Raw genomic sequence first — 115,712 nt, 5'->3', positions numbered from 1 at the left:
CATTTCTAATGGATGATAAAACTCCTCAAGAGCTATTTTCTGACTTAGTAAATGTTTACCAAGCTTCCAGGCAATCTAGAAGAAGAAGAAGAAGAAGAGTTGGTTCTTATATGCCGCTTTTCCCTACCTATCTATAAATGTATACACATGAACATGGTTACTCATTAGCTTTCTTTAGAAAATGAGGGGTAATAATCATTTCGCAAACTGCTATGCCTGAACGGAACTAGACTAACAAAGGAACCTTTATAGGATTTTATTAGATTTCTCAAGATTCACTGGCATTCGCTGGCAGGGGCTCCTGGGAACTGTAGTCCATGGACATCTGGAGGGCCGCAGTTTGACTACCCCTGGTCTAATCTATATATTTTTTACAATTGTTAAATTGATTATTGGAAGCAGATGCATTTATGTAAATAGACCTTTGGGTAGGATCATGGCATGCTGAGTAACATAACATGCATGTTTTAGAAGATGAGAGGTATGTGATAGGAAGTGGTAGGGGTTATAAGGGCAGTTTGACGCATGTTTCAATGACTGGACTTTGTGCTACATAGACTGTGCAGTATTAATAACTGTAGGCACTAGGCAGTGTAACTTGGATCTAGAAAAATGAAAGGTTGTTTCTGTTTGAACATAGAAGATTTTTCTGAATCACCCTTTTGGAAATATAGCCTTTCTGTTCCCCAAAAGCTCCATCAAAGTTGAAAGCCTTCTAGAAAAGGGTAAAGGTATCCCAGCAGCCGGCTCAAGGTTGACTCAGCCTTCCATCCTTCCGAGGTTGGTAAAATGAGTACCCAGCTTGCTGGGGGGTAACCGGTAATGACTGCGGAAGGCACTGGCAAACCACCCCGTATTGAGTCTGCCATGAAAACGCTAGAGGGCGTCACCCCAAGGGTCAGACATGACCTGGTGCTTGCACAGGGGATAGCTTTACCTTTACCTTTTAAAGAAATACACATGGCTTGGTTGTTTATTCCCTCCAGCAGTGTGGCCAGACAGAGCAGTATTTTAAGTGAGAAGGGGCTTTTATGTGACCTCTCTGTCAGCCAACTGTTTGGCAGAAGGAGAAAGCTTCCCCCCCCCCTCAAAGCAAAGCATAAGTATGCCCACAGACTCTTCTGCGTTGCTCTCAGAAACACCTCTCTCGCCTCAGTCAAGGTCTGATAGAAGTTCCTTCACAGTAGCCATGAAGGGAGGACGGAGGGTGCACACTCACCAGCCACCTGCCAGCTCCACCTGTGGTCTGAGGCAAAATGAGGGAAGTTGTTGGATGCGACAGTTAGGACAGCCCCGGGGCAAAAAAATATTTTTGATGATGGAAGCTGTGGTCATGAACATAATAAGAGATTTGATGGTGAGTTTCGGGTGGTCTGATGCAAAACCCTGATGAGGGTCCGTGCTTTGGAACCATGTTTCTGCTCTGTGATTTTCGTGGTGTATGCTGTGAAGCTTGTGCAGTACATTTGGCCTCAACCAGGGCCAGGACTTTGTGATCCTGGCCCCTACTGAAATGAGCTCCCAGATGAGCTGAGGGCCCTGATGGAGCTGTTGCAGCTCTGCAGGGTCTGCAAGACAGAGTTCTTCTACCAGGTATTTGGTTGGGGCTAGGGCTTGGAACAGCAGTTCTCAACCTTCCTACTGCGGCGACCCCAGCAGCGGCCCACGAAGGTGCACGGGTGACACGGACGCAGGCCTCCACCGGCCGCCGCCACCACTACTCGCCTCTGCCTCAAGCTGCCACAACCGCGGCAGCCAGCAACCTGGCAACACTGCAGAAGGGGCCAAGAAACCCCAAATGGGGTTGGGACCCCAAGGTTGAGAACCACTGGCTTAGATGATGGTTAGGTCCCCCCTCCTCTTCCCCTTTCCTCATTTTTCTGGAGGTCCACCTTTGCTATAATCCCGCTCCTAACTGCAATGCAGGGCTTGGAGCCTATCAGACATCTGTTCAGCAACTGCTGTGGTTTTTGTCTACTTTCTTGGACACTATACTTTTCTAAAGTGGGGTCTTATTTTTATCATTGCAATTTTAAAACAGCGGCGACAAATAAATCTTAAATATAAAAATAAAAATAAATAGATGATCTTATGGTGAGTTTGGGATGGTCTAGCGCAAAAACCATGAGAATACATGAGGATCCAAGTTTAGAAATGTTTTTGTTCTGTGGTGTTAGAATCATAGAATCATAGAGTTGGAAGGGGCCATACAGGCCATCTAGTCCAACACCCTGCTCTACGCAGGATCAGCCCAAAGCATCCTAAAGCATCCAAGAAAAGTGTGTATCCAACCTTTGCTTGAAGACTGCCAGTGAGGGGGAGCTCACCACTTCCTTAGGCAGCCTATTCTACTGCTGAACTACTCTGACTATGAAAGATTTTTTCCTGATATCTAGCCTATATCATTGTACTTGTAGTTTAAACCCGTTACTGCGTGTCCTTTCCTCTGCAGTCAATGTGAACAGCATCCTGCCCTCCTCCAAATGACAACCTTTCAAATACTTAAAGAGGGCTATCATGTCCCCTCTCCACCTCCATTTCTCCAGGCTGAACATTCCCAAGTCCCTCAAGCTATCTTCATAGGGCTTGGTCCCTTGGCTCCAGATCATCCTCTGTACCCTTTCAATTTTATCGCCGTCCTTCTTGAAGTGAGGCCTCCAGAACTGCACACAGTACTCCAGGTGTGGTCTGACCAGTGCCGTATACAATGGGATTATGACATCTTGTGATTTTGATGTGATGCCCCTGTTGATACAGCCCAAAATGGCATTCACCTTTTTTACCGCTGCATTACACAGCCTGCTCATGTTTAGTTTACAATCCACAAGTACCCCAAGGTCTCGTTCACACACAGTGTTACCTAGAAGCGTATTCCCCATCCAGTAGGCATGCTTTTCATTTTTCTGACCCAGATGCAGAACTTTACACTTATCTTTATTAAATTGCATCTTGTTCTCATTTGCCCATTTTTCCATTGTGTTCAGTTCTCCTTGAACTTTGTCTCTATCTTCTGGAGTTTTTGCCAGTCCTCCCAATTTGGTGTTGTCTGCAAACTTGATGAGTAGTCCTTCCACCCCCTCATCTAGATCATTAATAAATATGTTAAAAAGTACCGGACCGAGCCCTGAGGTGCCCTGCTACTCACCTCCCTCCAGTCTGATGAAACACCATTGACAACAACTCTTTTGAGTGCGGTTCTCTAACTATCTGAAAATCCAGATTGCAGTCCTTCAATTTATCTGTAAGAACATCCTGGAGAATCTTATCAAAAGCTTTACTAAAATCCAAGTAAACGACATCAACCGAATTTTCACGATCCAGCAAACCTGTCACTTGGTCAAAAAAGGAAACCAGGTTATTCTGACAGGACCTGTTGGAGACAAAACCATGCTGACTTCCTTGGATCACCAAATTGTCCTCCAGATGTTTGCACATCTCTCCCATTAATATCTGCTCCATTATCTTACCCACAACAGAGGTCAGACTCACTGGTCTGTAGTTTCCCGGGTCATCCTTACTCCCTTTTTTGAATATCGGAATAACGTTTGCTCTCTTCCAGTCCTCCGGGACATCTCCAGTCCTTAAAGAGGTCCCAGAGATGATGGACAAGGGTTGTGCAAGTTCTCCAGAAAGTTCTTTTAGCACTCTCGGTTGCATTTCATCCGGCCCAGGGGATTTGAACTCATCCAGTGCAGCTAAATGCCTCTCAACAACCTCTCTGTCCATGTCAACCTGCCACCCAGACACTATCCCTTGGCTGCCATCTCTAGATGTGCCTAAACCCTTTGACCTGTGGGAAAAACAGATGTAAAATAGGCCCTGAGCCTTTCTGCTTTCTATGCATCCTCCTTTAGAGTTTGTCCATCTGCACAGTCGGCCTATTGCCTCCTTTACTTTATGTTTGCTCCTCACATAACTGAAAAATCTTTTCTTGTTACAATAGGCTTCCCTGGCCAATCTTAGCTCACTCTCAGCTTTGGCCTTTCTAATGATTGATCTACAGTGCCTAGTAACCTGTAGGTACTCTTCTTTAGAGCTCTGTCCTTCCCTCCATTTCCTGAACATTTTCCTTTTCTTTCTTAGTTCCTCTTGAAGTTCTCTGTCCAATCAAATAGGCTTCTTAGAGCTCCTGCAGTGTTTTCGTGTTGTCCCGAAGGCATGGATCCATGATTTTTGTAGTGTATATTGTGACTATCAATATAATGAGTGCTCTCATGTTGAGTTTGGGGTCACCCATGCAAAACCCCTGAAGACCCAAGAGGATCTGTGCTTTGGAACCAAGTTTTGGCTCCCAGGTGTTGCCATGAAGGCATGGATATGTGATATTTGTAGTGTATTCTGTGGCTATAGATTTGATCTTATGGTGAGTTTTGGATAGTCTAGTGCAAAACCGCTTGAGAATCTATGAGGATTCATGCTTTGAAAGGATGTTTTTGCTCTGTGGAGTCGCCATGAAGGCATGTATCTGTCATTTTGGTGGTGATCTTATGGTGAGTTTGGGATTGTTGTTGTTGTCAGGTGCAAAGTCGTGTCCGACCCATTGCGACACCATGGACAATGATCCTTCCTGTCCTCTACCATTCCCCAGAGTCCATTTAAGTTTGCACCTACTGCTTCAGTGACTCCATCCAGCCACCTCATTCTCTGTCGTCCCCTTCTTCTTTTGCCCTCGATTGCTGCCAGCATTAGGCTCTTCTCCAGGGAGTCCTTCCTTCTCATGAGGTGGCCAAAGTATTTGAGTTTCATCTTCAGGATCTAGCCTTCTAAGGAGCAGTCAGGGCTGATCTCCTCTAGGACTGATTGGTTTGTCGCCTTGCAGTCCAAGGGACTCGCAAGAGTCTTCTTCAGCACCAGAGTTCAAAAGCCTCAATTCTTTGACGCTCAGCCTTCCTTATGGTCCAACTTTCACAGCCATACATTGCAACTGGGAATACCATAGCCTTGACTAAACGCACTTTTGTTGCCAGGTTGATGTCTCTGCTGAGTTTGGGATGCTGCTGTAGTGCAAAACTGAAGATCCACATATTTCAATGTTTTTGCCCCACTATAGCCCCACAACACCATGGATGTGTGATTTTTGTGATGTTGTCTATATTCTAAGACATGGTCTATTTTGTTTCAATGTAAAAATTATATGAATTCATGAGGATCAATGCCTCAGATCCACATTTATTGGTCTCTGTAGTGCCCCCAAATTTGGGATCCATTTTCTTTATGGTCCATTCCCTATCCTGTGATTTGATACTAGATTTGTTAAGAGTTCAGTTTTTAAAAGTGGTGGATGTATGAGGATCTGTGTAGAGCCGACCTGCACTTTCTTCAGCTAAGAGACACTCATAATGGATATGGATACGAGCCAATGGCGCCTGTATACCAACATTACAAAAAGACTGAAGCAAGAACAGATTTAAACCACGGATGAAACACCCACAGTCGACGTTGTGTTATTGTCCCAAAACAGCAAGAAGTGCACAACCTGTGGGCTGTATACAGATCTGGAAATAGCTTTGCTTTTGGCGGCAATCGTGTAGTTTACCCGGAAGTTAGCGTGGCAAAACGAGGACTTACTCTTGGGCAAACTTGCCTGCATTGGTTTCGATCGTGTACGCAAACGCCAGCATTCTGAGTACAGCGGACGCCATTCGCTTCTTTTTCGCTCACATTCTCGTCGCCAGGCATGGCCCTGCAAACGAAGCAAAAGCCGCTCCTTTCCTGTTGACGGAGGCGGGTTTAGAGCTCTAATTGCTGCCAGGAGGCAGCAAGAACCAGCCGGTGGCGCTACAGCTGCGGAAGAGGGCGGCTGGCGGAGGCTCGTCAGGAGGGCCCGCAGGCTGGAAACGGAACCCAGACATGTCGGAACGGGGCTGACGCTTCCTCACGGCCCAGGAGCGAGGTGGGCGGTGGCAACGACTCCAACCACCACGGACGCCCCTGCGCTCACTGCCCTTAGGCCCCGCGGGGAGAAGAGCGGGAACAGCAGAAGTGGGCGGTGGCCGCGGAGGAGGAGGAGGCGGCGGCGGCAAGCGCGGTGGCGGGCTGGGTCCCTCCTCGGGAAGATGAGGCGGAGGCCTGAGGAGCTGAGAGGGCTGAGCAGGGGCGCTTTCCTCTCAGCCGCCAGGGCAAGATGGCAGCGGCCAAGGAGGCGGCGGCAGCAGCAGCAGCGGGGCAGCAGCAGCAGCCAGAGGCTGAGCCCGGCCTGAGAGGCGCCTCCTGGTAGAAGCGCTCCGGACATGCCGAGGGCGGCGGCAGCGAAGGCAGCGGGGACTGTAGCGCTGCCGGATCTGTGAAGGTGAGAGACTGGGAGGATGTCAGCCAGCCAGCCAGCCAACCTGCACGACCCGTCTTCTTTTCCTCTCCTCTCCTCTCCTCTGGCGAAGTTGATCCACCTCCTTTTCCTTGCTTTTTGCTTAGGAAGTTGTTGGGAACAAAATTGGTGCTTAATAAGGAAAAACAAAGCAAGCAAACAAAAAACAAACAAAAACCAACCTAGGAGGATTATTTTTTCCCTTCACCCCTGAACTCCAGTGGATTTTTTAAAAACGCCTTTCTTTTGCGTAAGGCCCCGGGTGTCCATAAATATAGGGCTTTCTTCGAAGATTGGGTTTGGAATGTGGAGCAGAGTTCATTTGGTTGCCCCTTGTCTGGTACTATAGTGGAGGTTGAGTTTTCAGGAAGGGTTAGAGAGTTCCCATGCAGGCTGACCCTATGCGTGTTGACTCGGAAGCAGATCCCACTTGGACTTTGTTCCCAAACAAAAATGCATGGCCTTGCTGCCTTAAAGAGCGCGGAATTACTTACTGGGGCTTAATCTCAGCCACCCGGGACGCATGAAATAGACGTATTGGGTCTGCAAGCATGCACAGACTACTTGGTATTTCAGCTCGAATAGCCCACAATGAGTCTCTGGGGTGAGCATGGATTTCAAAGTTGGTCTGAAGCCTGGCGTTTTTCTAAAAACTATGCCGGCTAAGGCATTTAGTCCTCCCTTTCCGACACACAGTAAATAAGATTTAAAATCTGGTATGGAGCGATATCACTAATTTGGGGAAACTTCTGTTCAACACTGTTGCCTCCCCCTCACGCGAGGGGGGGGGCATAGAGGCTTGTCGCCAACAGAAATGAAAGCAAGCGGTAGTGTATATAAATGGTATAATCCTATTTCATACAACCCTCGCGTGCATTTTGGAAGCGTTTTCTCCCTCCAGGAACCAGAATTTTCGCTTCTGTTTCCTCCCCTCACCTCCCCGCCCCGTTTCATTATACACTCGCTAGATGAGCCTGTTCGGCTTGTGTAAAACTAACCTTTAGGATCCCTGCGCCTGAAAGAAGATATGTGACACGACTGCTCCGCTTGCAACTTGCTAGGGCAGCAGGAAGGCGTGGTCGCTGAGTACTCTCGTTACCAGGGATTATTGCTTCCCTTTGGGACTCGGAGGTAATTTGCAAGTGTAGTTTTGTGAAAGTAATGTCTATTTCCACGTCAGAGGGGGAAAAAGCTAACTGAAAATGGTATGTTGAACCATCTGGTGCTGTGGATTATTCAAATTTAGGATTACTTTAAACTGTTGTTAGATTTAACAATAAGGGTTTAGCATTCGGATTTTTGAAATTTGTATGTTGTATGTTGTATTACGAAAAAGCTATTAAAAGGTTACTCTTTGGGTTGTCTTGACACTTACGGTTGTAGTGTTGTTACTCAGTGGTCCAGTTAGTTGGATTGCCTTATTTATGAAGTTAGGAAATGTTGCATTTTATTTTTTATTTTAAAGAGACCTATTAGGTAAATATTTATGTTGCAACTTCTGTAATTTAAAAAATATTGTTAGGTGTCAGGAATACTGTTTTCAAAAGGACTGATAAACAGATTATAAAATCTATTTTTTGAACAACTAGTCATCTGAATTAACTTTTGAGAGGCAGCTTGTGCATGTTATGTAGGCTAGATGTTGAGTTCTCTTGGCTGGAGATGGTGGTGTCTTATTCTAATGTGCCTCCTGAAACTGGATACATGGCTATGTGTGTAGCTAATTTTGTAGTTGCATTTATATTAAGCTATGACTATGCCCTAAAAGCTATATAAAGTGTGCTCTTCATCATTGACACTTTTTTTTCTGTTGTGTTAGGCTTAATGCTTTTAAAAAACAAACAAAACAAAGACAGTGGTCGTAGACTTCTCCTGTATATCCTTCAACAGGTAGTTCAAGCTTCTCATGGACTACTGCAGTTTTACTTCTCATAAAGACAAAAATCTTGAAGTTGGTTTATATACCTGCTTATAAGGGTATTTTAAAAAGTTGTGTGGAATATAGTTATGATTTTAATTAAGTTCCCTAGGTATAATGATCATTGTTTTAATTATGAGTAGATTAGAAATGTTTTCATAATATATTTGGAAACTTTGTTCTTTTGATGAGCTTTCCATTGAATACTGTTTTAAAATCAGTATGGTGATAACTCCACAGAATTACTGAAGTTCCCAATTCCAATGAATGTGTCATCAAACAGACAGATTAAGAAGCTTGTAACTAGGTCAGGGCTCTGGCATGTAGAAGTGTAATGAGTATATCAATGAGTCAAGAGTTCTTCAGAGATGACTATTCTATGGAAATATATTACATTGATTGTAGACACAGTGCAGTCCTGGGCACACTGCAGAAACGCCATTTAACAGTGGGATTTACTTCTGAATACATAGGTTTGCTTCATAAGGGTTAACTACATGGTGATCTGCATTTATAATCTGCATGTAAGAGATACAGTCATCGTTGTTTGGGGTAATTAAACACCTTATGTGTTAAGCTTTAAACTGTTATCTAATGTTATCAAAAACTTGAGTTCGATTGCACTGTTATTGTGATAAGCTAATATAGGAAAACTTCTTGGTAGGTAGAATTTTTGGCTGGAACAGCAAAAATAATTAACTTTTATACTTTGCACATTACTTACTGTATTAAGGAGAAGTGCTACCTGAAGTCTAAGCTAATTTCATTGGTTATACACTGGTTTTTTTTCCCACTAGTCAGCTCTTTGAGGCATCTTCTGTCATATGTAGTTTAGTCTAATTGTCCTCATAATTACATCCAGCCAAAAGATATGCTATAGGTGAACTGAAATTGGAAGCCCTTGGGCCTAAACTGATGACCTTATGAGTCCTGGATGGAATCACATTTGTTAACCTAAAAATGCAGAATATTTTTAACTCTGTAATTCAGTTTCCTAAATAACCAAAGATAAAAATGATTGTTATAACAACTAAAACTTAATAATGTATGAACAAATAGGTCCATTATCCTGCCTACACATATTAATCCAAACATGTAGTTGACTTGTGCTATAAGAGTTCTATTTGCTTAGAAAGGTGAGCAGTAGTGAAATTAATCATTTCTGTCTGACACTTTCTGAGAAAGCCAACCTGGTGCCGTGGTTAGGAACACCGACTTCTAATCTGGCAAGCTGAGTTTGATTCCCCACTCCCCCACATGCAGCCATCTGGGTGAACTTGGGCTCGTCACATCACCAGTTAAGCTGTTCTGACTGAGCAGTGATATCAGGGCTCTCTCAGTCTCACCTACCTCTCAGGGTGTCCATTGTAGGGAGAGGAAAAGGAAGGCGATTGTTCGCGGCTTTGAGGCTCCTTCTGGTAGAGAAAAGCGGCATATAAGAACCAATTCTTCTTCAAGGATATAAATTAACATCACACATTTGAAAACTGAATAAGTAATGACTGGTTGTTAGTGGGTAGAGGACTGTTTATGTAATGGAAATGCTGCTTGACATTCACACCGTTACAGTTGTTGCAATACATAGCTATTGTGTCATATTTATTATGCTTGATAGTAAAAAAATAAAATGTTTCCCACCTTTATCTTACTGAAGAAAAAACAGAGTAAAACAGTTGTCTTGCATACACACTTAGAACCGCTTGGGGAGCATGAACAGGGAAAATATTAGAATTCTCTTAATGGCCTGTGAACTTTACAAAGTGGACTTGAACTCTGGCAAGATTTGAATTTAATGGCAACTGTTATGTAACCATGTTCCTTCTCACTCTTCATTAAAAGCTTCACTGTTTGAGGCAAACCACAGTTTGTCATAAAATCTAAACAATCCAAACCAGGATTAAGCCATGAATGGAAATTTTTGGTTTTTAAGTCTTGTATGACGGGGTGGGAGTATGTTTTTCATTTCCCAGGCTCTTTCTTTTAATGACAAAATGTGGTTACTACAACTCAACAATGCCAGTGTATGTAATAGAGTTTCATGGATAGAGGTTAAAATAACTGTAGATTGTGTGAATTCAAATTTAATCTTAATCCATAAAGATTAGTACTGCTTTGTAAATTACATTGGTGTGATTTAAACTTTAAATACAGTTTTTATATACTTTGCACAGTGTCAGCAAAGTAGTGGCTGAGTGTTGGGATCTTCGTCTCAGTCTCCCAACTTCATTTGTAAAGTACACACACACACACACACACCCGGTCACAAATCTAGTTCTTGACTAGTCCTTTTCCAAATCTCAGCAGATTCCAGAAGCTTTCCAAGCAGTTTATTCCATTGTCAAACTGTTCTTGTTATGAACTCTGATAATATAACTTTGCAAAAATTATTTTGCCTGCCCTGTTGAAATGCTTTATTTCTGTTTCCCTCCTTTTAATGTAAGCCATTGCTATTTGTTTTGTCTTTCTCTTTTAAATTAGGAAACAATTATGTCATTCCCTAATTATCTTCTCAATTCTAAGTCACCTAGTACTATTATTTTCCAAGTAATAGGTCAGTACATTATTCTGGTTAACAGAATCTAAAATTAGCATTAGCTGGTTGTGCCTCAGCATCACAACTTGATTAGCTTCCTATTGCTCTGAACTGTAGAAGAATATTAATGGATTATAGTTTGTGGCAGTTACCTGATCTGTATTTTTTCAGAACACTTGAAAAATGTCATTTTTCTAGTAAAGCGTTGTTCAGGTAATTTATTATGTGCCTTTGAGAAATATAAAGTTGGAGAAAATAAGGAAATGTGTTGTTAAAATGCTATGTTGTGCCTGAATACAAGGAAAGTTGTGAAATGTTTCAAGGAAACTAAGGTTATGTGAAAAAAGCAGGGTAAAAATGCTCTTGGTAAATAAAGAACTGCTTGGAGTAGCCAAGAGGAAAGGTTAAATGTCTGTGTTGAATTGATGATCCTGAACATGTGCTCTAATATATTTGCTTGCAGTGCTGGAACAATGTTGAGTTTTGTTGTGTTTCAGTAGCAGAGCAGCTGAGACATCTTATTTTTATGCTGCAACAACTCTAGGATTGTAAATCTACTAAAGTCCACCGCTGTTGGTGCTTGTTTGCTTTCACAGTGCACCAGACATTTTTGTATTTTATAACATGCTTTTCAGCTTGCTTGGATTGGAATTTATCTGCTTTAGCTTGCCTCAAACTGCTTTCCCTGCAGCAAAAGCGGAGGCAGGTACAACAGGCCTAGACTGGAGCATATGTTGGAAGATTCCTGTTGTTACTCACCTGTAGAAAATTTATTTTGCCAACAGGCGTATCTCTCTTGCTCAAAGTATATTTACAAAAAGAAATTGTGGTTGTACCTAAAAGTTTCTCCTCTTTATTATTGAAGATGATAAACCTAGAAACAATCCCTCCCAACTGAAAACATTTATCTGGTGATCTAATTTACTGACAAGCTGCTATTTATGAGATTGCCCATATAGTTTTCATAAATGTACCGTTGAGTTAGAAAATAAGGCTTTGTGCTATTTATGTATAGGTTTTGGAAAGCTTGAACCTCAATAAGGGAAAAACCTGTGTAAGGTCAATGAATTTTTTTTGCCACATCTTCTCATTATTATCAGTACTAATATACTGGCATTACATAACAATTCTGCAAATTTTTGCTGCTTCAGCTGGAAAGTAAAATAGTATTTCTATTTCACATAAAACTACATACAGAATTTTATAATATTCAGTATTGTATATTAACACAGAGCTAGTGTACTCTTCCTGTGCTCAATATAGTTAATCAAAATTGTTTTACACCATTATAATGTTTTGAATATAACTTTACCATTCTTTTAATAAGATTCAAAAATAAATTCTGAAGGAGAAGCTTGAACCCCATCCTTGCCATCTGTTCTTCCTTTCCTTTCCCTCCTCCCTTGTAAGGAAGTGTAGTAGAGCTGGGGTGTTTTGTCATGGTGAACTAAGTGTGATATGAGAGGTATGTGTAGTGAAGGGCAAAAAGAATTCTTGATGGATGGTGTGGCTTTTATCACTGTATATTGAGTTGGCTGTTGTAATGGCCTCAGTTAAGGCTAAGCAGGATACCATTTTCTACCTTAGAATGTTTTATTTCTTTAGATTTTTATACCACCCTTCCATACGGCTCTGGGGGGACCAGCAGATGTTGTTGGGTCCATTGGACTCAAGCAAATGCCTGATGGAACACCCATTTGGAAAGGAATCATACTCCAAATGTGTAGCTAGCTCCTGATGCCTTAAAAGCAAAATAAGTTTGTGTTTTACCTTGTTGGGTTACTTTTTATTTTTGTTTCTCCTGAGTTAATGTACAGAAAGTATTTTAATTCAATAAGAAAATAAATAACCAACCTAGGTGGCTGCACTCAGGAGTTGACAAATAGCAGGGAAGGCAGAGCTGCTAAATCCTTTCCTTACAGGCTATTTTTCCATAGAGCCATCCTAAGCTGTAGCTTTTGCAGCTTTCCCCCCATGGATGGAAAACCATATGAAGCTCATACCATTGTTCCATCTAGCTCAGTATTATATACTATGACTGGCAACAGCTTTCAAATGTTTTCCCCTGTCATCTGAGATGTTTTAACTGAGGATGCCAGTGATTAAACACTGGGAATGCTTGCATGCAAAGCATGTTTTTATTCATTCCTCTGCTCTGATTGCAGCTTCTCATAGCTGCTTTTTTGAGAGACTATTCTGTACATTTTGCATGGAACATTTATTTTCTCCTTTAGAGTAAGGGCAGGAGAAAGATGCATATCTAGAAAGTGCAGCATGGCAATCCTGTCAGAGCATTTATAGCTATGCCAACATGAGTGTTGCTATGTCTATACTTATACTAACATGGGTGGAACCTCAGTCACTGTATTGTGGTCTTGTCTGTAATTCTTTAGCATGCTCCCCCACCCCACCCAACAGTTGGACTGTTTGTACACTGGAGGCTTCACATCAGGCTGCAGGCTGGAATTTGAGTTGGGGCTGGTTGCCCTGCCTCTTTCTGCTCCCACATGGGGGAACATTTGGCCTGGTGCATGTCATCCACCCAGGATTTGTGCTCCCATACGGAAGCCGGGGCAGCGAAGTTCCCAGTGTGGATACAGTCTGAGTTCTTGTGATAACTAATGATGTATTGTGACTTTGAGCCAGTGTGGTGTAGTAGTTAGGATGCTATGCTAGGTTCTGGGGGATCCATGTGCAAATCCCCGCTCTTCCATAGATGCTTCTTGTGTGACCTTTAGGCCAGTAACACTCTCTTAGCTTTACCTACCTCACAGGGTTGCTGTGATGATAAAACAGAGGAGAGTGATCAGTGTATGCTGTTTTGCATCCCCATAGGTGGAAGTAAAAAGGTAAAGGTATCCCGTGTGCAAGCACTGGGTCACGTCTGACCCTTGGGGTGACGCCCTCTAGCATTTTCATGGCAGACTCAATGCGGGGTGGTTTGCCAGTGCCTTCCCCAGTCATTACCATTTACCCCCCCCCCCCTAGCAAGCTGGGTACTCATTTTACCGACCTCAGAAGGATGGAAGGCTGAGTCAACCTTGAGCCGGCTGCTGAGACGGAACTCCCAGCCTCATGGACAGAGATTTCAGACAGCATGATGAAGCAGATATTAAAGGGAGCAATCTGCAAACATTTGGAGGACAATTTGGTGATCCAAGGAAGTCAGCATGGATTTGTCTCCAACAGGTCCTGTCAGACCAACCTGGTTTCCTTTTTTGACCAAGTAACAGGTTTGCTGGATCTTGGAAATTCGGTTGATGTCGCTTACTTGGATTTTAGTAAAGCTTTTGACAAGGTTCCCCATGATGTTCTGATGGAGTGCAATCTGGATTTTGAGATAGTTAGGTAGATAGGGAATTGGTTAGAGAACTGCACTCAAAGAGTTGTTGTCAGTGGTGTTTCATCAGACTGGAGGGAGGTGAGTAGCGGGGTACCTCAGGGCTCGGTGCTCGGCCCGGTACTTTTTAACATATTTATTAATGATCTAGATGAGGGGGTGGAGGGACTACTCATCAAGTTTGCAGATGGCACCAAATTGGGAGGACTGGCAAATACTCCAGAAGATAGAGACAGAGTTCAAGGAGATCTGAACACAGTGGAAAAATGGGCAAATGAGAACAAGATGCAATTTAATAAAGGTAAGTGTAAAGTTCTGCATCTGGGTTAGAAAAATGAAAAGCATGCCTACTGGATGGGGGATACGCTTCTAGGTAACACTGTGTGTGAACGAGACCTTGGAGTACTTGTGGATTGTAAACTAAACATGAGCAGGCAGTGTGATGCAGCGGTAAAAAAGGCAAATGCCATTTTCCGCTGTCTCAACAGGGGCATCACATCAAAATCACAATATAGTCCCATTGTATACGGCACTGGTCAGACCACACCTGGAGTACTGTGTGCAGTTCTTGAGGCCTCACTTCAAGAAGGACGTAGATAAAATTGAAAGGGTACAGAGGAGGGCGACGAAGATGATCTGGGGCCAAGGGACCAAGCCCTATGAAGATAGGTTGAGGGATTTGGGAATGTTCAGCCTGGAAAAAAAAGAGGCTGACATAATGGCCCTCTTTAAGTATCTGCAAGGTTGTTACTTGGAGGAGGGCAGGATGCTGTTTCCGTTGGCTGCAGAGGAAAGGACGCATAGTAATGGGTTTAAATCCGTGGTCCCCAACCACCGGGCCGCGGCTCCCTCTCCCCGCCCCACCCCCCGCAGTAAGAAACTTCCCAGGCTGCAAGCTTGCGGCCCGGCAAGCTTCTTACTGTGGGGGGGAGGGAAGCAGGGCCGCGCACGCGCGGCATGTACAGCCGGGCAATCGCCCTCCTTGCTGCTACCGGTCCGCAACCTGTAAAAGGTTGCGGACCACTGGTTTAAACTACAAGTACTACGATATAGGCTAGATATCAGGGGGAAAAAATTCACAGTCAGAGTAGTTCAGCAGTGGAATAGGCTGCCTAAGGAGGTGGTGAGCTCCCCCTCACTGGCAGTCTTCAAGCAAAGTTTGGATACACACTTTCCTTGGATGCTTTAGGATGCTTTAGGCTGATCCTGCGTTGAGCAGGGAGTTGGACTAGACGGCCTATATGGCCCCTTCCAACTCTGTGATTCTGTGATTCTGTACTGAGGTCTTAAATTCAGTACAGTATAATTGTTCTTGGCTGGTCTTGTAGCACTTGGCTAGATGAAGATATCACCCAGCACTATTTCAGAAATAAATACACATGTATTTATATTCTGCTTGTTCTCACCCTGTGGCAGCATTAGTTTTAAAGCGATGGTCTTTCAGTATGAAGGAGTGATTAGGGGAAAACAGTGCAGGGAAAAGTAAATGGCAGAAAATAGATGTGTATGGTTAAAACTAAAAGCAGGCCCCATTAGAGTTTACATGTACATTCAGCGGATATAGAATTTGAACACTAGACAATAGAGAATAAATTAAGTCTGACAAGGTCTGTCACATGATTTAAAAGCAGAGGTTGAGTTTTTATGAAAGCTACTAGAATAATGTATTTGTCTATAATCCTTAACACGCCCGCGGACTAAATAATTCGTTAAGCCCTCGGCGGGAGGGCTTTGTCCGTGATGAGGAAGGGGCCTGATTGGCCCCTTCCTCCAGACAGACCATCGGCAGGCTCGAAGCACCTGCCGATTGGCCCGGCCGATTCCCAGCCTGCTGAAGGAAGCAACCGCGCGGCTCGCAGTTGCTGCCCGGCGGCCTGACGCGGTGAGAGGCGCAAAGCGCCTCTCGCCACTTCAGGCCGCCCACAAAGGGAACCCCCGGCAGCCGCGTGGAGCGCGGCTGCCGGGGGCTCCCTACCCAACGGCCTGATGCAGTGAGAGGCGCTTTGCGCCTCTCGCCGCGTCAGGCACCCGACAAACTGAGCCCCTGGCAGCCGCGCTCCGCGCGACTGCCGGGGGCTCCCTGGTCTAGCGCCCGCTGTATTTAGATACAGCGGGCTTGATTACTAGTTTGTCATAACGCCTATCACTTCAAAGGCAATACTTCATTCAGAAAAGGTACACAGCCTATAATTTCATAGTCTGATGCTTTAGGAGTAATGTCTGTGACTATATCCTTTTGCAATATCATCAAAATGTATCTACTTTCCACTCAGAGGCATAAATTCTAGAAAATTGTAAAAGGGTACTGAAGTAGATCATAGTAGTTATGGTACATGTGTGTTCATACTAGCAACTATTGAAAAGGCCTGAACAGCTCACAGAGTAATTTAGTAGCACAGTGACACCTTCATATACTCTCCTTATGTATTAGAAGGCTATGAACTCTTGCAGAGCAAATTTACTCAGCAATCTCACTTGCATGCTATCTGATGTCCAAGCCTATTTGAACCCTAGCCAGCCTGAGTAGCAGAGTTAGGCACCAAGTTTCTTGAATAGTCTGTTGAGCGCTCACCTCTCAGTGAGGTGAGTGCTTGCTGCTCTCCAACAACCTCAGAAGTATTTGAGTAGTTGCAGGTGAGTTTCTTGCAGTACAGTAGTTTTTCTCAGGTTTCCTGTACAGCCTTTTATATTTGCTAATAACTGGTCTACTAATAATGCACTAGTGTGTACAGGTAAGGGTTTTTTATTTGGGGGGTGAACAACAGAATATTAAATACTTCAGTTTAATCAACATAATGGTTTTATGACCATTAAAAATCATAGTATAAGTTCTAGGAAAACAAAATATCATCAGTATAGCTAATTCTCAACATGGTCCCATCTCTGGAGACTGGACTATGAACAAACAAGTTTTTTGTTGTTGTTAGGTGCGAAGTCGTGTCCGACCCATCGCTACCCCATGGACAATGATCCTCCAGGCCTTCCTGTCCTCTACCATTCCCCGGAGTCCATTTAAGCTTGCACCGACTGCTTCAGTGACTCCATCCAGCCACATCATTCTCTGTCATCCCCTTCTTCTTTTGCCCTCAATCGCTCCCAGCATTAGGCTCTTCTCCAGGGAGTCCTTTCTTCTCATGAGGTGGCCAAAGTATTTGAGTTTCATCTTCAGGATCTGGCTTTCTAAGGAGCAGTCAGGGCTGATCTCTAGGACTGACCGGTTTGTTCGCCTTGCAGTCCAAGGGTCTCGTAAGAGTCTTCTCCAGAGTTCAAAAGCCTCAATTCTTTGACGTTAGGCCTTCCTTATGGTCCAACAAACAAGTTTTCCCTCTATAAATCCAAGAAAAGCTTGAGGTTTGCAGAAAAATCTGAATTAAAAAAAAATCTTTGGGGGTTTAAGCACACTAATATAAGCAGTAGTATCTCTGCCTTTAAGAAGTAGTGTATAGTATAGTATAGTATAGTATAGTATAGTATAGTATAGTATAGTATAGTATAGTATAGTATAGTATAGTATAGTATAGTATAGTATAGTATAGTATAGTATAGTATAGTATAGTATAGTATAGTATAGTATAGTATAGTATAGTGAGGGCTCAGGGCGGTTTACAGAAAAAAATACAGATAACATGGTAACAGATGATAACATTAACATTATAACAGTAATAACTTAACAACATCATAACAATAACATTATAAAATAGAAATTGCAAGAGCCTCAGCTCAACTCTTACTGGGACCCAGTGGGTAAAGCCGATTAGTGTCAGTCGTAGGGGGGTAGCTTGGGGGCCAACTGGAAGAGGTGGTTTGGGTCGACCTCAACCAAATGCCGGGCAGAGGAGCTCCCTTTTGCAGGCCCTGTGGATCTGTTTAGGTATAGTCAGGTCCCTGATCTTCTCTAGGAGCTCGTTCTACCAGATGGGGGCCAGAATGGAGAAAGCTCTGGACCTGGTTGAGGTCAAGCGGGCTTCCTTGGGGCCAGGGACCACCAGGAGGTTGGATGTAGTAGAGCGCAAGGATCTTTGAGGACTGTAGGTGGAGAGGCGGTCCCTCACGTATACTGGGCCCAGACCGCATATGGCCTTAAGGGTGATATCCAATACCTTAAGCCTGATCCAGAATTCAACTGGAAGCCAGCACAGTTGCTGGAGGATGAGCCGGATGTGGGACCTCCGAGGTGTTGCTGTGAGGACCCTGGCAGCCGCGTTTTAAAGGACACAAGTATTCTAAAAGATATTTTAATAAAATACTTCATAGCTCAAAGAGATCTCATTATAGAGTATGGATTATTTATTTATTATAAATTCTAACTTTATAATTTGAGATAATACATTCATAATATTTAAGAATATTTTTATCTACTAAATAGAATTGGAAGATACTATTAGGTAAGTCTAGAATACACCATCAGAGATGTTTAGTTGTACAGAATCACAGAATCATAGCGTTGGAAGAGGCCATACAGGCCATCTAGTCCAACCCCCTGCTCAACGCAGGATCAGCCCAAAGCATCCTAAAGCATCCAAGAAAAGTGTGTATCCAGCCTTTGCTTGAAGACTGCCAGTGAGGGAGAGCTCACCACCTCCTTAGGCAGCCTATTTCACTGCTGAACTACTCTTAATGAATTCCCCCCCCCCCGATATCTAGCTTATATTGTTGTACTTGTAGTAAAGTGGTCCCAAAGATGATGGACAAGGGTTCTGCTAGTTCTCTGGAAAGTTCTTTGAGCACTCTCGGGTGCATTTCATCCGGCCCAGGGGATTTGAACTCATCCAGTGCAGCTAAATGCCTCTTGACAACCTCTCTGTCCATGTCAACCTGCCACCCAGACACTATCCCTTGGCTACTGCCATCTCTAGATGTGCCTAAACCCTTTGACCTGTGGGGAAAAACAGATGTAAAATAGGCGCTGAGCCTTTCTGCTTTCTCTGCATCCTCCGTTAGAGTTTGTCTATCTGCACCCAACAGTTGGGCCTATTGCCTCCTTTACTTTACGTTTGCTCCTCACATAACTGAAAAATCTTGTCTCTAGAAATAAGACTGTATTGAAAGTATTAAAATACTCATAACATTAACTAGAATCAGTTCTGAAAGAGAAAAAAAAGTAGATATGAACATTAATTTTATTTTGGGGTGGGGTGTTCCACTATTAAACACAGCCAGTTTGAATCAGGGGAGAAACTGCTATCCATTAAAGTTAAAATATGTCCAAAATTATATTGTCTATTGCTAAACAAACAGGGAATACTTAAATTTGTTGCTTACTATAAAGGTCCTTACTTGTCTCAGGATTTAATGGGGGGGGGGAGGTTAATGCACCTATGTTAACTGTAGTTGATAGTCAAAAGTTTTCTGATGATTAAAAGGAATACCTGTAATGGCAGTAGGCCATAAAAGAGACTGAGTTTGGGAATGTTTTCAAAATGAAGATATTTTAAAAAGTACTTAAAGATTTCAAAATATTTATTGTTTAAAAATGTTCAGTGTGGAACCTTCTAAAACGAAGCTTACAACCAACAAGATTTTTTACATAGAAGACCATGATTTAATAATCTTTGATTAATGATTTCTATCAACTTAAATTAATTCTCCCCTGGATTGGGATGTATGTAATAGTATATAGCATTTGATATAGCTTGTTAGACTACCTCCGGGTAACTGATTTTATTTTAAACTCATTATTTCCTTTGAGTGCTATGATTTTGAGCGAGCACTATACAGCTTTTTTGTTGCGTACCAACTTATTACCTTGTGGCAAAATAAAACAAATGAGGATTGTGTTATCAGTCATATTAGTATCATATGATCAAATCAGCACTATAGTATGAATAACAGGATTGTGCTTTTCTAAGTTCTTTTGGGATGCATAACTCTTAGAAATGATCAGGCCCTTTAGACTGTGTGCCTATCATAATTTCTGGGAGGGAGGGGTAATGCTCATTTGAGTTCATTTTATTGTTGTTCAGAGAGTATTTTTTGTTTGATGGGTATAGCTCAGTGGTAGATGGCATGTTTTGCCTATAGTTTTAGTCCCTTTCATTTCTGTCTACTTTGAGTAATGGAATTGAGTGATTTTTTGAAGGCCTAAGGCAGAGGAAATCACTGTTGGATGGCTAGATGGACCATTGGTTGGAGTTTAATACAGCTTCTTATGTACAGTTACTTTGATCTTCTAAATCTAAAACTGTTTCACATTAATACAATTCACAGTCATGGAATCAAAGAAATAAACAAATTCATTTTAATGAACTTTTAGTAGAGTTTCTCAGGTGCAATAATACTTGGATTAATTTGGAAATACTCCCTGGGTGAATATAGCCATTCATGATAACTGGAGAGTTGGACTTTTTATCAGAATGCATAGAATGCTGTACAGTTTTGTTGTCTTTTATTTATTTTTCCATTTATACCCAATCCTTCTGTGAAGGTTCAGAGCAACTTACTGAAGATTTAAAATATGTTGTAGATCAAGTATTAGAGTTTAAAATTTTTACATTGGTAATTAAAATTAAACACGCAGCCCCATTGGTTCAAAACCTATAGTCTCTGCCTCTTTAAGAAGAACTTTTAGATGCTTAGGACATGGTTGCTTGTATTGTAGTAGATAATGTCCCCAAAATACAGCCACTTAAAGTTTGCTTTCTGCGAACAACAATAAAAATAAAAGGACCTGAGTACTTAAAAAAATCTGAATTTTGCAGTTGAGGTTCTTCTGTTTTGTTTTTTGCTTTTACTCCAAGCCCATTTAACCATCTAATTCATTGACCATCTATTATGCCCATAGATATTAACTGCTCCAAATAGGATGGAAAGTCTCTGTTTTTTATTTTATAGTTATAAATCAGTAGGAGTGGAGGCTATAGGTTAGCTAGGGTGGGACACTGGGTAGATGGAAAGTTGAGGTGGATGCTACATTTTGGAGCACACTGGGTTGATACTTTAATTGAGCTAGCGACTATGATCCCAGGATCTTTTTCCTTCTCAGTCTCAGCAAGTTCATACATCATTTAGCCCAGCGTTTGGTAACCTTCTGGCTTCCGCGGCCCGCTGCTCTTGGGTAAGGGGAGAGGGCGGCCCGGGGCCCCACACATGTGTGGAAGCCCCAGTGCAAACGCTCATACGCGGACTTGCCATGCGTGCGCGTTTGCGTCCGGCGGGGGCGCAAATGTGCACATGCAGCAGTCCGCGCTTGCGCGTTTGCGCCACTGGCATGCCAGTGGCCGTGGCTCCCTCTCCCTGCCCCTCCAGGCCGCGAGCAAATCGGCCGACAAAACAGCCGATTAGCTTGCGGCCCGGCAAGCTTCTCTTCCCCTCCCCCTCCCGCAGCGAGAAGCTTGCCCGGCTGCAAGCTAATTGGCTGCTTTGGAGGCTAATTTGCTCGTGGCCTGGCGAGCTTCTCACTGCGGGGGGGGGGCGGGAAGAGGGAGCTGCGGCCCGGCACCAAGGCCTTCACGGGCCGGCGCTGGGCTGCGGCCCGGGGGTTGGGGACCATTGATTTAGCCTATACTAAATATTAAGCCATATTTATCTGTGGTATAGTTGTCTTAGTATTCTTCCATGCTTTAGAAGCAATAACAGTATAGACAAGAGTTCCTGCTTCTGCAGAATATGAAATCTTTTGAATTCTTTCACTGATCACCTAATAGAAGAAAAAATTATAGTACTTTGTAATGTGTAATCTTTACTAAAATGCTGTGTTGAACAGTTTCCTTATGTGCTTATTGATAATACGAAAGACCTGCTGTATCCGAGCAGTGTCTTATCCAGTCCACCATCTTGTTTGCCATGTTGCCTGACCATCTGTTACTGAACACCAAAGCATTGCAGTTCCCTAGTATCTGGCATACTGGTTTCCAACATGGAAACCTCATTCATCCTATGTGCTGTACATAATATGAAACTCCATCATGTCTTCATCCATCTCATTTGGCTTTTTTCTCCAAATGGAAAACATTTGTCTTGTCTCACTGGGAAAACATTCCTGCTTGATCATTTTAGTTGCCCTTTTCTGCACCTTTCCAGTATCCGTTTTGAGATGGATCAATTAGAACTGTAAACAGTTTTTGAAACTTGACCTCACCATGTATGTGTACAGTGTAGTGTCATTATAACATAATCCATAGCATAGAATTTGTTTTTCCCATCTAAGTTAAGTTTTTGTCAAGCTAGCTTTAGTCGCTATCAGTTCTGATTCTATCAGTTTGTATATATAAAGTTTAGGATTCTCCCCCACCATGTGCATTACGCAATTCTGTTTTTATTTATGCTCATTTGTACTAATATTGCCTATGCACTCAATTTGGAGAGATTACCTTGGAACACAACTGCAATGTTTGATACTTTCCTATTTGTAGCACAATGGTCTACAGGAAGATGCCCAGGTGGAATCAGCAGATCTGTCTATTCTTGTCTGGTCCATTTTGGGCACTGCTGCTGCTATACTTGTGTAGTCTAGTTCCAGTGTGGGAGTCATATAGTCAGCTCATAAGTCCTAGTAATTGCACTTCATGGGGTCACTACCGTACAGACAAGTGAACAAATATTTGTTGCATAGAACATAGCTGGTATAGTACTATCCCATGTTAACAACCACAAACATGTTGATGGAATACTAAAGTAGATTTCTAACTCAGGTGAAATATCCTTTGGATTAGCCTCAGGATTAGTTTCTTCTAATCTTAGAAATCTTAGAAAATTCTTTTTTGACAAGTATATTATTATTGAAAATAAATGTAGAAATAAGGTTCAGTGTTGCTTTTACTGTGTATCATTGTCAGGTTTTGCATATTAGGATTACTCATCATGATCTGCAACACCTAGTCATGACTGATTTAATGTAAATCTAGTAAATGTTTTTTATGTTTTGTGTAGTTCAAAACATTGATGCCTTTATTTTGATGCATATTGGTCTGTTATGTAAGTTAGTATTCAGTAAGGGAAATGATACAGTCACAGTTAATAATTAATGGTGGTCAAGTTTGGAACAGTTTGTACTTTTCAAGGTTGTTGCAAAGTGTGCCAAGATTGTTATGGCTAAATAACTTTATGTGCTAGAAGAAGAAAACTATAGTCAGTCTTTGCTTCTTTTGTGTACCTAACTAATAAATAATAAGAACATATGGAGAAAAATATTTATATTTCTGTATAAGTTTTAAGAAGAAGTATCATGTGCAGTTTTTTTTAAGGAAAACAAGAGATACTGAGCATTTGCTCATTTGATGTTGTAGAAACTAGAAAGTGGTGAATCCATTTATTCTTGGAATTTGGTGTGTTGCAATCAATTTCTAATCCGTTAGACTAAATAATACTCAGATCTGTAGAAATAGAAAAACCCCCTTCTCCTCATCCATGGGATTGAACAATCCATGATTATTCCTACTGCAAATAGATTTACATTCCTTGTTTTATTGAGGGTTAGGGATTATCAGATGACTGAAGGCTGTGAGACGGTGTGTGAATGGGATTTGATTCCCCACTCATCCACATGCAGTCACCTAGGTGACCATTGACCAGTCACAGTTCTTTCAGAGCACTGTCTTCCCCACCTACCTCATAGAGTGTCTATTGTGGGGAGAGGAAGGGTAGGTGATTATAACCCATTTTGAGACTCTTGGGTAGTAAAAAGCAGAGTACACAAACCAGCTCTTCTTCTAATGTGGGGGGCATCATCTGGGCATGGAATTGGAGTCAGCTGTGAGTGGTAGTTGTGAGTTTCCAGCACTGTGCAGCGTTTTTGATTAGATGATCCTGGAAGTCCGCTCCAACTCTATTATTCTAATAGGAAAAAAATATATAGACAAGACATATCCATGTAGCTATACAATGTGCAGGTGTTACTGTATGAACACTGGAAGCTTTAAAACAAAGCTGGATTAATAGAATTGCTCAGTACCAGGAGACGTAGATACATCGGGCATATTAGAAAACAGGTGGAACTATAGAATCAGTGGCACATAGTTTTTCATTAATATAAAATTTATTAATTTGTGGTGTTTTATGTTTGGAGGCAATCTGTAAACCGCTCCTGTGGAGCAGTAAAAATAAAACAGTTAAGGGAATTGTGGGTGGAGAAAGGGGCAGGTTGAGTCTGTGATAAAAACTCGGAGGGGCCAATCGGTAGCCGAGTGTCACTCTGGGGCCAAGTGGCCAATGGAGAGCATGGCTCCCCATTGGCCACTTGGCCTGTCCTGGACTCGAAGGTGAGGGGGCCGGGGGAAGAGGTGAAGCCGGGATGTTGGGCAGGGATGGGGGTGGGAGAAAGGCTTCGCTGCGACAAAAAGAACAGGCCCGCCGCGTCGGGGACGCGGTGGCCCTTCTGTCGCCGCGCTGAAGCTGGGACCTTGGGGGAGGGGTTGAGGAAAGGGGGTGGTGGGGATACCGCGGCGGAGGGGCCCACAAGGAGCCCTGCAAGCCCCCCAACCCCACCAGCGCCCATGCTAGCGCCCATTGTATTTCAAAATACAATGGGCTTTGCCCTTAGTACAGTTGATAATCCGGAAAATGTAAGATACTATTAACTGGAATTACCAGTTCCAAAAAGTAATATGCTACTGGGAACATATGAATACAGGAAAATAATCCAAAGAGAAATTGAAGAATATCATCCACTGCTACAATTATATTAAATGGTTAAATGTATAATTAAGTTGCAATTAAGAGACAAATCTTTTTAAAAATTGTGTCTTAGAACAGTAGTCGTGGAACGAAGAATGAGATGACCTTTGATTTAATTGCTTGGTGGTACCTAGGACTTCGTACGAAGTGTGTTGTCAAACTGATTAGAAATAGTGTCTGCTGTTCTATCAAATTCAGCATAGATGCAAACAGAAGGTTGCTCAGAAAGTCTAGCACAATCACAGCTTCAAGGGAGTAAACTTTTCAAATAAGCAGATTAATTAAAAAGAGACTAAAAAGGAGTCAGCAGAGTTAAATATATTCATGATTTGGCAGGCAGTTTAATACCTTGTATATTACTGTAATGAATATTGATTACATGCTTGTCATTGTTACCCCATGTTGTAAATGTTCTGTATGCCTCAAAGTGGGTTCCTATTAGCTTAACAGAAAACTTCCCCACAGTGCCATTGAAGTGAAGGGTCTATGACCCAGTGATAGGGCATCTGCTTGGAATGCAGAAGGTCCCAAATTTGATTATTTGCATTTCCAATGAAAAGGACTGGGTAATAGGTGATGTAAAAGTCCTCTCCTGAGACCCTGACGATTCTTTCAAAACAATACAGACCTTGATGGACCTATGGTCTGTTTTAGTACAAGGCAGTTTCCTTCATGTGAGGAATTAGGTCTTTGATTTCTGCTGAGAGCTAAAGGGGAGTCAGAATGCAGGATTCTTCCTTGCAGTTTTGGAGGAGAATGGTGAGCAATGCTGAACCTGAAGTAGGGAATCTGAGTGTAATGGAGGAAATTCTCTCTCCCTTGGGCCTGTGAAACAAGGTGGGTTGTGCCATTGGAGGATATGCCTGCAAGCTGGGAAGAGTGGGTCTGATTCCCTTCTCTTTCACATGCAGCCAGCTGATGGTCTCTGGGCCAGTCATAGTTTCTCTCAGAACACTCTTAGGCTCACCTACCTCAGAAAGTCCCTTTTCTGGAGAGCGAAAAGGAAGGTGATTGTAAGCCATTTTGAGATAGCGGTATAAAAAACAACTCTCCTTCCTCTTCATCTGTGAACAAAAGGCAGTCTGGTTCTTCGTAATCTGTTTTCAATGACAAGCTTCTTGCAGCCATCAGAACCAAACTGCCAGCTGATGAAGGATCTCCTGCTGGGTAAATTTTGCTGTGTACTCAGGAAAATATGTGGTATCGATGATGGGGAACAGGAACCAAGTTTCAACTGATTGTAGGGATCAGCTGGAAGATGGGTTTTTCTGAACTCCCAGCTTGGAAAGTTTGGGTAAAGAACACAGGAACAATCTTCCTATCCTATGTAGCCCAAGCTGACAGATGGGGAAGGGGGAGAGGATTAATTCCTCCCTCAACTGAGTATTTGGTCTAGGAACGGCTCCAGGTCCTCCTCTCCCCACCCCCATATGACAGCTTTGACTGCAGGAGCAATCTGTTTGTATTTTTTGTAGGCCAAGCTCGGGGCAGGGGGAGGAGAAGCAGAGGTTTTTTTTCCTGTCCCCAGATTCTCAGTTTGGAATGCTGGGGAGAGGGGAGGGGATTGTTCCTGTTCTGTTGCAGCCCAAGCTATCAACCCATTTTGTCAGTTTTGGACCAGGGAGTGGAAGAATCCCTTCTTCCATCTTCATCTAGAATTAAGTCTGCTTCTCTACTACTCCAGACTTAGAACTTGGACTACAGAGAATGGGAACAGGTGGTTCTTTTTCTCTGCAGCCATTTTGTCAGTTTTGTTTGGGGAGAGAAAAATAGTTTTTCATCTCCACCTGAAATTGATAGAATGACCTGCAAAGAATAGGAGCTGCTTGTTCCTGTTCCTGTTGCTTCTGTTCTTTGAAGCTGGGGTGTGTGTAATCTCTTCTATCCCCCCACCCTCCGCAAAATTGCTTGTTTTGCGAGTGGCATGAGTGGCCTATTCCTTTTTTCTGAAACCCAAGCTACCTGTTTGGGATGGAGGGGAAAAGAAGTCAATCATTTGTGTTCTCCTACCCCAGGCTTCTTGCTGCTTTCCAGCCTTGGTGGAAAAGAGAGAGAGAGAGCGAGCTGAACTCAGTTGGTGATCTGCTCATTAGTGTTTGAGATGGCTGAATATAACATGTTTGGCTGTGAAATGTGTTTATGACAAAATTCTCCACAGTCCTGTATAAGATGCTGAACTAGAGAGAATCTTCATCTGATCCAGAAGGCCTGTTCTTATTTCTGTTTTAAAGGAAGCACTATGATTTTAGTCCTTAATGTAGCCTTTCATAATTTTTTTTTTACCATTGAGAAACCCCTGAAACATTATTCAGGCTTTGAGAAACCGCAGAAGTGGCACAGTTTTGTTTAGCACTGTGGCACAGAAGAGAGCCAGTTTGGTGTAGTGGTTAGGAGTGCGGACTTCTAATTTGGCAAGCCGGGTTTGATTCTGTGCTCCCCCACATGCAACCAGCTGGGTGACCTTGGGCTCACCACAGCACTGATAGAGCTGTTCTGACCAAGCTGTAATATCAGATGTCTCTCATCCTCTCCTCCCTCATAGGGTGTCTGTAATGGGGAGAGGAAAGGGAAGGCACTTTGAGACTCCTTCGGGTAGAGAAAAAGCGGCATATAAGAACCAACTCTTCTTCTTCTATAATTGGGCCAAACATGGTTGGAAGCATAACTGTGTACGTGCCCACCTAGGGCCCCTCCCCTTCCCACCCTATCCAGATCTATCATTGGCCATTGGGGGGTTGACATGACTACATTCAGTCATATTGCCTGATAAATATTTAACAGATTAAAGATATTGAAAATTAACAAAATGCCACCCATCCAGGAAACCCTTCCAAGGCTGTCAAGAAACCCCAGAGTTTCACAAAACCCTGGTTGAGAAAGCCTGCCTTAATACATATACTCAGTCTGGACATTATTTAATCTGATTTGTTGTATATAGTCTCTGGGTTTGGAGGCTTTGGGCCTTTGTAATTCACCAACAAGCTGATGCATGGCTCAACTTTATAATGTATGATGACTCTAATGCTTCAAATAAAAAAAGATAAAAGAATGCTACACTGCTTTAGAGCAAATGCTGCCAGGTCTATCATCAGTGCACCATGAGTATTACCAGCTTTCCCCAAAAGAGTTTGCTACAAGTAATGATGCTGAGATTTCATATTAGATGAGTTCTTACTCTGAATGTGATTGTTATTATTACTTCTTACAAGTGGGGGCTCATGAGATATGCTGGGAGGGAATCCCATCTCCTTCCACATTCTCACTGGGCAACCTGGGCAAGCCGTTCTCCCTCACTATCCCCCCAAACAACACACTTAATTCCTGCATTGATGCAGGGTTTGCAGCACCCCCGTTCCTTGTTGCTAGATCAACTTCTGTGGTTCCTGGGGTGCTGCATCTTCGCCACTGGATCCCCAAACACTGCAGGAGCTGTTGTTAAAGCCAGCTGGCCCTCCACAGCAGCTAACTTCCTCACCAGCAAGCCCACCTCACTGTCCCCCCAATATCCATGAGGTGCTGCCGAAACCAGGCAGCCCTCCATGGCTGTTGGGCTCTCTGTGACTGCTAGCCTCCATGCCAATAAGTCCACCTTATTGGGGTAGAGACAGTACTAGGCGCCCTGACGGATGACCTCCATTGCCAGTTAGACGGGGTGAGTCGGTGCTGCTCATACTGTTAGACCTCTCTGCAGTGTTCGACACAGTTGACCATGAGCTTTTTGCTCACTGCCTCACCACTGCTGGGATCAGAGGGACTGCCCTTCGGTAGCTATTCTCCTTTCTCCGGATTGTGGACAGAGGGTAGCAATAGGAGAGAGCTCCTCAAGCTGTTAACAGCTTGCACGTGGAGTCCCTCAGGGAGCAGTTCTCTCCAATCCTATTCAACATCTCTATGTGCCCTCTTGCTCAACTGGTTTGGAGGTTCAGGTTCTTCCTCCTGATGGACGGCCACCCTGACTCTCCCCCAGAAGCATTAGCCAGCTGCCTGAAAGCAGTGACGAGATGGCTCAAGCAGAATCATCTGAAGCTCAGCCCTTCAGAGTCGGGGGTCCTATGGCTGAGCATGAAGGGCCCAATTGAGGAAGCGTTGCCTACCCAACCTGGATGGAGTGCAGCTATCAGTGGTTCACTCTGCCAGGAACCTGGGTATGGTTTTGGATGCCTCCTTATCTATGGAGGCTCAGGTCATTCAAGTAGCACAGCTGGCATTCTTCCACCTTTGCCAAGCCAGACTACTAGCTCCCTACTTGGCCCAGAACACCTAGCCACAGTGATCCATGTGACGGTCACCTCTGTAACCCATTCTACGCAGGCCTGCCCTTAACCTTGATCTGGAAACTGCATCTGGTCCAGAACACTGCAGCCAGGATCCTCACAGCAATATTTGGCCTATCCTGCAACAACTACGCTGGCTTCCAGTCAAATTCTGGATCAGGCTTAAGGTACTGGTAATCACCTTTAAGGCCAGCCACGGTCTGGGCCCAGGGTACCTAAGGGATTTGCCTCTCTGCTTACACCCCCCAGAGAGCCTTACGCTCTGCTACTACCAACTGCCTAGTGATCCCTGTTTCCAGAGAAGCTTGTTTGACCTCAACCAGGGCCAGAGCTTTCTCCGTCCTGGTCCCCACCTGGTGGAATAAACTCCCAGAGGAGATCAGAGCCCTAGCGGAGCTTAAACAACTCTGTAGGGCCTGCAAAAGGGAGCTCTTCTGCCAGGCTTTTGGTTTCGATCGACCTGAATTCAATCACTTCCCATTGGCTCCTGAGCTCCCCTCCCATGAGAACCATCACCAACATGTCCATCCTACGGGGCTGTTAGTATGTTACAAATTGGATGTTCTCACCATGTTTGTTCCATTATGTTACTGTTTTGTTACGACTGTTTCACTATTGTTCAATTTATCATGTTATCTGTACTGTTTTTTTTCTCTCCAGTTCCATGTAAACCACCCTGAGCCTCAAGGGAGGGCAGTATATAAATATAATAAATAAATATATCTTGCCACCAAGATTGCCTTGCTGCTGGCTTCTTTATCAGCAAGCCTCCCTTGCTCCCCCCAAGATTGAAGAAAAATCTCCTTTGTCTCAGTGTGGGCTCCGTCCACAGATTTAACTATCTACAGGTCTACCCACACTTGAGAAATAGATATATAGGTTTACTAAGTGTGTCTGAATCCATTAAGAATCTTCACTGTTGAGAAGTGCCACTCCAAATCCTCCTTTTTTCTTTTTGTAAGATCTGCATCATCTCAGCTTTGAATTTCAGTCAGTTCCCTTAGTTCTGTCTCCATTAAAAATCGCCAGTTCTTTCCTACCTTGCATCAACAGCCCTAAGCATTTGGGGATGAACTTTGTAAAGGACTTGCCCTAGTGACCCAATTACAGCTATGAATCCATGTTGTTCAGAGAAAGAAGGGGCTTGCAAGTCCAAAGAGAAGTAGTGTGTGAGAAATCTCAGTGGGAATGTCATTATCTCATCTGTCCAGTCCACTGACTCAGTCTCTAAAGCAGGGGTAGTCAAACTGTGGCCCTCCAGATGTCCATGGACTACAATTCCCATGAGCCCCTACCAGCATTTGCTGCCGGGAGCTCATGGGAATTGTAGTGCATGAACATCTGGAGGGCCGCAGTTTGACTACCCCGGCTCTAAAGTCTTCATGGAAAGAGCCTAGGGTGGTGGCTCAGGAGGATAAGGAAGCTCAGGTAGGACTCAGCACCACTGAGGCACCTGCTGATAATGAACCAGAGAATCATAAAATTGGAAGGTACCTCCAGGGTCATCTAGTCCAACCCCCTGCAGAATGCAGGAAATTCACAAGTAGCTGCCCACCCAAAATAAATCCAATTCCATGTCCATGTGATGCCCCCCCACACCCCCCCCCCCCCGAATCCCTGGTCAATCTGGTCTGGAAGAAATTCACCTACTGACCCCAAAGTGGTGATTAGCATTTCCCTGGACATGCAAGAAAGGGCCACAAGAGCCAAGCTCAGACACAATCCCTTCTGCCCACCCACTTACAATCTGCCTATGTTCACAGAATCAGCATCTTTGTCAGATGGCTATCTAGGGTCTGCTTAAAAACTTCCAAAGAAGGAGAACCTGCCACCTCCTGAGGAGGCCTGTTCCACTGAGGAACTGCTGTAACTGTCAGAAACTTCTGGATATAAGATGAAAATTATTTTGAATTAATTTCATCCCATTTTTCTGGTCCAACCCTCTGGGGCAACAGCAAACAACTCTGCTCCATCCTCTGTGACAGCCCTTCAAGTACTTGAAGATGGCTATCATATCACCTGTTAGTCATTATCTTCAGGCTAAACATACCAAGCTCTCTCAGCTATTCCTCATATGTTTTGGTCTCCAAACCCCTCACCATTTTCGTAGCCCTCCTCTGGACACTCCAGTTACTCTACATCTGTCTTCAATTGTGGTGCCCAAAACTGAACACAGTACTCTAAGTGAGGTCTAACCAGAGGAGAGTAAAGCGGTTCCATCACCTTGCATGACATAGACACTATACTTGTTTTGATACAGCCCATGATACAGCAGGAGCTCCGTGCCTGTATGCATGTGCCGAGTTATGCACCGGCGCCTGCACCTCCCCCCCCCCCCGTGGCGTGGTGCTGTCTGCGTCAGCGTGGAATGGCCAATTCAGACGCCTCTGTGCACAACCCTACTTCCTAGTCCATTTAGGCTGTGAAACATGGGGAAGCTGCCTTACTAGATCAACCAGTCCATGAGGTGCAAGCCTGTGTTCCTTGCCTCCTGTTTCTGTTGTCGTTCTCAAGCTTCACTACCTAAATCTAAGGGCACTGCTTCCAAGGAGACCCGACCAGGACAATGAAGAGTGAAATGCGAAGCAAAAAAAGCCAGGCCTGGTGTGATGAGGCTGAAAGGTTGTATATCAAGAAAGCAAACTGATAAGCCTGTGGCTCATGTTCTTCAGATGGAGTATCTGTCTGAATTCTTAATCCACCTGTAAAAAGTCCAAGAAAAAGAATTTAGATCAGCTTGACCCAAAAGCCTGTTTAAAAAGCTCAGACTTTTATTTCCATCTAAATGTCAATAAACACCTATTCAACACCCTTTAAAGAGCGTCAGCTTTCGAGTGCAAGTACTCTTCCTCAGACTATTACTGCTTGTACTCAAAAGCTCATGCCTTGAATAAATCTTCTTTGGTCTTAAAGGTGCTACTGGACTTTGATTTTATTTTGCTACTACAGATCAACACAGCTACTCATTTAAATCTACCCTTTGAGGAGGCCTTTGTAGCTGCTATGAAAAGACCTGAGTACAGGCTATGTTGTTGAATTTTACAGACCTAAGTGGGGTCTCTTTTAACAAAAGCTGTTGTGCAAAGTGTAGTTGTTACAGATTGATACTGGTTGAGAATATCCTTTAAGTACATGGCTTTCAAGTTGTAAAGGAGTTAAAGGTAATCACCTTAAATTAGCTCAGAATCAAATCGGCAGTCTGTGCAGGTGTTCTAGGATTACAGCTGTATGTTCAGATCAGCTAATTTCCACCAGGAGCTGAGCTGTCATATTTCTCAACAGCTTTAGTTCCCCTGTCATCTCTAATAGCAGCCTCAAACATTCAGTAGCTTAACATTGAGGTTATGGTAGCATGGATCAGGGTGGCCAGATCAGGAAGGTCTATGTCGGCAGGAACCGGTAATATGTAGTAATCACTTTGCAACCAGAAAGGGAAACAGGATGAACTAGGGTAATGTAATTTTAGGCCCAGTTCCTCCTCCACATGCAGCCAGCTGAGTGACCTTGGGTTCCACAGCACTGATAGAGCTGATCTGTCTGAGCAGTAGTATCAGGGCTCTCTCAGCTTCACCTACCTTCCAGGGTGCCTTTTGTGGAGAGAAAAGGGAAGGCGATTGTAAGCCACTTTGAGACTCCTTTGGGTAGAGAAAAGCTGCATGTAAGAACCAACTTGTCTAAATTTTAACTATTTGAGTGTGCAGTGCAGCATGTACTTTTAAAGAGTAACTGAGTTTACAGTTTCTGTAAATAGCGTTTTTGTAAATATGAATATTAACATCCTCGTAGGAACATATTTTAAAAACTGGAACTCACTGTATTGGAACCTGCTATATTTGGTGAAAATTGCTATGCAGAGAGATTCTTACTGATATGATTGTGCAGGTTTTTTATTTAATTTCTAAATCATACTATAATTGCTCTGACTTTCTCATGTTATGCTAAAGCATAATTTTACCCAATTATTGACAAAAGTAACAACCTGCATTGGTCAGCCTTGAAAAGTAGAAAAGCTTTGGGAAACTCCTATTACAGCTTTTACTTGTCGTGTGTGTGGTGCCACAGGAGTCGTTTTTCCTGGGCTGCCTGGCCCAGTGCAGTCAAAGTGTAGTGCTTGTAAAATGCATGTTGTTGAAACATGACTTTTATAATTTTCTCAGTTTACATTGTGAGGTCAAGGCAAGTCAATAGTTTATACAAATACATAGAATTTTTGTTCATATTCATGTATCTGTCAATAGTAGATGTGATTCTATGTGTGTCATGATGGTAGGATTAAAGGTTTGAAGAGTTGGCAATTCTTATATACAACCTATGTTGCTTTGATATATTTGGAAGGGATTTCTATACTCTATATTTTTCATTTTGTTTATCCATGCATTTTTTAGTGGCGCTTATATGTTAAAGGAACTCTTTTGCTCTAAGTTTTTAGTTTCCATCCAGTCTTTTCACAAGCAGCTTTACAAAGTAAAGTATTTCTTTTACCCTTGTGTTCTTCATAAAAATGTATTTTCAGGAGGGATTAGGGCTACATTTACTTGTCAATTTTCTCCCCCCTGCCTAAGTATGCTGGTACAATGCAAAGTAACATTTGCTATGTGTGCTGAGAAATACCTCAGCAGTAGTGTAAAAAAATAATTTCTACGTCCTCCCCCAGATTATTTCAGACCAGTGTGGTAACACTGTAAACAAAAGCTTTTCTGAATTGACGGTGCTTGTTACATACCTGTTTCTTGCTTTTAGGTTGGGCTAGACTTTCAGCCTGAAGGTCATGTCAAGGCTCATTCCATTCGGGGCAGAGCAGCTTTGGCAGCTAGCCTCAGATCTGTCAGTGTTCAGGAGATTAGCAGAGTAGCCATATGGCTCAGTCTGTTCACATTCACAGAAAAATATTACTTGGATTTATTATCATTCAGACACTGTACTTTGTTACTGAAGAATCAGTATTCTTGAGAATTTTTGGTACACTCCCAATTTGTGGGTACTTTTCCTTTTCATACATTTGAAGTAACTGCTAAAACAGGCTGCTGTTGAAATGTGTCTGAGTTGAGGAAGCAAGCTGAAGAGGCTCTCAGGGAAACTGCATTTTGAAAGGTTCAAATCAACCCCTCTCCTGTGTTCCCATGTTCTCTTTGGTACTATAATAAAAGAATATTGTCCAAGAAAACTTTTTTCTTGGGCAAAATCTCTTTGGATAAAATGCCATGTATGCAACATGCATTTTCTCCATTGAAATGTTATTTCCATTTAGGGAAGCGGGTGTAGTGACTGCTTGTGAATCTCCCCAACCACTGCAGAATCTCACTTTGTTCTGTGTGCTATTCCTGACTGTCTGCCTCCCCTCAGGAACACAATTTCAGGAGGGATGAGTGCATAAGGGGAAGCAGGGAAGTGCTGCTCCATGAAGTCTTTGGAGGGCTAGATACTTGCTAGTGGTATCAGTGCCTACCTGATTTTATTACACAGCAATACTTTCCCACCCCAAGTAAAACCACTGTCAGTGGCCATCGTCAGTAGATGTCTGATCTTCACATTCCCCCAAGAAGCTGAAACAAGTTTTCTGTTCCAAAGAGAGATCTTTTTTGTGTGGGTATGAGCTGCTGACGTCCTCAAAATGAGTACTCAAACAAATGGGATCTAGTTCTGCTTGCTTCAGGTGCTAATTTGGCCTAGCCTTCTCCAGAATATGCCCTCCCCTTTAAAATACAACGTGTAGCTGTTCCCTGGCTTTCCTTCTGGCTAGCTTCACTCTCCTGCTTTCAGTATGTATTAAAAGGCCCAGAGAAAGTTTTGAGTCCAGTGGCACCTTTAAACCTAACACAGTTTTATTTAAGATATAAGTTTTTGTCTGCATGCATACTTCCTTAGATAGGGTGAGAAGTAAATTAGCATACAGTATAATGAAGATGTTTAACAGAGGCAGGAATCAAAGTTTAGCGTATAAGATTACCATTTGTTTGGGTTTATTTCTGGGGAGAAACAGTGAAGGAAATAAATCTCTCAGAATTGAGGATTAATGGGCAGATGTATCCTTAATTGTGGACCGCTGAGAGTAATTGATACCCTGACATTATGCTCCATCTGTCTCCTCTCAAGCATGGAGGTGTCTTCTTCTTTAAGTGGGGCAATTGGCTGTGTTGAATTATCTCAACTGTCCCCAGTCCTGAGAATTACATACCAATTTACCATTTCAAATTACATTACATTCTACCATTTGTTATGTTACATTACAATCTACTATTTAAATCTACTATTCCAAATAAGAAATCAAATAAAGAGGACACATGTCCCTTCTGGGGGATTAAGAATTCAGTTGAAAGGGTTGAATGACATTAGTATATGAAACCGATATCTCTGTTAAGACCTGGGAATTGCATTGTTTTCAGGCTGTGAGCCTTTGGTGACTGGACCTGGCTGCTATATTTGTTTTTATCTTTCCTCTATGGAATTAATAGTTAGGATGGGTTCATTCAATTTTGTCCCTTCACTAATTCTGTGAGGTACATTTTAAATTTAGTTATTGTCCACCTTTCTCACTTGGATTTAAGGAGGATTATGCAGAGTGAGTCAATATGTTTGATAATGCAGTGGGTTACAGTTGTATAACCTACAGTTGTATAACCTATCGTATCTAAAAACAGAACTGAAGCAAAGCATAAGTAATTACACCAGGGGTAGACAGTGATCCTCCAGATGTCAATGGACTACAATTCCCATGAGCCCCTGCCAGCAAATGCTGACAGAGGCTCATGGGAATTGTAGTCCATGAACATCTGGAGGACCACAAGTTGACTACCCCTGATTTACATGACACATTACAAGATGCAAAAATTATATAGTAGGATCCTAGTTTCTGCAAGCTAAACGTAGTATAGACCACAGTTCCCAATAATTTATCCAAGTACATTTGTGAATTGTTTAGTACAATGCACCTCTGGTGCCTGCACAGAAAAACCCTCTTGAATAATTCAATTTTGCATCCTTTGTGGAAAGCCAAGAGTGGGAACCTTCCTGACCTTCAAACAGGGCATTCCACAAGATGGGTAGTCACTTGGGTAAGGCTGTTCTAAATTCAAATACGAAACAGTTTCACTTGTCCTGTTTTACTTTATTTGCTCCAAACTTCCTGATAGCTTTTGTACTATATCTTACTATCGTCGTCTTTTGCTTTCTGTTCATTTTTACAAACCTGACTATTGAGGCCTCTCTACTGCAACTCATAACTCTTAATGTTGGTATTCAGTAATCTGTTTATAATTCTCATGTAACTTGGAGACAGATGGTTTTTGGATTTAATATAGGTGAGGCAAATGCAAAAGTGAATAAGATGTTGGTTTGAAGGGTGTTAAGAACAAATGGAAAATTCTGGTATCTTCACAGGCATAATTATGCATGCTGCTACTGGTTTTCTTTTTCATATAGGAGCTGTTTCGTTCTCCACCTAGGAATTGGTGTTAAGGTAACTGTACTATCGTTTTGAGAATGCTAAACAAGTTTTAAACAGTGCTGTTAAGTTCCATAAGTTCCATAACAGATTTCAGTAAACACTTGAGAAACTGGGAGAAAGCTTAAGACCTAAAGTTCTCTGCTTCTTTAAGAAGCCAGTTCAGAGAATAAAATTTTGAGTCCTGTGGTAGGTTTTGACCAACAAAATTTAATTCTGGGTATAAACTTTTATTTTCTTTTTTAAGGTCTGTCCTGTTTTCTTTTTTATTATTATTATTTTATTATTATATAAAGCGTTTACAGAAGGATGAAAAAAGAAAAAAGCGACCAGCTAGTAAAGTAATTATTAATACATATATTATAGTATAGTCTGATATTATCTTAAGAAGTATGTAGTCAGTTCCCATCGCATGTTAACCCTAACCTAACAGTTACTGCTGTCTTTCTTAAGGAAGTCCAGGTAGTTGCTCCACTGTTCGTCATATTCTTCCGGTGGTTTCTTGTTAACCATGTTAGTGAGTCTTGCCATTTTTGCTAAGTCCGCTAATTTTGGGTATAAACTTTTGTGTGCATGCACCCAGAACTAAACTTTGTTGTCTTAAAAGTGCCGCTGGATTCAAACTGTTTTATTTCTCCAGACTAGCATGACTGTTCACCAGAATCTAAATTCAGGGAATATAATGGAGACTCTGCACTGTTGTAATTGCCTCTTGGCACTTCTTGGTTTTCCATCTCTCTTATATACACCAGTCACAATTAAAGGTACTCTGTGCCAGCCTGTTGCATTGAAAGCAGAAAAAGTTATTTTCAGAATGTAAGGACTAGCAGATTTATTGCAATTTAGTTAACATTAATGTATGGTAGTTTCGAAAGTTACATTGGCAGCATCAGGACTGTAACAAAACATAGATAAACAATAAAAAGGAGTTCAAATAGCTTGGAAGGGTGGAAAGCTTTAGACATCTGTGAAAACAACTGCAAAAATAGTTGTCATTGATAGAATCTAAGAATTAATGTATTGTCACTGGAAAATATAGAAAAAAGTTAGGCAGTTTTTCCCCATTTGCCAAGATCCGCTATGTCTATCTGAAGATGTTTAACAGAAAAAACGAGAGAGAGAGAGTTTATGTGTATCTGGCTGAAATTCTCTCAACACACCAGGGGCAAACTGATCAAGTGCCTTAGGGAATCACGAGAGGCTAGGGGGGGGAAAAGCACAAGCCAAGCAAAAAGGACTGGCATGATGCTTTAAGGCACATGGCTACACCTGTTAAAAACAACTTCTGTTTGTATACTTATGGGCTAGCATTTTTTAGTTTGGGATGAGCAGAGACTACTGAAAGTAATACTTTTTAAAAAAAGAGATACATTCATTTATTAGGTCACTGGAAAAATGACAAATCATACTGACTTTTCCTCCTTTTTCATTTAGGTATGGCCTCACAAGTCTTGGTCTATCCACCGTATGTTTATCAAACTCAGTCAAGTGCCTTTTGTAGTGTGAAGAAACTTAAAGTGGAGCCAAGCAGTTGTGTGTACCACGAAAGAACCTACCCACAGATATATGTGAATGGTAAAAATTTTGGAATCGCTCAGCCTCCCAGCAGGGTTGGTAATTTCTTGCAGGCACCAAATTTATTTGACAGACCTCAAAGAGAGACTTTTTTGCTGCAGAGCAGTGGTGTTGCTTTAAAAAATATTGCAGGTGCTACAAAGATATTACAAGTGTGGGCACAGCAACCTCAAGGAGAAGCACCTTGGACTGGGACACAGGAAAGTGGATTAAATACCTTAGACCGCCCCCAGCGATGTGGACTGAAGCGTAAGAGTGAAGAGTTGGAGAATCAGAGTGGCACAATGCAGATTGTCGATGAGCTGCCTATATTGCCTGCAATGTTGCAAACTAATTTGGGGAACCCAGTGACGGTTGTGACTGCTACTGCAACTTCGAAAGCAAGTGGTTCCAATGGTGATGGTGATTATCAGTTAGTACATCATGAGGTGTTATGCTCTGTGAAAAATACTTATGAAGTTCTTGATTTCCTTGGCCGAGGGACTTTTGGACAAGTTGTAAAATGCTGGAAAAGAGGGACTAATGAGATAGTGGCAATCAAAATTCTGAAGAACCATCCGTCTTATGCACGCCAAGGACAAATTGAAGTGAGCATATTAGCAAGACTAAGTACTGAGAATGCTGATGAGTTTAACTTTGTGAGAGCATACGAGTGCTTTCAGCATCGCAACCATACCTGCTTAGTTTTTGAAATGTTGGAACAGAATTTATATGATTTTCTGAAACAAAACAAGTTTAGCCCTCTTCAGTTGAAAGTAATACGGCCTATTCTGCAACAAGTGGCCACTGCACTGAAAAAACTAAAAAGTCTGGGTTTAATACACGCTGACCTCAAACCAGAAAACATTATGTTGGTAGATCCTGCCCAACAGCCGTATAGAGTTAAGGTAATTGACTTTGGGTCTGCCAGCCATGTATCAAAGACTGTCTGTTCAACATATTTGCAGTCTCGATATTACAGGTATGTACATGTGTATTTGGGTGTTCTACTACTGTCTTCTGATTAGTATATTTTTAAAATTGTGTTAAAAAGCCAGAATGTCAAAACATCCACTTTTCTGGTGATTAAAAGTTCCTTATTATAGAATAATATATGTTCTTGTAAAGTAAGAGGGATATATGTTTTCAATGCAGCAATATTACCCAGATCTTATCTTGTCCCAGTGCACAGTGAATGCGCCTACATTGATAACCTTGTGCAGTTTGTGTTTTGTTGCTTGGTTTAATACCTTCATATTTGGAGATTTATATACCGTCCCTCTCAGCAGTGCCATCTCAGGGTGGTTTACACAATATAAAATTCAATAAAACCAATACATCTAACAAATCTAAAAATTAAGATAATTTAAAATAGTTTAAAGCCATAATTATCATTGTCGCATCAGCAGAAGCAATAGTAACATATAACCAACTAGCTGTTAAAATTGGAGGAGGGGGAAGGGAGGGCAGAAGGGATAGGAGGGAGGCCTGAGATTTGGATATAATGTTAATTAAGTGTAGGCCTGGCAGAAGATATCCATCTTGCAAGCCCTGCCAGAACTCAGAGAACAGGGCCCAGATATTTCCTGGGAGTTCATTCCACCAGACAAGTGCCAGGGCTGAGAAAGTCCTGGCCCTGGTTGAGGCCAGGTAGATTTCCAAAGGACTGGGATCCTTAGCTGATTCATATTAGCAAAATACCTCATGCCTCCTTTTTCTTTGTCATCTCTCATTTAAAACAATAGTGTGGAAGATAGAGCTTGTAAAGGCAGACTTCTTTCCCCTGTGTGCCTGCAAATCTTCTGCTGAAGATCAGAGGGACCCCCTTGCAGAATAGTGGACTGCCCTGAAGAGGGGAATTTGTGGATAGCACCCCCTATGCCATAGTGACTTTTGTTTATAAAGGTCCCCTGAAGAGGATTTCAGGGGCTTTCAGACAACTGCTGTGAAAAAAAGAAGGCAGTGAAAGCCTTTTCTCTTCATTTTACCTTAGGATACAATCTATAGTCTATTAAAGGGTTATCCATTCCTTAACCCTTCCAATGAGGTCTGCCTAAGACAACACCAGTGGCATGAGTGTTTATTTAGGTATTTCTGTCCAATTTTTCTCTCCAGTGGGATTCCAAAACAGTTTACATGATTATCTCCTCCTCCATTTTATCCTCACAAGAACCCTGTGAGGTAGGGTATGCTAAGAATAACTGGCTGAAGTCAACTTGCAAATTTCATGGCAGAGTAGTGATTGGGACCTGGGGCTCCCACATCCTTGCTGTGCCATGCGTATGGTCTATAACTTGCTGTCAGTGGTAGAAAATGCATATGTAACCACAAACTTGTGGGTTATACTTAGGCAAGTTGCACTCACGCTAGATGATTTTGCTGTTGCCTAATAGATTAAGCAAATTATGTGATAGGATCCTTACAGAAAATCTGTTGTATATCAGCCATGACTATGCCTGCCTCTTACCTTTTGTGAATTGTTTTCTATACGTAAAGTTCTAAAAATACCATCTCCCCCCCCTTTTTTTTTTTTGCTGTGGTATATTTTATATGTAACTAAATTGTTTTGTACAATGCCGAGCATTATATTTTGAGTTATGTTTTTAATGTGTGAAAGTTTCCTCCCTAAGCAATGTGTTCTATATAGCAGAGCATTTGTATGTGTTTTTTTACACAAAGCTCGATAACTTCAGGTGTAATATTGAAAAAATAAGAAATACCTATCTGGAGGCAGCTATATTATTTTTCTGGTATCCTAACAGTAGCCTGCACTAGGAAATGTGCAAAAACAAGAGATGCTCTATTTGTTTCAAGTTCCAAGCTCTCCTGCTATTAAGTACACTAGCACAAAAGGTGCCTGTTGGTAGTTAACCATTAATATCCACTTTTTTGATAAACCATTGATAACTTGAGACCACACTGACTTGAACAGCATGGATTTCACTGATATAGTGAGTATGAATAAATGGCAGAAAATGAAGCATTATGATACTTTCTGAGGATTGACTCTCACATTCTATATACCTTTGAATTTGGTGGAAGTTTTCATTGGTCTCTTCTTTCTCCTTACCCCAAATTAGTAGGGTATTTATTTTTGTTGCTGAAAAATAATCTTGCCTTTACCTCCTGTTTATTATCCAGGCATCTATCCTACCAAAAAAAGTATGTGTTCTGTTTTGGTTAAACCGTTCTTTCCATTACTATTTATTTGCTGGCTGTGCTTTTCACAGAGAATCTGTTATGCTCAAAGCAAAAAGATGAGCATGTAGATCACTCACCCAGCAAGCCTGAAATTCCATGCCCTGTGTATTAAAAGTTCATGTACTTGAGATTGCATTATTGCTTTTATAAAGCACTATATTCATAATTCTTTTCTGAGTGCGTGTTTCATGGAGGCAGAATTCCTGGAAACATTACTGATCTTTCAAATTGTTCAGCTTATTCTTAAGAACAGATATGAGGCTTAAAACTTAGTGAAAAGCATACATTTTCTCTTTTCTGTGTTTGAAATATTCATTTGTAAGTCCTTCTGATCGAGGCACAAAAAAAAAATATTCATTTGTAAATTCAGTATTTGAGAGTGCATATAGATTTTCCATATACAGTATTTGCCGGCGTATAAGACGACTGGGCGTATAAGACGACCCCCCAACATTTCCACTCAAAATATAGAGTTTGTTACATTACATTACAGTACTTTGGGCCACTATGGGCAGCTATGTCTATCCCAACTGAAGTGCACCTGGCGTATAGGACGACCCCCCCACTTGGAGGCATGTTTTTCAGGGGGGAAAAGTAGTCTTATACGCCAGCAAATACTGTAGCAACTATTTGGAATCTATACTGAATTTTACTGAAAGTGTTATAGATTGGAGTTTGATTCTTGTTGTTGTCAGCTATTCAGTCACGTCCAACTCTTGGTGATCCCATGGGACAGTCGCCACCACAATCCTTGATCCCGTACCGCCTCCCTCAGCCATGCAATGTTCTGGCTGGTGCTGATCTTGATTGTGTCTAATGACGTGTATTCTTATGCTGTTTATATTTTACCTGTTATTGTTATGACCTATGGCAGATATAGACATATATATTAATAATGATAATGATTGAATTGTTAGCATAGAAAATAGTATGAAGGCACCTGCTGAAGTTCCATTTCTAAAGCAAGTCTTTTGGTGAGTACCATTATTGACCATAATTTTCCATATAGCAACTATTTGGAATCTATATTGAATTTTACTGAAAGTGTTATAGATTGGAGTTTGATTCTTGTTGTTGTCAGCTATTCAGTCACGTCCAACTCTTGGTGATCTGTAATATTAAGTACAGATCTTGATATTAATTGTATTTGTACACAACTGTTCTCTGAAGAGAACCAAAGCAGCTTTCAGCAGTAAAGAATATACTGTAAATGAACCAATAAACAGAACAATTAACTAAACCTGACCTGGTCATGGATTTGATAGCCATATCCACATTTTAGCCATATCTACAATGTAAAGGGAACACTAAGTTACAAGGTGTTAAAGCTATCACAGATGTTCTTCCTAAGCTTCCTCTTCCTTCTGCATAGTGAGGGAAGCAGACTGTGAATAATCAAAGTTTAGCTCTGCATAGATTTTAAAAATCTGTTCTGCCTACCAAGCTTCCATTACAATATGTTAAGCACCTACCTTGTGTGAATGATTTTGCTTCCTGTAGTGGATTGAATGTCACATAAAACAGTAAATCACGAGATACAAATACCTCCTCTCCTGTTCCTCACTTTCTGGCAAGAGCTGCTTAGTTTTTATACATAGTGAGAATTGGTGTGCAAACCTGGGCTTAATAGGGACACCTTAATAGAGAGAATCTTGACATGATAGTACGAGGTTTGGAATGAAGATGGAGGTATGGGTTTAACAGAAATATATTTTTTTTAAATATTGAGTGGAACTAAAGTTCAAGCAAGCCAAGTAATGTTCAAATATATAATAGCACTAAAATAATGAGCCCACAAATACCCAATCCTAATGTTTGCGTAAGTTTTATCTACACTGTACAGCTTGTACATCATATGACAAAAAGTTAAAGATGATGAAAGAGAACAGACATTGAGGAGGAGGTGGAAGGATATATTACCTATACTTTTTTATGTGAAGATGTCATCCTAGATGCAGGCAACATGTAGGCATCTGCTGACTCAGTTGAATATCAGACCTACACCTGTCCATAGAACAGTTGTTCCAAGAGGGCTTGCTTGACAAAGGTGCCAAATAGAAATACGGGCAATGCCTTCAAGAGAGTTCCAGGGAGCAGAGAACATGGCACTCAAACTGAAGGGCAGCAAGCAACCAGCTGAGACTTTCGAAGTGCATATAATTCTAGGGCTGAGCATGAATTGGAAAGATGAGAGAAGGCTCTTGTTGTAGGGGGGCAGACATCAGTAAAAACAAAGCTTTGATTTCCTCAGATTTGGGGAGAGACTAGGTGTATCATGTAACACCGAATGAGTCAGAAGCAAGCCCTCAAATAGCTTGGAAGGGTGGAAAGCTTCAGTCAGGGAGGAGGTATGCCCAGGAAGGATAACAAAAACCAAAGAATTGTAAGGTTATTTACTATATGCATGCCATATTAAAGTAGCCTTCTTTAGTTACATGCTGAGTTCACCAGAGTTGTTCCCAACTGATCAGGAATTATGCTTAAAAGTACATTGATTTGATTGAAATGGTTAGACAAATAATTACAGAGTTGATTGTGCCTGGCTAAGCCATTTCTCATTGGAATTTTCAAGACTGTACCTTTCCATGGCCAAACTAGCTGGCCATTGTGTTTCATGACTGTGAGTCAGTAAACCAGTCTAGTCTCTTGGTCAACTTGCTTCCTTTTGTTCTGAAAATATTCTCTGGAACATTTCTTGGGTAAAAGGGTTAACCAGACATCCTCCAGTTTCTTAAGCCAGTGTACTGGTTACAGGCTATCAGTCTGATCCTGAAAGCCTTCCAATTGTCCTGGATTAGGTGTCTATTTTAGGAATAAAATGTGTTTTTTAAAGTGGTTTTCCTTCCAAGTCTGAGTCTTAAAAATAATTTGAGATTTGGGGGCAGAGGATCTATTCTGATGATAGATCATATCTATTTCCTTTTTAAATGAAGTTAACTTATTCATTGAAAAAGGAAGTAGACATGACCTACCATCAGACTAGATTTCCCCACCGCAAAAAACTTAATCTATTTTTAAGGCTGCAAAAAAGCAAATGCTCCAAGCTACCATACGTTCCCACAAACTGAATGTTTTGTAAAATCATTTTCACTTTGCCATGTTGGCAGGTTGTGATACTGACAAATGTTTATGCAGTCAATGAAAAGTCTCTGTTTTTCTTGTAAATGTGAACACATTGTAAATGTGAACACAGAGTAAGGCATTTCTACTTCCAGGATTATATTGGGAGATAGTATGCAAAATAGTTGAGGCCACTTGAATTTGGAAGAAGTTCATGAACTTGCTTATCTCCCTTCAGTGAAGACAAGTTCTAGTGCTGATATGTGATCTATTAAAACTGTTCTTAATCTTAAACATATATAAGCCCTAAATCTTATCTAACAGCATTTCACAAGTTATCTGCAGTTCTGAGATATCAGAGTAAAACATTTAGTAGCCAGTATTAGATTTTGGATACAAGTCCTGTCTGTCATACCATATCAACAGTTTAAAATACTTAGATTCTTGACTGGTCACTAATGTTCTGCTTTTGGGAGAGGCCAAAGATGGTAGATCCAACCACCTTTAACTATTTAAACAACTGCTCTGAGGCATGGGGATCGGGAGGAGGGGGGTCTGTGGAGCCAGACTGGGAATTTTATGAGGATTCGTCCAAGACAAAATGGGGTTGTATTATTATTTTAATATGTTTTATTATATATATATATATATATATATATATATCCTTTAATGGCATATAAGCATGTTTTATTGTTTTAGCTTGTTGTAAACCACTGCAGGCCAGCTGGGCTGAGAGCAAAGATCAGCTAAATAAATAAATAATTGACAATGTAGTTCTGGGTACTTTGTATTGAAGTTTTTGTTTAAAAATTGTCAGAATGTTTGACCTGAGAATGTTTAAGTATGAAGGTGAACAGGAATATCAAAGCAAAATCAGTAAAAATTGCTCTGTTCAAATAGTTCTATCTTGTATTCAACATTCATTTTTTATATTATAGCTATAAATATATTTTGATATGTTCTATAAATAGCATTACTTATGCGAAGCTGCTGCCTTTCCATCAGTCACATGTTAGTATGGTTTAGCTATCTTTTTGTAAGTGAATGTTTCCCACACCATTTTATTAGTCTTCTTGGTATACAGCATATTATAATGCAACTTATTTGTGTTTTAGAAGGAGAAATAACTACTTTTGATAACTATGCTTTATCATGGATGAAAAAAGTAACGTATGATGAGAACAAGGATTCTTCTGTAAACAACTTGAGCTGGAATGTCGCCTCAGATGTTATTCTATCACTTTGAACTGCGCATCACAGAATGTTGTGGGGGATATCTTAAAATAGGCAGGGGGTGGTGGCCAGAAACCGTTGACTACTATAGATGGTGAGGCTCTTTCGCTGGTGCAGTGAAATAAGCCAGAAGTACATGCCTCTATGTGCATATTCGTTTGCTCAAGGTCAGCATGCTCAAAAGTCAGCTGCTATGCTTGTGAGAACAGAAAAGCAGCAGCTATTACATGAATAAAGGCATCTTGTTAATGGCCTACATATCAACAGAGAGCCTACAAGAAGTTTTTAATTTTTTTTTTAATATTCCAATGCTGAATACATAACCTGGTTTTACTGTTCAGCTGACTAGTGTAGATGTAAACAAAACTCTGAATAGTAATTACTAAGTGTGCTGTAGCTTGGCATTTACTATTGGCTGTTGTATTTTCTCGAGCAGACAAAAAAACCTATGGTACTCTTGTATATTTTTCATTTGTATTCAAAATTCCTACACATTTGCATCTGACTGTAATATGTGTTAATTGCATTCTCCCTGTTTTCTGTAAACCGCCCTGAGCCCTTGGGGAGGGCGGTATATAATAATAATAATAATAATAATAATAATAATAATAATAATAATAATAATAATAATAATAAGTTGATTTTTATCTGGACACTTTGTAGTTTGTAAATATTATGGATAGATGAGTTTTTTAATTAACTTGAATGTAATTTATTTTTGGCCTAACTTTAGTCTTCAATTAACCATTACTCTTACTAAATCTTTTTCTATTGAGGCTGATTCCTGCTGGCTAAGCAATTTCTGAAAGCCAGCTTGGTGTAGTGGTTAAGAGTGGTGGCCCCTAATATGAAAAATAGGGTTTGATTCCACACTCCTCTTCCACATGAAGCCAGATGGATAAACTTGGTCCAGTCACAATGGTCTCAGAGCTGTCTTGGCCTCACCTACCTCACAGGGTCTCTGTTGTGAGGAGAAGGGTAGGTGATTCCTTTGGGTAATAAAAAGCACCTTATAAAAAAATCAGATCTTCTTCTTAGTGGAATTGAGACAGGGTTGTTTCAATCTATATTAATGTTGGGTGAAAAGCTCCAGAGTTTATAGAGAATATGCAGTACACCACAGGTGAGAGGTGCTGTGGGGCACAGTTGTTTTCCTCTTCTCTCTATGCACCTTTGCCTAAAGGCAGATGAGCATTTGGGGAGCGGGAGAATTGCCCCTGTGCAGGAATAACTGACCTTGAATGGCCAAATCCATGAGGAATGGGTCAAATCCATGGGAAATGATTGACTAGTAATTACATTAAAACTATTTAATACAATTCCCTTATCACCCCCCGCCCCAAAAAAAAAAAAAGAAGAAAAGGGGGAAGAGCACACTATAGCGACATTTCTTTCTTCCAGGACTGAAAACTCGCCCCTCCCATGACTTACAACAAAACCTTCTTGGGATCTGGCTGCAAGACATTTTTCAGCCCAGAAACTTTCAGAGAAGTCTTTTTCTGTAAACGTTAATTGAACCTGAACATAAAATCTATTTGCCCCTTGAAAATGCTGACTACAAAGGTCTCTAGCCCATGTGCCAATATGGTACAAGAATGAGGCTTCTTATAGTGAAAAAATTGAAACGTTTTTGCCAGCAAAAAGGAATGCACAACATGGCAGGGTTCTTTGATAAAGAGAGCAAGTTCTATATATATTGGTTACACTTCCTTATTCCTCCTTTAACAATACCTACTATTCTTATTGCTTTACAGGTATTGCTCAGCATGAAATTCAAAGCATTTGCATGACCCGTGTAGAGACTTTACCTAATTGGTTTGTTCCTGCAGTGACCCCCATGATTGGTTTAGCTCCTATAGCGATCCTGTGATTGGTTAAGCAATTCCCTTTCCCCTTCATGATCACCTCATGTTAAGTGAATTTCTGTATGCGTGTTCCCTTGTCCATATGTGGAAGAGTGAAAAACTTGTCTACTCTGCTTAGCTATCAAATACAAAAGTGGTAACTTGATCAGTAGTCAATAGACTGTTTTACGGAGTGGTGTGATCTTTTCCTCAAAACAATCATAGCTTCATTTTCCTTTTATCACCCTGTTTGTAAAATGAGAAGCTCTGAAGAAAAATGCACAAAGTTATGGAAAATTTTTTAAAGCTTATATGAACATAATGTGATTAATTTTGATTGCTATCTCAAGTTGATTTAATAATGTCTTGAAAGGAAAGATGATTAGCAATATAGCTGAAGTACCATTGGGAAGTAGCTGATGTATTGAATAACTATTTGGATTTTTAAGTGTGTTGCATTATCAGAGAATAAATTTTCAGAATTATGTAGATTGGCTGACAGTTGTAGAAATTTTTCAGGTGCCTTTATTCTGAACAATGGCTTGCTATCTTTTGTAATTCTGGAATAGGCAAATAATAGGCATGAACATGTTCACTTACTATTTGGGGTGACGGAAAGAAATTGGAAATTATATGCCAAAATCAATGTAAATTATTCCTTAGACTCACTAGGCAGTTGAACCTCAGTTTACTGCATGTCTGTTTCCCTTGTTTTGCAACATTTGAAACTTTGAGCCAAGTAACTTGCAAGCATGTCTTTGGATTAATTACTATGTAAATTAATAAAATGCATGCTTGTTATGTCTCTTTTAAAGACTGATTTCCATATTATTTTCTAAATTAATTAAATTAGAATTTGAGATTTTTGGGATAGAAATCTGCATGGTGAGAAGGATGAGTAAATTGGAGATATGGCAAAATCTCAGGAAGGCAGTGAGCCTGTAGTATACAGAAGCCCTTTGCCTCAGAGAATGCTAGAGTAATTTGGATACACTGCATGAAATATTTCAAATACATCCCTGCAGCTGTGAGTGGCAGAGACTTGGCAAACTGTCTACCTTACTTAATTCAAACAGTTGATCTGCATGTAGCGGTTTACTCCAGAGCAAATACGTCACAGATTTCATCTTCTTGTGTTAAATGAAAGCTGATTAATAGCTGGGGAATCCAGCTTTATATCTAAAACAGTGTTCTTATTCATTTAAAACCCAAGTTATCTATATCATTCTGTTTTATGTGAACTGCCCTGAGCCTTTAGGGAGTACGGTATATAAATATATAATAAATAAATCACTTTCAGACCTGCTCAGGATGGCTCACAAAACAAGATAATAAAAACATAAAATTGTTAACATTAACTACCATTAAAAGTCAGCCAGTAACATTTGGCACCATTAAATGATCGTCATAATAATCTTCAGGTTTGAAGCAGATTGTAGAAACAACAAAAGATCACATCCCTGATCAACTCCTATGATCTCTTCAGGTATACTACATGAACTTTCTTGCTTTTTGTGGGAACAGCTGCTCTTCCCTTGTTGGTAAAAGCAGTTGTTCCCAGAATAAGCACGGCTTGACTGTAGTCACTTTCTATTGTATTAGGATGAGCGCTGAATGTATTTGCTTACCCTGCAGTCCATTTTAGTTTCTTTATGAATGGTTGTTCCCTGACTTGTACAGTCTCATTATGTTCAATTTATTCACTGTGTGGGAGATTATAACTACATAGAAGATAGCAAATGTTTGAAAATTGTATGTTTTAAAACAGTGGTCCCCAACCTTTTTATTACCGGTTGACAATTCTACTGAGGCCCGGGGGGGGTAGTCTTTTGCCAAGAGATGTTGCCGCCACCTGTGCCCCTGCTCCACTTGCTTTCCTGCAGTGCCACGCCAAGGGGGAGCCCCAGTCATGGCAGCCGCTGGAGACCACCAAATGTGAGCTGGTGGCAGAGTGACAGGGCAGCCCCTGAGGCAGCAGCTGGGGAGGAGGACGAGGAGGAGCCGCGGCTCGGTACCAAGTGATCCACGAACCGGTACCGGTCTCCGAACCGGGGGTTGGGGACCACTGTTTTAAAATACTAAACTTGTGCTGCAAGCTAAATTACTTTCCTCTGATGATGAAAAAGCAAGATACAAATAGTTAAAGCATGATATCCAGTTTTAAAATACGATTCAAGCACCATTTACTCATAGGAATTTCTTCCAAGTGGAATACAACATGCCTCTGCTTTATTTGGGAACTTCCACGTGAGGTCATGCTCTTCTGAGAATGTCTCATGGGAAGCCTAGGGCTTTCCCGTTTAAATCAAAGCAAACAAAAAAAAAACCCTCCTTCCATTTTAGAGGGAAAATGGTGTTGTGGCTCTATTTGAAAACTTGTCCTGCAGCAAATCATGGGTGGTTTGTGTGTAGCTTAGCACCACCTTCAAAATGGTGGCATTGAGCTCTGTTTCCCTCCCTTCCCTTTCAGCCCTTTAACAATGCTAATTTTTCTTTAAAAGCGGAGGGATGTCTCAGCTTTGAGCTCTCAGCTGTTACAGGGAAATTGCTGGGCTTCAAAAGGGCCTGACAAGATTCTTGTCAGGTTGGCACTTCTGTGTTGATGTGAAGGGCGGAGAGGGATGGCCCAGCAGTGGGGTTGGGGGGCAGGCAATATCTGTATGTTGCTACTTCTGTTATAGGAATGTAATTTCACTTCTGTGTGAAATCAGCCAAGGGTGAATTTAATATGTTACAGTTTCTGCAGCACTGAATCTTTCTGTTGGGCCACAGTGAAAGAGACTCTGCTACCCTCTGTAGGATTTCAAGCTGAAGAGTGTCAGGAAATTGGCCTTGTCTAGCCATTTCTTGGCCCTTTAAATTTTGATTCAGGCTTTTGGGCCTAGTTAAGCTACCAAAGACTCCTCTCTGGGAAATTAATGTCACGATGACTTGTAATACCATGAGACATCTCATAAGAGATGGGATGGAGTCAAACATAGGAATTTCTGTTTCTCAGATTTTGGACTTCAGCGTACTATCTAGAGCCTGTACCTTCTGTCTGACCAGGATTTGGTCCAAGGATAAAAGCCTGAATAAATATTCTAGGATAGTCATTTTGTTTTATTTTCTTCCCTGCTTTGCTTTTGCTTCTGTATTTGTATACTTTTGTATGTTTACTGTAATAAACATTGTTTATTATACTCCTGTGGTATAATTTGGATTTTTGAGTTTCATTCTAAACCCTGCTGGTTGCAGCTACCAAGTAATTGTTTGTGGAACTGAACTTGCTGTGCAAACATATTGATTAACAGCTGGTCAGGCTGTAGACTTGGTCCCACAACTGAAGATTAGTGTAGAGGGGTTGGGGGTGGGTCATTACCTTGGACAGTGACAATTCACTCATCAGTATTGTGTGTTTTGCTCTTGACCTTCACCCAAAGCATTCTCTTGGGACAAAAGAGCTTTGATAGAGCACAAGTCACTTCTTCAACATACAGTACTCCTTTCTTCTGGGTGGCAGCTGTAACACAGCACCATATATACTCTGGGAGCAGCTGCCCTTACTCAGTAGGCAAAAGAAGTTGTTCTTGTCGTAAGTGAGGCTTAGCACCTGCTTCTTTTCCTTCCCTACAGCATGAGGCACATCTTGTTCTTGTCCCTAGCAGGAAAGGACTGCTTCCTTCTGTAGGATTCCATAATGGGTGGACAAACGGTTTGATGTAAGTAATGTTATTGGGTCTTGGGAATGATGTTTTCTATTATTTGGAAGAATTATCCCTTTTGATACTTTAACATTTTTTGCATATTTTATATGCACTGGAAACATAATTTAACTGAAGCCTGTACTATTTACTCTTTCCTGAGAATGCGAAACCAGTTGGGGTTTCTGTGTAACAAACTGAGTTGTGGGCCACCTGCTCTTTTAAGTAAATATATGCATTTACTGATCTGTCCAGATTTGTTTGCCTCCACCTATGTTCCCCTAAACTGTAATAAGTTCTCTTGAATTACAAGTTTTTGAAGCCACAATTTTTCCATTAAGTCTTGCCTTAATAAAGGATGGTGTTCTGATATATCTTTGGGAAAAGTTCTAATTTGCATTGCTAGGTATAGATTTAATAGCTAATGGAACAGTGACTAGGAGACTGGAAGTGGTTTCACACCTAAACTTTGGCACTGTGAAGAGCTTACTAGCCAGCTTTAGTCAAGCCTCACATTTGGAACATGTCCTCAGTGGAGGTGATAACCTCTCTGTGAGTTTTTATTTATTTAGAAAATGTATATGCAAAGGCGATTGGCTGGCTGCTGGGCAGACAGGCAAGCTGGTTGGAGGAGGAGGCAACGTACCACCAGATGCCCTGCCAGCTCTGCTGGAGGTGGCAGCAGCCTGGGCATTTCTCCAGACTATTAATCCCAGGAGACATGCCAAGCTACTGCTCTCTGGAAATGGGCTGGATCTGTTGTCAGCCATGGTGACAATAGGACATTTGCAATTTGTCATAGGACTGACCCATCAGGCAGGTCACACCCTGGATCTCATTTATGGAATGGGGCTGGATGTGGAACTGGTCACGACAAACTGGTCAAACCACTATGCTCTGAAGACTTGGCTATGACTGCAGTCTCCCCCTCAGTTGGCCATTGAGCAGATTTCAGCCTGCCCGCAAAGACTATGGATCCCAATGGATAACTGAATGCTTTGCAGAACCCACTACATACCAGCAGTTCTCTAAATGAACTGGTCAGTGATTGCATGACTGACTGCTGGATGCCATAGATAAGATTGGTCTCTGACATCCTCTCTGCCCCCTTCCCAAGTGGGTTCCCTGGTATATGGAAGAAACTCTGCAAGAAGAAATGGGAGCTGAGACAATTAGAGTGAGTCTGGAGGAATACTCACAATGAACCATCGAGAACATCTTATAGAATGCATATGAAAGCCTATGAGATGGCAGTGAAGTCAGTAAAATGCAACTTTTACTCAACTTCCATCGTGTCTGCGAACTCATGCCCAGCACAGTTGTTTAGGATAGCTTGGTCACTCACTACCCTGGAGGAAGGGCACCAAAACAGAAGTCAATCAGAAATTAGATGTGAGGCATTTTTGAACTACTTTGCAGACAAAAATCTCAATACTCCACTATGACCTCCATCCAACTTTGAACACAAAAAGCGAACTAGAGAGCCCCTAGCCACCTCTGGAAACAACACGACAACCCATGCTGCCTGAAGTGGACAGGATGCTAGCCTCAGCAAGGCCAACCATATGACCATTAGACCCCTGCCCATCGTGGCAACTTGAAAAAAAATGATGCAAAGATATCAGCATTCCTGGATGAAGCTTCAGCTCACTGCCTCACTGACACCACAATATGGGGGACAGCCCTCCAATGGCTGATTTCCTTTCTCTGGGTTTGCAGACAAAGGGTAGCAATTGGAAATGGACAATTAAGCCACTACCAGCTCACATGTGGAGTCCTCTCGCCAGTCTTTCTTAACATCTTTATGCACCCTCATGCCCAACTGGTGTGAAGATTTATAGAATCATCGATCTGGAAGGGTTCTCCAGGGTCATCTAGTCCGACCTCTTGTAAAATGCAGGGACTCACAACTGAGCTGGGATGCCACCAATATGCAGATGACACCCAACTCTAATGGATGGCTGCCCTGACTCTCCCCCCCCCCCAATCCTTAGCCAGATGTCTGGAAGCAGTGATGAGGTGGCTCAAGTAGAGTCATCTGAAGCTCAACCCTTCAAAGATGAAGGTCCTATGGCTGAGTAGGAAGGGTCAAAGCAAAGAAGTGCAATGGATGGAGTGCAGCTGTCAGAAACCTGGGTGTGGTCCTTGACTCTTCCCTCTCTATGGAGGTACAGATCACAACCCTGGTGTAAAAAGAAATGCTTTGGCTTAGTGCCAAAAAGGGTATGATAGGTACTAGGTGAGCCTCAGGAAGAAAGATGTCTTAGAGACAAGGCGTATTCTCTGGAAAAGTCTTATCTCTGGATGCCACCTACCTCATCTTTGAGGGCAGATGTTCAGAATGAAGGACTTGATAAGAGGATCTTAACTGGAGTGCAAGACATTGTGGTGTGAAGCAGTCATTCAAGTATCAAAGCCCAACAGGCTGACTCCGTGAATGGCTGTCATTGACAACAGCACCTTGGTCTTATCTGGGTTGAGCTTCAGTTTATTAGCTTTGCTCCAGCAAATTGCTGTCTCTAGACACCTGTCAAGCAGTTCTTGACTGAAACCCGTAGATTCCCAGGACAAGTGTATGCAAATAAACAGGAGGTTTTCTGATCTGGCCCTTTCCTACCCTGCCACAGGACCTCATTCTTGGAAGGATTTAGTTTCAGGTGACTCTGCTTGAGCCAGACTATCAACGCTTACAAACATCTGACAAATGTTTCTCGGGGAGAGTTGGGGTGGCTGTCCATTAGGAGATAGAGTTGGGCATCATCAGCATACTGATGACAACCCAGTCCAAGCTGCGGGCCAGCTGGGCCAGAGGGCATATGTAGATGTTGAACAGTATGGGCTAGATACTGTCTATTACGGCACTCTGCACAGAAGTTGGTAACAGTGCAACTGAACCTCCCCCACTGCTACCCTCTGTCTACAATTCTGGAGAAAGAGATCAGTCCTTGTAGGGCTGTTCCTCACACTCCAGCCCTGATGAGGTGGTGGGCTAGCAATGGTCCACAACATCAAATGTTGCTAACAGCTCTAGTAACACAAGGAGAGCCAAACTGTCTATGTCCAGCTGGTGCCAGAGATCATTCACAACACCCATTTTTACCCGTGGCCAGAACGAAAGCCAGACTGGAATGGATCAAGTGCCAAAGTCTCTTGCAAGTATGCTAGGAGGTGATCTGTGGCAGCCCTTTTGATCACCTTCCCCAGAAACACAAGGTGCAAAATGGGATGGTAATTGGCTGGGTACCACGGATCTAGCAATGGCTTTTTCAACAGAGGGTGACCCTCCACTTCCTTTAGCCCCTCTGGAAACTTCCCTGATTAAAGGGAGAGATTTATAATATCCATGACGGGCCTCCTGTCCTCTGGTCAGCCTACTTGAGCAACCAGGAAGGACAGGGATCGAGGTTGCCTTCACCAAACCTAGCAACTTGTCCACTTTGGTTAAAGAGAGCCACCTGCCATCAAACATAATCTCCTGAGATGGCCATGGGGCCTCCAGCTCCCTTTCTGTATCAACCATAGCAGAAAAGTGGCAGCAGAGTATCAAGATTTTGTCCACAAAATAGCTTACCAGTACGTCACAGCTAAATTCCAGTTCACTGAAATTTTGGCACCTTTCCTTGAGGGTGGTAAGCGTTTAAACAATTGTGCTGGGTGAAAGCTCATGGTAGCAATGGAGGCTGCATAAAACTCCCATTTAGCTGCCTTCACTGCCATCTCACACATTCTCAATATGTGATAAGACATTCTCGAGACTTTGTCATGAGTTTTCCTCCATACTAGCTCTAGCCACCCCTCTCCCTCAGGGAATACCAGGTTGCCTGTTTGAGGTGAGAGCAGAGAGGTCATCGGGGAACAATCTTGTGAATGTCAGCCAACAGGCGAGACTGCCAGTCTTCAATCAAAGCCACCAGTGCGATGCTGAGAAGTAACGGGTCCCACAGAGCTTTCAGGAATCTCAGGATCCATAAGTCTCCCATGCGGACTAAAATGTGTTCACTGCCCAAAAAGGGTGGGGGTGGAGTCCAGAGCCGTATCAGAATAGCCACCCTTCATACCCCTCACCAACAGACTGGGACTGAGAACCCAGGTGGTGCTAGATCTTTCAAGATGACAGTTTAGAACAAAATCAGACACAATCTAATAAATACAACACATCAAATTTAAACAAACAACACAAGCTAGCTTTGTACCTGAATCTTGGGAATCTTGATGAGTGGTATGATGTTACATTCTTGCATATGGTAGTCACTGCACAAATTGCGGCAGCAAAGTCATAGAAAGAGCCATGCAAAGTCCAGCCTAGCATATTTCTCCTCCCCCACATCCAAGAAACACAAGGCCAAATATATAGGCCAAGTTGGATGTGCCTTTGGACCAATTAGGATTAGAGTTGGGTGCTTTGGTGCCCGAAGCAGCCGGTCACTCCTGACGCAGCCAGCGCTGTGCCATGGGAGGTGGGGCGGCGCGGTCATTGGCGTGCCGGCAGGTGTGTACCTGCTGGCGTGCCGATGGCTGGACCTCCCCTTCCCCCCACGGCATGGCACTGGTTGTGTTGGGAGCGACCTGCCACTTCAGGCGCCAAAGTGCCCAACCCATATTGGGACCCTTTCTTGCTGAAATCTACCAGAAAATTAACTCATGCCTCCAACTCGCATCAAGAAATCTGAGGTTTCCTACATAACCATTTATCTCAGGCAAGATGTTGTCCTTGTAGAGAATAAAGGAGCTGGCAGGAGCCAGTTGCCAATTATAAACTCCTTCAGGATAGAGCCAGTCTAACATTAGACACATTAACCATTGGGAGGAGGGATGGGGGCCAGTTTGCCTGGCAACAACCACTAGCTTGTTGTAGTGGTTAAGAGCGGTAGCATGCGAATCCCCACTTCTCCACATAACAACAACGAGCCTTTAATAGCATATAGAAGTACAATATAAGGAGGGAAAGTGCAAAAGGATCCACTGATATACAGAGAAAACAAAGGCAGAGATCATGCTTTAGAGTAAGACAAAATACATTCACGATCTCTCATGGAAAGATATAAAAACTTTGCAACTGGTTCAATTATATCAGGGTTCTGGGATGTCAAAAGAAATTGAATCTTACGTTCATCCAAATGCAGTTCTCTTTTACACAGCAGTGAGTTAAGAAATTTAGCTCAGATCGAGGAATAAAATGGACAATGGAAGAAAACGTGTGTACCGTATATACTTGCATATGTCGAGTTTTTCAGCCCTTTTTTTAAGCTGAAAAAGTCCCCCTCGTCTTATATGCGGGTATAAAAAACCCAGCTGCCAGACAAGACAGGAAGGAAGGTGGAGACAAGTATACTTGCCTGAAGGGCAGAAGCAGGAACAAAGGAGAAACGCAGCAAGCCCGGGAGGGAAAGAACAGTCACCGCCTCCCCTTCTCCCTGCCTTAACGAGGCCAGCACAAGGCTAGCATGTGCAGGAAGCTCTGAAGCTCTCTGAACAGAGAGCAGAAGGAGGAAACGCCCCTAGAGGAAGGCATGGGAAGTGGAGGGAACGGAACACCGAGCTAAGAAGAAGGGAAACAGCACATGATTGGATATCAAAAGGCAAGACTGTTCAGAGGGAAAGAATGAGGAGGAAGGTGGAAAGAAAAGGGGGAAAAGATCCTGCCGAAAACGGGAGGTGGTGAGGGAAGAAAAGGAGAAAAAGTCACTACCCAAATACCATCCTCAGCTCATATGCGAGTCAATAAGTTTTCCAGCATTTTGGGGTGAAATTAGGTGCCTCCGCTTATATACGAGTATATATGGTAATTGGTTCTATACAGCATTGTCCACAGGGGCATAACCTGGCTGAATGCGAGATCTGTTGAAATCTGCCATATATCACAGCAGAAGGTATGGCATTAGTTCTAGCTACGCTGTTCTCCACATGCAACCAGTTGGGTGGCCTTGGGCCAGTATTGAGACTCTCTTCAATCAGTGAAAAGCATGGTATAAAAACCAGCTCTTCTTCCACATACTGCTGTTTCACCTGATTCAGCTAGAAAGGATATGGTTAAGTGTCAATTGTAAGTTAATTCCAAATCTCTAGGCACCTTCTGTCTAGTGCTATTATATAGAACAGTGGTCCCCAACCCCGGGACCGGTCCGTAGATCAGTCGGTACCGGGCCGCAGCTCCTCCTCATCCTCCTCCACGGCTGCTGCTTCAGGGGCTGCCCTGCCACTCTGCCGCCGGCTCACCTTTGGTGCTCCCCAGTGGCCGCCATGGCTGGGCCTCCCCTGTGGCACTGTGCAGCTGCTGCTGGCAGCGACCCCCAGCAGGCGGCGGGAAGTCAGGGGCGCCAGCAGGAAAGCAAGTGGAGCAGGGCCTCAGGCGGGGGTGGCGGCATCTCTCGGCAAAAGACTATCCCCGGGCCTCAGTAAAATTTTCAAGCATTGACAGTCCCCAGTGATAAAAAGGTTGGGGACCACTAATATAGAAGTTAAACAGCATAAGGTTCAAAAGCAAACTCTTTGGGACCCTGTATCACAAATTAATGCAGCAGTCTTCCCCTTTTCTGCTGTAACCTCAGTGGGTCTGTCAACCAACTCTGTAATGCAGACTTCCAAGCACGTTCAAAATCTCAAGTGAGAGAATTAAAAACCAACAGCAAAAAAGAAAATTTTTAGAGTTCCTGCCAATGAGGGACTCACTAAGCCTTCCTTGCAGAGATCTAGGAACCTTAAGGAGAGTTTTCCTTTTAGCCAGCCTTTCAGCTACTGTTTTCCTATTTCCGTGCTTTGCAGACTGGGAAGTATAGGAAGGAAAGAGAAGGCTGCACAAGAGTAGACAAGATTAGGAAGACCCATCCATTTTTCAATCACTGTGTAGATTTTGGCAGTTGTGACTTTAATTTAAATCAAGATTATAGTTTGTTGTGACTTTAGTATTTGTTGATTTGTGCTTCTGGTCTGCTTAGTTATATAATAATGCGTTTTAAAATTGTTGATGAATAGTTAGATTTCATTTAATTAGTCCTGAGTCATGTGTGTCCTGAATATTCGTTGGAGCAGGTTTTATACTGCATTTGCAAAGCAATTTCATAATAAGCTATTATAATAGGCATGGATAGAGAATAGAGAAAACAGCTTGATAGGGTTGTTCTCGAAATGATGACTTGACAGTATCTCATAGCAGTGGAATTCAGCTATCAATAGTGTGTTAATCCAGCTAAGTGGTGAGCTTTCCCTCGTACTGTAGTCACATGAGTAAAATAGTTGCTGGTAAAAATGGTCTTTCAACATGTAAACAGTATTTTAAACTATTTAAGTGTGCACCAAATAAACTCTGCCAAATCTAAATACAAAAATTATGTTCATTATATTGTTGGTAGCCAGGCTTCCATTGCCTCCATGATGACCTAGATGCTTAACTAACTTTCCAAGCATGTTTTTGATGATAATTTCTTGAAAATACTTCAGTAGATGACAGCATGTATGAAGCCTGCCCCCCCCCCCAGTATTCAAACAAATGTGTGTGTGTGTGTGGGGGGGGAAGCATGAGCATTCAAAATTTTGCAGCCTCAAACTAAAACTGGCCCTTCTAACCACAAAACTTCAAAACAAAATGTGGAAGGTTGCGATCAGATCTCAAAAATAATGTGGGGCCTGATCTTGACATAGTAGACTCCACGAGATGCATGAAATGTATGCCATACTATTCTTTAATCTGCCACACTTTTCTGTTTTTGATCTTTTTTGCCAAGTTTCCCTCCCTGAACATTTTGCTTCATAAAGTTAATGACTGCTATCACTAAGTAATTTTTGTTTTAAGGCAAGGTGAATGATGGATTTTGCTTCATAAAGTTAATGACTGCTATCACTAAGTAATTTTTGTTTTAAGACAAGGTGAATGATGGATTTATGTCTTCTTTCCTTCCTCTTATTTTTCTTAAATGACTGTTGTCACTTCCAAAGGGCATGTCCTCAGAGATCCCCAAGTCCAAAAACAAGGAGAGAAGATGAACTGACTACTGTGTGATATTCTAGTTGGTCCTGCCCTCTGCCATGCCCTGAAATGCCCTTTTCCTCTTTCTTCCCATTTTGTAATTAACTTCCAGCCAAATGATATGCCTTCTGTGACAGCTGAAATATGTGTGGAGGCCATTGATCCTTAGCAGTTGGTTTCTCATGGGATGGGTAACAACAGAGAAGTTCTTGAGATAAAATACTATGGGTAGGCATAGGAGATACTTTTAAAATTATTAAGTGCATCAAATATGGCATCTTCATAAGAAAATGCAACTGGCAGTTTGTTTCCAATTGGGAGTCTAACAGAATGTTTCCAGTAGACAATTCATGTGTTTCTTTATGCCACATATAATATGACAAAAAATACACATGTGACATGAAATGAAGTCTTCTCAAAATACTTTGTGGGAGATTTCATGAATTTCATGTTTGGGATCCATACGCAATTCCACACTCACACGATATCAGGCAAGGAGCAGAAATGTATGAAAAGTGACTTCAGCTGAAGTTACAGGGGACATCTGTAAGCACTCATGCAGAGCGGTAATAAAGCACTAAGGGCAAGTTGGGAGAAAGGGGTGGGCGCAGTCTGGGATAAAAACTCAAGTGTCACTCACTCTGGGACCAAGTAGGCAATGGGGAAGTGCGCGAAATGCCACCGGCTGTCGCTAAACACCCCCCAAACTTCCTACCCCCACCCCTCCCAACATCTCCCTCTCCGCCCCTCCTTCCCCCACCCGCCACCCCCCACAGACGACGCACCATCCTGCCGATCACCCCTTCTCCCTCACCGACTGCCCCAACACCCCCCCACCAAGGCCCAGCGACTCCGCCGTGTTTCCCCCCCCAAAACCCCGCGACGAACCTTTGCCCCGCCACCCATCCACCCACCCTTCCCCGCACCCCTACTTACCCTGTCCAAGGTCGCCCCATTCTCCCCCAGGCCACTCCGCGCCCAAACACTGCCGTGGACAGGCCGCGCGACTCGTGTAGCAAACAACTGAACCACACATGCGCAGACTTCCGCGCATTTATCGCTTCCTTCGCCCACGCTTCCCCCACCACAAGACACCACGCATGTGTCAAGTCCCGCGCATGCGTGGTTCCCCAACCAGCCCTACTCACTCCGCTACCCGCCGCCGCCCCGAGCTGCCCCCACCCAGCACGCTCCCACCACCCCTCCCTAGTGCCGCAGAGCACCCTCGCCGGCCCTCTACTCCCTTGCCTATTTTTATAAATGGGCTTTATATCTAGTATATAAATAATGCCAGCAAAATGCCTATCATAATTTCTGGTTGCACAAATAAGGACAGAACCTGTGAATACTTTGCACATGGTTACTGCAACTGAAAAACTTTGACTGCTGTCACAGTATCTCATCCACCCTGTTGTGGCTAATATGGAGAAGTGAAAGACTCCTGTCACACCCAAAGACAATCAGTATTCATTTACAAATGTAAATATTTTCTTTCCTTTTGATCTGTCACATCATAAACAACATTTTCTCCTTGGCTAGGGATAACTTTGCAGTTATGAGAGGATTTGGGAGAATGCCATTATGAGCCTGTAAAGACAGTAGTTTCAGTGAGAGACACTAAATGTGCTTTGTTTTTCCCAGTTCTGACACTGTTTCAAAGCACTGCAGATTTGTTGTAATATAGATTGTATACTCAAATACTTTGGCCACCTCATGAGAAGGAAGGACTCCCTGGAGAAGAGCCTAATGCTGGGAGCAATCGATGGCAGAAGAAGAAGGGGACAACAGAGAATGAGGTGGCTGGATGGAGTCACTGAAGCATTTAAGCAAACTTAAATGGACTCCAGGGAATGGTAGAGGACAGGAAGGTCTGGAGGATCATTGTCCATGGGGTCACGATGGGTCGGACACGACTTTGCACCTAACAACAACAAAGATTGTATACTTGCCCTGCATACAAGCTTCTGCCTTGTTTGGGTGTTTCTTTCCTTTAATTTACTATTCTATTAACTTCAGGGTTTGTGTGCTTGTGGTGAGCAACAAAAGGGGTAAAAGAGCTGTAGTTGCTGCTAATGAGCACACTTTTCCCAATGAAAATAGTATTACTTAGCTGTGCAGTCTGAAAGCCAGCTGTTACTGTTGCTATACAGTTCTCTCACTAGCCTCAGCTCTTGCAGGACATCCAGGCTTTCTCCTGATCTACTTCTGTTGCCCCAGCAACCAGCCTGCTGCCTGTTTTGCTGCTATCATGTGTAAACGCACATGGCCCTGCTTCTGCTTCCAAGTCTCTAGGGTAACAAAACATACCAGCTAGCTGGTGAGCCAATTTGTGGGATACTGCTTGTGCATCTGGGTTGCTTTGGGTCTGGAGTGTTGTCCATGTTCAGGAAAGGGGTACAGGTAAATTACAGTATCAAGTAATTTCTGCTTACAAATACTCACTTGTGAAATACAGGTATTAGAATCAAAATGTGACAAAGGACAATGGTGCAGGCCAAGCATCAGATGAAAGCAGTTATTTTACAATATTAGTGTGTGTGTGTATATATATAGATATAGATATAGAGAGAAGAGCCTCTTGAGAGCCAGTTTGGTGTAGTGGTTAGGAGTGCGGACTTCTAATCTGGTATACCAGGTTCGATTCTGTGCTCCCCCACATGCATCCAGCTGGGTGACCTTGGCTCACCACGGCACTGATAAAACTGTTCTGACCGAGCAGTGATATCAGGGCTCTCTCAGCCTCACCCACCCCACAGGGTGTCTGTTGTGGGGAGAGGAATGGGAAGGCGACTGTAAGCCGCTTTGAGCCTCCTTTGGGTAGGGAAAAGCGGCATATAAGAACCAACTCTTCTTCTTCGTCATCTTCTTCTTCTTCTTGTGGCGCAGGGTGGTAAGGCAGCCGACATGCTGTCTGAAGCTCTGGTCATGAGGCTGGATGTTCGATCCCAGCAGCTGGCTCAAGGTTGACTCAGCCTTCCATCCTTCTGAGGTGGGTAAAATGAGTACCCAGCTTGCTTGCTGGGGGGTAAAATGGTAATGACTGGGGAAGGGAATGGCAAACCACCCTGTATAGAGTCTGCCAAGAAAATGCTGGAGGGCATCACCCCAAGGGTCAGACATGACTCGGTGCTTTCACAGGATATACCTTTACCTTTATATATATAGAGAAAGCACAGATGCTCCTTCTGATGGAGATTTTTTTCTGAACAATTACATACACTTTTTGGATTGATTCCCATGAATGGAATGTAGTAGTGGATGGATATGAGTTGTTGAAAACAGAAAAGGTCAAATACGAGGTGGAGTGGCATTGTATGTGAGAAGAGGGCTTACCTGTCAAGAAATACTAAAGGAGGACAGTGACACTTTGGAAAGTATCTGGGTGAAGAGAGGGCCAGAATGAGGATGTGGACGTTGCCCTCCTTGAGCAGCTTGATAGCATTTCTGGGCATCAGGACCTTGTGATTATGGTTGACTTCAATTTCCCTGATGTGTGCTTGGAAAAATTTTTTTGTTAAGCATCCCAAGTTGTGCAACTTTCTGACCTGCCTGGCCAACAATTTCATTTAAAAATTAATGGAAGAACTTAATACTGACCAACAGGCAAGAGTTGGTGAAGGGAACTTTCTTGGTCCTCCATATCAAAAAGAATGACGGTTTGTTGATCCAGGGAATCAGCACAAATTTGTCTCCAAGAGGTCCTCCTTTGACTGAGTGACGGGCTTACTAGATCATGGAAACTCAGCTGATGTTGTTTTACTGAATGTCAGTAAGGCTGTTGAAAAGGTTCCCCATGATGTTCTGATGGATAAAGTGGAGGACTGAACTGGTTAGAAACCTCACCCAAAGAGTAGTTATCAATGGTATTTCGTTGGATTGGGGGGAGTTGAGCATTTTTATAAGTGATCTGGATGAGGAAGTGGAGATACTCCTCATTAAATTTGCAGATGACACCAAATTGGGAGGAGTAGCAAACACCTCAGAAGGTAGAGTTCAATGAGATCTGAACATGCTGGAAAAGTGGGCAAATGAAAAGAAGGTGCAATTCAATAAGGAGAAGTGCAGAGTTTTACATCTGGGTCACAAAAATGAGAAGCTTGCTTACTGGATGGGAGATGCACTTCTGGGTAGCAGTATTTGTGAACAAGTTCTTGGAATCATTGTAGGCCTTAAGTTAAATATGAGCAGACTGCGATGCAGCTGTAAAGAAGGTAAATGCCATCTTGGGCTGTCTTAACAGATGCAACACATAAAAATCATATTATAGGGCCACTGTAAACCATATTGGTCAGACTGCACACAAGCACACTTCTTCAGATACGGTGAGACTGAATTTCCGCAGTCATTACATAAATAAACTAAACTGGAATTAAATTCAAAGTACAGATATTCTGATTTACCAGGAAACACATCACATAATGAGTCAGGTCTGTTGTGTTGCCTGCAAAGGTTTACTTTTGGCAAGAGAGAAATGCTGAGAGAGAGATTTCCTTTGGCTTTCACAATATTAAATTCTATCCTAAGGTTATTTTATAATCATTTACTCCCTTCCCACATAATTTTATTTCCTTGTGCTGAAGTCCTACATCCTCAAAACAGGAACTAAATCGTGCTTGCTTAACATAAAGGATTAGGTAATATAGGTAACACCATAAGTTACTTGCTTTTGTTACGTGTCAGAATATGATGACACACCTCTGTTAGAGGTAGTGCATAAAGTCAAATTTTAATGATTTAAGGACACAAATGGAGAAAGAAAAATAAACACGATTTTAAAAGTCGTTTATGAAAGGGCATCCAAGTTGAATACATGCTTCTTTTTGAAGGAGCTTCCATTATTTTGTTTTTGTGTTGTAGCTCATGGTTGCACCATAGTTCACAAATGGTTCCTTCTTTTGGTGCTTGGTTGTCGGAGGACATGTTAATCCAGCACTGTGCTCCTGACATGGACTCCAATAGAGATTGCCAAGGGGAAAGCAGTCCTGCACTCTATTGAACTAGAGTTGTAACCCACCTCCGTGTGAGTAGCTTTCCCCACTGTGGGATTGCACAGAAGGCCGATGATTGAAACAAGGTTGCATTTACCTGTAACTGTTTGTTCAGTTGTTTTCTGTGCAGGCACACATTTCTTCCCTCCTGCCCAACATTGAGCTCTTTCTGTGGTCTGTGCTTTGCATTTTGGGGGCTTGGCATTGTGAAAGCCACAAGGAAAGATTTGAAGGAAATAGCATATTTTCCCCTTAGTGTGGTTTTTGGCAGTAAACGATCTAGGCACATGCCAAGTGGGAGGGGCCCCTCTACTTCTATGAAGCTAGAAATTTCTCTCCAACAGCAGGCCTGCACACGCACAGTTCCCATTGTGTGTCTATACAGAAGACAACTCGATGAACAACAATTACAGGTAAGTGCAACCATGTGCCTTGTTCCACGGGATTAATTTGACTGAAAATATTTGGATCAAAATCACAATGAATTCTATTCAAGATGGAGCTGCTCATCCCTGCTTTATAGAGGATACATTGCACTGTGAAATTGGTAACAATAAGTAGTCTTATTTCTGGGAAGCTGGTCATACGTTATTGATCTCACGTAAGAATCACCTGAAAAACAGTGCTAAATGATAGAACTACAAATGACTGATAATAGTTCATTTAAGGATGAACCTTTCAACTCCTGTTAAGCTTTGTTCCTGAGTATACCATTTTTTTACATAGTTAAGAATTAGTTTTATTACCGATTCAGTATTCTTGGTAATGTTTGTTAACTTCAATAAGATTCTTTCCCTCTTCTGTATTTTAACAGTTACAGTAATTGAGTAATGGGTCTTGATTATGGAGGGTATAAAGATGACTTCTCCTGAGTGTAAAGGAAAGTGCTGTCAACTGTCAGGGCAATGGCTCCAGTGTAAAACCTGGCTAACTTGAATGTGAATATTAAGTCTACCAGAGCAACCTCTGTGACCTAACAGAGAACCACTGTTCAGCTATTGCTTATATTAACAATGATTTGTCAGAGTTTTATTCACCAATGAAAATTGAATAATTTGAGTAATAGGCAGCTACAGTGGTAGGGGAGACTTTTGCAGTTCAGTGACCCAACCACCTGTAGTTCTGCCCTTTTCTTACGTGCCAGTTAATTTTCACTCTCAATTTGTGACATCTGCAAGCAAAACATGACAAATGACTGAAATGAGAGATGAGTGTTAACTTACATTATGATTATCAGATTATCAAATATTTAGAACATTGCTTATTTAAGGAGATAATCTAAGTGTAAATTGCATAGATGTATAATATCCAGCACAGACTAGGAGATGACTTTTGGAGTCTCCTATGTGGTAGTCAAGCCATTTTGGGAGACAAGATATATCTTTAAATATATAGAATTTAAAGAAATCTATATTTTCTGAAACCTCTGAGACTCTGGAATTCTCTGAAATAGAAGCAGTCTCTGGTACTCCGCCAAGCTTTTTGGAGGAATATTTATATTTTCTGTCACTCTGCTAAAATGTTGACTAGATAGACAATTTTTAAACCAAATTTTTATGTTTTGTTATAATATATATGTGGTTTAGTAATATACACTTAGATGCAGATCAATGAGAAATTGTTTGTTTGTGGTGTCATCTTTGTTTACTCTTTTAAGAAATACTATAAGCACGAATGGTAGCAACATTGTGCATTTGCTATCAGTGGACATATTTATATTTTGGAGTGGACATACTAGAAAAATATAGTCATATAGAGGTGGTCCCCAACCCCCGGGGCTGCGGTCCGGTGCCGGGCTGTGGCTCCCTCTTCCTGCCCCCCCCGCAGCGAGAAGCTCGCCAGGCCGCGAGCAAATCAGCCGCCAAAGCGGCCGATTAGCTTGTGGCCTGGCAAGCTTCTTGCTTCGGGAGGGGGGGGGGAGAGAAGCTTGCTGGGCCGCAAGCTAATCAGCCGCTTTGGTGGCCGATTTGCTGGTGGCTTGGAGGGGCGGGGAGAGGGAGACACAGCTGCCAGCGCTGCCACACATGCACATTTGCGCCCCCGCCAGGCGCAAATGCGCACCCGCCAGAAGTCCGTGCATGTGCGTTTGTGCTGGGCCTGCCGCGCATGCGTGGGGCCCCGGGCCGCCCTCCCCCCCACTCAGTAACAGCGGTCCTTGGCAGCCGGAAGGTTGCGGACCGCTGATATAGAGTGTTGCAATATAATACATTCTTTGGAACAACTATGCCCGGAGTTGAAAAGAAATGCTCATTCTTTGTTATCTGCAAGCACTGTGTTTCCTGACTGGATGATCTACAAAGTTTCTGATCTTCTGTAACCAGTTTTCAGAAAGGAATTGGTCAATTCTGCATATAGATGTGTAATCTAGAATCCTTGGGTTCAGGTAACTTTATTTATTCCTACATATTTATCCTCTTCATTGTTGAAAAAAGCCATTATTAAACTTCTTTGCGGGCTTTGAATATAGCAATTATGGTTGTTAAGAATCCTAATACCAGAGTAGTACAGTGGGTAAAACACTGAATTTGGATCTGGGAGATTTAAGTTCAGTTTCTTGTCACGGATATTATCTGTGGCTATAGAGGTGGATGTTGAGGAGTGAGATCCCCATTTATTTCTTAAAGGTGAAAACTGTTGATTGAAAGCACAGGATAGTTGTGGCGAGCCCAAGGTCACCCAACTGGTTGCATGTGGGGGAATGCAGAATCAAACCTGGCTCTCCAGATTAGAAGTCTGCACTCCTAACCCCTACACCAAGACCAATGCACAGAAAGCTGGTCATTCCTAAAATGTTGGTGTGCAAAGATTTTAGCATACATGATGGCACTTTGCTGTTAAGGTTCTATTTCAGCGGGGGAAGTCATCCAAGCTGGTTAGGTCAAGTGTCTGCTTACATAGAAGGGCTATGCAAATTTTTGCATGACTACCTGCTGGGTGACCTTGGGGTGGCTTTCCAGTTTTGGATCGCCCTACTGCTCAGTTAAGAGGTTCACGGCTGAGTTCCAAGTAAGAACTAATCAGAGTCTATAAAACTATTTTGAAACTATTTTATGGTTATCGAGTAATTACTAAATGGCAAAAACTGATGACTAGATAAAAAAGAAATTGGTTTTTGATGGCAGTCAACAGAATTGCAAGAGTCTCCAGAACTTCCCAAGCTTCTGTGGTTGCTGGCATATGCCTCCAGCAGGCAGGGAACTGGAGGAATCCCGCTCAGAGGTCCAGAAGGGGATGGACTCACTGGCTGTAGCAGCACAGCCTAAGAAGGCTACCACTAAGAAGCAGAGAGTAATAGGCAAGACCCAAGGAGAGGCTACCCAAGATTTTGGGAGAGGGGTAGTCAAACTGCAGCCCTCCAGATGTCCATGGACTACAATTCCCATGAGCCCCTGCCAGAATTCACTGGCAGGGGGTCATGGGAATTGTAGTCCGTGGACATCTGGAGGGCCACAGTTTAACTACCCCTGTTTTGGGGGAAGGCAAGGCAGCAATGATCGGTGCAGTGGAGCTGCCGAGGTTGACTTCATGAGGTGAGCTGGCCAAGGATTTGGGTCATAGCTTCTCTTCCAAGCAGATTAGTGGAGAGGTAGCTGCAAGAGCTGGTGGCTGCTGAAAGACAGAAGGATGCTATAAGAGTAACACCAGGCCAGCAAACCCACATGGTAAGATTGCCTCCCTCCTATCCAAAGATGGGCCCCAACAGAGCCCACAGACTAACTATGGCATCCCCCAAGGACTTGGAGGAACAGGGAGAATTACCTGGGACAGTATTTTTGGAACCATATGGTGCTTTTGTTTTGGCCCAGTGGCTATGAGGGCAGATACCAAAATAGTGCCAACTGTGTGCATGGATCCCAATTTGCTCCAAGACTGCCTTACTCAGGGCCACACCCACAAGGGCCCACATGGATATAGCTGCCCCATGAGGCCCCCAGGCCTACCCACTGGCTGGTTAATCCCCTCCTGCTCCTCAGGGAGCAGCTGTGGTGATGGCTGCATACCAATATGCAGTGTGATTGCTGGAGCATTTGGAATGGCGATGGGAGAAGGGCAGAAGGGGGGTATTTTGGCAGGACATGTTGCCAAAAGGCCCCTTTGTTGCCCTGTGAGACATCAGCCTCCTCTGGCACAGAAGCTCTGCCACACCCAATAATGTGAGCAGGAATGCCAATTGGTCTACAGACAGTCTGAATTCTATTTCTTTGAGGCTTCAGAGGAGAAGGAGAGGTGGATTAATACAAATGAATCCCCAATGCCACAACCTCAGCTTCCAGAGATCCAGCTCGTAGGCATTTGATCCTCCCTCACCAGTTTGCAGAAGCATCCAGAGTATGGAGAGGCACCCTCCTTTATTGTATCCCTAGAAGGAGACTCAGAGAGAGAGGAGTGTGAATGAAGGGAACAACAAAACAAAGGGGAGGGAGAGAGAGCAAATCAGAAATGAGAAGGCAAGAAATTGTGACAGTATCAAAACCATGAAGGGAAACAGATAAGGAAAGGCTTGGATATGACTGGGAAGCCAGCCTAAGGTCATGCAGCAGGAAGCCATGAAAAAAAAATGCATAGCCCTACTGAGCGGAGCAGAGGCATGACCTAGCCAGGTTGGATGACTTCATCCCACTGAAGAGATGAAGCCTTCAGGTAGGTTCCAATGTTTCTTTTTCATGGCTCTTAGGACAAATGTGGACTTGTCTTTGTTATTGTCTAGAATATAGATGTTGTGCCCGTAGTGTTTTTTTATTCTTGAATTTTATGTTACATTTTGGGTAGGAGGATGGTTGTGGTGTTTAAAATAATTTTGTCATGGACAGCAGTCTTTACTAAGTGTGTTTTAGACTATTCTAGATTCAAAGAACATGATTACGAGAATAGTCTCCAGAGAAAGATTGACTTTTCTGACAGCTGTTGAGAAAAGCGGCCCTTTTTATCTTCTGGTTTGCTAATTTGAAGAAAGAAACAGGAGGGACAATGACTATAAAGGCAATAGGAAATGATTTTTGACAGTTGAATTTAAAACAGAGATTTATTTTGGAAATTCCTGTGCAGCAGTTGTCAACGGGTAGCAACAGGCCCTGACCTGGAGCGTCTAGGCTCTCATAAGATCTTTGAAGCTAAGCATGGGCAGCCTTGGTTACTCATTGGAAGGGAGACTACTAGGGAATATTTGGGTCATGACATGGAGGCAAACAGTGGCAAACCACCTCTGAATGTTTCTTGTCTTTAAAACCCTGAGGGGTCACCATCAGTCAGCTGAGACTTGATAGCAAAAGAAAAGAAAGAAAGAAAAGTGACAGGTCAAGGTAAAGCAAAACTCAAAACTGCAATACAAGACCTCACTGTCAAGCAATGAGTGAGATACTGAGGAACCAAATTTCTAGCCTTACCAGGTATTAATCAAGAAGTCAGCCCTGCAAGATAGGAAGCTTACAAGATGAGTTCCCAAAATTATTATTTTGGTGGTTGTTGCCAGTGCAGGACAAAGTAATGGGTTTAGATTGATGCCCCAAAACTCAAAGAACCCAACAGCAGTATAGAATCATAGAATCATAGAGTTGGAAGGGGCCATACAGGCCATCTAGTCCAACCCCCTGCTCAAAGCAGGATCAGCCCAAAGCATCCTAAAGCATCCAAGAAAAGTGTGTATCCAACCTTTGCTTGAAGACTGCCAGTGAGGGCACCTTCTTAGGCAGCCTATTCCACTGCTGAACTACTCTGACTGTGAAATTTTTTCTCCTGATATCATTATATAATTAATAAGCTATATTTTTTTAAATGTGCAAAGAATATACACATATAAGAGCAGTGCAAAGCAAAGAAGAAAATAGAAACTAACCAAACCAAAATATTTAGATGAATATTTTGGTCCTCTGACCCAAATTTTACCCGAGTAGACTGAAACACAGAGTTCATGTAAAGTTTCTGAGTTCAAGAACAGGCATTCTGGCCTCACAGCCCAGTGGAGGCAAAGATAGCCCAAAGCATAGGTGTCAAGACACATCTAACTAAAAGGTATGAACTAGCATGAAATATCTTCATTTATACCAATAGTTATTCTGATTCTGGTTGTCCAATTAGGTATGTTGCTGAGTCATATGTTAATGTACTTCTGTAGCCAATAAATTCTTAGTCAAGCAACTCACCCCTCCTCAGGTAATTTTTACTAATGAGATGGAATGTGAGGGCAAAATTCCCTCTATGTCCCTGTCCTCAGAACTCCTGGACCCCATGATCTCACCCACACCTGTGTCTGACTCCATCCCATTCGCCTGTGAAAATGCAAGTCATTAATTTCTCAGAGAAGCCTTCTAGTTTTACTTGGCCCAGGGCCTGAATTAAAATTTCTAAAAGCCAAGAAGCAGCTAGAGTTTCTTGACATTTTTCTGTTTTAAAACAGGAAATTTCTCCAAATTTTATTTTCTAATAGTTTATGGCATATAATATCATAAAAATATATGATAGCATAAAAGAAGTGCATTTTAAATTGGGATAATTAGCAGCACTGAATGGTGAGGTACTGGAGGTGAATTCTATTTTAAAAACACCAAACACCAAACAGAAGCATAGTGATTAGGCGCAGCACGAGTTGTTGAAAGACCATCAGCCATCAACTACATCAAAGTCAAAATCCTGCTCTAGTGCTGTTACTCTAGCAACTCCAAGTGGAGTTTTTCAGCGTAGCCAACCAACATAAGAGAGAATTGTCAGTTTGCAATTAGAACTTTTGAATGGTCATAGCTTGTTCAAAGCCCAAACAGTTTCCAAACACACTTTCTTATTTGTGGCCAGGTTCTCTTCTCTAGGCGACTTTTTTTTAGTCAGAAAAGCCACAAGGTGTAACTATCAGAACCCATTTATAGAAGAACACCCAGTCCAATTTCACTAGAATCACACTGGACCACAAAAGGCTGTTCAGGGTCAGGAGCAGATAAAATTGAGGATCTAACAAGACTAGATTTCAAAGCAATTTGACAATTCTGAGACAACTGAACGTCTACAGATTGTTTTCTTCTAACATATCTCTTGGAGGGGCTGCCAGACTATTAAAATGAGGAAAAACCCTTCTGTAATAGCCTGTAAACTCTAGGAATGATTGAACTTGATGCTTAGTAAAAGGAACAGGCAATCTTTAGGACTTTGTATCTTAGCCCCTAAAAGCTTAATAGAACATTTCCCAACCTTATGGCCCAAAATAAAATTTCAGCCAAAAGTTTTGACACTTCTGCTCTTAAGCAGTAAGTCCAACAGCTTGAATTTTGTTCAAGACTTGATACAAATGAATCAAACCATTTTCAGATATTCTTCTCAGTAATCTCCTTAAATAGCAGGATCATCAAAATAGATAAAACCAAACTCAAACATGCCCCCTAACAAAGTATTTAAAAGATTGCTGTGTCATTTCTCAATACAAAAGAGAAGATGCTAAACTAGAAGAGATCTCTTGATGAACACTGCTTTCAGGTAAAAGAAAAATGCCCTTACCCTCACTTCCTTGCTAGCTCTCAGCTAAGAGGTCAATGGGTTGTTCTGTTTCTTCAGCAACAGTATGCAGTGAGAACATGTCAGGGGTGCATTCAAAATACTTTTTCAAAGATTTCATATGATAAGTCTTCGGCTTGACCTTTTCAGGAAAAGTAATTCGAAAAATAACCCAATTCAGCTGCTTAATAATAATGGCTCAAGCCCACAGGAAGAAGCAGAATCTTGTCATCAGGGGAACCCCCCCTTTTTTTTTTTAGCTCAGAGATCTTTCTATTTAAACTGAGTACTTTTTAAGTTTCTTTGGGTTAACTGCCACATATCTCTTAACATATGCTGTAACTTATGCATATATTCAATAACAGTAGAAGTAGCATCCCAGACTTTTTTGTGGTGTGTCATTATAGGAAAAAGTAAATAAGGCAGAGCTCAATCCCAATGTCTTGGGTAGTCTAAAGTGGCCCCAAATTTTCATTTTCAACTAGGACATTACTCCGAGCACAGTAGGATTGACTAACTTAATGATGAATGTCAGCAATTTCAAACAGCTTTTGCATTAGCTTAGACATGAACCCAGATTCCAAATTAGAAGTGTTGGCCTTGGGATATCGCTAATGACAACAGATAGCAACCCCTTGGCCAGACTTGGAGCTGGGAAGGGGAACAGCTTCACAAAAATGAGAACAAAATTCTATCACAAACTAAAATGCTTTTCAGATTTGGGTAGGTTTAGGAAGTGGCCCAATGACACCAATGCCCTAGTTTTCAAATAGCTCAGCTTCTATTGGAATAGGCTTCATGGGTCCTAGGGTGGTTATTGTCATAAGCTGTGTACTTACAAATAACCAACATCTGGCAATAATCCTTCAAACTCTTGCAAAGGCCAATAAAACTGCCTGGAGATTTTAGCCAAGATGTGTTTAATACACAAATGCCGAATAAGAGTGGTCTCATGGTTTGGACCCAACACAATCACCTGATAACTTTGTGGCACAGTTAATTGTTTCTGATGGATAAATTGAAGGACTGCAATCTGGCTTTTCAGATAGTTAAGTGGATAGGGAATTGGTTACAGAACCGCACTCATTGTAATTGTCAATGGTGTTTCATCAGACTGGAGAGAGGTGAGTAGCGGGGTACCTCAGGGCTCGGTGCTCGGCCCGGTACTTTTTAACATATTTATTAATGATCTAGATGAGGGGGTGGAGGGACTACTCATCATGTTTACAGATGACACCAAATTGGGAGGACTGGCAAATACTTTGGAAGATAGAGACAGAGTTCAACGAGATCTGAACACACTGGAATAATGGGCAAATGAGAACAAGATGCAATTTAATAAAGATAAGAATAAAGTTCTGCATCTGGGTCAGAAAAATAAAAAGCATGCCTACTGGATGGGGGATACGCTTCTAGGTAGCACTGTGTGTGAACGAGACTTTGGGGTACTTGTGGATTGTAAACTAAACATGAGCAGGCAGTGTGATGCAGTGGTAAAAAGGCTAATGCCATTTTGGGCTGTATCAACAGGGGCATCACATCAAAATCACAAGATGTCATAGTCCCATTGTATACAGCACTGGTCAGACCACACCTAGAGTACCGTGTGCAGTTCTGGAGGCCTCACTTCAAGAAGGATGTAGATAAAATTGAAAGGGTACAGAGGAGAGTGATGAAGATGATCTGGGGCCAAGGGACCAAGCCCTATGAAGATAGGTTGAGGGACTTGGGAATGTTCAGCCTGAAGAAAAGGAGGTTGAGAGGGGACATGATAGCCCTCTTTAAGTATTTGAATGGTTGTCACTTGGAGGAGGGCAGGATGCCGTTTCCGTTGGCTGCAGAGGAGAGGACACGCAGTAATGGGTTTAAACTACAAGTACAACGATATAGGCTTGATATCAGGAAAAAAAATTTCACATTCAGAGTAGTTCAGCAGTGGAATAGGCTGCCTAAGAAGGTGGTGAGCTCCCCCTCACTGGCAGTCTTCAAGCAAAGGTTGGATACACACTTTTCTTGGATACTTTAGGATGCTTAGGGCTGATCCTGCGTTGAGCCTGTATGGCACCTTCCAACTCTATGATTCTATGATTCTATGACTAATCCAGAGTACACTTTTTTGGTAGAAACTCTTAGTACAGTAGTCCTTGGTCATAGCAAAAATGAACTCTCACCATCTTAGATAAAGCAGGTGGGTTTACAGCTGTGTCACAAAAGCATCAGCTTCATGTTTTTTTTAAAATCCCAACTGGAAAAATATTTCTTCTCCTCAGGAGTCTCACAGAAATCCTTAGTATCAGAAGAGTTGTTTATAGACAGCCTCAAAAGAAGGTTTCTTGTCATTACCTTCCCTTTGTCTTCTAATGGTTCCAGAAGCACCCATTTTATTACAGCAGGGGCATTAATTCTTTCAGAATCAGGTGGCCAAAAAAAGTCTCTTTTGCTCTAGGCTTGCATAACTCAACTCTTCCAAGACGGAGGTCCTGTGGCTGAGTAGAAAGGGGTAGGATCAGAAAGCGTGTCTCCCATGCCTGGATGGGGTGCAATTAATACCGGCACCAGAAGCCAGGAACTTGGGTGTGACCTTTGATGCCTTCCTTTCCATGGAGGTTCAGGTCACAACATACACCTGGCCTTGACCAGGGCCAGGGCTTTTTCAACCCTGGCCCCAATTTGGTGGAACGAGCTCCCGGAAGAGCTACAGGCCCTGCAGGATTTATCAGCTTTCCGCAAGGCCTGCAAGACAAAGCTCTTCCACCAGGCATATGGTTGAGGCCAGGCTGGCTCCAATCCCTCGCTCCCAGATAGAGAGTAATAGACCTTTGCTGGATGGGGGGGAGGGAAGTGGGTTATATATTTATTATTTATTATCTGCCATTGTGATATTGTATTTTAATTACATTTTAATGGGATTTTATTGTTCTTATGAATTCTGTAAACCGCCGCAAGACATTTGAGAGCGGCAGTATATAAATATAAAAATAACAAATAAATAAACAAATAAATAAGACCTGAAGTTGAAGCAATTTGAAAGCGAGGTCATGCCTGATTAAAGCTCACATTGAGCCTTCACTATGAACTAGCACAGGCATTTCCCCCTCAAAGTCTTGGTAGTGGATGTGAAGTTTAGCAGCATCAACTTTCAAAAGGATGACAGGCATAAGGGGTGACCCAAAGCTCTTTCCCTTGCACCAGCTGTCCAGTGAGGTGTAATCCCCTCTTGATTGAAGTAATATCTCTCTCAGTGTAACAGTAGCCCATGGCAGTTGATCTGCTAATTTGGATTTCATAGCAAAACTGCATGTCAGCCAATCAGATAGCCATGGATCAGTAACTGACATTTTTGCCAACTCTGTAGCTTGTGTCTTCTCAGGTGGTTTAGCAATGTCACCAGTAGCAACAGATTCCCTTCTAGCATAATATCAATTGGTTGAAGCTATAGGAACAGACTCTGTCTCCCAGTTTCAGATATCATGGCTTGAGGTGCGTCCACAGATTTTACAACCCTCATATTTTAGTCAGATTCCGTAGGCATTCTAGAAGCCATCTTGACATGATCTAGTTATATGAAATAAAAGTACATTCCAGACTGAGATTTGAAGGAAGTGTCAAAGATTGCTGATGGTATCCAGATCTGTCTATCCCAGGCTTTTTCAACCAGGATTTTGTGAAACCTTGAGGTTTCTTGACAGCCCTGGAAGGATTTCCTGAATGGGTGGGAATAAAGTAATCGTATCCAAGGTTCCTCTATATATTTGTGAAACAGCTGTGTGGGAGGAGTTTGTCCCAGGCGTCCATGAGGGAATATGGGCCAATCAGGGTGCGGTGCTAAACCAAAAAAGGAACAAAAGCCAACCTTAACAGGTAGGAACTCTAAAGTTGAGCTGAACAATAAAAATAATGTAAAACAATTAATTAACAAGTTTTACATTATTTTATTTATTATAGTGCACGGTTAAAAATGTTTTTTTTTCAATCAGGGTGCGGCCAGCTCAGCAGACCTCCACTATAATACCATTATTTCCTACTCCTTTTATTTTTACCCAAGGACTCTCAGCTAAACTCTCATGTTCAGACACATATATTTCCTCAAAAGTATATATATTCTTAACATATAGTTTACATGGATGTTGTGTCCCTGCCACATTGTACCATATACTTCTGGTGTGTCCTAAGTTTGAAGTATATCGTCGCCCATTAGCTAATTATCTGAAGAAATTGAAATTCAGCTGTGTTAATGAGAAACACTGGATTAAAATGATACTAAATGCGAGGGACTCAGCAATTATTATAAAAGTAGCAAAGTTTTTACTGGCAATTTTAAATGAAAATCTTTTATGATAGATTTTACATCTAGAACTGTTTGAAATTTTCATTCTATGCTTTGCAATTTTATGCCAATAAAGGTACTCTGAATTTGAATCTACAGTTCTAAACAAAACCACAGCCTTCAGAATCCACTGAAGTCAGTGGATTTAGAATGGTGTAAGTGTTCTTAGGAAATCATTATTAACCATCAGCAGGCCCACCAGACTCCTTCTCTCTCCCCTTGAACTTCAAAACATCTTGAAAGTCAGTTTTTGCAAATGCAGTACTGCTCTCACCGCTCCTTAGGTAAAGGAGTTGGTGCACTTTCTTCAAAGCCCTCCCAGCGTGCACAGTATAGAATATCCCCCCTTTTTTTGAAAGCCAGAATAATTTTTTTAATGTCATATTTATTTTGACTAGTTATGGTATTCAGCTATAAAATCCATGCTGGAAACTTTTTGCTACAGGGCAAGTGAAGCTTATTTGTCCTCGCAAACATGTTTCTGATAAGGAGTGGTATATTTATTGAACATTGAATGCCATATGTGATAATAAGAAACCCAACACCTAATTCACAGATTCAGTTGCAATTAAGTTTCAGAAGGTAGCCCTGCTATTTTCAGTAAAATAGCAGTAAAATAGTTAGGTAGTTACAAGTGACTCGCATACTAAGGGCCATTCTGCACATCCAAAAAAATAGCGTAACGCCAGAGAAATTGCGTGACACTATAAAAATCGTGCTCCCTGCCATTTCTCACCTTCTTGCTCTCCTGCCACTTTTTGGTACTTCCTGGCACTCCACATGGCTGCCTGAAATGGTGGAGGGAGAGACGCTATACACGCATCTCTCCCTCCACCTGTCAGTCATGGCAGCCACCCAATTACTCTTTTCTCTGTTTTAAAGGGACCACGATGCAGGATTTTTAAAAATGAAACTTCTCCATTGGTATGCCTGTGCATCTACTCATAGATGCATACTGCTTATTTAATGCCACCCCCCCAGCCTTGAACCATACTAAAAGTAATTTTGTAAAGGTATTTGGGGGGGGGGGGCTGAGAGGCATGCTTTGTGTGTCAACTGGTGGGTGTTTTTTGTTTTTTGTTTTGTTTTTGCTCTTGCCTGTATGAAGCAGTTTGCTAAAAAAGAAAAAAAAAGCCCAGGCAGTTTGCTAAAAAAGAAAAAAAAAAGCCCTATTCCCGGAAAAAGGGAGAGGGAGGTGTGGTTGACGGTGGGCACTGAAGACGGAGATCTTGCTACTATGGCTACTTTGGTTATGCACTTTTATTTCACTTGTGGTTGCTGGTTGCTCACCTCCCACTTGCACTACATAGTTGGAGGAATCCAGTTTTGTGGATTCCCCAGCTAGCACTTTAAAATGGAGGATGTAACTGCCAGTTTGCTGCTGGGATGCTGGATGCTGGTGACATCATTTAAAATGCAAAAAATATGGCGTCCGCAAAAGGTAAGTATCTCACTATATTTTCTGAGTGTGGAATGGCTCTAAGAGAAAAGGAGGCATTAATTAAAAAGGCAAGTGAGCTTGATCTGCAGAAAGAAATTAGTAAGAATCATCTTGTTTTTAAAATGCATTTCCCAATGTCTGCTTTCAATTGGATGATTTTGATGTAGTAAATTGAACATCAGGATTTGTTTTTATTTGCAGAGCACCAGAAATCATATTAGGTTTGCCGTTTTGTGAAGCCATAGATATGTGGTCACTGGGTTGTGTGATTGCGGAACTGTTTCTTGGATGGCCACTCTATCCAGGAGCTCTTGAATATGACCAGGTAATAGAATATTAGTATTTTGAAAAGAATCTTTATTTTACATATTTAAATTTGCAAATTAATCACTTGAAGACTAACTCATTCCATTTTGAATGTATAAATTGACTATACTGTCTGATGAGCATAATGTGTATTATTAGATCCAAACTTTGGTAAAGTTGTTCTATTTAGGGAAGCAATTTTTACCACCTTCCCCTTTGTTCTGTAGTCTTGTATTTGTCAGGGGAGGGGAGTTCTTCAGCAAGGAGGCACACACATATACCCCTTCTCAGTCTTGTCTAAACTTGCGCTGTTCAGGGAAACTTGAATCTAACCCTGTGGTTAGCATCCTTCATGTTCAGTATATTGCCATTTGGCCTCAAAGGCAGACAGAACTGAGGCTGACATTGCAGGAATTTGCTGTCTGCTACCTCCATGTATTTTATTTTTATTTATTAGATTTTTATACAACCCTCCCACCCTCCATACAGCTCAGGGCAGTTTACATATAACATTGCGGGGTAATACATGGAATGACCTAAACATTTTTATGAATGGGTGCTAAGAAATAAACCTTTAGCTGTGTGTTAAAAATATACAGGCACTTTATTACTAAGTGTTCTTTAATTTTGTTTGCATGGTAATATCTATTCACACAAGTAGGCTATCAGAATTTCATATCAATTCAACCTAAAGTCAAATGAATATACAGGCTGAATTTCATATTGGGTTTTCTGAAACTAACATTATATATAGACAAATTAATAATGTCATATTTAGCAAATTAATTTTGACATGCAAGTTGTTCAGTAGCATTTATTCTGCTGACCTTGGTTGTTTCTATAAATGAACTACATAACAGGTCTTTGGGATTATAACATCACTACATCTGTTTGGGTGCAAGTATATTGCCTGAATTCTCTACTTCTGATATCACTTCTAAATAGCCATTTATAAGACCGTCCTTCCAGAAAGTCATGACTGTCTTTAAGCAGTGGCAGGACAAATACTTATCATGGATGCTTTAGGCTGATCGTGCATTGAGTAGGGGGTTGGACTAGATGGCCTTTATGGACCCTTCCAACTCTATGATCCTATGAAAGTCACAGAGTCAAACCCTTGAGCTATTGTGATATCAGACCCTTTACATGAAGTACCATAGTTTACTGGATGATGCTCTAAAAATGATACATGCATGATGTGGTAATACAAAGCTATTTCTTAAATTCCATCCAGATTCGTTACATTTCGCAAACACAAGGCTTGCCTACAGAGCAATTGTTGAATATTGGGACGAAGACCACACGATTTTTCTGTAAAGAAACAGATGCACCATATTCTGGTTGGAGATTAAAGGTAATGAGATACCTCAAATTCTTGTGCTCTGTATTTTCAAGGGGGAGAAATAGAACTGTGCAGAACTGAGGAGGATGTGGTTTCATGCTTTCTAATTTTTTTCTGTCCCTTTGAAATGTTCCCATTTTCTCAGTAATCTTTTTCAAATGTTGATTACTGTTGTAAAAGGGGAGGTGCTGAGAAGAGAAGGTTTGTTTTGATCTACATTAAGGGACCAAGGACACAGTACTCTGTGTTCAGACCCCATGACATAGCAGAACCTAAGCAAGTCAGTATTTCTCAGGTTGTTGTAGAGCAGCTGTTCTCAGCCTGGGGGTTGGGACCCCTTTGGGGGGTCAAACAACCCTTTCAGAGGGGTTTTGGCAGGGCGAGCAGCTTGGCCAGGGGGGGCACCACTACTGTTGCTGCTCGTCCTGCAGGTGCCCACACTCGGCTGCCAGCCACTCCAGCCGCACCTCCAGTGTGGCACAGTCTCCCACCAGGCGCTCTAGGTGGCGGTGCAGCTTGGAGGCCTTGGGCTCCAGGTGGCAGCAGTGCAGTTCCTGCAGCTGTGCACTCCAGGCGTGCCTGCTCATAAACAATAGATATTCACACCATTGGTCAGTTTGGGTTTAATTTCTGTGAAAGAACACTTGCATAATTTGATGGTTGGGTCACCAGAACACGAGAAACCGTATTAAAGGGTTGCAGCACTAGGAAAGTTGAGAACCACTGTTGTAGAGCAATCTCACATAGCACATGAGGTCTTCAGGCAGCCTTCTGGGCTACAGCAACCTGACAGATCCTGAGTGTGGCAAGAAGGGATGGAAAGACAGAAAGGGGGTAAAAAGAAGAAAAGAGTGATGGGTGGGTGCGGAAGAGGACCCCTGGGTCATTCTTTTGTTTTTGTTGCAAAATTGTTTTAATCAGAGCACATTTTATTTTCCTTCTAATTGTAATAAACTTTAAATAGCGCATTCAGTGATGGATCAAACAGGGAAGTTACCAAAACATCTTTCCTTGGCTTTCTCTAGTGGTCTGCTGATTGCCTCAACTATCCCTTTTGTGACGGGGAGAGCCTTGCAAACATTACATTTACTGTAGCAGTAAAGTGGCTAAATTATCTCCATTAGGTGACTGCTCTCAATATGTAAAGTGTTAATAGTAATTAATTTGATCAAACTCACCAAGAGTCACTATTAGTCATATTTTTACAGCATTTCAGCCGAGGGTTCACGTGTTCATGTTAATTTACTTGAACCTGACTTCTGTCATTGCAGCATTCATATACAATGAAATCACACCTGTGCTTCCCTGTGGAACTTTGTGTTAAATACGTTTCAGGTAGCACTTTATTATCCAATGAAAGTCCTTAGTATTCCACCAGAAATTATTATAGTAAGCCTAGTTTACATAATGTTTATATCCCACTTCTCCAAATTAGAGTGGACAGTAGATCCACTCTACTGTAGTTTAAGTGCACAAACCGTAGTACAACCACTACAACAGCACATAGCAATTTTATACATTTTTAAAAGAAGATAGCAACAGATAGCTTACATTGCTTCATTCAATTTGTTTTTGAAACTGTCAAAAGAAATACCTTGTGCCCGTGGAAAAGACAGCAATGACACAATAATCTTTACTTAGCATAAGTAGGAAGTGAGGAATAATTTTAGTGCTTATGCAAGGATTGTCTTGCATACTTAAATATTCTGTGGAACCCAGTCCAACAGTTGGAAGTTCAGGAGCCACATCTGTTCTGCTAAAAATAATAGTTCAGTAGCATGCACTTTTAAAATGCATTAAATCCCATCACTTGAAAATGGTCACATCTTTCAACAATGTCAGAATATAGTAATTGTAATATATAATAAATTGCTATTGTTCTTGTCCATCATGTAAGTTACTCATAGTAATATGAAAATAATTTGTGTATTTTCAAATTTCTGAAGACACTGGAAGAGCATGAAGCAGAGACAGGCATGAAATCTAAAGAGGCCCGAAAGTATATTTTCAACAGTTTGGATGAAATAGTGCATGTGAGTATCTTTTATTGATATTTATGTTGTCTTTATGATTTTATATTTATTACTATAATGTATTTACTTGTAAGATTCTTTGAGCAAATCTCTGAAAAGGTAGAATAGAATGCACTGTATCTGACTACTCCTTCGTGTAACTATCATTCCTACCTAGCCTCTGCCAACACTTTCTAGTTCGGCAGACATTTAACATCAAAGTCTACCAAATTCTTATAATTGTTAGAGTGAGATATACTATAGTGTTCTTTAGTTCCACCATCCAAGTTTTGTATCTACCTCTCCCAACCCAACCCTCCTCCAAGAGATGGATTCCCTCTTCTAGAGGTACGAGAAAGTAGTGTTTAATTCCCAAAGGGGTTTGCAGTTCTAGGTCTTCATTTTCCTGAAAAAAGACTGATGTCTCTATCTCATTATCTCTGGGATCACAATTAATATATCAAGACCTAGAAATTAGAGATGATGACTCTACTGCCTGTTCTGCTTCTCCTGGTATTGGGAGCCTGATTTGCTTCAGAACTTCAGGGGCCCCTTTTCCCATCTCCATCTAACTGTGACATGGCTGTCTACAACATGCTGTGGGAGATTTTCAGTAACAAGATGTTCTGTCCCTTGGTTGCCTGAAGTATTTTCACCAAGCTTATGACAGTGATGTAGCATATGTTTGGCACTGAACTATCACTGTTTTTCCATATGTTGACTGGCTGCTGGCAATATCTCATCTTTTCCTCATTTATCATTTCCGGATGACACTGTGTAACCTGGTGGGGCAATAATCTAAAAGTCCCATCTCTCCTTCTGGTCTCTAAACTCACTCTTGTACATGGAAATCAAAGTGATTGTCAGCCAGTCAGAGCTCAAAGCACTGGATAGGAGGAGGTGAAGTCAGTTTAGGAGTGAAGAAAACTTTTTTTTGTGTGCACTTTGGACAGGGATTTTGTGACTTTGGAAAGGAGTGTCTGCTTAGTGCGAATTTTATTTGGCTTTCAGTTAGGATTTGGGAATCAGCTTAGAGAAGAAAGCAACCTTGAACTCTTTCAGGGAATATCGGGGGTAAAGTAAAATGCTAAATAAAATTTTAGCGTTACAAATAAGCAACCTGTTAAGGCCCCTTGATTCCTAACAGATGTGTGTAGGTTATAACAGGCTTTCTCAACCAGGGTTTTGCCTGGAATTTCATGATGGTCCTGGAAGGCTGGGTGGGAGTTAATTTATATTTCATATGTTTTTTAACAAATATTGGGAAATATGACCATATATGGTCATGTCGCCCCACCCAATGGCCAATGATGGGCCTGGAGAGTGTGGTTGTGCTTCCCAACCATATTCTGCATGAACACACCACTTCTGGGGTTTCTTGAAACCTGAAGAATGTTTCAGGGGTTTCTTAACTGTAAAAAAGTTAAGAAAGTCTGAGTTATATGGAAAAATGCTCTGTGTGGGAAAAGAACAGCCTTGAACCTACTGAAAAAGAGAAAACAAATCTCCCTTCAGGATTTATTTACTTTACTTGATAGCCAGTTTTACATACTTTATAGATTGAAATCATCAATCAACACATAATATTTACCTTATTAAATACTTTATTTTCTGTTAAATAAATCCTTGCTGTTCATTTCTATCTGGTTTTGCTTGTCAAGTCAAAAGAAAAAACTTACCCCATTTTACATCACAGATACAGCCTTGGTCTAGTAGGATTCCAAATAAGAGACCTCTAGGAAGCCCACTACTTACATACTACTGTCCTTTGTTCAAACCTTGTGCCCCTTTTTATGTTATTTTTGGACAGCTGGGTTTGTTTGTTTTTAAAAGCTATAGGGGAGGCCAGAGTGGGGGGAGGATGAGGACTGGACACTCTTCAATCCAGAAGGCCTTCCTATTTCTCTTACCCTATAGCTGTCACACCTGGCCTCATTGGGCCTTTGAGTTAATGGGGAGAAGTTGCAGCTGTGTCCTGCCTCCAATTCATAGGGATTCTTTTGGACTGAGTTTCTGGAAAAGCATACATGCTTCCAGACTGAAGGAATATCTTTATGGACTTGACTGTTTTTCATCCATCTCAACCAGCAGGACAGATTCAGCATCTCCCTAGTTTAATTGCAGCTACTATAACTTAGTCTATTTGGTGCCCAGGATAGGTAGATGGGCAAGACTTGATGTCGCAAGGTCCGGGTACACGTGAGGTCTCTTCCTACTGTGTAAACAGGCTGTGGCTCTCCGTTGGCCTGCTTCTCCTGGGCCAGCAGGCTCTGTTTCTGCACCCTTCTTCTTCCCTTCTATGCTGCAGCTGGGAACTGCCCAAGCCTGTCTGTCTGACCAGCTCCAGCATATGGTGGCTCCCACAATGCAGCCGCTGGGGAGGCAAACAAGAAGCACAGGGGGACTCAGCAGGTAGGACTGGTTTTGCAGTCAGCTGGCCGAGGGAAAGGTTGTGGCTTCCCATTGGCCTCACCCAGAGCACCTCTCCAGCTCGCCCTAGCTTCTCCTGGCCCAGTGGGTTCCACTTCTGTGCCCTTTCCATCCTTTCTATGCCACAGCTAAGAGCCACGCAAACCTGTTTGCCTGCCTAGCTGACTGGCTCTGGCACACGATGGCTCCTGAAGTGTGGTCTGTGTTGAGGCAGCGAGGAAGCCTGGAGGGACTCAGAGGAATGTGCCTTCCCAGATGGCAGGTGGAGGATTGGGTGGGCTGCCATGCTAAGCAGGTCTCCCCCCCCAAAGCGCCAAACAATGTGGGAGACCACCAGCAGCCTTTTCAGATGAGGATGGTTACAACTGGGTGCCTGGCTTGCCCAGGCTACCATCCTGCCTAGATTTCACCTGCCTATGCCTGGCAGGTGAACTTGGCTTCTTGTGCGGCATGAAACATTCTTGAGGTTTCAAGAAATCCCAGATCATGCAGAACTGAGCCCGTACCCATTCCAACCCCTCCAGACCATTCATTTGCCATTTTGGGAGGGGAGGCTGGTTGGGTGATCATCATATCATCCAATAATGTTTGTTTAACATTATTGTTCAGCAATGTTTAATAACATTTAAAAAAATATAAAAATTAATTAACTTCCATCCATTTGAGAAAGCCTTCCAGGGCTGTCAAGATATCCCAGGTTTCATGAAACACTGGTTGAGAAAGCTTTTCCTAGATAATTGTCCCATCAGGCAAGTTGTTTCTTCTGCCATTGAAGGTGGTTGCCTGCCATCACAGCTTAGACTATTGTGTCCTGTTTAACCGTCCCTCCTTGCTTGTCCCAGAAGAGAAATACCTTCCTGTGGAGTTGGAGCACCCATTGCAGAATGACTCATTCAGTCAACCCTGGTCATCCTAGGAGAAAAGCTTCACATCAGCCACTTAGAATTACTTTGTGCCTTTCCTTCAGGTTGTGAGGTAATAGGGCAAATAGTGAATGATTGTGTCCTGATCACACCACGTGTAGTTCACAAGTGTCCTGCAACTGTTTTATGGTCATTACATCAGTCACCTTGAAATGCCAGCTCTCCTGTCACATCACTGCAGAATTCTTCCTCTGGATACCTTGCATCTCTAATGCCTGGAGGATTCAGCCATCCAAGTAATCCCAAAGATTTTGAGGGTTGGTCCTTTCATGTAAAAGGGCACCCACCAAATGCTTTTGCTTTCATGTGTACAAGTGGATCACAGTCTTTACTTTCCAGGGTTTATGGGATCAATTTACTTGTCCAGTGACTTCCATCCTCCACCTTCTGTTTCTAGCCATAATGCACTCATTTCTAGGTTCATTTGGCTGCCATCTGCTTTCTGACCTCTCCTACAATGATGTTTGTTTGTGCACCTACCTGGTGGTGAAACAGTTCTTTATTCTCCAGTTACTGATGCCTGTGTGAGACCTGCACTTTGCCCTTGTTAAGCCAATGTACCCTGGCACCCTTTCCCCACTTTATATTCACAAAGACAAAGTGGTTCTAAGATAAAGGTGCTATCAGGATTTCACCTTTGTTAGATCCTTGTTCTTTCTACTTTCCCCCCAATTTCTGATGCAGAACAGACTCTGCATGCTTTGAGTATTAGAAATGCCCTCTCCTGATGTGTAGACAGGACTGCCACTTTTAGACAACACACTATTTATTATTATTATTATTATTATTATTATTATTATTATTATTATTATTATTATTATTATTATTATTATTATTATTATTATTTATAATTTGACTTATAGGCCGCCACTCCTGTTGCCAGCTCATGGCAGGTAACAAAATTTCAAACCCCACAATAAAACTGTTAAAACCTTTACAATAACATAAAGGCAGAAGAATAAAATATCTGCCTGCCTGAGGGTCTGCCTCAGGGAGCAGCAAAAGGACCTTGTTGGCTCTGGGTGGGGCCCAGATCGTAACTGTCCTGGCCTCCACCGAAGACCTGGCAGAAGAGCTCTGTTTTACAGGCCCTGCAGAACTGTGAGAGCTCTGTGAGGGCCCTCAGCTCTCCCAGGAGCTCATTCTATCAAGTTGGGGCCAGATGACCCTCTCTTGGGCCAGGGATCTCCAGTAAATTCGCACCCACAGACCAAAGTGCCCTGCAAGGGGTGTAAGGAGGCAGGTGGTCCTGCAGATATTTGGGGCCCTGACTATGGATGGCCTTTTCTGCCTCTGTAGCAAAGTATATCTCCTTGTAAAATTCAGTCACTGGATCCCGGACTCTCAACTGCTCATCAGCCACCTCTACAGAGTCTCCAGGATCATTCCTCCAAAACTATGGCCATTTCATCAAACTTGAGCAGAGAAGTCCCACCCTCAGAACTTTGCAGTGCCATCTTTGTCAAGCATTGTGTCCTTGATGTGCTGGCTAGAGCTGATACCTCAGTTGACCAGGCCCCTGTTGATATACCAGTACTTGCCTCCAGGTAGGTCAGATTGCTAATCTTATTTATATTTACATAAATACATATGTATGTGTGTGTGACTGTATGCACAGAGACCACAAAAAAGAAACATAATGTTTACATGTAACTGCTCATTAAGTAGTCCCCTGTACATTGACTCACATCTGTTCCCCATCAAGTGTTATTTCCTCTTCCTCTAAATATAGGTCTCCATTAAGAAGAAAAACTGGGCATAAATAAACTAAATAACTCTGTATTAGTACACATTGCTAATAATGTAATGCAAATTGATATTGCTAATAATGTAATTTAAAATCATCATTGTCTGTTGAAAAACATTAATAAGTTGAAATATCTGCTTGTTTTCTACTATTGCTCCATACCAGGTGAACATGGTGATGGATTTGGAAGGAAGTGATCTGTTGGCAGAGAAAGCAGACAGAAAAGAGTTTGTTAGCTTATTGAAGAAAATGCTATTGATAGATGCAGATTTAAGAATCACCCCAGCTGACACACTGAACCATCCTTTTGTTACCATGAAACACCTCCTGGATTTCCCTCATAGCAACCAGTATGTTGTATAAAACTCTTACAAATAATTCTGTCAGTGGCTTATTGATAGATTCTGTTTTGTGCTGTTATATTTGTTGATGGTTCTTGTGACTTTTGATACTGTGCCACATTCTCATTATTTTCTAGAGGTTTAGCCTCTGCATATGCAGTCTGCATATACTTAGTTTATAACCCTGTAGTTGTGCCACATGCATATAGGCTTGGGGGGGGGGAGGTATTTCTTGGGTCGGATCTGTTGGACACAAAATGTTCTAGTATTTTTGAAACATCTCAGTTCCAAAACAGTATAATATTCGGATCCAGGATTTTTCTGAAGTCCTGATTTTTTGGGGTCCAATAGATCCAAAAAGAATTTTTTTGTTTAAAGCCAGCCTGACCCTGAGGCTGGCTTGGCTTCTATAGTCCAGTTTAAACTGCACTGCAGGAGAAGCTGGCTCCAGGATCTGCATATGGTGGGGAGGTCTCTGCAAGAGGAACCAGTCCCAGCCAAGGCTTTAAAAGGAGCTCTCAGTTGCTCCTGGGTGCAGGAGGAGCCATCCCTAACCAAGGCAGCATGGAGCTCTCACTTTCCTTCACCCTTGCCAATCCTCAGCTGGTTTATAAAAGTCAAAAATTCGGGTTCCTTTGGACTCAGCTATACCACTAGCCAATCAGATTCTCTGATCTGTATTCAGCTTAATACCCCAAAATGCTAGTATGGCATTTTTCTGGTATTTTTTCAGCCGGGTTTATGTTGAATGTACACTCCTACGTGCATATGTGCAGAAGGAAGAGGCTGCCTTGACTGAAGAATCAGCCATTACTTTCTTGATGTTATAGCTCTAGCCATGAGAGCTAGCCTGGTGAAGTGGCTAGGAGCACCAACTTCTAATCTGGCAATCCGGGTTTGATTTTGCACTCCTCCTCCATGTGCAGGCAGCTGGGTGACCTTGGGCTTGCCACAGCACTGATGAAGCTGTTCTGATCGAGCAGTAATATCAGGGCTCTTTCAGCCTCACCTACCTCACAGGGTATCTGTTGTGGGGAGAGGAAAGGGAAGGTGATTATAAGCCACTTCCAGACTCCAGGTAGAGAAAAGCGGCATATAAGAACCAACTCTTCTTCTTCATGTGCCCATACCTCTTCTGTATGCTTGTGAATGATTGGATCTGTCCAGTTTGTGTGTGAGCTGGGTGGCTTCTGCTCCCTTCGGGGGGGGGTATTGCTGACCAGAGGGGCTCCCGAAAGAATCACTGATGCTGTGTCTATCAAGTGTGAAGTACACTGAAACATTTGACTATCATTTTGTTGCAGTGAACTTATAACTGAGATGTTTGCTGCAATGTGCTATTATTAGGCACTTCAGTTTCTTTTATTCATAATATGTACTTTTGATTGACATTGCCAGAAAAGGTGTTTATGTCCTTGTTAGCTGAAATATCTAGCTACTGATCATCATGAAGATTCAAATATGGTTAAATATGGTTTGGCCTTGATAAAGGGAAGGGCAAGCAGATTTCTTTTTGTGAAATGAGCATTTTGCATAAGCTGCTTTTTGCTTTATCCCTTTATACTCCCCCTACTGCTATTGAGGTTAGGGAGACCTTCAGGAATGTGGCATGGGAGAGGGGAGCTGCTGTGGAATGAACATCCCACAAAAATCACAGAACTCTCTGACCATGCCAGCCCAGTTGAAACATTATACAAGCTGAGGGTTGAATCCAGCCCCTGGCCTCCAGTGTAAATAAGTGGGGCACATCTTTGTCAGTTTGAGTGTTTTGAACAGTGAGAGACAAAGCGGTTTTTTAAGAGTTGGGCCTTGATTCCCTAGACCGAATTCTGTCATTGCAGCCACACAGCAGTGATAGGGAATATCAGTGAATGCCATCACTGGGGTTGCCAACCTCTAGGTGGTGGCTGGGGATCTCCTGCTGTTACAGCTGATCTCCAAGCAACAAAGCAACAAAGTTCATCTGGGGAAAATGGCAACTTTGGAAGATTGACTATGGTGTTATACCCCACTGAAGTTCATCCCTTCCCCCAAACCTTGCCCTTCTCGCCCTCATCCAACTCTAGGTATTTCCAGACCCAGAGCTTAGTGTACATGAGGGAAGAAAGGACTCCTTGATTTCATCCCTAGCCATTTTTGGTGCTGAAACAGCACTTGGAGGGGGTGGGGTTACTTTCCCATTTCTCCTGCTCTCCATGGAATATTCTGTGCGTATAAAAAACACAGACCCAACCAAGCATGTCTAGTTTGGCCCTAAAAGCAAGAAGAATATTTTTTAAATCCCTTATTGTTCTCATTCTTGCTGATGCTTAATCTTACCTTCCTCAGAACTCTTCCTCCCTTCTTTTTTTATCAGAGTGAAATCTTGTTTTCATATCATGGACATTTGCAAATACCGATCCAGTTCTTTTGAGTCAAATAATCGCAATAAAACAACACCCATGAGACCAGTTGCCTCAGGCAGTTTACCAGGTGTGTCTGCTAATTTCCCAAAGATTGGCACAGTACGAAGTCAGGTACGTACCTTGGAGTATGACTTAAACTTTCCTATTTGCAGCACAAAGTTTGAGTCCAGTGGCACCTTAAAGATCAGTAAAGTTTTATTCTGGATATAAACTTTAGTGTGCAGCCATGTTTCTGAATGACATTAGCATGTATAGTGAGATAAGAAATCTATATCTCTGTTAAACCCTGGGGGTTCCATTTTCCTGAGTGTTATAATAACATGTAAATCAGCAATATCCTTTCTAGTCTGTTTATGAAACTCTTTTGTAATAAAGCAGCTACTTGGAGGTCCCCCATTGAGTGTCCTGGGAAATTGAAGTGTTTTCCTACAAATTTCTCAATTTTGTGATTTTTTATGTCAGATTTGTGTTTATTTATTCTTTAGCATATGGTTTGACCTGTTTGCTGTATGTAGAGAGCTGAAAGGCATTTTGGCATTTAATGGCATATACAGTGTTAGATGAGCAAATAAATGAGCCTCAGATAGTGTAGTTAATATTTTTAGGTCAAGTGATTGTATTGTCTGAGTATATATGGTAGCAAAGTTGGCACATGGGTTTATTGCAAGATCTGCTACTGGGGTTGGGCGCTTCACCGTCCGAAGCAGCCATTTGCACCCGAAGCAGCCAGTGCCATGGAGGGGGGGGAGATGCGGGCGTTGGTGCGCTGGCAGTTGCATATACGTAGGCACAAAGCTCTCCCCCCCACACACAGTGCTGGTTGCTTTGGGCGCGAAGGGCCGCTTCGGATGCCAAAACACCCAACCCTATGTGCTACCAGTGTCCATGTTCAAATTAGATGTTACATTTTTGTGGGTGAGGAGTGGTTTGAGATTGGAGGGCTTTCAGTAGGAAAAGAAAGAATTGCCACCCAGTACTTGTGAAAGACAACTGTCATTATCCAATAAGTTATAAATTACTGAAGATGAGTTGAACTGTTTTGAGTTGACAGCTGTACGTGGCCACTAGTGGCCTACTATTGTCTCTTTTGGGTTTGTCTTGCAACAGGTTTTCTCTGGCTAATCTGCTTCTTGCTTTCGTCAGGTGAATATTTTAGCTGTAAAAAGCTTGTTGTAGATCCTTTAGGTGAGAACTGTTTTCTATAGGATTGGAACAGATACAACTGGCTGTATACAGTGGATTGTTTAATATTAGGATGGTAGATGGAGACATGCAGATATGTTTGACAGTCAGAAGGTTTCCAGTATAAGGTAGTGTCTATACATCCATAGAATATTTTTTATAGAAAATGTATTTCTTCCATAGATTACAGTATTTGCTGGCGTAGAAGACTACTTCCCCCCCCTGAAAAACATGCCTCCAAGTGGGGGGGTCGTCCTATACGCTGGGTGCACTTCAGTTGGGATAGACATAGCTGCCCATAGGGGCCCATAGAACTGTATTTTGAGTGGAAATATTGGGGGGGGGTCGTCTTATACGCCCAGTCGTCTTATACCCCAGCAAATACGGTAATTCATTGTCAAGTTGATGGTGAGGTGAAAGTCATTGAGTGCCTAATGGAAAATGTCCAGAGATTCTTTACATGTGTCCAGGCAAGAAAGCTTTTATTAATGTATCACGGGTTTAAGAGAGGTGCAATTAGATAGTTGCTTAGGAAGTGTGGTTACAGATCATCCCTAAAGATGTTAGCATGTTGTTGAGCCATACAGAGACCCATGGCTGTACGATTGATCTGAACAAAAAAGTTATCACCAAATTTGAAGTGGTTATGGGTGAGAGCAAAATGGCAGTTTGGTGGCAAAGTCAGCTGTGGTGTCAAGAATCATGTTCCTTATGGGCTATAACCCATTATTGTGTGGGATAATGATGTATAGAGATTCTACATCCATGGTGGCCAAAATAGTACAGGAGTGTTTGAGACTTATCTTTGAGTCTTCTGAAAGTAGTCCTCTCTGTTCATGATGACTACAGTGCCATCTTTGTCTGCTTTGTTAATTATAATATCTGGATTGTTCCTGAGACTGTTTGTGGCTTCCTTTCAGCATAGATGAGGTTCTGTTGTATGCAGTGGTGTTTGTTGATCACATTGGTTTGGACTCTGCAGCAAAAGAATTCCATGTAGAAATCCAGTGTGGCATTGCAACCATTAGGAGGGGCCCATATGGAGTCTCTCTCTTTTTTGTGGCGTAGTTTGAAATAGAATACTAAATATGTAGTTTAAATGTAACACTCAGTGGGGGACCTCAAAGTAGTAGCTGTTTTATCACAAAATAATTTCTGAATCAGACTAGAACGGGCGATTGCTGAGTTACAGGTTATTACAGTGCTCCAGACAATAGAACTCCCAGGGTTTAACAGAGATATTGGTTTCTTATTTCACTACACATGCTAATATCACTCAGTTCTCGCATCTATTTGTAAACTCTTTTATTATGCTGCATGCCAATCTGCTGCTATTCCCAGTTTTACTCCAGTTTTACCTCTAATCGGCACTTCCTGGCAACATCTTCCTCATCTGCTACCTATATGTAATGGTTGATGACTTCTGTTTCAGTGTATCTGAAAAAGTGTGTATGCATGTGAAAACTTATACCTAGAATAAAACATGGTTGGTCTTAAAGTTGCCTCTGGACTCAAACTTTGTTCTGCTGCTTCAGACCAATATGGTCACCCACCTGAATCTTTCCTACTTGCACTTCATCCTTTTTCCAGTGGTCCAGGGTAGGGCAGTTGTTACTGTGGGAAGCTCCTCCCTGGAGGCATTTAGGATCACTAGCCTTTTTTGTTGGTGTTGGTGATTTCTGGGTTTTTCCCAACCCTCCGATTTCATTTCAGAGCACAATGACTCCATTTTTCCTCTGTAGTCCTCCCTCCCTCCCTTCTTTCACCTTCTATGTCTGGTTAGGGAGAAGGCACCTCTTAGGCTTCCTGAAGCAGGGATAAGCTCATGTCCACAAATTCCCTCGTCTCCCTCTCATTTCTTTGTGAAGGAAAAGCTTCAGGGAGTCTGTGCCTTGGTCTTGGTCATTTCATATAGTGGCTGGGACTCTTGGAGTACCTCTACATGTCACTATTGCATTGACAGCAGATGCTCCCTTGGCCCCAAGTGCTCCAGCAGGTTAAGATTACCTGCCCAGGGGCACAGTGCTTTTCTGTGTTCTGCTAGTGAAGACTGCCCCATCACAGACCACTGGAGATGGAAAGTCTATTCAGTTACTGTGCATTTCCCTTCTCAGTAGTCCTAGGCTGGGGCAGTCTTACCAGAACTGCAGTTCCAAAGGGAGTCTACAGAGTGGACCTGTCTGGCTGTTTCTAGGCCTTCAGCAGTCTGAGTCCAGAGATTCGTTTTTCGCTGGTGTCTCTGTTTTTATGTGTTACCATGTTCGCTTTTTTCTTCATGTGGCTACAGCATATTTTTGTAGTTTAAGGGAGTTTAATTGCTTTCGGACCAGATTGGAGGATTCCCTTCCATCAGGAATCACCCAAAAAGGCTAGTGACCTACCTGTCTCTAGGGATGATCTTCCCATCAGTAAATACTACTCCACCCTAGCAGCACTGAGAAAAAAATTCATGGTAAGTGAAAAAACGTTCAGTTCCTTTGGATTCAGATCAGTGCAAGGTGAGATAGATAGAGCTATGAGTGTGTGTTGTTTCATGGCATTGGAAGAAAGAACAATGTAGAAGTGTGATAAAATATGTCTTTTAATGATTTGAACAATGTAATTGTAATTTTTTTGTTTTGACTAGAGCTGGTACATCTCACTGTGAGGAGACCCTACATCAGGCTCTTACAGAGCAAGATATGAAAATTGTATTTTGGACATGATAGCATAGCTCAGAGATAAGAAATGAGCCATTTGTGCTCCGCTTCCCCATCCTACCAGGTCATGCATGACGTTCCTTTGTGATGAGATTATAGTAAATGCAAATACAGAAGCAGTTTGGCACTCTTGAATTTGTGCCCTTCTTTATCTTCTGCTTATGTCTCACTTCTGGAAACAGAAAAGAGAGATGGCTCCAGTTGTGGCCCTTCATTCATGAAACAGCAGAGCAAAAAGCCAAACAAGCTCTTCAGGTAGAGGGTTGGGAGGGCAGGCAGGGCAGCACACAGATAGTAATTTGGAGTCCTTCCCTATTCCTTTGATTTACATCTAGTAGCACCTATAGAGAACAACAGGATTTTCTGAGTATAAGCTTTGGTAAGTTAAAGCTCCCCTCCCCAGATATTAATGAAAGGAGCTTTGACTGACAAAAGTGTATACTTCGAAAACCTTGTTGTTCTCTAAGGTGCTACTGGAATCATATTTAGTAGCTTTACTGCAAACCAGCAGCATCAGCTGAAGTTGGAAAAGCTGCTGGAGAGCTCTGGCAGCTCCTCTGGTGGGAGCTGCTTCTAGCGTGTCCATCCAGGTACAGACTATGTCTCAGCATTGCCCCCTTTGCAAAAAATGTGTTATGGCACATATAAATCCAGACTGAACCTGCAGGCTGTTTATGTTTTAAAATTGCATCATTATAGTGCCCCCATGTGGTCAAATATCCATTTACCAGGAAGTGCTGAATAAAAAATTCTTTGTATGCTGACTTTATGTAATGTGATTTACATGTCGCAGAATAAAAATATCCTTTAAAATTATAAAAATAACACATACATACATACATACATACATACATACATACATACATACATACATACATACATACATAATTTTTAAATTTGAATTTGTTACATATCTGTGAGATGTGGCATTTATATTTCTTTTTGTATGTATAGGTTGATTTATTTAACTATATTTGTAACAAATAAAGTATACCTAAAATATTTAAAGAGATAAAACATAAAAATGAACACACAGATTAGACATACATTTCAATTACAGCTTAACTCTTTCATGATACTGTACAGTACAGGTTGCCTTTACATTCTATCACAAAGAACGGATTTGTAAAAATGTTTTTCATTCTTTGGTTTGGAAAATATAGCAGTGATGAAGTTTTTAATGTATCCTCTATATGATGTTTCAGGCATTAGCTGCATCAGCCCATTCTGTTATGCATCATGGAATACCACTACAAACAGGAGCTGCTCAGTTTGGTTGCAGTGAAGCTTTTCAGCAAACTCTCATAATTTGCCCACCTACAATCCAAGGTATGATTAATTTTAAATGTTCATTTTAAAAGATTAGAAATACCTCTCATTACTGTATTATCACCACTATGCCTGAGGGAATATGGCAAGGTTTAAATGGGGGGAAACTGGCTAGGATCTAGGACCTCCATCTTTGAAGGGATGAGCTTCAGACAACTCTGCTTGAGCCACCTCATCACTACTTCCAGGCATCTGGCTAAAGATTCCAGGGGAGTCAGGGTGGTCATCCATGAGGAGGAAGAGCTGGGTGTCATCTGCATATTAGTGGCAACCCAGCTCAAACCTCCATACCACCTGTGCAAGAGGGTGCATGAAGATGTTAAACAGGATAGGAGAGGATTGTGAGACTCCACATGTGAGCTCGTGATGATTAGATACTCTCCTATCACTACCTTCTGTCTGTGAACCCAGAGGAAGGAGATCAGTCATTTGAGAGCTGTCCCCCATATCCCGGTGTTGGCAAGGCGATGAGCTAAGAGCTCATGATCAACTGTGTCAAATGCTGCTGACAGGTCTAATAGTACCAGCAGCGTTGACCCGCCTCGATCTAGCTGGTGGTCATCTGTCAGGGTGACTAGCGCAGTCTCTACCCCATGGCCAGGGCATAAACCCGACTGAAGGGTATATAAAAGGTTTTGGCAATTGCAAGTATGTTAAAGCTGGCAAGATACTGGGTTAAATGTTCTTATAGATCAGTAAGCAAGGATGTGGTGAAGTCTGAAGGGCAGTTTTACATTCATATGTTGAGACCCACCTCACACAGTAAAGTATTACAGGACTAGCTGTCTGTTGTCTTCTTAATCTTCTGTCAGCCTTTATCAGATGCTGTCTGGGTTTTGCTTCCTAATGAAAATTTTCCCCTTCCCTGTCTTGGTTTTGCTCATAATTTCTTGACAAAATTTCCCTTCTGTGTTCTTTATTTTTATCACTTGGGCCACTAGGACTAAAATAGTGCAAACTCTGGAGAATTTGTATTAATGCTAGATATAAGCAAAAGCTTCTCAGTCATGTCATACTTGCTTCTTAAAGAGTTGCAGCTGGCATTAACACCTTAATCCCAGAACTACAAAGGATACAAATGATAGTTGAAGGGTTTATTTGGTATAGCCTGCACAAGCTGTTCTGTAATTTTCTGGCAAGGATGTCTACCTTGACTATGATGCTACGTTTCAGTTTTGATTGAGTTAAACTTTTCTTTAGGGAATGTTGCCATTCATATTCCTGAATCTAATTTTAACAGAACAAAGAATCAAAAATGGGCAAATGAGAACAAGATGCAATTTAATAAAGATAAATGTAAAGTTCTGCATCTGGGTCAGAAAAATGAAAAGCATGCATACTGGATGGGGGATACGCTTCTAGGTAACACTGTGTGTGAACGAGACCTTGGGGTACTTGTGGATTGTAAACTAAACATGAGCAGGCAGTGTGATGCTGCGGTAAAAAAGGCAAATGCCATTTTGGGCTGTATCAACAGGGGCATCACATCAAAATCACAGGATGTCATAGTCCCATTGTATACGGCACTGGTCAGACCACACCTGGAGTACTGTGTGCAGTTCTGGAGGCCTCACTTCAAGGAACGTAAATAAAATTGAAAGGGTACAGAGGAGGGTGACGAAGATGATCTGGGGCCAAGGGACCAAGCCCTATGAAGATAGGTTGAGGGACTTGGGAATGTTCAGCCTGGAGAAAAGGAGGTTGAGAGGGGACATGATAGCCCTCTTTAAGTATTTGAAAAGTTGTCACTTGGAAGAGGGCAGGATGCTGTTTCCGTTGGCTGCAAAGGACACACAGTAATGGGTTTAAACTTCAAGTACAATGATATAGGCTAGATATCAGGAAAAACTTTTTTCAAAGTCAGAGTAGTTCAGCAGTGGAATAGGCTGCCTAAGGAGGTGGTGAACTCCCCCTCACTGGCAGTCTTCAAGCAAAGGTTGGATACACACTTTTCTTGGATGCTTTAGGATGCTTTGGGCTGATCCTGCGTAGAGCAGGGGGTTGTACTAGATGGCCTGTATGGCCCCTTCCAACTCTATGATTCTATGATCCTAACCCTTTTTGGCTCTCACTACAACATTAATCTCTGGGTTTTGTTTTTTGTGAAAGGGGACAGGCCTGCAGAAGATGGTCACTCAGGTTTTCATTTCCTGGTTTATAGGCAAATAGCTGTTAATAGTATGCTGTAGTTAGCCTAATTAGGATGTTGTGCTGAATTTCAAACTCTGGAAAGTTGTCTGAGATAATGGAAGTAAGAGAGAAAATCCTACCCATTGCTAAATCATGGTTGGTGATCAGCTAAGTAACATCTAAATTCAGCAACTGAAACAGAACTTTCCTGATTTCCAGTGTGATGAAAATGTAAATTGCAAGGATGAAAGAATATAATTAATATATAACTAGTTCATTTCATTAAAGAACTTGGAGTTTAACTTGGAGTGTATTTAATAGAAAATTAATAGAAATTTAACTTGGAGTGTATTTAATAGAAAATAAAATGGATTGATGCTTTACTTTTTTCCCCTTTCCAAATTAGGCATTCCAACTAATCATGGGAAGCCTAATGGTTACTCTGTAAGGGTAGATAATACAGTGCCACTGGTAACACAAGCCCCGCCCCTACAGCCACTCCAGTTAAGAGGGGTCCTTTCTCAGGTATGTTAAATTGTTTGGTATTATACTTTCATTTTAAGCATTTGTTTTTTTTTAAAATATTTTAAAGGAATTTCTACGTTAGTGTAATTCTCTGATTTATTGTGTTTTTTGTGTGTGTTTGTGTGTGTTTATAACAGACCTGGTCTAATAGGACACAGCAGATGCTGCTTCCAGCATGGCAACAAGTAACCCCTGTGGCTTCTGCTACAACACTGGCTTCTGATTCATGCCCGCAGAGGCTTGGAGATTGGGGGTATGTCCAAAAAGTTCTGCGATCGTAAAATAGATTTCTGTGCCTAAAACGATACCATGCAACTGTCATTTATTTGAATAATGCATTTTTTTGCCCTCTCCAGGAAAGTGATTTCGCATGGCAGCCATTACAACTCAGTAATGACACAGTGTCTTTTAACCAATCAAATCACTTTATCTGCCCCTCAGCCAATCAGTGTGGGCATTGCACATGTTGTCTGGCCTCGGCCCACATCTACAAAGAGAAATAAAGTGTGCCAGAACAGGTTGGTATTGTATGGTGTCTTTGGCTGATTTAGATGTTAAATAAATAATCATACTTTCATAAGCACTTAAAGGGACTGCATGTTCAAAGGATTGTAGCTACATATAATATAGTTTGGAAAATGTATTTAAATACTGAGAAACAGTTTAGATTTCTAAGAAGCCATTTAATTAACAACCAGTGGATGAGAACAAAATTATTTGTATTGTAAATTAGCACCTGCTGCCCTTTAATCTGTTCAGATTGTGTGACATTAGTGGCTGTGATTATTTATCCGCAGAAATAGGTTTGTTTGGTGATGTAAAACATTCAGGTAATCATAGTAAGCTGTTCCTAAACTTACATGCATGAGGATTTGTCAAATTTGAAGTACTGAAAATAGAGACGTTGTGTAATAGTGGTCATAATATGACTTAGAATAGTATTAAGAATAGTCTTTCTTTTGCTGGCAGCAAGAAACACTTTAAGTGCTCTGTGGAGAAAATGTGCCCCATCACTACAGAAGGTATTTGCAAAGGTATGGGACATTTCAGTAATGGAGAAACCCAAGGCCGTGAAGGACAGTTACATTGATGAACTATGTTAAGTAATCCCAGATTCATGTCCACTGAAGTTAGTAAATACAAACCTAGAGAATTCAGTGGATTTTGAATTTGATTCAAAAATGTCTATGGTGTCCAAGCCAGCATTTCTTCATTCTTTCTTTCCTTTTTAAGAGAATGGTACCTCCAGCGTATTGTACTACATTTCATTGGTAAATCCAATTTTAAACCTTGCATTGCAGCATCTGAAACTACCCTGCTTGTGATTTGCGATAGTAACCTGGAAGGTTTTCCATAATTTCTGTGGAAAACACCATTTGCAGCATTATTTGTATGTCCATTGTTTCATGTTTCATTCATTTATTTATATTCATTGCCGTTCAGAGTTCGTGTTCCAGTTTAAGTTAGCTTGGGGAGAGAGGGCAAATAAAGTTTCTTTCAAAAGAAACATCTTTACAAAGTGTCTAAATACAATGTCTTCTTCACAGGAGTAATGTGTTACAAAATACCAATATCCAAAATTCAGCATTTGTGTCTCCAAAGATAATTAATGTGAAGGCTGGTGAGAAACTAAGCTGTGTAGCAACACAGGACAATCATAATTTGGGGGGACAGGAAAGCAACTATTACAAACCATCTGATGAGCTGGATCCCACGTCATCTATTTCAAGCAAACAACGACAGGCTATCATCATTGCGGATTCCCCAAGTCCAGCAGTGAGTGTGATTACCATTAGCAGTGACACAGATGAAGAAGATGTGGCACAAAGGCATTCACTTGCAGAGTAAGAAGTTGCTCTTCAGTTTCAACTTTGCTTTCCTTAGAACATTGTGCATGCTAGAACTGTACAGGTTTTTGTTTGTTACCTGTAAGAAGGAGATTCATATGTATATGTAAATACATGCCAGTTTATTGTTGAAACCAAAACCATGACAACAAGGCAAACATAACATACACATCACACTAGGTAACAAATAACCACAGTGTCACTTTTCCACATTGTATAGAATTAAATCAGTTAAAAGTTATGAAACATAGCTAAAAGGTTACTATCACAGGGTAAAATAAAGAAAAGAAACATACATAGCCTACAATGCGAATTCCTCAGCAATACCAGAAGGAAACCTTTTCCTAATGATTATGGATGAGGAAATGAACTTAGCAACCATATTTGTCAATCCAGTGTGCTGCAGCAGTGGAAAAGGCAAACTCTGTGTCAAGGATTATAAAGAAATGGACTAAAAATAAAACAACCAATATTATAATGCTGCTGTATAGATCTATGGTGCTGCCTTATTTGGAATACTGTGTACAGTTCTGGTCACGATCTCAAAAAGAACATCACAGAATTGGAAGAGGCACGGAAGACCACAAAGGTGATTAGGGGGTTGGAGTACCTTCGCAGTAAGGAAAGGCTGGAGAGTCTGGTACTTTTCAGTTTAGAAAAGAGGTGGGGGTTAGAGAGAGTTGACAAAGATAAATATTTCTTCTCTCAAAATACTAACATCGCATAATTTAATTAGCACACAAAATTATACTATTTATAGAATTTAGAAGTATAGATGCCTCCATTTTCTATAAGAAAAATAACAAGTACTTTTTTTTTTTTTGCTTTTGCCATCTGAGATGTAGGACAAAATAAGAATTGAAGGTAGAAAAATAATCTGTAATGAACAAAAGAAAGTTCATTATTTGGACAGAAACTGAAGCACAATAAGTAGGAATAATTGCATAATTGAATATTACTTAAATGTATAGCATTGGAAACATTGAACTTTTTAGTAATGTAAAGAAAAAAAATCTTGAACATGTATGTCCATAGAAAATATATAAATATAAGGTAAAAATAAAGGTAAAGGTATCCCCTGTGTAAACACCGAGTCATGTCTGACCCTTGGGGTGATGCCCTCTAGCGTTTTCTTGGCAGACTCAATACAAGGTGGTTTGCCATTCCCTTCCCCAGTCATTAAAGGTAAATGTATCCCCTGTGCAAGCACTGGATCATGTCTGACCCTTGGGGTGACGCCCTCTAGCGTTTTTATGGCAGACTCAATACGGGGTGGTTTGCCAGTGCCTTCCCTAGTCATTACCGTTTTACTCTCCCAGCAAGCTGGGTATTCGTTTTACCGACCTCAGAAGGATGGAAGGCTGAGTCAACCTTGAGCCGGCTGCTGGGATTGAACTCCCAGCCTCATGGGCAGAGCTTCAAACAGCATGTCTGCTGCTTTACCACTCTGCGCCACAACAGGCTCTTTCCCCAGTCATTACCGTTTTATAAATATAAATAGTTATAATATTTATAATATAATATAAATTTAATATATAAATTTCCGAATTTTTTCATTGGGAAAAAACTCAGATCATCCTATACGATAGAACATTTCATAGGAGATTTTTCTTTGCTCCCCAAACTTTCCAGTTTTTCCATTTTCTGGACACTCACATCTCGAGGCATATCTAATTTTCTTCTTTTTCTGTATCAGGTGTAATGGTAGCCTTGATTGTGAAGCTTGTCAGAGTACTTTAAATATTGATCGTGTGTGTTCATTAAGCAGTCCTGATAGCACTTTGAGTACCAGCTCTTCTGGACAGTCCAGTCCATCTCCTTGTAAAAGACGCAACAGGTAAGGCTTTTATTTTTAAAGGAACTTGGTTGTACATAAAGACTATTTTCCAAAAGAACTGCTATGTCAGTGTATATTTTATAAGCTTGCCTCTGGGAGCTTGTTCCACCAGGTGGGGGCCAGGACAGAGAATGCTCTGGCCCTGGTCGAGGCATCTTTAGGTCCAGGGACCATTAGCCGGTTGGTGGCGGCGGAGCGTAGAGCTTTTTGACGGGCATAGGCAGGGAGGCGGTCCCTCAGGTACACTGGGCCCTGACCGCATATGGTAAACCACCTCTGATGGCTTTTCTGCATGCGATAAATATAGTGAAATGTTTACCTAATGTAGGCGTTATATTCTGGCTGCTGCGCATGACGCTGCCCACATCCAGCATCTAGCCAGCTGACAGCTCGCTACTTCCTCAGTTTTAAAGCACAAGTTAGGGAATCACATAAAGTGGATTCACCAACCTAAATGGCACAATCCACCCACGGACAACCAGCAGAGGGAAGGTATGAAGACTCAAACGTGCTAAAGTCGCCTGCTTCATCTGTCCTCGTACCTGCTTCCCTCTCCCTTGTTCCCGGGGATGGGAAGGTCTTTTTAAAAATGGCTACGTACCTGAAGCAACGGTTAGGTGGACATGAATGTAGGTGATGCTAGAAATAAAAGAATATTTTTTTTCAAAGTTGTAATAAAAAGCTCCCCACCAAAAAATATCAGGAACGATATTAATTTTTAAATGCATCAAAGGACTCATGATCCCATAAGAGGCAGTGCTAAAAATCACTATGCATCTATGATTCGATGCATAGGCATTGCAACGTAGAAGTATGATTTAAAAAAATTAGTGGGCATTGTGGGACTTTTAAACTGCGTCAAAATATGGAGGAAGGAGATTGGTTGCCTGAATTGATTGACAACCAGAAGTGAGGCATATATAAGATGTATTGCTCTCTTCTGCCATTTCCAGCAGCAGATGTGGGGGGTGAGATGCACAAAAAGTTGGCAGACTCAGGCAAGACAGCAAAAAGGTGAGGAGGGGCTGGGAAGCGCAATAAAATTTATCGTCATTCAGCTGGCACAACGCTATTTTTACTGATGTGCGGAAATGCCCTGAATGTCTCTTGCCTTAAAAACCTTATGAAGTTGTCATAATTCAGCTGTGACTTGATGATACTTTCCACCACCAGACAAGTTTGAAAGACTGCAGGAGGAGAAGCCTTACGAAACAGGGTATAGACTGAAAGTTTTATTCCTTCATATAAAAGTTTAGAATTATTCTGAGTGAACATGCTTCTTATTTGGATATGGCAGTCATATTGTTCCTGAAGATCATTAATATTAATATTAGTGCTCTAAAATATGTAGTCAAAACTCCTTCCTTGGACACCAGCAGCAATGCTTTTCTGGTTGACGTTTGACATAATAGTTGGCACTCTGTTACACTACTAATTCCTGAATACAAAATTTAAAAACATAAGTTTCCTACAGGCTTGCAGGAAACTCAAATGAGCAGCTTTGTTTAATTGAGAAAGTCTTGAATTTATGATCCATTATGGAATGGAATTATCTTGCTTCCGTGACAACAATCACCATAGTAACTGGGCTCCCCCAATTAAAAAGATGACAGGAACTACTAGGACTGAGCCAGATGTTCCATTTACAGCATAAGACCAGGGTGGGTGGTGGTGGTTTCTTTAAAGACCCCCCCCCCAACCAACTTACCTTTTTATCAGTTCACTGCCACTCACAATCTCAGACGTAGCTTGGGCAGTTTTTTGTTCGAATTTCTTCCCCCTGGTAACAGTGACATGCAGCCAATCAGTACAGTTTATTTGCTTAAAACTATATGTCACTGCAAACCAGTGCTCCTCGCAAGCATCTACAAAAGGTTTTGCAGGGGAGGAGGGACCATATATACATATCTAGAATTAGTTTAATTACAGCTATTACATTTACAGGCAAGAAATATGACAGTTTCTCTCCGTGTGTGTGTGTGTGTGTGTGTGTGTGTGTGTGTGTGTGTGTGTGTGTAAATAAGGAGAGAGCTAGTTATAGTATGCCTGAATGAGATGATCATCTTTACAAGAAACAGTAATTGCACATATTTAGTTCTGATTTTTTTTCTAGTTGCTACATTAAAAAATGCTGCCTTGTAGGCCATGATTTTATGGAAATGAGAATGCATGTCAGGGCAGATGGTACCTTGTCTTTGCAGCACTCTTTCCATAGAGATTATTATTCTGCCTTCCATTTTCTTAGCTTGCTTGTTGCAGTTAGTGTTCCTGAGCCTTTTGGGGGGATGGGTGTATTATGTTAGAAAGTACTTTTCCCATTGGGCTGAAACCGCATGTAGTTATTCAGCTTCCTTTTATATTATGTATGTATCTGAAATAAAATAGTGTGGCAGATAAAAATTGCTTAAGTTTAGATTTCCTTATTTTTAAACGCTGCATTAAAATGATCAGCACTGAAAATGTGAAGTTGTTTCATGATATAAACATTGTCTACTCATCTTTAAACAGCCCGTGGCGCCATGGGCGCCACGGACTAAATAATTCGTTAAGCCCCCTAGAGGTGGGCTTTGTCCGTGATGAGGAAGGGTCCGGGTTGGACCCTTCCTCACGACAATCGGAGGTCCCTCCGATTCCCAGCCTGAGCAATTGCGAGCCGCGCACAGCGCGGCTCGCAGTTGCTCCCGGACTGACGCTTTGCGCCTCTCGCAGCGTCAGACCGCCGCCCGAGGGAACCCCCAGCAGTCGCGCGAAGCGCGGCTGCTGGGGCTTCCCTCCCTGCCGGTCTGACGCGCCTTCTCCCCTTTCAAAACCCCTTTTTATAAAGGGGCTTTGAAACTAGTGTATAGATAAATAAATCAAAGTATCTCTGTTGTTTTTCTTGGTTGCTGCAGCAAGGATATAAAAAAATCTTGTTTAGCAACCACACAATATCTGAATGACTGGTCTTTAAGTGGTTTGCATTCACAAGAAGGAAGCTTGCTAGTTTTACTTACTTTTTTTAACATGAATTATTCAATGAGCTCACTTGTTCTGGCGTGGTAGAGCCTCACAATGTGAATTATACTAGGAATGGGCAATTTTTAGGCCTGCAGAACCTGCTTTTGAAATAATGCTGTGCTCTACCAATGTGCTATAAAACTGGCGGGGGGGGGGGGATGGCTCTTCTCTTAATTCTGCATGACTCAAAAAACATTTGAACCAAGGTTGAGTCCAGTGACACCTTTAAGACCGACAACATCATAGAAGAAGAGTTGGTTTTTATACCCTGCTTTTCACTGGCTGAAAGAGTCTCAAAGTGGCCTACAAATGCCTTCCCTTCCTCTCCCTACATCATACACCCTGTGAGGTAGGGGACGGTGAGAGAGCTCTGTGAGAACAGCTCCTAACAGGGCTGTGATGAACCCATGGTCACCCAGCTGGCTGCCTGTGGAGGAGCAGGGAATCAAACCTAGCCCACTAGATTAGAAGTCACCACTCTTAACTACTGCACCGTATACCTTTGTTGGTCTTAAAGGTGCCACTAGAATCCAACTTTGTTCTGCTACTTCAGGCCAACATGGCTATCCAGCTGAATCAGAAAACACTTATGAGATTTTTGTTCTGTATCATTCATGTGTTCTGACTTTTTTGCACTGTTACAGTTTTACCTCTGTTACAGTTATTAATGTTAATTATTATTGTTGTGGTTATCTATAATATGTTATGTAAAATCTAAGTTCCTTTTATTGTTTCTACGTTCTATGTAAACCACCCTGAGCCTCGAGAGGGCGGTATATAAATATAAATATAATAAATAAATAAATAAATAAATACATTTTAAGGTTTTCATTTAAACAAAATACTCTTGACTGTCAGTTAATTTTTTAAAATACTTAAAACCACCAGGAGTCCTGTGGCAAGGCAGAAACTAACACAATTTTATGGTAGGATATATAGAGAAAAGTGGGGGTGAGGCCATACAATTATATAAAATATACAAAATTAAAACAGATAAAATTTAAATTTAATATTAAATTAAATACATAACAGCAAATTAAAACAGCAATGAGCATCTATTATAGTTACTGGAATTCTCCCAGAGGTTCAGGCTGGTCCGGGAGTGAATCAATGCATACGTAGATGGACAGATAAGACAATTTAATGATTGATGTGGGCACATGATGTACATTGCCCTGAGCTGTGTCTATGGGTAGGGCAGTATATGTTGATTGATTGATTGATTGATTGATTGATTGATTGATTGATTGATTGATTGATTGAATGAATTCCAAAGATGTCTTGAGGAGGATTATATTTTATACAAGGTCAGTACATCCCTATTCATATTGCCTAGTTGAAATGTTGAAAGTTTTCATTTATCTACAGTTTGGAGCTCATTGGATTCTAGAGTTGTTCATGCTTTTCTGTTTTTCAGTATTATTCATATATTGAAATCTGTCTTTATTTTTTGTGTTATTGCAAAGCAAGTCAGGGATTTTAAGGGGGTTAAGTTCAAACAGGAGAACTTAAACCTGTGATTTGTTTACTTGTTTTTGTATCAATCCTTCTTGGTTGTATACTGTAGGAGGAATAAATTCTAGCTAACAGGACAAACTATATATCTCATGTAACATGACCTACCATTTGTAATAGTGCTTTACTTTACTGCTCTACTGCAGTATGTCAGATGATGATCAAGAAAGTGGCTGTGATACTGTGGATGGCTCCCCCAGTTCAGACTCTTCCGGCCATGACAGCCCATTCCTAGAAAACAGTTTTGCTGAAGATACCAGGGAAAACCCAGAAACAAGAACTTCAACGAACCTGGAAGCCAAACCAGCTGTCTGCACTGTGGTGGTGCCACCAATGACCATGGAGAACAGATTAGATGCAGATGAGCAAATGATACGCAAAGGTAATCATTATGTTGGTATGCTCTGTTGAGTAATATTACTAATTTTTATACTGTGCCCAAACAAAAAAATAATGAGGAAGGCTTCTGCTCCACTCCCAATAGGACACCCCTAAAGGATTCTGCAGCATATACAATGTGTACATTTCATAGCCAGAATAGAGATGTTAGACATGTGTAGTTAAGTGAAATATGAGAAGTATCTTTGTGGTACATCTTTTTGACCTGTTTTTATATTTTGCTAGATGTTAGCTGCCAACCACTGGTAAAACGTCGATCTGCCCGTACAAAAACAAACCACCTTTCTGGCTTTGGTAATCGTCAACGGAAATTGACATCAGCATTCCATCAGCAGCACTCAAACCTCAGTCGGGTATGTGTGCAAACTCTAATATATATGTGTGAATACTTCATAATGTGACTGGATGCTATCTTGAAATCTATATAACACCCATAACTCACCCGAGTGCTGTTACAGTACCTGACCAGCAAAGCAAACTGCTTTAAACCATGTTACCAGTGGTTCAGATATCTGAGAAAGGTGGTTAGCTTTCTTTATGTGAGATAGGCCATAATTATCTGACAGCTGCAGCCCGTACAGAATTTATCTTTGAACTCCTGATGATGAGTAGATCCTAAGAGCACCAACATCACTCTTTGGGGATATGCACATTCCTTATTATTTTCATTGCATAAATCAAGATGGTGTTTTTGATGTAAAACTGTGCTTATATTTCAGATAGCATCTATGAAGTGGCATTCTTGCTGGCTGCACTCCAGTTCATGAGTAGAGTTCATGTGCAGTCAGCATAAACTGAGCTGGAAAAAATACCTGAAAAATACCTTAATGGTATATCACCTTAGTTTAAACCGAACTGTAAGGGAAGCCAGCCCAGGATTGGCTGGAGTGGTGGGAGATGAGACCTCCACACTGCCTCAGCTGGGGCTGGCTCACCTCTAGACTGGATTTCTGCAATGCGCTCTATGTAGACCTCCCCTTATCCTTGATCCAAAAACTACAGTTGGTTCAGAATATTGCGGCCAGGATCCTCACAAATACACCATGATCCCACATCTGTCTGGTACTCCAATAATTTAGCTGGCTCCTGATTGAATTCCAGATTAGGCTTAAGGTCTTGGTAATTACCTTCAAGGCCATAAGCGGTCTGGGCCCAGTGTACCTGAGAGACTGTCTCTCTGCCTATTTCCCAAAAGGAGCACTACACTCTGCCACCCCAACTGGCAAGTAATCCCTGGCCCCAAAGAAATATGTCAGACCTCAACAAGGGCCAGAGCCTTCTTTGTACTGGTCCTCACCTGGTGGAATGAGCTCCCTGAAGAGATCAGGGTCTTGGTCAAACTCCCAGAATTCCACAGGGCCTGCAAAAGGGAGCTCCTCCACCAGGCATTCAACAGAGGTTAATCTGACCTAAAAACATCTGGTGGCTTCCCACTAGTCAGACACACCATAATCTGAATGATTCTGATCTCCCTAGGTGTTCTATTAAAGTTATTCTATTGAAAATTGTTCAATGAATTAATTATGGTAATCTGTTAAATTTATATTTACTGTTAGAATTGTTACTGATTGTTGTGTTATGACTGTTACTTAAGAAGAAGAGAAGAAGAGTTGGTTTTTATATGCCACTTTTCTCTACCCAAAGGAGGCTCATAGTGGCTTACAATCACCTTCCCTTTCCTCTCCCCACAACAGACACCCTGTGGGGTGGGTGAAGCTGAGAGAGCCCTGATATCAGTGCTTGGTCAGAACAGTTTTATCAGCATCATGGCGAGCCCAAGGCCACCCAGCTGGCAGCATGTGGGGGAGTGCAGATTCAAACCTGGCATGCCAGATTAGAAGTCAGCACTCCTAACCACTACACCAAACTGGCTCTCTATATGATGTTCTATGTATTCCATGATGTTCCATGTAAACCACCCTGGGCTATACAGGAGGGTGGTATAAAAATCTAAGTAAATAAATGAATAAATTTTATTTCTATAATCTAGTTTTTGAGGTTCTTATGTCATACTATTTTTGCTGCAATAACTTTAAATGTTGTAATCTGCCTTGAGTCAGTGAAAAAAGTAGACTATAAATAAAGTAAATCCAAAATGCTGGAATAAAGAGACCCTTCATTGATCTTGTAGAATCATAGAATCATAGAATTGGAAGGGACCTCCTGGGTCATCTAGTCCAACTCCTTGCACTATGCAGGGCACTCACAACCCTATCCCTCATCCACTGTAACCTGCCATCCCCTTGAACCTATCCAGCTTCTGTTTAAAAATTTCCATAGACAAAGAACCCACCACCTCCCAAGGAAGCCTGTTCCACTGGGAAACTGCTCTAATTGTCAGGAACTTCTTCCAGATGTATAGACAGAATTTCTTTTGCATTAATTTCATCCCACTGGTTCTGGTCCATCCCTCCGGGGCAAGAGAGAACAACTCTGCTCCATCCTCTGTATGGCCCATTATGCACGGCCGCCAAAACGGCGATTTCGGGTCACATGGAAAACGCGGAGGGGGAAGACGCGAAGCACACCGGTTATGCACGGGAGGGGGTGCGACGGCAGCAAAACCCAGAGTAACCAATTATGCACGCGGTGATCCCGGCGCCGCTTCTGGTTGCTCCCCGGTCACCCGGAAGCTGCGCTTTCTTCCGCGTTTCGATGACACGGCTTTTTCGGCGGCATGCACCGAAGCTGCGGCCGGTTGCAGCTGGCTCCGTGCGTTATCGGTGATTTTAGTCGCCGCCATTCCACCCCAAATGTGCGTTATTCCCCACGTGCATAATGGGTCTATGGCACCCTTTTAAATACTAGAGCTATGTAATGTTGAGGAGAAGAATATTTATGGCAAAAAGAAATCTCTCAGGATATTACAGCAGTGCTGGCAGGAAACTGAAAGATTATTTGGAGGTAGAGGCAGCATAGGCCACTTCAGATGTGGTGAAATTTAGTATTTATCATTTGAAATTTAACTGTCATTTCTTTTGGGGCAGGTTCAACACTTTGGATCAGGGACTCAGGAGTGGAACGGAAACTGTGGACCCTGGAGACAGCAGGCCTATATCCCAACCAACGTTGCCAGTCATGCATTCTCTCTTCAACATGGAAGTCCCACTCATACCTCAGTTCATGCCCATTTGGCTGGAAGTGCACATCTTGGAGGACAGCCTGCTATTTTACCTTATCCATCCTCTGCACCTCTTAGTACTGCTGCTCCTGTTGCCCACATTCTAGCCTCACCCTGTACCTCGAGACCTATATTACAGCATCCCACTTACAGTATATCTCATCACAATGGCATAGTTCACCAAGTCCCAGTGGGCATAAATCCCCGACTGCTACCCTCCCCAACCATCCATCAGACTCAGTACAAACCAATTTTCCCACCACATTCTTACATAGCATCACCTGCTTACGCAGGATTTCCATTGAGTCCAACAAAACTCAGCCAGTATCCATTTATGTGAGAACTCAAGCATAGTATACTGAGAAAGCTCAATGAAACATGTATTGATTTGACAGAAGAACATGGTATTTGATAAATATTAGCCATGGCACAAGAAAATTATTTTTTTTAATCATGTTAGACTTGGGTGCAATTTAAACAACCTTGAGCTTTAACTCACTTTTAATGTGTTTTTGCACATTTGGTATAACTTGTCTTTAGTCATGTTATCTTCTTATAGAGTAACTCCAGACAGGTGACTTATGGGAGCAAAAAAACAATTTTGCTCCTACTATTTTTTTATACAATTGCCTTCTAACTAGTGCGAGTCACGTCTACATTTGGGAAGCCATTTAAGTGTACAGATTTAGAGCAACAGATGCACATGTGTCATCAGTATCATGTATAAGTAACTTGTTTGTATTATGTATCTTGGTGTTCTGTGTCAAGTCACTTATCTAAGGAGGTTGAACTGTTATTCACATTGCATGTGTCCTTTTGCATGGGCAAAATAAAGTTGCCTAGACAATTGCTCTTAAATGTTGGTGTCCTAATAATCTCAGCTGCATTGTAAACTGTTCCCACACATAGTGCCTTAAATATTTGAGGTTGTCAATGTTACTATATTATAAATGTTAAGGACTGCAGCACTTAACATTCAGATTTGCTGATTATTTGATAAAGTAATGCTTTTTTTTAGTTGTGTGTGTGTGGTATGATTTTAGTACTGAGTGTGTTTTGTTTATCTAGAAGGCAGCATGTTTTACTGTAGCTGAATTCTGCTGTCTGATACTTTCCCCCAGAATGATCAGCTTTAAAAAAAGCATTTTGTAGTGCTTTAGGAAAAGTTGATTCAGTAGCTGTTTTAAACAGACAAAATAAAATTGTGTTTTATACTGTTCAGTGGAACTGCAATACAATCTAAGTAGTTTATTTTCTAAGTGTTTATGTCAAATTGGATTTTATATCCTGTTTAGAGGTGCAGTAGGCATGACTTGGGTAGATTATGAAAGGAAAAAAAAAAGCGAAATGCTCATTGATTGATGCTGTGGTTTCATCTTAGCTTGAGCAAACCATGCAGTATTTAATAAATAGTAGCGAAATATTTACTATTGAAGCTTGAAAAGATGTGAGTACTTTGTGTGCAATTTTTCATTTATGCATGAGAGAGACTTTAGTCTTCTTACATTTTAATATTTGTTCTAGCCTTTTGGGATGTTTTCTTATTTAATACATTCCGTCAGGGACAATAAATTACATGCTCTCCCCACCCTCCCGGAAGTGCATCTTTTTTGTGTGGTTGGGTTTTTGTTCATGTTCAAGTAAAATTGCTTTTGCAGCACCAAAGACTTAATCTTAATCATCCATTTCCTATAAAAAAGGTAGCTACTTTTTCATAGACCTCAAGTATACTGTAACTGTAGTGTTAGCAATGGGTTTAAACGAAGGTATTAAAGTGAGGCTGTGTTCTAGCTTATGGCAAGTAATAAATTATATCATTTATCTTGAATGTATCATAGATAAAGCTGCTATATAATGATTGCCACTTCAGATAGCTGTGAAATGAGGTGATTTAACTAGTTCTTAGCCTTCTATTTTCTGTATAAGTCTAATTTCATGAAATGGAAGGGGGGTTGATTTTGTTTTGTTTGCTTTCATGTTTGGAGTGTTGTAACTATTATATTGTAAATGATGAAAGGAAATGCCTATGTTATTTTGGGGTGTGCTATTTGCATCAGTATTTTAACTCCATTAACTATCACTGCATTTAATGGGTGTATCCATGTAATTTAATTTTTATGTGTTCATATTCACATTATGTAGACACTTAAAACTGTATCTTGGTGGATTTACATTTTATAAACAAAAGTTTCTGGAGTACAGTTCTTTCAGCATGGACTGGAATAAGAATGAAAAGTGTTTCTCAGGCACAATCCTAAGCATATTTCCTCAGAAATAAATCATTTTGTGTTCAGTGGGGCTTTCTCCCAGATAATTGTGCTTCGGATTGCAGCCTCAGTTACTAGCAGATTTTTCTTTGTTAACATAAGCAGTGTTTTATTTAATGTATGTGTAAGTGAAATGAATGTACCTACATTTGATTTACTTTTAAGGATTGAAATACAGCAGTATTCTACAAACCAAAACCAGCAGTACATTTTAATGGCTGAAAATTAAACTGAATTCTGATATTCCCTACAATTTTGGGCCACAGGCTGAGAGCCACAGGTATAATTTTGCATGTCCAGTCAAGCTTTTGATCTACTGTTCTTTTTCTAGAAACTTATTTTGCATCAGAAAAAAACTTTTTTTAAACTTCGGGGAAGTTTAAAAAGAAGTTTGTGATACAGGATAAGAGGCTGCAAAAAGAAAAGTTAAAAGTTCTACCGAACATGGATAAGTTCTGGAGTTACCTAAAGGTGTTCTCTAGATTTTGGCTTCAATGTTTTTTTTTTCATAAACATTTTATATAAATAATTAAAAAATAAATTGTGTATGTGTGTGTGTATGTATATATAAAAGCTAGAATAATGTGACAAGTGAAACATTTTGAGTACATACTAAAGTTTAAGTTGAGACCAGTCAAGCAGATCCTGCTCCTCACTGTTTGTGGTTCAGCAAAATCTGTTTTTTCTTAACTCCTTTGCATTGAGAACTGGTGTTTCTTGGTGAGATTTCCATTGCTGGCAGTGGACTCATTAAAAACAATGAGCACCAGAAGTTGACTTTTCTGTAAAGATAACAAAAATTGCTTTTAAAATTTACTTGGCCCCTTTCTTGCTCTTAAGTATTTATTGTATTTTAAAAATTATATTTAGGATATAAAGCTAATTTTACTTGGCACATTAAGCCAGGCTGAAACATAGAACCTCTGCTATTGATATGCCCTAAGTGAAGCTCAAGGCTCTTAATGTATAGTGACAAACTGACTGTTTTTTATTCTTTCATGATGATGATAAAGAAACTAAGATCTGCTACAACCAATCTTGACTCTATAACCAGTTCTGTAATGACAATTCCAATAAAGTACTGGAGTTTTTGCCATCTCTATAATTCAAAACTCCACAGCAACTCCACAAAATTCCACAGCAGTTTTATTGGCTTCGGTTTGCTGTGGCCTAAATAGCTTGTGGCTTCAGAAGGCCCAGCTGCCTGTCTATATAGAACTGCCTGCAAGACAAGGGTCTAAATCTGGAAAATTTATCCCATATACACATTTTATTGATCTAATGCCTTTTAAATAAAACACTGCACAATGACAAAATTGCATATTATTCTTAATTTGGAGATTAATTTTAAATGATTTCCTTGTATTCAGTTTTTAACTTTAATTCAGGGTGTGTTATTGATCAAATATACTACTGTATTAGTTATTTTTTAATATTCTCTTTTTACTGCTAATTTTAAATTGGTTTGTGTTGAGTAAAAGCTAAATCACATTGCAAGCTATAGAAAGATTTGTTTTAGAACTAATGGTATAGATTTGGTTACTAAGTTTGAACTGTTACAATTATTTGTAGACTTGTAGCTCTTTGTTTTTGATTTCTGTGCTACACTAGTTTGCCATGTAGCAATTGCACTGTGCAATATTACAATAAGAGGACTGGGAAAATTTGTATGGATGTAATGTTTCCTACAGTTTGCGATAGTATTTCTCTCTAGTTCTCAGTGATTTAAATGTGACCAAGCCTTCTGTACTTTGTCACAAAAAGCGGGTTTTCCAGGTGACTATTTTGGTGAGTGTCAAAATAAGAATTTATGGTGTATTACTGTTGAGATTCACTTTGAATTAAAATATATATTACAGCAATTTGGAAGTGTTGGATTTTGATTTAATTAAGAATAATCATAATCAAATAGGTCTGTACTCTCAAAAGTGTATCTTGACTCAGGTTTGTGTTTGGAGGTTATATGAAATCTTTCGTTGAGCCAGGTTGGCCACCAGTATTTCCTGTCATGTGATCCCAATAGAGTTTGATCAAATGCTTTATAGATCCCAGAGTTGTCAAGCTTTGGACAGTCTCTAGAAAAATGGTTGTCTATGTTGTGGTTTTGGACTATATTGAAAAGTTGAGCCCTTTTGTTACACGTTCATGCACAGAAGCCCATGACTGGACTCTGAGCAGGTGGCTACATGTGTGGCACACACAGAAACCAGCCTGGCAGAGACTGACTATGGAGTCAGTAGGGCCTCTCAACAAACCTAGGAAGCCAGGCCAGGTCTCCATCTTGTTTGGGCTTCACTAGATTTCTTCCTTGCACAACTGACTGAGCTAAATGTGCATGTTATCTAAATCACACACACACACCCCAGCCAAAGACCATTAGACTATCTACAGGAAAGGAATATCCCTTCAAGATACTAACTGAAACTTCTTTTGTCTCTCTTGTCCCATGTAATTTCTGCCTAGCAGCATGTCTTCCCCCAGTCCTTCCTGATAAAACAAAGACAGGGCCATTAGCAACACATTACACCTAGCCAAGGTATTGTTCTATTTGATGAGATTACTCCACACCTCCCACTCTAGTGACCTCACAGTTCAAACCCACCTATCAGGTACTCATAATATCAGAGACCAATCATCAATCACGGACCTCCTAGTGGGCAGTCCCTGGGGTTGGCCCGGGAATTTCAAACACTATATCAAGCCTTGCGCACACCCTGTGTGTGTGTGTTGTTGTCCACACCCAGCATCCTGTCCACCCCCTGATGTCATGAACCCTGTGTCTTGGCTGCTTGGATCCAAGAAAGGTGCAGTATCTTATCCCCCCTGTAGAACTTAGTGAACTTGTCCCTCTGTAGAACTTTGTGTGTGTGTATGTTTTTGCTTCTGTGTGTGTTTTGAATGTAACCCTGATATTTTCCCCAAATAGGGGAAATACACTCCCCTGAGTGTAAGCTTCTGTCTTCTTCATTTAAAAAGGGTTTCTTCTAGGGAAAGGACCCCGTAAAAATGGTAGTAAAGATCCTGCGTTACCCAGCCTCTTGCTATATTCATGATTCCCCAGCAATTTGGGTAACACTTTTGATAACTACTTGTACCAGGACAAAGTTACATCAGGATGGGTAGCCATATTAGTCTATCTGTAGCAGTGGAAAACAGCAAGAGTCCAGCAGCACATTAAAGACTATCAGATTTTATGGCACAGTATGAGCTTTCATGAGTCACAAGTCACTTCTTCAGATATAACTTTAGATATGAAGAAGTGATCTAAAACTAAAAGTGATCAGTGTTCTCCTGAAAGTTCATACCCTGCCACCAAATTTGTTAGTCTTTAAGGTGCTATTGGGTTCTTCCTCCCCCCCCCCCCCTTGCTGGGATAGTGTTAGATTGTTTGTTCTCATAGAGGGTGGTATAAAAATCTAATCTTATCCATTTGATGCCTCTTAATAATTTTGAAACAGCCTTGGGGGACGGACTCTCTGGCCTCTCCAGCTGGCTGCACCCTGATTGACCCTGCCTCTACAGCTCCCACCCTCCCTCACCAAGTCCTCACCCCTTGCTTCACAGACATGCCTGGCTGCTATAGCCAGCCAGTCGGTGACTCCTGTGCTCCACTTGCAGGGCCCCAGGTAAGAGGGAAGGACTGATCCAGCTGTGGGGGTGGGGTGGAGAGGGAGCGCTTCCCAAAGGCCTGCAAAGGCCTTGCACAAGCCCCGGGTGTGTTTTCAAGGCCTTTCATAGAATAGAATCTTAGAATAATAGAGTTGGAAGGGACCTCATGGGTCATCTAGTCCAACCCCTTGCACTATGCAAGACACTCACATCCCAATTGCTCATCTACTGTAATCTGCCACCCCTTTGCCTTCACAGAATCAGCCTCTCCGTCAGATGGCTATCTAGCCTCTGTTTAAAAATTTCCAAAGATGGAGAACCCACCACCTCCTGAGGAAGCCTGTTCCACTGAGAAACCGCTCTAACTGTCAGAAACTTCTTCCAGATGTTTAGATGGAATTTCTTTTGAATTTCATCCCATTCGTTCTGGTCTATCCCTCTGGGGCAAGAGAGAACAATTCTGCTCCATCCTCCATATGGCATTTAAATACTTGAAGATGGTTATCAGATCCCCTCTCAGTCGCCTTCTTTCTAGGCTAAACAGGCCAAGCCACCCCAACCTTTCTTCATAAGTCTTGGGTCTCCAGACCCCTCGCCATATTTATTGCCCTCCTCTGGACATGCTCCAGTTTGTCAACATCCCTCCTCAACTGGGGTGCCCAAACCTGAACACAGTACTCCAAGTGAGGGCAAACCAGAGCAGAGTTAAGCGGTGGCATCACCTCCCGTGATCTGGACACGATACTCTGTTTGATGCAGCCCAAAATCCCATTTGCCTTTATAGCCACTAAGTCACACTGCTGACTCATGTTCAATATATGATCTACTAAGACTCCTAGGAAGGACTGATCCAGCTGTGGGAGTGGGGTGAGGTGGGGTGGAGAGGCAGTGCTTCACAAAGGCCTACAAAGGCCTTGCTGCCGCCCCTGGTGTGACCCTTTCAAAGCCTGTTCTTACGAACGGGCTTTGCCACTAGTAAAGAAATAAAATTGTAACAGGAATCTATCTATAGCAGCCATCCAACATTGCCAAACTTCTGTTGTAAGAAAAGACGGTGTGTGTGTATACACACATCCGCACCTTGAAATATAGAATATGAAGAAACACACACATATAAATGACATGTTAACTCCAAGCAAACCAACAACTTGTTATTAAAGCAATTAATATCAGAATTGAACTGAAATAGGTTCAAAGGCATAAAAACTACTGAAACTTTGGTCTGGAAGGACAGATCTTTGAAGGGATGCCAAATGAAACTCTTGACAATCTACACTTGCTGGTGGAAAATAACAGAAAGAGGTGAACCTCCTTGGAGAGAGTGTTCCAGAGCTTTGGTGCTATGACTTAGAAGACCCTTTCCTGGGTTGCCTCCTCCCCCTCCCCATCTCAGAAAATAAGGGCACTGGAAGCAAGGCCTTCAAAGATTATCGTAGTGGTTGGGTAAGCTCATAAGGGAGTAGGCAGTCCTTCGGGTATGTTGGTCCAACGCCATATAGAGCTTTGAAGGTCGATATCAGCACTTTGACTTATGCCTGGAAACAGATAGGAAGCCAGA

General features: G+C 41.7%; 1 protein-coding gene across 4 annotated transcripts; it reads left to right on the top strand.

The window, feature by feature from the left end:
- Positions 1-6,112: 6,112 nt before the first annotated feature.
- On the top strand, positions 6,113-112,407 carry HIPK3 (homeodomain interacting protein kinase 3). 4 transcript variants are annotated; one of them, XM_077321904.1, is made up of 16 exons: positions 6,113-6,289; positions 37,856-38,957; positions 77,393-77,516; positions 78,732-78,851; positions 80,786-80,872; positions 86,117-86,301; positions 88,649-88,808; positions 93,784-93,907; positions 96,444-96,562; positions 96,700-96,815; positions 96,919-97,080; positions 98,110-98,406; positions 100,106-100,246; positions 104,905-105,140; positions 105,383-105,510; positions 108,145-112,407. In XM_077321904.1, exons 2-16 carry the CDS (start codon positions 37,858-37,860, stop codon positions 108,616-108,618), a joined length of 3,573 nt encoding a protein of 1,190 aa, XP_077178019.1. In that variant the 5' UTR covers positions 6,113-6,289; positions 37,856-37,857; the 3' UTR covers positions 108,619-112,407. The 4 variants fall into 4 exon arrangements, with proteins under 4 accessions (XP_077178019.1, XP_077178018.1, XP_077178021.1 ...); XM_077321903.1 differs by lacking the exon at positions 6,113-6,289 and adding an exon at positions 6,738-6,908; XM_077321906.1 differs by lacking the exon at positions 6,113-6,289 and adding an exon at positions 6,935-7,435.
- Positions 112,408-115,712: the final 3,305 nt, after the last annotated feature.

The sequence above is a fragment of the Paroedura picta genome, chromosome 2, assembly GCF_049243985.1.
Source record: "Paroedura picta isolate Pp20150507F chromosome 2, Ppicta_v3.0, whole genome shotgun sequence".
Lineage (NCBI taxonomy): Eukaryota > Metazoa > Chordata > Lepidosauria > Squamata > Gekkonidae > Paroedura > Paroedura picta.
Note: the sequence above shows the minus strand (reverse complement) of the source record. Positions and strands in the feature narration are given on the sequence as shown.

Bases quoted from the DNA above. Each gene is read 5' to 3' on its own strand.
- HIPK3 (XM_077321903.1), top strand. The intron at 78,852-80,785 runs GTAATGAGATAC...AAATTTCTGAAG, and splicing joins ATTCTGGTTGGAGATTAAAG to ACACTGGAAGAGCATGAAGC. The intron at 105,141-105,382 runs GTAATCATTATG...ATATTTTGCTAG, and splicing joins TGAGCAAATGATACGCAAAG to ATGTTAGCTGCCAACCACTG.